The sequence below is a fragment of the Triplophysa dalaica genome, chromosome 8 (genome assembly GCF_015846415.1).
Source record: "Triplophysa dalaica isolate WHDGS20190420 chromosome 8, ASM1584641v1, whole genome shotgun sequence".
Taxonomy (NCBI): domain Eukaryota; kingdom Metazoa; phylum Chordata; class Actinopteri; order Cypriniformes; family Nemacheilidae; genus Triplophysa; species Triplophysa dalaica.
In genome coordinates, this window is record NC_079549.1 from 7,937,612 (window position 1) to 8,081,790 (window position 144,179).

General features: G+C 42.1%; 3 protein-coding genes across 12 annotated transcripts; 1 reads left to right on the forward strand and 2 right to left on the reverse strand.

Moving 5' to 3' along the window:
- Window positions 1–30,373: 30,373 nt before the first annotated feature.
- Window positions 30,374–83,526, forward strand: als2a (alsin Rho guanine nucleotide exchange factor ALS2 a). 10 transcript variants are annotated; one of them, XM_056755440.1, is made up of 34 exons: window positions 30,374–30,442; window positions 30,692–30,770; window positions 31,179–31,327; window positions 33,818–35,119; window positions 35,611–35,770; window positions 35,877–35,973; window positions 36,224–36,301; window positions 36,411–36,599; window positions 36,767–36,938; window positions 43,071–43,260; window positions 43,393–43,458; window positions 43,565–43,727; window positions 43,807–43,938; window positions 44,275–44,403; window positions 44,496–44,519; window positions 45,611–45,681; window positions 45,823–45,889; window positions 45,973–46,172; window positions 46,898–46,963; window positions 47,062–47,160; window positions 47,242–47,409; window positions 66,499–66,610; window positions 66,716–66,793; window positions 66,882–67,009; window positions 67,094–67,276; window positions 67,348–67,465; window positions 67,666–67,823; window positions 68,051–68,167; window positions 78,357–78,533; window positions 80,781–80,826; window positions 80,960–81,021; window positions 81,102–81,251; window positions 81,417–81,513; window positions 82,052–83,526. In XM_056755440.1, the coding sequence occupies exons 2-34, from the start codon at window positions 30,748–30,750 to the stop codon at window positions 82,088–82,090; spliced, it is 5,010 nt and encodes a 1,669-aa protein (XP_056611418.1). In that variant the 5' UTR covers window positions 30,374–30,442; window positions 30,692–30,747; the 3' UTR covers window positions 82,091–83,526. The 10 variants fall into 10 exon arrangements, 8 of the variants coding, with proteins under 8 accessions (XP_056611418.1, XP_056611421.1, XP_056611419.1 ...); XM_056755443.1 differs by having other exon boundaries at window positions 81,102–81,200; XM_056755441.1 differs by having other exon boundaries at window positions 67,666–67,814.
- On the reverse strand, window positions 47,575–51,371 carry LOC130427781 (uncharacterized). The gene is made up of 3 exons (XM_056755449.1): window positions 50,750–51,371; window positions 50,280–50,670; window positions 47,575–48,102 (listed from the first exon to the last, which is right to left on the reverse strand). The coding sequence occupies exons 1-2, from the start codon at window positions 51,059–51,061 to the stop codon at window positions 50,314–50,316; spliced, it is 669 nt and encodes a 222-aa protein (XP_056611427.1). The 5' UTR covers window positions 51,062–51,371; the 3' UTR covers window positions 47,575–48,102; window positions 50,280–50,313.
- A 33,584-nt stretch (window positions 83,527–117,110) lies between the features above and the next one.
- On the reverse strand, window positions 117,111–142,740 carry tmem237a (transmembrane protein 237a). Its single transcript, XM_056755096.1, has 7 exons — window positions 142,725–142,740; window positions 142,324–142,573; window positions 142,060–142,241; window positions 129,642–129,767; window positions 129,463–129,553; window positions 129,143–129,300; window positions 117,111–117,232 (listed from the first exon to the last, which is right to left on the reverse strand). Exons 1-7 carry the CDS (start codon window positions 142,738–142,740, stop codon window positions 117,111–117,113), a joined length of 945 nt encoding a protein of 314 aa, XP_056611074.1.
- Between the last annotated feature and the right edge of the window lie 1,439 nt (window positions 142,741–144,179).

Below are 144,179 nucleotides of genomic sequence, written 5' to 3' on the forward strand. Positions count from 1 at the left end.
CTTGTTATGTGCACATTCAACACCACAGGATCATGCTTCTTATACTGAAAACTGCTTTTTGTTACACAGAGCATGAGAGGAGCATGATAAGATGTCTTTTGCAAGAAAAAACAGTTGATTAGTCAAAATTTTGTCTTGTGCACATTCAACTCACAGGATCATGCTTCTTATACTGAAAACTGCTTTTTGTAACACGGAGCATGAGAGGAGCATGAAACGATGTCTTTTGCAAGAAAAAACAGTTGATTAGTCAAAAGCTTGTTTTGTGCACAGTCAACTCACAGGATCATGCTTCTTATACCGAAAACTGCTTTTTGTCACACATAGCATGAGAGGAGCATGAAAAAATTTATTTTGCAAGAAAAAACAGTTGATTAGTCAAATGCTTGTTTTGTGCACATTCAACTCACAGGATCATGCTTCTTATACCGAAAACTGCTTTTTGCCACACAGAGCATGAGAGGAGCATGAAAAAATGTATTTTGCAAGAAAAATCAGTTGATTAGTCAAAAGCTTGTTATGTGCACATTCAAGTCACAGGATCATGCTTCTTATACCGAAAACTGCTTTTTGCCACACAGAGCATGAGATGAGCATGAAAAAATGTATTTTGCAAGAAAAATCAGTTGATTATTCAAAAGCTTGTTTTGTGCACATTCAACTCACAGGATCATGCTTCATATACTGAAAACTGCTTTTTGTCACACAGAGCATGAGAAGAGCATGATAAGATGTCGTTTGCAAGAAAAACTGTTGATTAGTCAAAAGCTTGTTATGTGCACATTCAACACCACAGGATCATGCTTCTTATACTGAAAACTGCTTTTTGTTACACAGAGCATGAGAGGAGCATGATAAGATGTCTTTTGCAAGAAAAAACAGTTGATTAGTCAAAATTTTGTCTTGTGCACATTCAACTCACAGGATCATGCTTCTTATACTGAAAACTGCTTTTTGTAACACGGAGCATGAGAGGAGCATGAAACGATGTCTTTTGCAAGAAAAAACAGTTGATTAGTCAAAAGCTTGTTTTGTGCACAGTCAACTCACAGGATCATGCTTCTTATACCGAAAACTGCTTTTTGTCACACATAGCATGAGAGGAGCATGAAAAAATTTATTTTGCAAGAAAAAACAGTTGATTAGTCAAAAGCTTGTTTTGTGCACATTCAACTCACAGGATCATGAGTCTTATACCGAAAACTGCTTTTTGTCACACAGAGCATGAGAGGAGCATGAAAAGATGTAATTTGCAAGAAAAAACAGTTTATTAGTCAAAATTTTGTCTTGTGCACATTCAACTCACAGGATCATGCTTCTTATACTGAAAACTGCTTTTTGTAACACAGAGCATGAGAAGAGCATGAAAAGATGTAATTTGCAAAAACTGATACACAGAGCACGAGAGGAGCATGAAACAATGTATTTTGCAAGAAAAAACAGTTGATTAGTCAAATGCTTGTTTTGTGCACATTCAACTCGCAGGATCATGCTTCTTATACCGAAAACTGCTTTTTGCCACACAGAGCATGAGAGGAGCATGAAAAAATGTATTTTGCAAGAAAAATCAGTTGATTAGTCAAAAGCTTGTTATGTGCACATTCAAGTCACAGGATCATGCTTCTTATACCGAAAACTGCTTTTTGCCACACAGAGCATGAGATGAGCATGAAAAAATTTATTTTGCAAGAAAAATCAGTTGATTATTCAAAAGCTTGTTTTGTGCACATTCAACTCACAGGATCATGCTTCTTATACTGAAAACTGCTTTTTGTAACACAGAGCATGAGAAGAGCATGAAAAAATTTATTTTGCAAAAAAAAACAGTTGATTAGTCAAAATTTTGTCTTGTGCACATTCAACTCACAGGATCATGCTTCTTATACTGAAAACTGCTTTTTGCCACACAGAGCATGAGAGGAGCATGAAAAAATGTATTTTGCAAGAAAAATCAGTTGATTAGTCAAAAGCTTGTTATGTGCACATTCAAGTCACAGGATCATGCTTCTTATACCGAAAACTGCTTTTTGCCACACAGAGCATGAGATGAGCATGAAAAAATTTATTTTGCAAGAAAAATCAGTTGATTATTCAAAAGCTTGTTTTGTGCACATTCAACTCACAGGATCATGCTTCATATACTGAAAACTGCTTTTTGTCACACAGAGCATGAGAAGAGCATGATAAGATGTCGTTTGCAAGAAAAACTGTTGATTAGTCAAAAGCTTGTTATGTGCACATTCAACACCACAGGATCATGCTTCTTATACTGAAAACTGCTTTTTGTTACACAGAGCATGAGAGGAGCATGATAAGATGTCTTTTGCAAGAAAAAACAGTTGATTAGTCAAAATTTTGTCTTGTGCACATTCAACTCACAGGATCATGCTTCTTATACTGAAAACTGCTTTTTGTAACACGGAGCATGAGAGGAGCATGAAACGATGTCTTTTGCAAGAAAAAACAGTTGATTAGTCAAAAGCTTGTTTTGTGCACAGTCAACTCACAGGATCATGCTTCTTATACCGAAAACTGCTTTTTGTCACACATAGCATGAGAGGAGCATGAAAAAATTTATTTTGCAAGAAAAAACAGTTGATTAGTCAAAAGCTTGTTTTGTGCACATTCAACTCACAGGATCATGCGTCTTATACCGAAAACTGCTTTTTGTCAAACAGAGCATGAGAGGAGCATGAAAAGATGTAATTTGCAAGAAAAAACAGTTTATTAGTCAAAATTTTGTCTTGTGCACATTCAACTCACAGGATCATGCTTCTTATACTGAAAACTGCTTTTTGTAACACAGAGCATGAGAAGAGCATGAAAAGATGTAATTTGCAAAAACTGATACACAGAGCACGAGAGGAGCATGAAACAATGTATTTTGCAAGAAAAAACAGTTGATTAATCAAATGCTTGTTTTGTGCACATTCAACTCACAGGATCATGCTTCTTATACCGAAAACTGCTTTTTGCCACACAGAGCATGAGAGGAGCATGAAAAAATGTATTTTGCAAGAAAAATCAGTTGATTAGTCAAAAGCTTGTTATGTGCACATTCAAGTCACAGGATCATGCTTCTTATACCGAAAACTGCTTTTTGCCACACAGAGCATGAGATGAGCATGAAAAAATGTATTTTGCAAGAAAAATCAGTTGATTATTCAAAAGCTTGTTTTGTGCACATTCAACTCACAGGATCATGCTTCTTATACTGAAAACTGCTTTTTGTAACACAGAGCATGAGAAGAGCATGAAAAAATGTATTTTGCAAAAAAAAGTTACACAGAGCACGAGAGGAGCATGAAACAATGTATTTTGCAAGAAAAAACAGTTGATTAGTCAAATGCTTGTTTTGTGCACATTCAACTCACAGGATCATGCTTCTTATACCGAAAACGTCTTGGTTACGTATGTAACCTCAGTTCCCTGATGGAGGGAACGAGACGTTGTGTCGAGAACGACAGATGGGGTTCGCCCTTGAGAACCAATCAACTCTGACTACTATAGAAAAGGCCAATGAAATTTGGCGAATGCAATTTGCATGCCGGGCTCCGCCCCCGGAAATCCGGTATAAAAGGAGGCCGGCGTGCAGCATTCACTTACCTTTGTTCTGAAGAGCCTGAGACCTCTCAAACTGCAGCAGAATACGATACGTGTTCGTGGCATAAGGGACACAACGTCTCGTTCCCTCCATCAGGGAACTGAGGTTACATACGTAACCAAGACGTTCCCTTTCTGTCGGTCTCTCGACGTTGTGTCGAGAACGACAGATGGGGTTGCCTATGGAAAACGCCACAACGCTGTATCGCGTCACAATCTCTAGCGAAGCGACGGTAACAAGCCTGGGCGTGTCATCTCGAAGCTTTCGTGAGACTGTAACCTTCCAGTGTGGTGGTCGGGGGGTTCCAGAGCTTTCTTGGAGAAAGATGGGTACAGCCCTGACCGGTAACTTTCACGGACGGGGCCTTAGCTCTCTATAGGCGAGAGGCCATCCAGATCAGTTTACACCGGGTAAGCGCGACTCTTAATCAGAGAAGCGCTACAGAGGCCACCTCCTACCCGTGGGGAGGAATATGGTGGATATAGGTATGGTCTCGTCCTTGGAGGAGAACGCATGGAACGTGCGGACTGAGTAGTTAACCGCGAGGTGGAGGCCCACCTGGGGAAGCTCATGGGTTACCAGGAGTGGGAACCATTCTCATGAGGATACATCAGACGGAACAGCCCACGGAGGGGGTGTTACAGACGTCCGGTAGCACTAGGTCCGGTTAGAGCTATCTGTGATAGCTCACATGGTATCCCGGCCTAAGGGGGAAGGCTGCTCTGCCCAGCCAGCCCCCAGGGGGTGCTTGTTTGGTGATGGATGGAATGCCTATTCTTAACCAGTGTCTGGGTAAGAAGGGAGGCTGGTGAGGTACCAGTTTCTTAGCGATGTGTTCGGGTAAGAAGAAAAGGTAAATAGCACACTGACCCAACCTGTTAGAGGGTGGAAAGGTGCTTTCGCAGGCATACGCCCCCCCGGATGCCAGTCCTACATGTCGCCACGCAGGACGTGGGCTGACACCGGGTTTACGCGAAGGTTGTTAACCCTTGCGAAGGTGTTTGGGCATAGCCCAACCCGCAGCTCTACAGATGTCTGCTAGAGAGGCGCTTCTGCCAGTGTCCAGGAGGTGGCTAAACTCCGTGTGGAGTGAGCCCTCACTGCCAATGGGCATGGGAGATTCTGAGATCGGAATGCCGTCGTAACGGCGTCCACGACCCAGTGCGCCAGCCTCTGTTTGGAGACAGCCTTCCCCTTCTGCTGTCCTCCAACAGACACGGAGCTGGTCAGAGCTTCAGAGCTCTGCGTGCGGTCCAGTACGTACTGGACACAACACTAATCGGGTTGGGTCTTCCTCCCCTATGGGGAGCGCCTGCAAGTTCACCACTTGGCCCCGGAGGGAGTAGTGGGAACTTCTTGGGCACGCATCCGGGCCTGGGTCTCAAGATAACGTGAGAGTTTCCAGGGCCGAGTTTAAGGCAATCCAGGGACACGGAGGATGCTCGGTGGTCCCCTACCCTCTTGAAAGAAGTGAGCGCCGTCAGGAGGGCCGTCTTACTCTATGAGGAAGATCGGAACCTCCGAGGGGCTCTTTGGGGGGCCCTGAGGCTCCCCAGGACCACTTAGGGTCCCAAGAGGGTATGGAGCGGAGATGAGGCGGATTCCGCCCTCTCGCTGCTTAGGAACCTGGTGACCAGGTCGTGTTGCCCTAGAAACTTTCCACCGACTGAGTCGTGATGAGTGGCAATAGCGACTACATACACTTTCAGTGTGGAAGGGAGATGTTAGTCTCCAGTCTCGTGAGGAGGGGAACACAATCCTGATCAAGCACCTCAGTGGGTCTTTCTCGTTGAGAAAGACACCAGGACGAGAAGAGGCACCGTCTAGAGGCGTGTAACCGCCTAGTAGATGGGGCCCTAGCCTGGGTGATGGTCTCAGCCGTATAGGGGGAGTAGCCATCTTAGGATCTTCTCGTCCCGTCTAGAGACCAGACATGGGTGTTCCAGAGGTCTGATCTGGGATGCCAGAACGTGTCCTTCCCCTGAGAGAGCAGGTCCTCTGTCAGGGGAATGGTTCAGGGGGAGTCGCTGTCCAGAGCATCGGCTCTGAGGCCAAGTGCGGTTAGACCGGTGTGGTGTAACCAATAACACTTGGTGCTCCTGCTCCCTGACCTTGCACAGAGTCTGTACAAGAAGGCTCCTGGGGGGGGGAAGGTGTGCTTCCGCCCATCCCGCGGCCAGCTGTGCGCAAGGATATCCGTGCCGAGGGCAGGGACTATCAAGCGGGCAAATGGTGGTGTTACGGGAGGTGAACAGGTTTTACCTGGGCCTACCCGAACAGCCTCCAAATGAGCTGGACTGCACGGGGGTGGAGTCGCCACTCTCCACGAGGCATAAACTGGCGAGAAAGCACGTCGGCTGTCTAGTTCAGTTTGCCCGGGGTGTGTGGCCTGCAGGGAACGAGTCACCTGTTGACTCCACCGGAGGAGGCGTCGAGCAAGTTGTGTTTAGCTGCTGTGTGCGAACGCCACCCTGACGATCTGTATTCGCTACAGCTATAGTGCTGTCCTCGGAACAGCACGTGCATGTCTCGCACGAGAGGCCGTAGCCTGCTCAGTGCAAGTAGCATAGCCCACAACTCTTGGCAATTGATATGCCAGCGCAGGCGGGGGTTCGTCCAACACCCCACCTGCGTGCCCGTTGCACACTACACCGCACCCCTGCAGGGAGACTTCAGTCGTCACCACGACCTGCCTCATAACCTGCTCAGAGGGACCTGAGTCCGTCGAAAAAGTCATAAAGACTAGGGGTTATGGTGCGTCGGCAGCAGGGCGGCATCACCATGCGCCTGCTGCCGGTGTGCCACGCTCTCCTCGGAACTCGACTCTGAAACCAGTGTTGGAGCGGTGTCATGTGCATCAACTCGAGGGGTATTAGCCCGCGAGGACGCCATGTGTCCCAGGAGCCTCTGAATTGTTTCAGGGGGACCGCTGTCTGCCTAAAAATGTTCATTTCAGACAGTTCAACACTGGTTGGGCACAACTGCGGACAGGTGTGCCGACATGGTGACAGAGCTGAGTTCCATACCGAGAAAGAGGATGCTCTGCACTGGGGAGAGCTTGCCCCTCTCTTGGTTGACCTGGAGTCCCAATCGACCTAGGTGCCGGAGCACCAGGTCCCTTTGTGTACATAACAGATCTCGCGAGTGTGCCAAGATAGGCCAGTCGCTGAGATAGTTTAGTACCCGCTCGCCTTCCTCCTCTCAGGGAGAAAGGGCGGTCAGGGACAGACCGAAAGGGAGGACTCTGTACTGATATGCCCGCCTCTCGCACGCGAACCGTGGGAACGGCCGGTGTCGAGGAGGATCGAGACATGAAAGTAAGCGTCCTTCAGGTCGATTGCCACGAACCAATCCTGACACCTCATAGATGTCAGGACGCGCCTCTGTGTGAGCACCCTGAATGGCAGCTTGTGAAGGTGCTCTGTTCAGGGTACGCAGCCTTTGGGGGCAACCCGCCGTCTTTCTTGGGAACGATGAAGTGCGGGTGGTGACCCACTGAACATCTTGGTTTTGAGGGACGAACTCGATGCCTGTTTTGCCAGAAGGGTGGGGACCTCTACCCGAAGTACGGAGGCGTCCCTGCCTCTGACAGAGGGAGAGATGATGCCCCGAAACTTGGGTGAGTCTCTGGCGAACTGGATCGAGTAACCAAGACGGACCGCCCTCATTAGCCAGCGAGACAGTGTGGGCAGCTCTCGAGCTCCCAGGGACTGTGACAGGGTGACCAAGGGGACGGTCTGCTTCATCATTCCCACGGGGGGTGGTTCGTCGGCTGGCGGAGCTAACCATGTCGCGGGGAGTCCCCGGAGGGAAGGTTTTTGCTCCGCCTGCTTACCTGCCTGGCGGGACAACGGCACGCACTGTCGGTTTGAGAGTGGTGACGGCTGTCGTATATGTGTACGACCTCACGCCTCGCCAGGGTGTGAGGTCGGTTCGCCGAGCACAGTCCAGTGGAGTGTGCGATCGGCTGCAAGTAAACCCGGGGAGAACAGAAAACTCAGTGAGTAAGTGGGCGCCAAGCCCTAACAAGGGCCCGGCTTTGGTGACGAGGCAGGAGTCGTCCCGTACCGACCGATCAGAGCCGTGGCTGTGAAGGTTCGGGCCCGATGTTGTTCTCCCTGGGGTCTTCCCGTCAGTGTCCCTTCTCGCGAGGAGGTTGCTGACGGGGTGGAGGTTTCCCCCTCGACCTCTGCTTCCGGGGTGCCGCCTGTGGGGGCACAGGAACCGGAGCCGATGTCGAAAGGGTCCTGGGTTGCAGGGAAGCAGACGTCACGTGAGATCTCGGAGGCCTGTAGGCGGCCGAGTCGCGGCGTGAAAAAAATGTGGTTAATTGCCACTGTCTGCTTCGCCGTCAAAAAACTGCTGAGCGCAGTCCTCGACGGTGTTACCAACAACCCACCCTGCGAGATGAGTGCATCAAGAAAGCGGACTTCCTTGCTGTCACTCTTCTGCACAAGGTATAGCCGGGGGTGTCTCTCCTGGACCACTACCGTGGACATCGTCCGACCCAGGGCCCGTGCCGCCGCCTTAGTCGCCCGTAGAGCGCTGTCAGCGGTGGCACGGAGATCCTGCATTATACCCGGGTCGGCCTTACCCTCGTGGAGCCCTCTCAACGCCCTGGCCTGGCGGACCTGCAGGATGGCCAAGGCATAGAGAGAGGAGGCAGCCTGGCCCGCAACATCGCAAGCTTTCGACACCAGTGATGCCGAAGTCTTACGTGCTTTGGACGGTAGGAGTGGTCGATCCCCCCCCAGGTGGTAGCCGTCCGCGGCACAGGTGCACCGCAGGCGGACGTTCCACCCGGGGGATCTCGACGCAGTCCTTGGCTGCCTCACCATCGAGGGAAGTAAGGGAGCCGGAGCTGGTTTCACTGGAACGGTCCGTGAGAGGAGCGTTCCAAGTTTTACACAGCTCCTCATTCACCTCCGGGAAAAACATGGCACCCGGGGTGGGCGCGGTTTGCACCGCGCACCGACCTCGGGAACCACGTATCCCCGGGTTAGCACGGATGACATCACTTCTGCTTCCTCCTGAACTCGACCGCTGGGGGTGGAGTTTGGATTCGGCAGAGTCGGATGCCAGTCTCCCTCCGATGCTGCGAGCGACATCTCATCTACGTCACACATCGTTTCCGAGTGTGTGCGTGAGGATCCGGACGGTATGCCACCGCCGGTTGGGGAACGTTCAGAAGAGCGAATCGGGGTGCGATCGGCCCGTGAGCACTTGGCTGGCGGGTTTACGTTCGCAGAGTTCCCCGTATCACTAACGCTGCTAACGTGGGTGGTCATCGGGGCCGTAGCCACAGATGTCACAGCCCGGGTAGCAGACGAAATGGTGGCTGGTTCCCGTAGGAAGACAGCCACCCGTGACCGCAACTTCTGAATGACAATCTGCCCGCAGTGCAGGCAGATGTGTCAACGAACGCTGCTTCAGTGTGCTGGACGCCCAGACACCTAATGCAGCGATCGTGTCCATCCCCCTCCTCGATGAGGGTGCCGCACCCAAGAGAACAGCGGGACATGCCGCGCTGGAGAATGCTCAGTCAGTCCTGAAAAGGACTTTTAGAAAAAATCTCTAACACCTCCGGAACCGCCGAGACGCCCAGGGGAAGGTCGCTGCAGGAAGGGACGATCCGCTGTAACACGTCGTATCACCAGCGTGTAGTTGTAGAGGATTGAATCCTGAGTTGTACTCATGAGCGATGGCTCTGAAGAACAAAAGGTAAGTGAATGCTGCACGCCGGCCTCCTTTTATACCGGATTTCCGGGGGCGGAGCCCGGCATGCAAATTGCATTCGCCAAATTTCATTGGCCTTTTCTATAGTAGTCAGAGTTGATTGGTTCTCAAGGGCGAACCCCATCTGTCGTTCTCGACACAACGTCGAGAGACCGACAGAAAGGGAACTGCTTTTTGCCACACAGAGCATGAGAGGAGCATGAAAAAATGTATTTTGCAAGAAAAATCAGTTGATTAGTCAAAAGCTTGTTATGTGCACATTCAAGTCACAGGATCATGCTTCTTATACCGAAAACTGCTTTTTACCACACAGAGCATGAGATGAGCATGAAAAAATGTATTTTGCAAGAAAAATCAGTTGATTATTCAAAAGCTTGTTTTGTGCACATTCAACTCACAGGATCATGCTTCATATACTGAAAACTGCTTTTTGTCACACAGAGCATGAGAAGAGCATGATAAGATGTCGTTTGCAAGAAAAACTGTTGATTAGTCAAAAGCTTGTTATGTGCACATTCAACACCACAGGATCATGCTTCTTATACTGAAAACTGCTTTTTGTTACACAGAGCATGAGAGGAGCATGATAAGATGTCTTTTGCAAGAAAAAACAGTTGATTAGTCAAAATTTTGTCTTGTGCACATTCAACTCACAGGATCATGCTTCTTATACTGAAAACTGCTTTTTGTAACACGGAGCATGAGAGGAGCATGAAACGATGTCTTTTGCAAGAAAAAACAGTTGATTAGTCAAAAGCTTGTTTTGTGCACAGTCAACTCACAGGATCATGCTTCTTATACCGAAAACTGCTTTTTGTCACACATAGCATGAGAGGAGCATGAAAAAATTTATTTTGCAAGAAAAAACAGTTGATTAGTCAAATGCTTGTTTTGTGCACATTCAACTCACAGGATCATGCTTCTTATACCGAAAACTGCTTTTTGCCACACAGAGCATGAGAGGAGCATGAAAAAATGTATTTTGCAAGAAAAATCAGTTGATTAGTCAAAAGCTTGTTATGTGCACATTCAAGTCACAGGATCATGCTTCTTATACCGAAAACTGCTTTTTGCCACACAGAGCATGAGATGAGCATGAAAAAATGTATTTTGCAAGAAAAATCAGTTGATTATTCAAAAGCTTGTTTTGTGCACATTCAACTCACAGGATCATGCTTCATATACTGAAAACTGCTTTTTGTCACACAGAGCATGAGAAGAGCATGATAAGATGTCGTTTGCAAGAAAAACTGTTGATTAGTCAAAAGCTTGTTATGTGCACATTCAACACCACAGGATCATGCTTCTTATACTGAAAACTGCTTTTTGTTACACAGAGCATGAGAGGAGCATGATAAGATGTCTTTTGCAAGAAAAAACAGTTGATTAGTCAAAATTTTGTCTTGTGCACATTCAACTCACAGGATCATGCTTCTTATACTGAAAACTGCTTTTTGTAACACGGAGCATGAGAGGAGCATGAAACGATGTCTTTTGCAAGAAAAAACAGTTGATTAGTCAAAAGCTTGTTTTGTGCACAGTCAACTCACAGGATCATGCTTCTTATACCGAAAACTGCTTTTTGTCACACATAGCATGAGAGGAGCATGAAAAAATTTATTTTGCAAGAAAAAACAGTTGATTAGTCAAAAGCTTGTTTTGTGCACATTCAACTCACAGGATCATGAGTCTTATACCGAAAACTGCTTTTTGTCACACAGAGCATGAGAGGAGCATGAAAAGATGTAATTTGCAAGAAAAAACAGTTTATTAGTCAAAATTTTGTCTTGTGCACATTCAACTCACAGGATCATGCTTCTTATACTGAAAACTGCTTTTTGTAACACAGAGCATGAGAAGAGCATGAAAAGATGTAATTTGCAAAAACTGATACACAGAGCACGAGAGGAGCATGAAACAATGTATTTTGCAAGAAAAAACAGTTGATTAGTCAAATGCTTGTTTTGTGCACATTCAACTCGCAGGATCATGCTTCTTATACCGAAAACTGCTTTTTGCCACACAGAGCATGAGAGGAGCATGAAAAAATGTATTTTGCAAGAAAAATCAGTTGATTAGTCAAAAGCTTGTTATGTGCACATTCAAGTCACAGGATCATGCTTCTTATACCGAAAACTGCTTTTTGCCACACAGAGCATGAGATGAGCATGAAAAAATTTATTTTGCAAGAAAAATCAGTTGATTATTCAAAAGCTTGTTTTGTGCACATTCAACTCACAGGATCATGCTTCTTATACTGAAAACTGCTTTTTGTAACACAGAGCATGAGAAGAGCATGAAAAAATTTATTTTGCAAAAAAAAAACAGTTGATTAGTCAAAATTTTGTCTTGTGCACATTCAACTCACAGGATCATGCTTCTTATACTGAAAACTGCTTTTTGCCACACAGAGCATGAGAGGAGCATGAAAAAATGTATTTTGCAAGAAAAATCAGTTGATTAGTCAAAAGCTTGTTATGTGCACATTCAAGTCACAGGATCATGCTTCTTATACCGAAAACTGCTTTTTGCCACACAGAGCATGAGATGAGCATGAAAAAATTTATTTTGCAAGAAAAATCAGTTGATTATTCAAAAGCTTGTTTTGTGCACATTCAACTCACAGGATCATGCTTCATATACTGAAAACTGCTTTTGTCACACAGAGCATGAGAAGAGCATGATAAGATGTCGTTTGCAAGAAAAACTGTTGATTAGTCAAAAGCTTGTTATGTGCACATTCAACACCACAGGATCATGCTTCTTATACTGAAAACTGCTTTTTGTTACACAGAGCATGAGAGGAGCATGATAAGATGTCTTTTGCAAGAAAAAACAGTTGATTAGTCAAAATTTTGTCTTGTGCACATTCAACTCACAGGATCATGCTTCTTATACTGAAAACTGCTTTTTGTAACACGGAGCATGAGAGGAGCATGAAACGATGTCTTTTGCAAGAAAAAACAGTTGATTAGTCAAAAGCTTGTTTTGTGCACAGTCAACTCACAGGATCATGCTTCTTATACCGAAAACTGCTTTTTGTCACACATAGCATGAGAGGAGCATGAAAAAATTTATTTTGCAAGAAAAAACAGTTGATTAGTCAAAAGCTTGTTTTGTGCACATTCAACTCACAGGATCATGCGTCTTATACCGAAAACTGCTTTTTGTCAAACAGAGCATGAGAGGAGCATGAAAAGATGTAATTTGCAAGAAAAAACAGTTTATTAGTCAAAATTTTGTCTTGTGCACATTCAACTCACAGGATCATGCTTCTTATACTGAAAACTGCTTTTTGTAACACAGAGCATGAGAAGAGCATGAAAAGATGTAATTTGCAAAAACTGATACACAGAGCACGAGAGGAGCATGAAACAATGTATTTTGCAAGAAAAAACAGTTGATTAGTCAAATGCTTGTTTTGTGCACATTCAACTCACAGGATCATGCTTCTTATACCGAAAACTGCTTTTTGCCACACAGAGCATGAGAGGAGCATGAAAAAATGTATTTTGCAAGAAAAATCAGTTGATTAGTCAAAAGCTTGTTATGTGCACATTCAAGTCACAGGATCATGCTTCTTATACCGAAAACTGCTTTTTGCCACACAGAGCATGAGATGAGCATGAAAAAATGTATTTTGCAAGAAAAATCAGTTGATTATTCAAAAGCTTGTTTTGTGCACATTCAACTCACAGGATCATGCTTCTTATACTGAAAACTGCTTTTTGTAACACAGAGCATGAGAAGAGCATGAAAAAATGTATTTTGCAAAAAAAAGTTACACAGAGCACGAAAGGAGCATGAAAAAATTTATTTTGCAAGAAAAAACAGTTGATTAGTCAAAAGCTTGTTTTGTGCACATTCAACTCACAGGACCATGCTTCATATACTGAAAACTGCTTTTTGTCACACAGAGCATGAGAAGAGCATGAAAAAATGTATTTTGCAAGAAAAAACAGTTGATTTGTCAAAAGCTTGTTTTGTGCACATTCAACTCACAGGATCATGCTTCTTATACTGAAAACTGCTTTTTGTCACACTGAGCATGAGAGGAGCATGATAAGATGTATTTTGCAAGAAAATACAATTGATTAGTCAAAAGCTTGTTTTGTGCACATGCAACTCACAGTATCCTGCTTCTTATATTGAAAACTGCTTTTTGTAACACAGAGCATGAGAGGAGCATGAAAAGATGTCTTTTGCAAAAACTGATACACAGAGCACAAGAGGAGCATGAAACGATGTATTTTGCAAGAAAAAACAGTTGATTAGTCAAAAGCTTGTCTTGTGCACATTCAACTCACAGGATCATGCCTCTTATACTGAAAACTGCTTTTTGTAACACGGAGCATGAGAGGAGCATGAAACGATGTCTTTTGCAAGAAAAAACAGTTGATTAGTCAAAAGCTTGTTTTGTGCACAGTCAACTCACAGGATCATGCTTCTTATACCGAAAACTGCTTTTTGTAACACAGAGCATGAGAGGAGCATGAAAAGATGTAATTTGCAAGAAAAAACAGTTGATTAGTCAAAATTTTGTCTTGTGCACATTCAACTCACAGGATCATGCTTCTTATACTGAAAACTGCTTCTTGTAAAACAAAGCATGAGAGGAGCATGAAAAAATTTATTTTGCAAGAAAAAACAGTTGATTAGTCAAAAGCTTGTTTTGTGCACATTCAACTCACAGGATCATGCGTCTTATACCGAAAACTGCTTTTTGTCACACAGAGCATGAGAAGAGCATGAAAAAATGTATTTTGCAAGAAAAAACAGTTGATTAGTCAAAAGCTTGTTCTGTGCACATTCAACTCACAGGATCATGCTTCTTATACCGAAAACTGCTTTTTGTAACACAGAGCATGAGAGGAGCATGAAAAGATGTAATTTGCAAGAAAAAACAGTTTATTAGTCAAAATTTTGTCTTGTGCACATTCAACTCACAGGATCATGCTTCTTATACTGAAAACTGCTTTTTGTAACACAGAGCATGAGAGGAGCATGAAAAGATGTCTTTTGCAAAAACTGATACACAGAGCACGAGAGGAGCATGAAACGATGTATTTTGCAAGAAAAAACAGTTGATTAGTCAAAAGCTTGTCTTGTGCACATTCAACTCACAGGATCATGCCTCTTATACTGAAAACTGCTTTTTGTAACACGGAGCATGAGAGGAGCATGAAACGATGTCTTTTGCAAGAAAAAACAGTTGATTAGTCAAAAGCTTGTTTTGTGCACAGTCAACTCACAGGATCATGCTTCTTATACCGAAAACTGCTTTTTGTAACACAGAGCATGAGAGGAGCATGAAAAGATGTAATTTGCAAGAAAAAACAGTTGATTAGTCAAAATTTTGTCTTGTGCACATTCAACTCACAGGATCATGCTTCTTATACTGAAAACTGCTTCTTGTAACACAAAGCATGAGAGGAGCATGAAAAAATTTATTTTGCAAGAAAAAACAGTTGATTAGTCAAAAGCTTGTTTTGTGCACATTCAACTCACAGGATCATGCGTCTTATACCGAAAACTGCTTTTTGTCACACAGAGCATGAGAAGAGCATGAAAAAATGTATTTTGCAAGAAAAAACAGTTGATTAGTCAAAAGCTTGTTCTGTGCACATTCAACTCACAGGATCATGCTTCTTATACCGAAAACTGCTTTTTGTAACACAGAGCATGAGAGGAGCATGAAAAGATGTAATTTGCAAGAAAAAACAGTTTATTAGTCAAAATTTTGTCTTGTGCACATTCAACTCACAGGATCATGCTTCATATACTGAAAACTGCTTTTTGTCACACAGAGCATGAGAAGAGCATGATAAGATGTCGTTTGCAAGAAAAACTGTTGATTAGTCAAAAGCTTGTTATGTGCACATTCAACACCACAGGATCATGCTTCTTATACTGAAAACTGCTTTTTGTTACACAGAGCATGAGAGGAGCATGATAAGATGTCTTTTGCAAGAAAAAACAGTTGATTAGTCAAAATTTTGTCTTGTGCACATTCAACTCACAGGATCATGCTTCTTATACTGAAAACTGCTTTTTGTAACACGGAGCATGAGAGGAGCATGAAACGATGTCTTTTGCAAGAAAAAACAGTTGATTAGTCAAAAGCTTGTTTTGTGCACAGTCAACTCACAGGATCATGCTTCTTATACCGAAAACTGCTTTTTGTCACACATAGCATGAGAGGAGCATGAAAAAATTTATTTTGCAAGAAAAAACAGTTGATTAGTCAAAAGCTTGTTTTGTGCACATTCAACTCACAGGATCATGAGTCTTATACCGAAAACTGCTTTTTGTCACACAGAGCATGAGAGGAGCATGAAAAGATGTAATTTGCAAGAAAAAACAGTTTATTAGTCAAAATTTTGTCTTGTGCACATTCAACTCACAGGATCATGCTTCTTATACTGAAAACTGCTTTTTGTAACACAGAGCATGAGAAGAGCATGAAAAGATGTAATTTGGAAAAACTGATACACAGAGCACGAGAGGAGCATGAAACAATGTATTTTGCAAGAAAAAACAGTTGATTAGTCAAATGCTTGTTTTGTGCACATTCAACTCGCAGGATCATGCTTCTTATACCGAAAACTGCTTTTTGCCACACAGAGCATGAGAGGAGCATGAAAAAATGTATTTTGCAAGAAAAATCAGTTGATTAGTCAAAAGCTTGTTATGTGCACATTCAAGTCACAGGATCATGCTTCTTATACCGAAAACTGCTTTTTGCCACACAGAGCATGAGATGAGCATGAAAAAATTTATTTTGCAAGAAAAATCAGTTGATTATTCAAAAGCTTGTTTTGTGCACATTCAACTCACAGGATCATGCTTCTTATACTGAAAACTGCTTTTTGTAACACAGAGCATGAGAAGAGCATGAAAAAATGTATTTTGCAAAAAAAAACAGTTGATTAGTCAAAATTTTGTCTTGTGCACATTCAACTCACAGGATCATGCTTCTTATACTGAAAACTGCTTTTTGCCACACAGAGCATGAGAGGAGCATGAAAAAATGTATTTTGCAAGAAAAATCAGTTGATTAGTCAAAAGCTTGTTATGTGCACATTCAAGTCACAGGATCATGCTTCTTATACCGAAAACTGCTTTTTGCCACACAGAGCATGAGATGAGCATGAAAAAATGTATTTTGCAAGAAAAATCAGTTGATTATTCAAAAGCTTGTTTTGTGCACATTCAACTCACAGGATCATGCTTCATATACTGAAAACTGCTTTTTGTCACACAGAGCATGAGAAGAGCATGATAAGATGTCGTTTGCAAGAAAAACTGTTGATTAGTCAAAAGCTTGTTATGTGCACATTCAACACCACAGGATCATGCTTCTTATACTGAAAACTGCTTTTTGTTACACAGAGCATGAGAGGAGCATGATAAGATGTCTTTTGCAAGAAAAAACAGTTGATTAGTCAAAATTTTGTCTTGTGCACATTCAACTCACAGGATCATGCTTCTTATACTGAAAACTGCTTTTTGTAACACGGAGCATGAGAGGAGCATGAAACGATGTCTTTTGCAAGAAAAAAACAGTTGATTAGTCAAAAGCTTGTTTTGTGCACAGTCAACTCACAGGATCATGCTTCTTATACCGAAAACTGCTTTTTGTCACACATAGCATGAGAGGAGCATGAAAAAATTTATTTTGCAAGAAAAAACAGTTGATTAGTCAAAAGCTTGTTTTGTGCACATTCAACTCACAGGATCATGCGTCTTATACCGAAAACTGCTTTTTGTCACACAGAGCATGAGAGGAGCATGAAAAGATGTAATTTGCAAGAAAAAACAGTTTATTAGTCAAAATTTTGTCTTGTGCACATTCAACTCACAGGATCATGCTTCTTATACTGAAAACTGCTTTTTGTAACACAGAGCATGAGAAGAGCATGAAAAGATGTAATTTGCAAAAACTGATACACAGAGCACGAGAGGAGCATGAAACAATGTATTTTGCAAGAAAAAACAGTTGATTAGTCAAATGCTTGTTTTGTGCACATTCAACTCACAGGATCATGCTTCTTATACCGAAAACTGCTTTTTGCCACACAGAGCATGAGAGGAGCATGAAAAAATGTATTTTGCAAGAAAAATCAGTTGATTAGTCAAAAGCTTGTTATGTGCACATTCAAGTCACAGGATCATGCTTCTTATACCGAAAACTGCTTTTTGCCACACAGAGCATGAGATGAGCATGAAAAAATGTATTTTGCAAGAAAAATCAGTTGATTATTCAAAAGCTTGTTTTGTGCACATTCAACTCACAGGATCATGCTTCTTATACTGAAAACTGCTTTTTGTAACACAGAGCATGAGAAGAGCATGAAAAAATGTATTTTGCAAAAAAAAGTTACACAGAGCACGAAAGGAGCATGAAAAAATTTATTTTGCAAGAAAAAACAGTTGATTAGTCAAAAGCTTGTTTTGTGCACATTCAACTCACAGGACCATGCTTCATATACTGAAAACTGCTTTTTGTCACACAGAGCATGAGAAGAGCATGAAAAAATGTATTTTGCAAGAAAAAACAGTTGATTTGTCAAAAGCTTGTTTTGTGCACATTCAACTCACAGGATCATGCTTCTTATACTGAAAACTGCTTTTTGTCACACTGAGCATGAGAGGAACATGATAAGATGTATTTTGCAAGAAAATACAATTGATTAGTCAAAAGCTTGTTTTGTGCACATGCAACTCACAGTATCCTGCTTCTTATATTGAAAACTGCTTTTTGTAACACAGAGCATGAGAGGAGCATGAAAAGATGTCTTTTGCAAAAACTGATACACAGAGCACAAGAGGAGCATGAAACGATGTATTTTGCAAGAAAAAACAGTTGATTAGTCAAAAGCTTGTCTTGTGCACATTCAACTCACAGGATCATGCCTCTTATACTGAAAACTGCTTTTTGTAACACGGAGCATGAGAGGAGCATGAAACGATGTCTTTTGCAAGAAAAAACAGTTGATTAGTCAAAAGCTTGTTTTGTGCACAGTCAACTCACAGGATCATGCTTCTTATACCGAAAACTGCTTTTTGTAACACAGAGCATGAGAGGAGCATGAAAAGATGTAATTTGCAAGAAAAAACAGTTGATTAGTCAAAATTTTGTCTTGTGCACATTCAACTCACAGGATCATGCTTCTTATACTGAAAACTGCTTCTTGTAAAACAAAGCATGAGAGGAGCATGAAAAAATTTATTTTGCAAGAAAAAACAGTTGATTAGTCAAAAGCTTGTTTTGTGCACATTCAACTCACAGGATCATGCGTCTTATACCGAAAACTGCTTTTTGTCACACAGAGCATGAGAAGAGCATGAAAAAATGTATTTTGCAAGAAAAAACAGTTGATTAGTCAAAAGCTTGTTCTGTGCACATTCAACTCACAGGATCATGCTTCTTATACCGAAAACTGCTTTTTGTAACACAGAGCATGAGAGGAGCATGAAAAGATGTAATTTGCAAGAAAAAACAGTTTATTAGTCAAAATTTTGTCTTGTGCACATTCAACTCACAGGATCATGCTTCTTATACTGAAAACTGCTTTTTGTAACACAGAGCATGAGAGGAGCATGAAAAGATGTCTTTTGCAAAAACTGATACACAGAGCACGAGAGGAGCATGAAACGATGTATTTTGCAAGAAAAAACAGTTGATTAGTCAAAAGCTTGTCTTGTGCACATTCAACTCACAGGATCATGCCTCTTATACTGAAAACTGCTTTTTGTAACACGGAGCATGAGAGGAGCATGAAACGATGTCTTTTGCAAGAAAAAACAGTTGATTAGTCAAAAGCTTGTTTTGTGCACAGTCAACTCAAAGGATCATGCTTCTTATACCGAAAACTGCTTTTTGTAACACAGAGCATGAGAGGAGCATGAAAAGATGTAATTTGCAAGAAAAAACAGTTGATTAGTCAAAATTTTGTCTTGTGCACATTCAACTCACAGGATCATGCTTCTTATACTGAAAACTGCTTCTTGTAACACAAAGCATGAGAGGAGCATGAAAAAATTTATTTTGCAAGAAAAAACAGTTGATTAGTCAAAAGCTTGTTTTGTGCACATTCAACTCACAGGATCATGCGTCTTATACCGAAAACTGCTTTTTGTCACACAGAGCATGAGAAGAGCATGAAAAAATGTATTTTGCAAGAAAAAACAGTTGATTAGTCAAAAGCTTGTTCTGTGCACATTCAACTCACAGGATCATGCTTCTTATACCGAAAACTGCTTTTTGTAACACAGAGCATGAGAGGAGCATGAAAAGATGTAATTTGCAAGAAAAAACAGTTTATTAGTCAAAATTTTGTCTTGTGCACATTCAACTCACAGGATCATGCTTCATATACTGAAAACTGCTTTTTGTCACACAGAGCATGAGAAGAGCATGATAAGATGTCGTTTGCAAGAAAAACTGTTGATTAGTCAAAAGCTTGTTATGTGCACATTCAACACCACAGGATCATGCTTCTTATACTGAAAACTGCTTTTTGTTACACAGAGCATGAGAGGAGCATGATAAGATGTCTTTTGCAAGAAAAAACAGTTGATTAGTCAAAATTTTGTCTTGTGCACATTCAACTCACAGGATCATGCTTCTTATACTGAAAACTGCTTTTTGTAACACGGAGCATGAGAGGAGCATGAAACGATGTCTTTTGCAAGAAAAAACAGTTGATTAGTCAAAAGCTTGTTTTGTGCACAGTCAACTCACAGGATCATGCTTCTTATACCGAAAACTGCTTTTTGTCACACATAGCATGAGAGGAGCATGAAAAAATTTATTTTGCAAGAAAAAACAGTTGATTAGTCAAAAGCTTGTTTTGTGCATATTCAACTCACAGGATCATGCTTCTTATACTGAAAACTGCTTTTTGTTACACAGAGCATGAGAGGAGCATGATAAGATGTCTTTTGCAAGAAAAACTGTTGATTAGTCAAAAGCTTGTTATGTGCACATTCAACACCACAGGATCATGCTTCTTATACTGAAAACTGCTTTTTGTTACACAGAGCATGAGAGGAGCATGATAAGATGTCTTTTGCAAGAAAAAACAGTTGATTAGTCAAAATTTTGTCTTGTGCACATTCAACTCACAGGATCATGCTTCTTATACTGAAAACTGCTTTTTGTAACACGGAGCATGAGAGGAGCATGAAACGATGTCTTTTGCAAGAAAAAACAGTTGATTAGTCAAAAGCTTGTTTTGTGCACAGTCAACTCACAGGATCATGCTTCTTATACCGAAAACTGCTTTTTGTCACACATAGCATGAGAGGAGCATGAAAAAATTTATTTTGCAAGTAAAAACAGTTGATTAGTCAAAAGCTTGTTTTGTGCACATTCAACTCACAGGATCATGCTTCTTATACCGAAAACTGCTTTTTGTCACACAGAGCATGAGAGGAGCATGAAAAGATGTAATTTGCAAGAAAAAACAGTTTATTAGTCAAAATTTTGTCTTGTGCACATTCAACTCACAGGATCATGCTTCTTATACTGAAAACTGCTTTTTGTAACACAGAGCATGAGAGGAGCATGAAAAGATGTCTTTTGCAAAAACTGATACACAGAGCACGAGAGGAGCATGAGACGATGTATTTTGCAAGAAAAAACAGTTGATTAGTCAAAAGCTTGTTTTGTGCACAGTGAACTCACAGGATCATGCTTCTTATACCGAAAACTGCTTTTTGTAACACAGAGCATGAGAGGAGCATGAAAAGATGTAATTTGCAAGAAAAAACAGTTGATTAGTCAAAATTTTGTCTTGTGCACATTCAACTCACAGGATCATGCTTCTTATACTGAAAACTGCTTCTTGTAACACAAAGCATGAGAGGAGCATGAAAAAATTTATTTTGCAAGAAAAAACAGTTGATTAGTCAAAAGCTTGTTTTGTGCACATTCAACTCACAGGATCATGCGTCTTATACCGAAAACTGCTTTTTGTCACACAGAGCATGAGAAGAGCATGAAAAAATGTATTTTGCAAGAAAAAACAGTTGATTAGTCAAAAGCTTGTTCTGTGCACATTCAACTCACAGGATCATGCTTCTTATACCGAAAACTGCTTTTTGTAACACAGAGCATGAGAGGAGCATGAAAAGATGTAATTTGCAAGAAAAAACAGTTTATTAGTCAAAATTTTGTCTTGTGCACATTCAACTCACAGGATCATGCTTCATATACTGAAAACTGCTTTTTGTCACACAGAGCATGAGAAGAGCATGATAAGATGTCGTTTGCAAGAAAAACTGTTGATTAGTCAAAAGCTTGTTATGTGCACATTCAACACCACAGGATCATGCTTCTTATACTGAAAACTGCTTTTTGTTACACAGAGCATGAGAGGAGCATGATAAGATGTCTTTTGCAAGAAAAAACAGTTGATTAGTCAAAATTTTGTCTTGTGCACATTCAACTCACAGGATCATGCTTCTTATACTGAAAACTGCTTTTTGTAACACGGAGCATGAGAGGAGCATGAAACGATGTCTTTTGCAAGAAAAAACAGTTGATTAGTCAAAAGCTTGTTTTGTGCACAGTCAACTCACAGGATCATGCTTCTTATACCGAAAACTGCTTTTTGTCACACATAGCATGAGAGGAGCATGAAAAAATTTATTTTGCAAGAAAAAACAGTTGATTAGTCAAAATTTTGTCTTGTGCACATTCAACTCACAGGATCATGCTTCTTATACTGAAAACTGCTTTTTGTAACACAGAGCATGAGAGGAGAATGAAAAGATGTCTTTTGCAAAAACTGATACACAGAGCACGAGAGGAGCATGAAACAATGTATTTTGCAAGAAAAAACAGTTGATTAGTCAAATGCTTGTTTTGTGCACATTCAACTCACAGGACCATGCTTCATATACTGAAAACTGCTTTTTGTCACACAGAGCATGAGAAGAGCATGAAAAAATGTATTTTGCAAGAAAAAACAGTTGATTTGTCAAAAGCTTGTTTTGTGCACATTCAACTCACAGGATCATGCTTCTTATACTGAAAACTGCTTTTTGTCACACTGAGCATGAGAGGAGCATGATAAGATGTATTTTGCAAGAAAATACAGTTGATTAGTCAAAAGCTTGTTTTGTGCACATGCAACTCACAGTATCCTGCTTCTTATATTGAAAACTGCTTTTTGTAACACAGAGCATGAGAGGAGCATGAAAAGATGTCTTTTGCAAAAACTGATACACAGAGCACAAGAGGAGCATGAAACGATGTATTTTGCAAGAAAAAACAGTTGATTAGTCAAAAGCTTGTCTTGTGCACATTCAACTCACAGGATCATGCCTCTTATACTGAAAACTGCTTTTTGTAACACGGAGCATGAGAGGAGCATGAAACGATGTCTTTTGCAAGAAAAAACAGTTGATTAGTCAAAAGCTTGTTTTGTGCACAGTCAACTCACAGGATCATGCTTCTTATACCGAAAACTGCTTTTTGTAACACAGAGCATGAGAGGAGCATGAAAAGATGTAATTTGCAAGAAAAAACAGTAGATTAGTCAAAATTTTGTCTTGTGCACATTCAACTCACAGGATCATGCTTCTTATACTGAAAACTGCTTCTTGTAACACAAAGCATGAGAGGAGCATGAAAAAATTTATTTTGCAAGAAAAAACAGTTGATTAGTCAAAAGCTTGTTTTGTGCACATTCAACTCACAGGATCATGCGTCTTATACCGAAAACTGCTTTTTGTCACACAGAGCATGAGAAGAGCATGAAAAAATGTATTTTGCAAGAAAAAACAGTTGATTAGTCAAAAGCTTGTTCTGTGCACATTCAACTCACAGGATCATGCTTCTTATACCGAAAACTGCTTTTTGTAACACAGAGCATGAGAGGAGCATGAAAAGATGTAATTTGCAAGAAAAAACAGTTTATTAGTCAAAATTTTGTCTTGTGCACATTCAACTCACAGGATCATGCTTCATATACTGAAAACTGCTTTTTGTCACACAGAGCATGAGAAGAGCATGATAAGATGTCGTTTGCAAGAAAAAACAGTTGATTAGTCAAAAGCTTGTTATGTGCACATTCAACACCACAGGATCATGCTTCTTATACTGAAAACTGCTTTTTGTTACACAGAGCATGAGAGGAGCATGATAAGATGTCTTTTGCAAGAAAAAACAGTTGATTAGTCAAAATTTTGTCTTGTGCACATTCAACTCACAGGATCATGCTTCTTATACTGAAAACTGCTTTTTGTAACACGGAGCATGAGAGGAGCATGAAACGATGTCTTTTGCAAGAAAAAACAGTTGATTAGTCAAAAGCTTGTTTTGTGCACAGTCAACTCACAGGATCATGCTTCTTATACCGAAAACTGCTTTTTGTCACACATAGCATGAGAGGAGCATGAAAAAATTTATTTTGCAAGAAAAAACAGTTGATTAGTCAAAAGCTTGTTTTGTGCACATTCAACTCACAGGATCATGCGTCTTATACCGAAAACTGCTTTTTGTCACACAGAGCATGAGAGGAGCATGAAAAGATGTAATTTGCAAGAAAAAACAGTTTATTAGTCAAAATTTTGTCTTGTGCACATTCAACTCACAGGATCATGCTTCTTATACTGAAAACTGCTTTTTGTAACACAGATCATGAGAGGAGAATGAAAAGATGTCTTTTGCAAAAACTGATACACAGAGCACGAGAGGAGCATGAAACAATGTATTTTGCAAGAAAAAACAGTTGATTAGTCAAAAGCTTGTTTTGTGCACATTCAACTCACAGGATCATGCTTCTTATACCGAAAACTGCTTTTTGCCACACAGAGCATGAGAGGAGCATGAAAAAATGTCTTTTGCAAAAACTGATACACAGAGCACGAGAGGAGCATGAAACAATGTATTTTGCAAGAAAAAACAGTTGATTAGTCAAAAGCTTGTTTTGTGCACATTCAATTCACAGGATCATGCTTCTTATACCGAAAACTGCTTTTTGCCACACAGAGCATGAGAGGAGCATGAAAAAATGTATTTTGCAAGAAAAATCAGTTGATTAGTCAAAAGCTTGTTATGTGCACATTCAAGTCACAGGACCATGCTTCTTATACCGAAAACTGCTTTTTGCCACACAGAGCATGAGATGAGCATGAAAAAATGTATTTTGCAAGAAAAATCAGTTGATTATTCAAAAGCTTGTTTTGTGCACATTCAACTCACAGGATCATGCTTCTTATACTGAAAACTGCTTTTTGTAACACAGAGCACGAAAGGAGCATGAAAAAATTTATTTTGCAAGAAAAAACAGTTGATTAGTCAAAAGCTTGTTTTGTGCACATTCAACTCACAGGACCATGCTTCATATACTGAAAACTGCTTTTTGTCACACAGAGCATGAGAAGAGCATGAAAAAATGTATTTTGCAAGAAAAAACAGTTGATTTGTCAAAAGCTTGTTTTGTGCACATTCAACTCACAGGATCATGCTTCTTATACTGAAAACTGCTTTTTGTCACACTGAGCATGAGAGGAGCATGATAAGATGTATTTTGCAAGAAAATACAGTTGATTAGTCAAAAGCTTGTTTTGTGCACATGCAACTCACAGTATCCTGCTTCTTATATTGAAAACTGCTTTTTGTAACACAGAGCATGAGAGGAGCATGAAAAGATGTCTTTTGCAAAAACTGATACACAGAGCACAAGAGGAGCATGAAACGATGTATTTTGCAAGAAAAAACAGTTGATTAGTCAAAAGCTTGTCTTGTGCACATTCAACTCACAGGATCATGCCTCTTATACTGAAAACTGCTTTTTGTAACACGGAGCATGAGAGGAGCATGAAACGATGTCTTTTGCAAGAAAAAACAGTTGATTAGTCAAAAGCTTGTTTTGTGCACAGTCAACTCACAGGATCATGCTTCTTATACCGAAAACTGCTTTTTGTAACACAGAGCATGAGAGGAGCATGAAAAGATGTAATTTGCAAGAAAAAACAGTTGATTAGTCAAAATTTTGTCTTGTGCACATTCAACTCACAGGATCATGCTTCTTATACTGAAAACTGCTTCTTGTAACACAAGGCATGAGAGGAGCATGAAAAAATTATTTTGCAAGAAAAAACAGTTGATTAGTCAAAAGCTTGTTTTGTGCACATTCAACTCACAGGATCATGCGTCTTATACCGAAAACTGCTTTTTGTCACACAGAGCATGAGAAGAGCATGAAAAAATGTATTTTGCAAGAAAAAACAGTTGATTAGTCAAAAGCTTGTTCTGTGCACATTCAACTCACAGGATCATGCTTCTTATACCGAAAACTGCTTTTTGTAACACAGAGCATGAGAGGAGCATGAAAAGATGTAATTTGCAAGAAAAAACAGTTTATTAGTCAAAATTTTGTCTTGTGCACATTCAACTCACAGGATCATGCTTCATATACTGAAAACTGCTTTTTGTCACACAGAGCATGAGAAGAGCATGATAAGATGTCGTTTGCAAGAAAAACTGTTGATTAGTCAAAAGCTTGTTATGTGCACATTCAACACCACAGGATCATGCTTCTTATACTGAAAACTGCTTTTTGTTACACAGAGCATGAGAGGAGCATGATAAGATGTCTTTTGCAAGAAAAAACAGTTGATTAGTCAAAATTTTGTCTTGTGCACATTCAACTCACAGGATCATGCTTCTTATACTGAAAACTGCTTTTTGTAACACGGAGCATGAGAGGAGCATGAAACGATGTCTTTTGCAAGAAAAAACAGTTGATTAGTCAAAAGCTTGTTTTGTGCACAGTCAACTCACAGGATCATGCTTCTTATACCGAAAACTGCTTTTTGTCACACATAGCATGAGAGGAGCATGAAAAAATTTATTTTGCAAGAAAAAACAGTTGATTAGTCAAAAGCTTGTTTTGTGCACATTCAACTCACAGGATCATGCGTCTTATACCGAAAACTGCTTTTTGTCACACAGAGCATGAGAGGAGCATGAAAAGATGTAATTTGCAAGAAAAAACAGTTTATTAGTCAAAATTTTGTCTTGTGCACATTCAACTCACAGGATCATGCTTCTTATACTGAAAACTGCTTTTTGTAACACAGAGCATGAGAGGAGAATGAAAAGATGTCTTTTGCAAAAACTGATACACAGAGCACGAGAGGAGCATGAAACAATGTATTTTGCAAGAAAAAACAGTTGATTAGTCAAAAGCTTGTTTTGTGCACATTCAACTCACAGGATCATGCTTCTTATACCGAAAACTGCTTTTTGCCACACAGAGCATGAGAGGAGCATGAAAAAATGTCTTTTGCAAAAACTGATACACAGAGCACGAGAGGAGCATGAAACAATGTATTTTGCAAGAAAAAACAGTTGATTAGTCAAAAGCTTGTTTTGTGCACATTCAACTCACAGGATCATGCTTCTTATACCGAAAACTGCTTTTTGCCACACAGAGCATGAGAGGAGCATGAAAAAATGTATTTTGCAAGAAAAATCAGTTGATTAGTCAAAAGCTTGTTATGTGCACATTCAAGTCACAGGATCATGCTTCTTATACCGAAAACTGCTTTTTGCCACACAGAGCATGAGATGAGCATGAAAAAATGTATTTTGCAAGAAAAATCAGTTGATTATTCAAAAGCTTGTTTTGTGCACATTCAACTCACAGGATCATGCTTCTTATACTGAAAACTGCTTTTTGTAACACAGAGCATGAGAAGAGCATGAAAAAATGTATTTTGCAAAAAAAAGTTACACAGAGCACGAAAGGAGCATGAAAAAATTTATTTTGCAAGAAAAAACAGTTGATTAGTCAAAAGCTTGTTTTGTGCACATTCAACTCACAGGACCATGCTTCATATACTGAAAACTGCTTTTTGTCACACAGAGCATGAGAAGAGCATGAAAAAATGTATTTTGCAAGAAAAAACAGTTGATTTGTCAAAAGCTTGTTTTGTGCACATTCAACTCACAGGATCATGCTTCTTATACTGAAAACTGCTTTTTGTCACACTGAGCATGAGAGGAGCATGATAAGATGTATTTTGCAAGAAAATACAGTTGATTAGTCAAAAGCTTGTTTTGTGCACATGAAACTCACAGTATCCTGCTTCTTATATTGAAAACTGCTTTTTTTAACACAGAGCATGAGAGGAGCATGAAAAGATGTCTTTTGCAAAAACTGATACACAGAGCACGAGAGGAGCATGAAACGATGTATTTTGCAAGAAAAAACAGTTGATTAGTCAAAAGCTTGTCTTGTGCACATTCAACTCACAGGATCATGATTCTTATACTGAAAACTGCTTTTTGTAACACAGAGCATGAGAGGAGCATGAAACAATGTATTTTGCAAGAAAAAACAGTTGATTAGTCAAAAGCTTGTTTTGTGCACATTCAACTCACAGGATCATGCTTCTTATACCGAAAACTGCTTTTTGCCACACAGAGCATGAGAGGAGCATGAAAAAATTTATTTTGCAAGAAAAAACGTCTTGGTTACGTATGTAACCTCAGTTCCCTGATGGAGGGAACGAGACGTTGTGTCGAGAACGACAGATGGGGTTCGCCCATCTGTCGTTCTCGACACAACGTCGAGAGACCGACAGAAAGGGAACGTCTTGGTTACGTATGTAACCTCAGTTCCCTGATGGAGGGAACGAGACGTTGTGTCCCTTATGCCACAAACACGTATCGTATTCTGCTGCAGTCGTGAGAGGCTCTCAGGCTCTTCAGAATAAGAGGTAAATGAATGCTGCACGCGGGCTTCCTTTTATACCGGATATCCGGGGGCGGAGCCCGGCATGCAAATTTCATTCGCCAAATTTCATTGGCCTTTTCTATAGTAGTCAGAGTTGATTGGTTCTCAAGGGCGAACCCCATCTGTCGTTCTCGACACAACGTCGAGAGACCGACAGAAAGGGAACAGTTGATTAGTCAAAAGCTTGTTTTGTGCACATTCAACTCACAGTATAATAAAATAATTAATAAAAAATAATTTATAAAAAAATTGCGATGGGTGAGATTGGAAATGTAATTGTTATATTGCTATCAAATTATATGTAATCTGTGCTTCCACGGCCACTTGACGCTCATCAAAAGCGCACACATGTGCAGACAACCCCTAAAACTTAGAAACATTTCCTTAAAATGAACTGCTCCGAAGCAGGTTATCTTCAAAGAGTATGTGCTATGGTTACTTACATACCCTGAAAGTCATCTCCATTTTTGTAACTGAAAGTTGGGGTTCCCAGCTATCTAATCCTTAAACTTACCTGGGTATGTCACATTACCAGCTTTCTGGAATACACCCCTGCAGCATCTGATAAAGGTAACATCAAGCTGTTTGACAACACGACAAGCCGATTGACTCGTGTCTTCATGTTGTTTCTGTGAGCGTGCATTGACTCTGGGTATCTTTTCGGAGGTTGATTAAACTGACTCTTCAAACTGGTTCTGGAACCGACATACCCACAGTAAGCAAGGTTTGGTTTAATCAACCCAGAGTTCAGGGTACGGTAAATTAACCCTACTTTCTGGAATTCCACCCAGATCAGTTCATCGACAGGTAGATGCAGTAGAGTCTACTAGCTGTTGCTACACTTTCTGTGCTTTTACAAAATGTGTACGAAATGTGTTGTGTTCGGAAGACAACTCTGAATAAAAACAGGTAATATCGAATTTATTTCTAATATTTTCCGTTCTGTAAACAAAATGGCAACACTGTTAAACCCATCCATGTAAATGAAAACATTCTGCTAACTTCTAAACAAAGTTAAAACAACCGAACTATGGGACGCTTTACTGGAAAAACTGTGTTTTGAACCGTGTTTTATTTCATGTCAGATGTAGAGATGGTAAAATTTTAATGCAAAATTAAGATGATACCTTGCAGATATACCATTCATGGATTCATGGCCCTGTGATTACAGTCTCTTAGATTTAAATTTAAGAATTTCTTGTGAAAATTATGTCATGTTAGATATAAAGTAATTAAAAGATTTAAAACAGAGGGGTGACCTATTTGCCCAGCACAACCAACCAACCAGCCATACCAAACCACACCACCCCCCCCCGCCCCCAATCACAAACCCACACCCCCCCAAACAAGCATCATGGATTTTGGTACACAAAAAGGCTTTTGGGCTGTTGCGGCCCATAGTGTTTTTTTGGCCCCCTGCTGGTTAGTTTAGCACCTTGAATTTCCAAAAGACTAGAAAAAAAACATGAATGTATTTACTGTGACAAGCTATTGTTTGACTTTTTGAGGGTCATTACAACTCTGTATTGTCCCTACTATGACACATGTAAGTGCACATTCACTTTGGATTAATTGGTATTACGCCAGGGATTTGTCAAGGTCATAAGAAAAATTTGAAATAAAAATAAGTATATAACGTATAATTTACTATATATATCATTATGAAAAATGTGGAGGAAAATCATATTGAACAAATGTAGATCAGTGTACCCTGTTAAAGTTCATTTTAGACACAGAAAAAGTCCTCATGTTAAAGCCCTAAATGTCACATAACCGATTTTTACGTTTTTTTATTTCTGGCAGATTACCCGTGTCCCAGTATTCTGAGTAAAACTCACAGTTTGGTTTAAAGCTTTTTTTAAACAAAGTGCAATACTAAAATAAGATACATTGAGTTTAGAAAATAGAAAGATATACATTAATAGCCATGCTTTCTCTTAAAAAGCCTTGCCCTTTGTTGTATTGTTTTTCTAATTTCTGACATCACATCATTAAGTTCATCTTTTTTTTGCAGAAGACAAGCTGTTTTTTCTCGGTAGATGTCTAAACTAAAACAAATACAGGTTACCTGCTCAAATCTATTATGCACAGGATTAATACATTCTATAAGATATTGTTGGATGATAGAGAGCTAACTGATGTCATCTGATCATCAATAATATTTTTTTAAAAATAATGTTAGACTTGCCATGGTTAATTCTACATATAACACGCGTTGCGTAATTCTATTTTTGGCCTTCGTCGCTCTCCATAGATCCTGCAACAAACTTCACAAAGTAAAGGAAAGTCAGTGCGATTCTGCTGCTGTCAAAAAAATTACGGAAATCATGAGCGGCCTTCTGTAAGTGAGCTCAGAATAACACACATTTTAAGAATAATATCACGCGTCGTTTTGTAAGCACCTTAACTGAATCGACTGATTTACTCCTTCGACCTACATTACTTTCTGTTAACTCCGTTGGGCGGTTTAAGGAGTGACAAGAGTTTTGTATACCAGACGGTCCACTGCTTGGGTTTTTTATTACAGTCTCGTGAAGGTTGCGGATGTAATCGCTGGTTAAATTTGTTTGAATAATTTGATTTCTTGCAGATGCTTGTAGCGGCTGTCACACTGTCCTTCGTCTAACATGGATTAACAGTTAAATCATGCTAATGGAGGAACAGATCAGGTGCGCAGTCGTATATAAATTATACATGGTCTGATTAATTTGTAAACGTCTTGTATTTAAAGCAGTAGTTCACTACATTTAATTATAATTATTTACTCAAAATATAAATTTGATTTTATGCAGCGTTGCCTATACCGGTTAGCGAATGACATAATTTGCAGCGAGAGCTGTTTCATATCAGTGCCTAGATTCCCTTACGCGGTACTTTGATGTCATACGGTAATCGGTCTGGCTGCGCCCCGTTAATTCGTCCAAAGTTGTTGCATGGCCATTGATGCTGAATGCTGTAATTTAAAGCCACTGCTATTGACCAAATATCTATTCACCAACATATTTACATATTTTATTAACAACATAATTCTTTTCTATATAATTCAAGCATAATTTTCATTTTATGCGTTTTTTCAGCTTTGGAGAGGAGGAGGGCTCTAGAGAGAAGGGTGTGCTCTATAGATGGCAGGGGTATTCCTGCAATGTTACATTTGAGAGATTGGGTTTATCCAGACCTGTGCTTCATGCTGCGCTGGGGGCGTTACATGGACTTCTACTGACAGAAGGCAGGTATTGAAGTCTGGTCTGTGGGTGTAAAATTTATGCCAACAGTTAAATATAAACAGAGCTTTCAAAGCTAACAGAAAGTGTGTAATTTCTGCATCATCATAATCACTCCCTTTTCACTCTGGTTAGATGTGTTAAGCGTTTACATTTACATTAATGCATTTTGCAGATGCTTTTGTCCAAAGCGATTTACATTACATTGTACTATACATTTGTTTCTGACTATGTGCAATCCCCTGGGATTTAACTCATGACCTTGGCGTTGCTAGCGCTATGCTGTAACCACTGAGCCACGGGAATGCCGTTTGTTGTGTAAAGTTACTTCTGGCACAATAGTATTGTGGTTTGGTACACCCATAGTTAAATATATAATTACATATTAAAATGTAGGTAACACACACAGTTTCTGGCAATCTCATTTTAATCTTCAGTACCTTTAGAGTAGTATTGGATACTTCATATCTTCGCAGAGTATTCATTGTTATCACATTTATAAAAGACCAATATATCTGTGCAAAGATTTGTGAAATCAGTGGAGCTCCTGGAGGCTAGCAGTGGGCAGAACTAAAGCATGAACACCCAATGCATCATCGCATTCTCCCTCCATAATTGTTGATTTACAACATTAGGTACGACATAAGACTCTGTTTCACTTACTGCAACCTTTCACTACTTCACTGAGTACAACTTGTTTTCAGTTCAGACAGCTTTTTTTTAGGCCAAGACTAGTCTTAAAGGGATCATAGTCCACCCAAAAATGAAAGGGTTATCATCTTTTACACAACCTCAGGTTGTTCCAAACCTGTACATTTCTTTGTTCTGCTGAACTCCAAGGTCTGGAAGAATTTTTGTTACAAAACAGATTTCAATTCAATTCAAGTTTATTTATATAGCGCTTTTCACAATGTGTATTGTTTCAAAGCAGCTTTACAGTTAGAACACAGCACAGTGCATGGTGTTTATACAACGAGTAAGATCATTCTAATAAATAATATCTAATTTCTAAATAAATAAATAAATAAATAAATGAATGAATGCAGTCTCCCGGTGAGCAGGCCAACACTGCCCTGCTGTGGCGAGGAACCCAAACTCCAATGATTGATTAATGGAGAAAAAAACCTTGGGAGAAACCAGGCTTAACCGGGAGGGCCAGATCCCCTCTGACGTGTCATAGCTGCACTCAAACTGCTGACATGTGATTTAAGTTTAGCATTTAATACCAAATATTGTAACTTCAGCATTAATAAGACAAATAGTCCGTCTTTGCTCTTGGTTGGGGATGTAGTGGTCTGATCTGGGATGGTCTGATGGTCATATTTCTCTTCGCTGGTGGTGGAATTGCCTTAGATGGAGCTGGGATGGTCAGTCAGTCTGCAGCTGTAGCTGTCCGCCATTGTAGGGAAACTAAATACGATGGGTGTCATTGGGTGATTAGATCTGTTTGGTTAGTGACATTTTACCAAATATCATGTGTTTAATCTGGGGGTGAGGAAATGTTGACAGAATTTTTATTTTTGGTTGAACTATCATTTTAAACCCTGTAGGGGAATCCACCCCTTAAAGTTTATTAGGGAGGTTGTGAAAGTTACTTTGCTAATTTCAGCCAAAGAAATAAAAAAGAAAAAACAAAAACATACTGGAACCTGTGTGCACAGTGTCTATTGTAAAAATATGTCATGTAATACAGGTTTCCTTACGTATGATATGTGATTATTTTTCAGAAATTTTTTCGTTATGTTGATTGAAGAATATTTACTCTACAGAATACAAATGTATATCTTTTGTGGAAGGCGCACCCATAAACTATAAAATGTTAATCTAATCATTGCATTTGTACCCAGAATATCCTATTGCAGCAACAATTAGACTTAGAACTATACTGCTGTTTATCCTACTAATGGACATCTTAATAATTACACTTTAACATGAAGACTGATGTAAATTGTGACCAAACATTTTCTGTTACCATATCTTCCATTATGTTATGTCCATCCACTTAAAAGGATAGTTCAAATGTATTATAAAATCATTTATTTGCTCAAGTCGTTCAAAACCTGTATGGCTCTTTCATCTGTGAAAAACAAATCGACAGGATTTGTGCCTGTACACTGGAAGTCAAAGGAGCCAATGTGCATCAAAAAATATTTTGATGAATCAATTATTTTTGGGAATACCTATTAAATCCAATAGGTAAACTATGGATGCTGTTCCAAAGATGCCAGATCTAGCTTGTGTCAGCACAAATAAATCCCTTGAGGTCATGGGGTCAAATGTAGAAATTCAACGATACTAAATTTTACCACTGACACTGCGGGTCAGTTATTCAGAGTGATTTATGTCGATACCGATTCTGAATATTAAAGTAATATTTCTTCGCTTTCTAAATGTTAATAATTCATGACTTGATAATTTTAACATTTTCTATATACATCTATATTCCTATCATTTTCCTGTCCTCTTTAGATTGTCAATCATGTTTTCTCTCTCAGATGGATGTGTTTACAGTTTCGGTGAACAGCCGTGGAATCAAGTGAGTTGTCACCCTGTCAGCCCTGTTTTAGAGAGCTCCCTTAGTGGTCAGCATGTGATATCTGTGTCTGCGGGCAGCTATCACTGTTCTGCATTAACTGACAATGGCCTTGTTCACATGTGGGGGGAAAACTCCTACGGTCAGTGTGGCATCTCTGGAATGGACCACCTTCCCAATCCCACTCCTGTTAACGTGGTAGATGATGAGTCCCAGCCTCCTCAACTGGTCCGGATCCAGAATGTGGCCTGCGGGGCACAGCACACCCTTGCCCTGTCTGGAAAGAACGAGGTCTGGGCCTGGGGTAGTGGCTGCCAGCTGGGACTGGTAACAAATGTGTTCCCTGTATGGAAACCCCAGAAGGTGGAGCATCTAGTGGGAAGATATGTAGTTCAGATAGCTTGCGGGGGCTTTCACAGTCTTGCTTTGGTTGAGTTTCTTTCAACCCCGGAGGCCTGTCAGCATATCCAGGATATCTATCCTGGGCAGTGCAAACAGAGCTTGTACACTCTGACCGACAAAGATGATCATGTTATTATTTCCGATGATCATTACTGCCCGCTCGGGGTGGAACTGGCTGATTCTAAACAAGGTTCAGGAAAGATTTCTCCAGCTCAGATGCCGCCAACCAAGCACTCAACGTCTGACTGCCAAGAATCCCTGTGGCCAGAAAACGTTTATGTAAACCAGCAATCCTCATCTCAGGAAAACTCAGAGAATCCTGTTGGTGTTACTGACATCAGGCGAGTTCCTCTGGGGAGAGCAAAAAGCAAAAACAGTGCATACCCAGATGAACAAGCTCTTAAAGACTACCTCAAAAGAATCTCAGACCAGACTCTTGCAGAGCAGGCAGAAACTGCTTCGTTGGGAGGATCAAGTGGTCCGAGCCGTCAGGCATCACTCACGCACCCTTTCAGATCTGACCTTTTTGATGAGAGTATAATGCTACCTGCTCCAACAACTGATGATGTTACACCTCTGGCAAAACAAGTCAAACCTTCTCATCTATTACCATTGGGGGATTCTAGTTATAACAATTTTTCACAGGACTCCAGTGTTAATCGAGGGGTTTGCATCAGTGACCTCGTGAACAGCAATGGATGTTTGTTTGAGTCCTGCGAGGAGGGCGTAGAGGCAGCTGGATTGGACTTGTGTCTGACTGATACTCTCCAAAGCAAAAAGAGTATCAGTCTGAATGACATCTTTGTAGAGGACAGCGGTGCACATGATCGCAGAGGCTCTTTAACCAGCATCCTCTCTCCAGGTATTGTAACCTCAAAACTAGTAATTTTTTTAAATGTATTTTTAGGGGTTTTACACATTTTATTGAAACAGGACAGTGTAGAGCTGACAGGTGGGGAGCTAGTTAGGCAAAGGACTCGAGAAGGCAATCGAACACCACAGAGCTACACAATTTTGTCTAAGTTAATTTTACATAGTTCGAGAGGCGTGTGGTTATGTAATCCATTTTGAAAACACTATTTGAATTTCTGTTTTGTTTTTTTCTAACAATATCATTATATTATCAAATTGTGAATCAGTATTGTGTATCGTATTGAATTCAGAACTGAGTGTAGAGTAACACCCCGAGAATAAACTACTGCACATCACAAGCAAAAAATTATTGACCAAATGACTAGGTCAATGAATGATCTTTTTAAATGTGTGGTTTACAAAGAATAAATTGTTCCTATGACTAATGATAGTTATTTTGAACTTCTACTATTTAATGTGCTGCCATTCATTTAATTTTAGCATCATCTTCTGACAGTCATCTGATCAGCTATGCAAGAGCTGTAGCGGACAACAGGGGTACTTCAGAGCATAAAAATCTCTTCCCGTCCCTCTACACAGAAGTGTGGAGCTGGGGAAGTGGCCAGGAAGGACAACTAGGTCACGGAGACCATTTGCCCAGGTACAATAGAGTCTTTATAGTCACCAAACCATTATTTATGTTTAACTGTTGGGGTCCTCAAATCCAATGCACAGCTGGAAGCATTTGTGTTGTTTTCTTCCCATAGGTTACAGCCTCTGTGCATCAAAAGCTTAAGTAAAAAGGAAGTTGTGAAGATCACTGCTGGAGAGAATCACTCTCTGGCTCTGACAGCACAGTGTCAGGTACGGATGTCTGCTTTTGAATCAGAGCTGTGACTAACTAGTTTTAGCCTTTAGGACCAAAACACAGCATTTGATCCAAAGCAAACAGTATTTCAAAATCAGATTATTTTTGATAAAATACATGTACAGTATTGTGAAGTATTTAATGGAATCCATCAAGGGTGTGAAAAATAATTAATGTTGAATGTTGCTTCGGATTAAACCGTCTGCCAAGTTTTTATATGTTTTTTTTTCTCCCACTGTCACACAGGTTTATTCATGGGGAAGTGACAAATTTGGACAGCTAGGTCGAATTAACACTCCAAACACAGTTCCTAATCTTACTAAAGTAAACCTTTGCCTATTAGGTTATACTGTCATCTTTTTCATAAACTGTCCTGTTAGTTTGAACAAATTAATTCTTGGATCAGTCAGTCTATCAATGTTAATGATGTTAGGTTTCTGATGGAATCCGTGTATGGGACATGGCAGCGGGGCAAACCCACACTTTACTGCTGGCTGATGGAGACTTTTACCAGCCCATATTGTATTACACTGGAGAGCAGGTGATGTGGAACGCTGACAGCTCTCATCCTTTCTCTGATACATATACCCAGACGCCCACCCTTTTACCTTTCAGCATGAAGGTTTGTGTAGATTTGTTTTTATTTTGAAATGAAAGTTGGTTGTAAGAAATATTTTTATAAATTATAAATTTGACAATTTAGCAGTTTGGTACTGTTAAAGTTACATTGCTATAAGATAATATTTTTGGATTAACCCACTCTTATTCTTATCTGTGTTTTTTGTTAAGATTGGCTATGTAAGCCACGTGTTCAGTGGAGGACTGAATTGTTTGGCTTTGGCCGATCAGAACACTATGGGTTTCATAGCCACAGTTCATGAACTGGCTTCAGCAGAGAGGGAGTTCTACTGCACTCTTAGTAAAGTAAAGAGTCAAATATTGGCTCCTCTTCTGCGTCCGGGTATGTAACAAACACATTGATTTACCAGTGATCTCATTGTAAGAAATGAACAGCTGAAGGATAATCTAACAATACTGGACATTACAGAAAATGAAACTGAACTCAACTTTATTTATGTAGTGCTTTTTGCAATTTTGATTGTTACAAAGCAGCTACACATGAGACATATTGACTATAAGCAAAACAATTAAAGTTATACCTGTAAAAACAAGAAAAAGGTGAAAACACAGAAGACAGACATACCCACATACAAACATGTACTCACACACATACACAGACAAGCACACACACAGACATGCACGCGCACACACAGACAAGCAGGCATACACACAGACACGCACGCACACACAGTGAAAGCACACATTTAAGAGAAAGGAGAGAGAAACAAAGGCCAATATTAAAGAGACTATAAAATCCTATATGCAGTATTAACTATGTAAAGCTTTAAAATTCTAATTGTAAAGCAGCCCCCCTGGCCAGGCAAATAATGCAAAACAGTATACAAACGGTGGAGAGGAACCGAAAACTCCAATCGAGAAAATAAACCTCAGGATAACCCTGGCCCAGCCAGGGGATTCCAGTTGTGAAGGCACAACCAGGCTGAATAAAAATAAATTAACATACTAATAAGGTAAATTACTGCGATGGGTTGGCACTCCATCCAGGGTGTATCCTGCCTTGATGCCCGATGACTCCTGAGATAGGCGCAGGCTCCCCGTGACCCGAGGTAGTTCGGATAAGCGGTAGAAAATGGATGGATGGATAAGGTAAATTATAGATTTAAGATCATCATTAATAATCTAATAGCATTTGAAATGTTGTAGTGAAGATGTGTCAAGTCGCAGAGTCCTTCTTTATTCAGCTCTATCATCTCAGTTCTTGTCAGGTTGCCGCTTCCCATTCTCCGCTCTACCATCAGGTCTGGGCATGAACTGCATGCTGCTCACTGTGGTAACTTTGGAACAATGAGACAAGACTTGCTGCGAGTAGATTACTGTTCTGCACTCTTTGATGCAACAAGTACATCAGTTGTTGTTGGAAGTATTCCCTGTGCCAGTTGATCTAACTAATGCAGTCTAAACCCTAAGAGGATTTATTTTATGGAAGTGTAGTGTATGCAAGATTAAAAAGATGTGTCTTTATTCTAGATTTAAACTGACAGGGTGTGTCTGCCTCCCGGACAGTGCAGGGAAGACCATTCCAAAGTGTTTGCGCTAGAGAGAAGGATCTACCACCTGCACTTTGTACTGCCCTCGCAGCGCGTATTCTTGAGCAAAGCTAGACACCCAGTTAACATTCAAAAGTCCTCCAATAAACACACAAGGCTTGACTTATCTTGTATTTTACTGAAGTGTTGTTTCCAGATTTTTCTCCTTTTTTTGTTGGTAAAACTGAAACATTACAGAGAAAAAAGAACAATCATACACAATGTTGTAAATTCAAATGATCACGAAAGCTTAAAGCAGCACAGTACTGAGTAGAAAATACAGCTCACTATAACAGCTAAATAACAGAATCAATCACTGAGAGGATCTGGCTACAGTTGAGTGCTAACTAGCGGAGCTAGCTACAGTTGTATGCTAATTAGCGCAGCACATGAACTACTGAAACAATAGAAAGTTGCTAACATGACATTTCTTAATAAAGGAAAGTTTCTTGTTATAGTTTACACATACAGTCAGGTCCATAAATATTGGGACATCGACACAATTCTAACATTTTTGGCTCTATACACCACCGCAATGGATTTCAAATGAAACAAACAAGATGTGCTTTAACTGCAGACTGCCAGGGTATTTACATCTAAATCAGGTGAATGGTGTAGGAATTAAAACAGTTTGCATATGTGCCTACCACTTGTTAAGCGACCAAAAGTACTGGGACAGAATAATAATCATAAATCAAACTTTCACTTTTTAATACTTGGTTGCAAATCCTTTGCATTCAATTACAGTCTGAAGTCTGGAACACATAGACATCGCCAGTTCCACTGGCAGCCATACATGCCCACGCCATGACACCACCATGCTTGGTATGGTAGTGTCATAGGTGGTATGCTTAGGATCATGAGCAGTTCCTTTCATTCTCCATACTCTTCTCTTCGCATCACTCTGGTACACGTTGATCTTGGTCTCATCTGTCCATAGGTTGTCGTTCCAGAACTGTGAAGGCTTTTTTAGATGTCGTTTGGCAAACTCTAATCTGGCCTTCCTGTTTTTGAGGCTCACCAATGGTTTACATCTTGTGGTGAACCCTCTGTATTCACTCTGGTGAAGTCTTCTCTTTATTGTTGACTTTGACACACATACACCTACCTTCTGGAGAGTGTTCTTGATCTGGCCAACTGTTGTGAAGGGTGTTTTCTTCACCAGGGAAATAATTATTCGGACATCCACCACAGTTGTTTTCCGTGGTCTTCGGGGTCTTTTGGTGTTGCTGAGCTCACCGGTGCGTTTCTTCTTTTTAAGAATGTTCCAAACAGTTGTTTTGGCCACGCCTAATGTTCTTGATATCTCTCTGATGGGTTTGTTTTGCTTTTTCAGCCTAATGATGGCTTGCTTCACAGATAGTGACAGCTCTTTGGACCTAATCTTGACAGTTGACAGCAACTGATTCCAAATGCAAATAGCACACTGCTATTTTACTTTATCTGCTCATTGTTATTGGGATAGTGAGGGAATAACACACACCTGGCCATGGAACAGCTGAGAAGCCAATTGTCCCATTACTTTTGGTCCTCTAACAAGTGGGAGGCACATAGGCAAAACTGTTGTAATTCCTACACCGTTCACCTGATTTGGATGCAAGTACCCTCAAATTAAAGCTGACAGTCTGATTTGAAATCATTGTGGTGGTGTATAGAGCCAAAAATGTTAGAATTGTGTCGATGTCCCAATAAATTTGGACTGTATTACTCACAGATGAATATTCATGACACGGCCCTTTGGGCTGAGGAGCCTGAGAGCCTCTCACGACTGCTGCAGCAGGGTGCACGCGCTGTGGCATGAGGAACACAACGTCTCGTTCCTTCCATCAGGGAACTGAGGTAACATACGTAACCAAGACTTTCCCTTAGTGTCAGACATGAGCACTACCGCAAAATTGTTACCTACCAGTAGACAGGTAGGGGGTCCCAGAGCTTTTTGAAGGTGGGAAGCCCCTGCCTTCGGCCCTCACCAGCCGCGGCCTTGTTTCTCTAACAGCGAGAAGCCACCCGGTACCGTAAAGCCACTGGGTAAGTGCTACTTCCTCAATGGGGGATGCGCTACAGAGACCACTTCCTACCGTAGGAAGGAGTTTAGTGGAGATACCAACATTGTCTTGCCGTTTAGGGGAGAACTCATGGGGGGAATCTGTGGATTGAAGGAGTTTATCGCAAGGTGGAGGTCCACCTAGGGAAGGTCATGGGTTCTGTGTATTCTGCGGAATATAAATACGTAGGCGTGGTTAACTCGGTGCTAAAAAAGGTTAAAAATCGCTCTCACAAACCTTCTCTGGATCGGTTCCAAATTTGTGGAATGATCTGCCTGCTGCTACAAGATCAGCAGATTCTGTCGGCTTATTTAAGCGTTGCCGGTACATAAGTGAATGAAGATAAGGAGGTGCCAAACCAGTGGTGGTCTTGTAGGCCAGGAGCAGAGTCTTGAATTTGATGTGAGCGACTATAGGGAGCCAATGTAACTTGAAGAGAGGAGTGACTTGTGTTCTCTTAGGTTCATTGAAGACCGAAGATAAAAATAAATAATACATCTGATTATCAGAACTTAATTTGATATCTTTAGTACATTTTCATAACTTGCCTACATTTTAACTATGGTGATTTAAATCAACTGTAATAAATAAATTAGTTGTGTGTGTGTGCCCTGCGATGGGTTGGCACTCCATCCAGGGTGTATCCTGCCTTGATGCCCGATGACTCCTGAGATAGGCGCAGGCTCCGGTTACCCGAGGTAGTTCGGATAAGCGGTAGAAAATGGAATGGAATGGAAAATAAATTAGTTTAATTAATCGAAGAAAAATTTCCTATAACATATAGAATTACAATGGGTGATTTTTTTTTCATGAAATTTAGGATAATTACTTATTCGGTGAAGTAGATTTTTTGCCATTCCGCCCAGCCCTAAAGTACATTAGACAGAACCACCCTGCTGGGGGGTTACTACTTCTGGAGCACTAGATCCGGTTAGAGCTATGCAGTAGATAACTCAGCTGGTACCCGGCCTAAGGGGGCAGCTTTGCTCTGCCTAGCCCGCCCGCAGAAGGTGCTTAGTGATGGGTGGAATACCTGTTCTTCACCCAGTGTGGGAAGAAGAGAGGCGAAGTAGCACGCTGACCCACCTAGGAGGGGGGAGGTGCTTTTGCAGGCATACACCCTACCGGCCATCGGTTAGCAGATACTTAAAGAAAACTGTTTTTACCTTTTATTGTTGCCACATAACTGTTAACTGTGACATTTCGTCAAATAATGAAATAAACAACACTTCCATTAATGAATAATCAAAAGCAATTACAAACCCAAACTATTTAAGTATAACACTAAAATACATCGAAAAATATATAACATGGAGTTGCTAGCTCGTTCATTATCTATACTTTAAGTTATCTGGTACATTGTAGCAGGAGGACTCGAGGCTGAGAGATTTAAACATGCATTTCTTCAGATTAATGACGCGTTTCATCATATAAGAGGTACTTCCTCCCTTTCACGAAACATCTTTACTTTCACAAAGTTTAACCAAACTTTTGAACATTTGCTGCATAGTGGTGATGGTAATGAACTGCGCATGTGCATAATGAGATAAAGTCCTTGTCGCAGGTCCAGTCAGACAGATACAACTGTAAAATGCTCACTGCCGTTCGCTTGTGATTAAAAAATTCAGGAATCGATGAACAGAACCGAAATGCGCGAATTCCCAGTTCTTTAAAATTTGGAACTGGTTCTAAAATGGAACCAGTTCTCGATACCCAACCCTAGTGATGAGCGGCGAGGGTGGCTACATACACTTTTAGTGTGGAATGGGAGAGATTACTCTCAAGTCTCTATGGAAGGACAGCACGTTCTAGATCGAGCAACTCCGCGGGTCTTTTCCTCGAGAAGAGCACCAGGACGGAGAGAGGCGCCACTTAAAGGCGTACAGCCGCCTATTGGCAGGGGCCCTAGCCCGAGTCATGGTCTCAACCACAGTAGGGGGTAGGCCACTCAGGATCTACTTGTCCCGTCCAGGAGCCAGACATGGAGGTTCCAGAGGTCGTGTCTTGGATGCCACAATGTGCCCTTCTCCTGAGAAAGCAGGTCCTTTATCAGGGGAATCGGCCAGGAGGGAGTTGTCATCAGGAGCATTAGCTCCGAGAACCAAGTCCGGTTGGGCCAGTATGGCACTCTCTAGCCAGTCCTGGAGCGGTCTCATGTGCATCAAGCCGAGGTGGATGACCCCCACCAAGGACGCCATGTGCCCCAGGAGCCTCTGAAATTGTTTCAGGGGAAACCCTGAGTTCAGCTTGAAGAGGTTCAAGCAGTTCAGCACTGACTGTGCGCGCTCAGAACACAGTCGCGCTTTCATGAAGACAGAGTCGAGTTCCATAACGAGAAAAAGATGCTCTGCATGGGAACGAGCTTGCTCTTTTCCCGGTTGACATGTAGTCCCAAACATTCTAAGTGCCGGAGCACCAGGTCCATGTGTGTACACAGCAGATCTCGCAAGTGTTCCAGGATAAGCCAGTCATTGAGATAGTTGAGTATCCACACACATTTCCCTGAGGGGAAGAAAACTCAAACACCTCTGGAACTGGAGAAGTCGCTGCACCACGTCTTTCTGATTGCTGCAGATTTTTAGATCAGCTTAGCTCATCAAATGGATCATCGATCGAAGGTTCCGAAGAACAAAAGGTGAATGAATGCAGCACGCCATCTCCCTTTTATTCCCGGATACCGGGGGGGAGTCCAGCATGCAAATTTCATTCGCCAATATCAATGGCCTTTTCAAAACTAGACAGAAGATGATAGGTTCTCAAGTCAAACCCCATATGTCTGTTCGACACAACGTCGAGAAACCGACAGAAAGGGAACTGTGTTGGAAAGTTTAGAATCTTTTATAATGGAGTATGGATTTTTTCTCTCCTGCTATCCTCTAGCGAGCCTGGCCTTGTGTCTGGGTCCGTCCTCCATGTTGCTGTTTCAGGAGGTGGCTGGTAGGTTCAGCAAGCTTTGCCACCTGACAGGACAGAACTCAACGTCGCTGACCAACTTCCTGCAGCGTGGAAAAGTGATCAAAACACTGGCGTTGATCAAGAACACACATATTTTCATAGACACCTATAGAGAGCAAGTATACTGTTCATATTCTGTAACAAGCAAGACGCATGGTTGGAGATTTAGAATCTAATGGATATTTAGCATTATTTGATTTTAGTTTACATTATTTTTAATGGCACCGATATTGTTGTGTATTCTCAGGTACAGTGATCCAGTTGGAAACTTTCTTGTGATGGGAGGATTCCAGTCATTGGTGAAACCGTTACAGTGGGTTGTTTTGCCTGAGTCATACAGAATTAATTTACATCTATACATCATTAGTTATCTGAGTTTATGAGGTTTGTGATGTCTTCATTTGTGAAATTTGGTTCAGGGAAATCTTTGGAAACAAACTGGAATTGATACACACACTGGTGGAGTCCAAGGAGAATAACCTCTCGCCCTGTGAGCTGTTAGTCACTTTGTTTTACTCGCCTCTGCAGCATCTGCACAGCTATAACAGATTACTTCTCAAACTGGCCAACTGCTTCGATGTGGTAAAAAAAAACAGTTTTTCTGTATGCTCTTTAATGGAAAGAAAGTTGAGAAACTGTGTAACAAAATGTTTATATTTAGAGAACTGAGGAATACCATTGGATTCATGATGGCAGCTCAAAATATGAAGCTTTAGCTCGTCTTCTAAGCAAGCAGAGAAAAGATGCAGAGAGCACTTTTAATTTCTGGAAAAACTTTAGAGGAAAGAGTACGGTATGTTGACAGATATGAACTCATGTTTTAATCACATACAAGAATGTGGAAAATGTTTCCACATACAGCAATTCTAGTAAAATAAAATACAAATTCTGTAAAGTATAATTCTTAAACTAACAGCTGTCTGTTGCAGCGGTTAATATCCACATTTGTTGTTAAACAGTTCTTTAAAAGTATGTGTGCTTCCAGTGCATATTGTGGTAAATTTGACCCACTTGCTATTTCCCTTAATATACTTGAATTGCTCATAATGCTGCAAGACTAATGGTGACAGATCCGACCTCAGAAGTTTCACATCTCTTTCTCTTGTGCCTGTCTGAATTTTTTTCTCAGGAATCCCTGCGCAAGCCGTCTCGTCGCCTGATTTGCGAGAGCACCAATAAAAGTCTGACGCTACAGAACGCTGGAAGATTTTCTGGCAGCTGTTTTATACTCTTCAATGACGTTCTGGTCCATGCACAGGTTAATCAGTTTCTAATCACAAGATGTTGCCTCTCTGTAATTTAATTTTGGGCATTTTGTGTTTATTCATGTCATTTTTTTTTTTTATTCAGGGCACTGTTCCATCAAAGATGTTTGTAAGTATTGTGTGTTTTAGTTTCAAAATCAGAGTATAGTCCAGGACATGGATTGAGAGATGCAAACTACATTTTGTATTTAATTAATGTCCATGTGTAAATGATAGAAGATGATCAGATTAACTGTGTTCATGCTGCCAACTGCTAAACAGCCATGCAAAACTATATAGCACCTTATTCTGCGTTAATACACGTTATTGTTTGATATTGTTATCAAGGTGACCACCCTTCCCGCTTTGCACTGTACTGCACAGCATTTTCATCCCTTGTCCATCTTGTTGCATAATGAAAAAATGTCCCGAATTTTCATCAGTGTATTGGTTTTTAGTTGTCTTATAAAGAAAAACATTATTTTACCAGAAACCCACATGAGACACTTGTTTGTGTCATTGCTTATTTAACTATTTAACAGCGCTGTGTCAAAAGCAGCAACCCGGTACACACCGGTGTCCAACAAGCTCATACAAATGCAACTATTCTTAAAATCTGACGGTACACACCGGTGTCCAACGAGCTCATACAAAGGCAATTATTTTTATAGTCTGAATTTTATCGTAGATTGGGTGGCGATTCCTCTCATGTCACTAAAACATCGTAAACTGTCAAAATTTTAAGATACAGTTAACATTTAATTGAAATCGCCATTAAAATATATTTATATAACATTTTATCTATGACTTAATTATGTTGTAGTTGGAATTGACTAAATAACACATTATTCTTAATGAGTTTTTCTATTAAAGAGTATCTTTTGTATGATTTTGAATGTTTAAGATGACCGGCTCAGTTCTTATGGTACATTGTATGCAAAGTGTAGTATTCCTTAAGCAATTAAAATTTGCAATACAGACGAAGGCATTGATGTTATTCCTGTCAAAATGTAGATAAGGGAGTGGTTTGTTTAGTTACATTTACATTTATATATTTGGCAGACGCTTTTATCCAAAGCGACTTACATTGTAATATCCTTTACATTTATTTCCAAGTATGTGCAATTCCCTGGGATTGAACCCACGACCTTGCTTTGTTAACGCAACGCTCTTACCAGTGAGCTACAGGAAAGCTAACTATCCAACTAAACTTATTTGCAGTTCTCATCTCACTTTGTTTATCCGCTGGCTACACTTTGGGTGGAGCCCATCTCTGAAGAAAGTGAGGGCATGTAAGTTACTCATCCGAAAATCTTTTTTCATTTTTATTATTTATTATCAAAGTTTATATTAAGGCAAAGAAGCTGCAGTTCAGGATTACTTGTGTGCTTTCTGATAAATTGTGAATGTATTTGTTGATCCGTCATTTCTAGTCTTGGCCTTAAGCTGACCACTCCTGAAGATAGCTTTGTTGTTCTCGCATCATCTTCTGTGGAAAAGGTATTACACTCGTGATCTGATGCTGAATCCGATTGGGTTGATGGTTTAGGTTTGTTCATATTTTCTGGCTCTCCGTTTGTTAGGGAAAGTGGCTGAGAGCAATTAACAAGGCCACTGATGATGTGCTTACCGCGAGACTGAACGGAAAGACTTGTGTGTCCAGTGGCCGCCAGACAAGTGAACCTCCTGTGTCGCGTACTGCAGCCTACAGTTTCATCAAAGAGGGTCCACTCAAAGATACCTCATATGATGGCCGCTGGCTGTCAGGCAAACCTCATGGAAAGTGAGTGTTTTTCTACTGTATGGGTAAAGTGGGGAATGCTAGGGCGTTCATGTGCAATTTTTACCTCAGAAACTCATATGTCCGATAATTCAGATAGCACGTGAAGGCATTTTAAGGGATATTTCACCCCAAAATAAAGATTTTGTCATTCTTAAGTGGCCGATCACGCAGAACGTGTTTTTCATGTTTGGCATGACCTGCTCGTTGGCTTTTTGAAAAGAACAGCACGCAGCATTTTATATGTTGCTAGTCAACAACCGAAACAGCTGTACTGTCAGTCAAGAAATATAGTGTGAGCTCCCTAGTTGCTGTTAACTATTAGTGGTCATATTAGCAGAAACTTTAAAACAGGTACAAGAAGAGGATGCTCACTCTGACCTTAAAGGGTTACAGTTACCGGACGTTTCAAGCAACTGTAAAGTTCCGTCACCACAATGGAAGCCTCGCCCTGTCTCCAAAAACGCAAGGCACAGCATAACCACGAGGCGCCCCGCCGCACATAAGCAGCGCGCAAAACTGCAGAAGAAAGTAAGTCAAGCAGGTTTGGAACAACATGAGTGTGAGGAAATGAAGACAGAATTTTCATTTTAGGGTGAACTGTCCCGTTAATATATATATATATATATATATATATATATATATATATATATATATATACATATAGCAACCTCTCTTTACTCTCTGTTGGTCAAATTAACCTCCTCTTACTTCCTTTCCTCCAATAGAGGAATTTTAAAGTGGCCAGATGGGACGGTTTACTGTGGCACATTTAAGAATGGACTGCAGGATGGGTCAGTGCACAAACATTGTATGATGGACATGCTTGAGCAGTGTCCTTTGTCATACTGTTTTTCAAACATTATTTGCATTTTTTCTTCTCTGTTTGCAGATTTGGAGATTATATGATGCCCAACAGCACTTTCAACAAGTTTGAGCGTTACCAGGGTCAATGGAAGGAGGGGAAAATAAATGGCTTTGGAACGTACTGGTAATAATTATGTGAATGTGTGTTACATTAGAGCATTAGCAGTTACTAAGGGACCATGGTTTAAGCCGTCCGTCTCTGCAGGTATGCTTCAGGTGAGGTATACGAGGGCTCGTTCAAAGAGAACTTGTGTCACGGTCACGGCATGTTACGCAGTGGAAAGATGGCCTCTCCTTCCTCCAGTAGTGTGTTTGTGGGCCAGTGGGTTCAAGGGAAGAAAAAAGGCTACGGGGTGTGTGATGACTTCAGCAGGTATGCACATTTTAACAAAATGAATAAATGTAATGTGCTGCAAAATAAATCTTAAACCAGGTCTTTGTCACCTTGAAGGTTTTTATTTTACATCAATTCAATTCAAGTTTATTTATATAGCGCTTTTCACAATGTGTATTATTTCAAAGCAGCTTTACAGGGGCAAACAGGAAAAACAGAAAAGGTAAAACGCAGCACAGTGCATGGTATTTATACAACGAGTAAGATCATTCTAATAAATAATTTCTAATTAAATAAATAAATGAATGCAGTCTCCCGGTGAGCAGGCCAACACTGCCCTGCTGTGGCGAGGAACCCAAACTCCAATGATTGATTAATGGAGAAAAAAACCTTGGGAGAAACCAGGGTCAACCGGGAGGGCCAGATCCCCTCTGACGTGTCATAGCTGCACTCAAACTGGTGACATGTGATTTTAGTTTAGCATTTAATACCAAATATTGTAACTTCAGCATTAATAAGACAAATAGTCCGTCTTTGCTCTTGGTTGGGGATGTAGTGGTCTGAGCTGGGATGGTCCAAAGGTCATATTTCTCTTGGCTGGTGGTGGAATTGCCTTGATGGAGCTGGGATGGTCAGTCAGTCTGCAGCTGTAGCTGGCGTAATCTCAAACTGGGGATGGGCATCTGTTGGCCGTCTGGACATGGTGGAACTTCTTCCTACCTCGGCATGGGCCTCCCGAGGCAGAGGCGGAAAGAGAATAAAGAGAATAATTAGCGTAGCTGCTGTTCATTAACTATGCATTAAGTGAAAGCTTGGCTGAATAGATGTGTCTTTAATCTAGATTTAAATAGGGAGAGTGTGTCTGACCCTCGAATAGTATCAGCAAGGCTATTCCAGAGTTTAGGTGCTACGTATGAGAAAGCTCGTCCCCCTTTGGTGGATTTTGTTATTCTAGGTGTTGTCAAAAGTCCTAAGTTTTGAGATGTTAGAGAGCGTGATGGGTTGTAACGTGATAAAAGCTCGGTTAAGTAAGTAGGTGCTAAACCGTTCAGGGCTTTGTAAGTTAATTAAAATAATTTTTAAATCAATACGACACTTAATGGGTAGCCAGTGAAGCGATGATAAAACTGGGGTTATGTTTTCTTGACCTAGTAAGAACTCTGGCAGCTGCATTCTGAACTAACTGTAGTTTGTTTATCGATGATACAGGACAACCACTAAGAAAAGCATTGCAATAGTCAAGCCGTGAGGTCACAAATGCATGAATAAGCTTTTCTGCGTCTGCAACACATAAACTATTTCGTAATTTGGCAACATTTCTAAGGTGGAAGAAAGCTGTTTTTGTGATATTTGAGATGTGATTTTTAAATGACAGGTTGCCGTCTAATATAACGCCTAGGTCTTTAACTGTATTTGTTGGAGTAACAGTGCAGCTTTCAATTTGCAGGCTGTAATCGGAGATATTCTGTTTACTTGATTTTGGTGCTATAAGTAATACTTCTGTTTTGCTAGAGTTTAAAAGGAGGAAATTACTAGTCATCCAATGTTTTATGTCCTCGATGCACTCTGCCAGTTTGGATAGCTTAAAGGAATCATCTGGTCTTGATGAGATTTATAGCGGAGTATCATCTGCATAACAGTGGAATCTAATTCCATGTTTTCTAATAATGTTGCCGAGGGGCAGCATGTATATGGAGAAAAGCAAGGGTCCTAAAACCGATCCCTGAGGTAATACATAATTTAGTTGCGTAAGATTTGACGATTTCACATTTAAATGGACGTATTAGGGCGCGAGTGGTGTTATTATACCATGGTGCTATGATCTTTCCATCAATCCTTTTTGACTTCATAGGTGCGACCGCTTCTAATGCATTGGAGAAAATGGTGCCCATGTTGCTGGTCATGTCATCGAGCGATTCTATATTAGTTGGAAAGGTTATTAGAGGAGTCAGATCTGGCAAGTTCTTTACGAAACTGTCTTTAGTAGTTGAGGTGATTGTTCTACCCTGTCGATAACGAGATATACAACTGATTTCTACAGTGCGCAGTGTACATGTTATAAGAGGGTGATCGGAAACATCGTCGCTTTGAGGTATAATATCGATATTGGTTAGATCGGCTCCGTGAGATATAATCAAGTCTTGGGTATGATTAAGGCGATGAGTAGGTCTATTGATGTATTGTGTTACACCACAAGAGTCTAGTAGTTCTTTAAACGCCACAGTTAATGGATCGTTAGCAATATCTACGTGGATATTAAAATCTCCAACAATCCGTACTTTATCGACGTTAACCAATAGATCCGATAAGAAGTCTGCGAACTCTATCAGAAAATTAGTGTAAGGCCCAGGGGGTCTATACACAGTAACCAATGTAAGAGAGACCAATGATTTTTTACTTTTGTTTGGAACTGTTATGTTCAACGAAAGCATTTCAAATGATTTAAATGTATGCATTGTTCTCCGAGTAACGGTAAGAAAGTCTCTAAAGATTGTTGCGACACCGCCACCTCAACCAACCGGACGTGGCTCATGAATATAACCGTAGCTTGGTGGAGTAGACTCATTTAGACCGAAGTAATCATTTGGCTTAAGCCAGGTTTCAGTAAGGCAAAGTATATCAAAACTGTTGTCTTTGATCATTTCATTTACAATAACTGCCTTTGGATTTAGTGATCTAATATTAAGTAGCCCAAACTTTAGGCATTGATTTTGCTCATTAAATATAGTGTCTTTTGGTTTAATCATGATAAGATTTTTTCTCTGACTTTTAAATAAATGATTATTTGGTTGTATTATTCGGGGGAAAGACACAGTCTCTATGCATTTGAAAGCAGTTACATCCTTAACTGTAACATTCTTAACAGTTGGGCGAGAAGAACACAGACTATGGTTAAAATTTGTACTTACTAGTCAAATGGTGCGTAGCGTCTTTGAGATGGTGTCAGACAGAATTTCCACTCCAATGCTGCTGGGGTGCAGCCCGTCGGGGCGGAAGAGCCTTGGTCGCTCCCAGAACAGATCCAAAATTATTTACAAAGAGCAGCTTCTGTTCAATACACCATGACATTAACCAATTATTAAGCGTAAATAGTCTACTGAACTTTTCGTTCCTTCGTCGGTAAGTAGGAAGCGGCCCTGATACGATGATCCTGGCTGTGAGCGATGCATTGCGAACAGTATCGACCAGACTCCTGAAGTCCCTCTTCAGGATCTCTGACTGCCGCATTCTCACATCATTCACCCCCGCGTGCAGAACTACGGCTCCCACTCTTGCATCCTCCTTCAGAATCGCAGTTACCTGCGCAGAGACATCGAGAACACAGGCGCCAGGAAAACAGTGAGTGCGCACCTTACCTTCATTGAAGGAGGCGCGTTACGTTCCGGACGATTGAGTCTCCGATGACCACAGCGTTGGATTTCGTCTCGCAGAGGGCAGCATAGCGATTTCTCGTAGAAATCTCGAAGACCGGTGGCGGTGGTGGGGGAGAGTTCATCGCTCCGGTCCTGGATTTCGCCTCTTGCCGTGCGTGTGTAGGTGCAGGAGTGAAATTTATTTTGGCTCGTCGTGATCTTGAAGCCTGGGATCTGTGCATAGAAACACATGGAGTAGAAGTGATAGGAGTATTACAATCACGTCGAACACTTACCGCAGCTTTGCGAGCGTCAGCCCAGGATGTTTCCAGCGCCATTTTTCATTCTCGCAGACATGTTTGCCTCTTGAGTAGATCGTGGATCTGCTTCTCCAATACTTCCAGTTCTGACTGAAGTGCGAAGAAAGATTCATCATCTGCACTCATAGGTAACGTTAAACACATATCTGAATCATTAGCCATTAGTGGTGTCATAATGAGAACAGTGGGTTAAGCAGTAGAGGCAATATTCAGAAAATAAAGGCTGGGAATGCTCACAGCCTGAGTGCTAATAGCGAATGGTCGTACAAAACAAATGTATCTGTGCATATATGACAATATTTGGTATTGGATACACTTAAGGATAGGTTTAACCCTCTGTGAGTTATCAATTTAGAACATAAATATTAAGAAATAACAGGAATAAACGATATATTTAGAAAAAGTTTGACGGAGCTCTGTCTCAAACCACGCTCTCTCAGCAAACAGGCTTAATGGCTTAATGATCATAAGCCATATTCGCACAGGATAAGTATTACCTGGGGACCTCAAGTTATTTGTAATAATTGCAGAGGTTGTCTGTGATCTTAATCCCATGCGAATCGGCCATATTTGTAATTTGTAAAGAAAAAATTCCCCCGCAAATTACCTACCATATTTTGACGAACACCGAGGTCCTGTGATAATATTAGTTCCCATGCAAATCGATTTGGCGGCTTCTGATATTATTTCGAGTGCGGAGTCATATCCATATCGCCCCGCGATGCCGTTTTCGCCGGGATTCTCACGTTTTGTTATTTCTCATGGAAACTCCTGTCACATGATTGAGAACCAGACAGAGGAAGATCCCTGAACCTGATCGCGGTTATCAAATGCTGACAGGTACGGTCATATATCATTACATACACCATACAACTATTTATATACAAACTATAGGCAATGCCTTGCCATCATATCCGGGAAATAAGTCTGTACATTTTAGTTAATATCACAGGCATTGTCCCGTGCGAATGTGCCACATGAAATACAGATGTGGGGAGGTAATTTCTGTGAGTATGTAATTATCTGGGGGTGAGGTGCGAATAGGCCTTTACTTTATATTATTTAGTTATTTAAAGGACAACTTGCCTAGTAAATATACATCAAATTATGGGGCAATGTATAGTTTAATGTTCATTATGTAAACAGATATTTGACTGCAGAATCCTACAGTTGTCCAATCAGAAGGAAACCCCTAACCTATCCAATCAGTGTCATGATCCTGTCCTTCTTGTCAGGTAGTTTTCTGGTTTTGTTGGCAGGGTAGTGACTAGGGCCGGGTATTGTAAAAAAAAAAAGATACGGTTCCGATACCGATACTTTGAGTTCGATACCGCTTCCTAAACAATACCTTTTTCAATACCAATGTTTTTTTTTAAGTGTAACCCACAGTAGTATAAAGTTAAAACAGTTTTCAGTGGGAAATAAACAGTTTGTAGACAGTATGTAATGCTCACATTGCTGAATACTTAAAATCTTTAAATTACTAAGCAAGTCTGCATTTTCTGGAGACAAACAAGGGTACTTGTGACTGATAATCAGGTTTCTCGACTCCTTAGAACAGCATAGATGGAAGTCATCTGTAGTGTTTTATATGTCTGAATCTTCTCTGTAGTGCTTCTGGCAGTCATTTCTGTCCTCCACGGCAAATGGCTCTTTAAGGGCCGAGCTTTGGCCTCTTCTGTAAACAAATATGTAATACAGCTCAAGGCAAGGAAGGAAGGAGACGTGAACCTGAAGACATTTAATCAAAATAATAACAAAGACAAAAAGACAGCCGGCAGCCCCTCACGGATGACTGCCAGCAAATAAAACATAAATACAAACATACACATGTTCGGGCCCGGTCCTCTCTCCTCGACGGTCCGGTCGCTCGTTCTCTTATATGCTCCAGATCTCCTACGTGATACGAGACTGGTGCATGCACAGCTGGCGCTCATTAACAATTACTCACCGGTCTCGAACCACGGTCTCGCCCCGCCTACTCCACTACAAAATATAAATATAAAACACTATTGAGGTAAATGGAAACTGCAGCAAATCAATGAAAATAAAGCAACTGTTCTGAAAATAAAATGAAAAAAAAATAGAATATATTTTGTTTCTTAAGCAGTTACTGTCATCCTTAAAGCATTAAGCACTAATTTAGCTAGCTATCTTTAGCCAAACATCTAAACAAAATATAACATTACGTAGGTCCCATTTGATACAACTAACTCTCATGATTCAAAGCCCATGGGGGGTGTCCCATGGGCTTGGACAGTCCTAGGGGGAGTTCTTGTCCGGGCTGGGGCTCGGGAGCGCAAAGCCCCAGGGGATTGACGGTGGAACCCCGGGGGGGAACAGGGGCAGGGCCTCTACGCCGGCTGGCACGCCGCGGACTGGATCGCCGGACTCGGGACCACCGGACTGGGTACCACCGGACTCGGGACCACCGGACTCGAAACAACGGGCCTCGGGACCACCGGACTCGGGACCACCCGACTCGGGACAACCGGGCTGGATGTCGGTTGCTGCACCGGCTGGGATCCCGGTAGAACCGGCCTGGACGCTCCGCCGCGACGCCTTTCCCTCTTTCTATGGACCAGCGGGTCAATGGCCAGCTTAAGCAGGACCGTGGGGGACATAGGGAGTTCCGCGTCGGAGGAGTTAGCAGACGTCGTCCCCGAACCTCTCCTCGTCACAGGCGCCGCCAGGAGGAACAGGGCCGGTGAAGTTCAAACCAGAGGGACCTCACTCACGGGATCGTCCCGGTTGGCCATATACCTGACTATGTCCTCAAACCCTAGGGGGGCTAGCAACCTCTTCTCCAACGGTGTGAGGCGCCGAGTGAGGACCGTTTTCAACTCCGCCTCGCCAAACTCAGTCCTCTCCGCCACCGCCGAGAATGCCCTGGCGAACTCCTGGTTCCCTTAATTCCCCTGACAGAACCCTAGCAGCAAGTGGGCTTGGTCGGATTGCAAGGACAGCGCAGTGCCGTCCATCTGAGCCATCCAGCTGCCTGCTGGGTTTTGTATGGCTCGGTCATTCTGACATGAACTGTGGTGGAGTAAGAAACCAATTCCAGGCAGACGGTGGTGAAGGGGTTTAAACAAGAATTTATTATAAAAAGACACTATACACTATACAAAAAGGTAAAACCAAAACCCACGAGAGGGAAAACAAGACAAGAAATCTGCATCTCTGCAATTAATACAAATGACTAGAGATCCTCCGCTAATACTAATCTCGTGCAAATAGTGCTCAGGGCACATCAAGCGATCTCTAACAATACATAGTTACGTAAAGTACAAAAATGTTTTACTCGCATAATATTGCTGCAAAAGTCACCAGTCTCCTTCTTACCTTTTCTCTCCCTCTCTCTTAGACAAAATGCATGTTTCATCTCAGGATAATTATATATTTTAAATAATAATAATAATATATATATATCGTAGCGATTTTAGCTGCCTGTTAAAATAAGGATGAGTTTAACTCACTAAATATGATTCTCCACCAGATCTATAAAGATCACATTCATGAAATTAGTTATTAATAACGTCAATACAGCAAAATATGTATAATAATCGTCATAACACATACATATCTTACAATTTCTGATTAGCAGTATAGTGATAAAAATCCTATTTGTATTTGTAGTGAGGAAGGCGTGACGGGAGCCGCGGGGCCGGTGGCGTGAGTGATAGTGGAAATCAGTCCCGCATCTCCCATCAAATGTCAGGGCTGGACGTAAACTTTTTTTGCACATAGCACCGATGCTACAGAGGTTTAAAGTTTTGTTGCACAGGCCAAACAATTGTATCACAAGTATACATATTTGATGAACAGCTGTCCTTTAATGACCACATTGCCAAGACAACGCGATCATGCCAATATGCCTTATTCAACATTAGAATGGTTAAACCCTATCTCGCTGAGCATGAGGCACAACTCCTTGTCAAGGCCAGGGTAATCTCAAGGTTGGACTACTGGAATGCTCTCCTTGCTGATCTTCCTGCAAAGGCTATCAAACTGCTCAAGCTGGTTCAGAACACAGCAGCACGCCTTGTCCTCCAATAGCCTAAAAGTGCTAATGTGACACCCCTTTTCATCTCTCTCCACTGGCTACGGTTGAAGCCCGTATCAGATTCAGGTCACCAATGCTTGCCTACTGGACTATCACTGGAAATGCACCGGCATACTTTAACACACTCCTTCACCCCATCGAGATCCCTGCATTCAGCAAACCAGTTGCGTCTTGTATTTCCTGCTCATAAGGGCAGTAAATCGCTTCTCCGCCCATTCTGATTCACAACTCCTATCTGGTGGAACATTTTTCCTAACTCGGTCCGGTCAACCACATCTCTCACAACATTCAAAAAACTACCTAAAACCCCTCTCTTCTGTGAATACTTGACAGACAAAAGAAAAAAAAAACTATCTTTCTCTCAACAGGTAGTGGTCTAGCTTTTGTTGAAAACAATAACTTTGTATTGTCACATATTGTATTATTGCTACTGTATGACATATCGCTTTTTGAACCCTAAACTCATTGTAAGTCCCTTTGGATAAAAGCATCTGCTAAATGTTATCTTCTTTAAAATAAACACAAGAGCAGGTCACCACATAAATACACAAGTGACTGAAAAAGGACATTAAGGTTACACAAATGGATGAATTAGGGCCATATAATTTTTAGTTTTTGCCAAATTTCTTTTTTGATATTTAATTTTGGCTGGCTGACTAGCAGCCCTAGTTGTTACAGAACCCCCCACTCTACGAACACCTCCAGGTGTTCTCTTGCTGGGATGTCCACTTGGTCGTGGTGCAGTTTAAATGGGATGGGTTTGGTGAAATTCCTGAATTAAGGATGGGTCCAAAATGTCCTTTGTGGCTAGGCAAGGCAAGTTTATTTATATAGCACATTTCATACACTAGGGCAATTCAAAGTGCTTTACATAAAATGATTGACAGAAACATCCAGCTGTTCATTTAATCAATACATTGGCAAAGAGAGTCAATAGGCCTGTAGTCATTGGGTGAGAGGGCTAGGTAGATCTGAGTGTCATCTGCATAGCTGTGGTAGGCAATTTGGTACTTTTTCACTATTTGGCCAAGTGGGAACATATTCAAATTGAAGAGGAGCGGAGCAAGAATTGAGCCCTGTGGAACACCACAAGTCATGGGTGTCCAGTCAGATTTATGGTTTTCTATGTTCACATAGTAACCTCTCCCTTTAAGTCAGTGGTTATCAACTCTGGCCCGCGAGATCCACTTTCCTGCCGAGTTTAGCACCAACTCTGATAAAACACCTGAAGAGGCTAATCAGTGACTTCGCGTTCAACCTAATGTTGGGCTACGCAGATTGTTTGGCATAGCGCATGAAAGTACCGCGAGAGCGATTCAAATGCGTACCGCGCAATCTGCACTTGAATCTCTTTTGCTGTACTTAAATGACATACGATGACAGATTTGCGCAGCGCCGCATTAAGTTGAACGCATCTATTGTAAAGACGCTGATTAGCTTGTTCAGGTGTTTTATATCAGAGTTGGGGATAAACTCTGCAGGAAAATGGATCTCGCGGGCCAGAGTTGAGATCCAGTGCTTTAAGGTATGACCCAAACCATTTAAGTACCAACCCAGAAAGCCCTACCCAGTTTTCCAGCCTATGTAGGAGTATGGTGTGATCTACCGTGTCAAAAGCAGCACTGAGATCTAGTAAAACCAGAACTGATATTTTGCCTGAATCAGAATTCAATCGAATATCATTAATTATCTTTATGGCACTGTCTCTGTGCTATGATGCTGACGGAAACCAGACTGATAATTGTCCAGGTAGCCATTTGAGTTCAAGAATTTGGTCAGCTGATTGAAGACAACCTTTTCAATGATTTTGCCTATAAAAGGAAGATTTGATATTGGTCTGTAGTTAGACAGTAAGGTTTTGTCTAGATTGCCCTTTTTTAGAAGAGGTTTGACAACTGCATTTTTAAGGGACTCTGGGAAAGTTCCTGAGAGCAGTGAGGTATTAACTATTTTTAGGAGATCTGCTTCCAAACAGTTAAACACTCTTTTGAAAAAGGATGTGGGAAGTGTGTCAAGGCTGCAAGTTGACGCCTTAAGATGCTGTACCGTTTCCTCCAGGGTTTTGAGATCAATTGTCTGAAATTTAGACAAGTTACTAATTTCTTATGAACTGAAGTCAGACTGACCTGACTGCCGCATGGAGCTTTGCTGATTTCCATTTTGATATTACTGATCTTTTGAAGGAAAAAAGTTGCAAACTCATTGCATTTGTCATCAGACAGCATTTCCCTCGGAACTTGACTAGGGGGATTGTTAGTCTCTCTACAGTTGCAAAAAGGGTGCGACTGTTATTTATTTTGCAGTTTATATTGTTAGAGAAAAAAATCTGTCTAGCTTTGCCTAAGTCAACATTGAATACATGCAGACTGTCTTTATAGATGTTATAGTGAACTTCAAGTTTGGTTTTTCGCCACATACGCTCAGCTTTTCTGCATGTTCTTTTCATGCTTACTGCTGATGTGTTTCTCCAGGGTGCTTTACGCCTGCCAGTTATCGCCTTTACCGGAGCAATGGCATGGCATCTATTTTCAGTGGCAGGACTGATTGATATATCACAGAAAATACAGAAATGATCAGACAGTACCACATCTCTAATAATAGTGGATGAAATGTTTAGCCCTTTGCTAATGAGAAGATCCAGAGTGTGTCCACGATTGTGTGTGGGACCGCGCACATGCTGGATCAGATCAAAAGTGTTTAAAACATTTAAAAGTTAATTTGCAGGGTTGTTTTCTGTCGTGTCTACATGAATATTAAAATCTCCAGCAATAACAAAGCAGTCAAATTCTGAGTAAATTGCTGATAGCAGTTCTGAAAAATCATCAACAAAGACTGGAGAGTATTTGGGAGGTCTGTAAATTATTGTAAACAGATTGCGTGGTGTACCTTTTAGAGCAATACTCAAGTATTCAAAGGACAGGTAGTCACCAAGTAAAACTTGCTTACAGTCAAAGAGATCTTCAAATAGAGCAGCTATTCCTCCACCTCTCCTTACAGCTCTGCAAACATTTATAAAAGTAAAATTTGGGGGGGGGGCAGATTCATTTAGGATGGTAGCACTACATCTATCATCTAACCAAGTTTCATTTAGAAACATGAAGTCCAGTTTGTTACTGGTGATGAGGTCATTTACCAAAAAGGATTTGTTTTTTAGTGAACAGATGTTTAAAAGTGCTAATTGAATAGTAACTGTTTTTAGTTTTTTACCCCTGTATTTCTCAGGGTGATGTCTAAAAGGTATTAGATTAGGTAGCCTTTCCATAAGACTGGAAAGGGCATTAGTTTTCCGTTCACTTATCAGGACAGATATAGGGAAAACTAAAGGAACACTGGGTTCCCACTTGTTCTGTAAATATTTGAGATTGTTGCTGTTATCATAGCAGGGACCCAATTCATATCAGTTACCAGTGCTCTTTGCAGTCTTGTTTAGTCCATCTCCAGCAGATGGGGGTTTGTGTGATCCCTGGCGTTGTGGCAGAGGCCGGAGAGCTCTTTCAGAGGGAACAGGTTGGCCAGGTTGACCCAGAGGCTTTGGTGGTTGTGGGGGCCGTCGCTTTTTAGTTGAAACGTGAGGACTCGCGACAATAGAGTTGGATAGTTTTGTTCCAGCAAATACTAGTTCCTCCATTTTCTCTGAAAAGCTCAAAAGAGATGATGTAGTAGAGAGGGAGAGAGTGTGTAGGGCTACCCAAGATCTCTCCTCTCAGATTTTGCATCTGGCTCCCTCTATGACGCGAGTCCAAGATTTCCTTGACCAATAAGTTGGCCGTCCCTCTACCTCTAGGGGTGGGGGAGGTTCCTAGTTCAAGAAAAAAGGTCGGTCTCAGCAATGACACATGAATGGATGGTGAAATGCATTAATTTGCAGGAAGCTCGAGACAGAATGTGACAGGACTAATTTGGCGTATGATTCTGAATGGCCCAACATACCTTGGGTTGAGCTTCTTGCAGGGTAGTTTCAGCTTCAGGTCCCGTGTGGAGAGCCAAACTTTCTGACCTGACTGATAGTTGGGGTGGGGACATCTCTGACGATCTGCTTGAATGCGTTAAGCCCTGATAGCCCTCTGTAGTCTCGCATGAGCGCTGTCCCATGCTTGTTCGCTGCAATATATTTACATTTACATTTAGGCATTTGGCAGACACTTTTATCCAAAGCGACTTACATTGCTTTATCCTATACATTTTACATAGGTATTTGCAATCCCCTGGGATCGAAATGGCAATGCATCCAATCATCCACCACAGGCGCTGTAGAGGGGTCACCCAACCAAGGGAACATTGGGGGCTGATAGACCAGTACACATTGGAAGGGAGTGAGTCCAGTAGATGCATGAATCAGTGAGTTCTGTGCGTATTCTGCCAAGGGGAAGAAAGTCTGTCCACCTCTGTTGTCCACGACTACAGTTTGACCTTAAACATCTACCTATTTCTTTGTTTAGTCGTTCCACTTGTCCATTGGCTTGAGGATGGTTTTCAGAAGATCCTGAGATCCTTGATCCGATACGATGTCCTCCGGTAAACCATAAATTGAACAACGAACACTTCTTGGAATAAGGCATTAGCAGTTTCCATTGCACTGGGTACTCCTTTCATGGGAATGAGCCTGCATAACTTTGAGAACTGATCAATGACGATAGAGATAGTAGAATATCCATTGGAGTTTCAGTGGGTTCAATTTTCGTGAGAGGTGAGTTCAGTTTTCGTGAGAAAAAGGTGCATGGGTGTAATTTACCAGGGTTACTATGGCGTTGTGAGAGTACCGCACCAATTCCACAATTTCGATGCGTCTACCTCCACCACAAATGGCAATTGGGTTCTGGATGCTGAAGGATGGGGCTGTAGTGAGTCTCTATTTGAGGGAATCGAAAGCCCTTTGTGCAAGCTCTGGCCAGTTTAACTTGGATGGTTTACCCTTGAGTAGAGAGGTCAATGAAGAAGCTGTGGTACTGTAATTATGTATGAAGCACCTGTAAAAAATGAGCAAATCCTAGAAACCGTTGTAAGTCCTTTATAGGGGAGGTTTTAGGCCACTTTGTTACTGCCTTGACCTTGGACTTGTCCGTTTCTACTCCCTTGTGACTAACAATGTATCCTAGGAAGGAGGTCTGGGTAGGATGAAACTCATATTTTCGCCCTTTACGTACAATTGATGTTCCCGTAAACCTGATAGTACTGCCCTGACATCCTTGGTGTTGTGTAATTTCTTGAGGGTAGACGAGAATGTCATCAGTGTAGGCAATTACACACCTGTTAAGAAGATCTCTGAAGATTTCATTTATGAACGCTTGGAACACCACTGGGGCATTAGCTAGTCCAAAGGGCATGACACGGTATTCATAATGTCCTCATGTGGTGATAAACGCCGTTTTCCACTCATCCCCTTTCTCTCATATTAAGTTGTACGCACTCCTTAGAACTAGCTTTGCGTAGATACGTGCTTCTCGTAATTGTTCCAGGGCTGGCGGGACAAGGAGAAAAGGATAAGGGTACTTGACCATGATCATGTTCAGGCCCCTTTAGTCGATGCACGGACGAAGGCCTCCATCTTTCTTCTCCACAAAGAAAAACCCCGCGGCCGCTGGGGGTTGAAGTTCTTGATATTGTAGCGATTTTAGCTGCATGTTAAAATAAGGATGAGTTTAACACATCAAAATAAGATTCTCCACCAGATCTATCAAGATCACATAAATGAAATGAGTTATTTAAAACGTCAATTTCAGTTAAGTAATTAGTTTAGCTCAAAGGAAAATAAGTATAATAATTGTCATTACACATACATATTTTACAATTCTGATTAGCAGTATAGTGATAAAAATCCTTTATGTATTTGTCCAGCAAATGCATTGATGATTTATACACTAAAGTTATCTCATGACCATAAGTAACGTGACTTTACCAAACAGAATTAAGAGCAGAGGTAGCATTGATCGAAACACAGTTTAAGGGACCCGTTTGTGAGCGTGAACACAGAGAACCCATCACAAATGCCTTTATGGTTTTTATTAAACTCTACTCTACATGATAAACATAATGACAACAAACAAAAACATGAAACACATCCGCGCTAGGAAGCAGAGAGAGATAGAGATGGAGAGAGGGAGAGTGAGAATGAGAGAGTGAGAGGACATGTCTGCTGTAACAAAATTCAAGTAGGGAAGGAGTCGGGAACCGGAAGACATTTTAAACATTTAATAAAGTAATATAACAGCCGGCGGCCCCTCACGGACGACCGCCGGCGAACAAAACATAAACATAAATACAAATACAACCATAACACAAGTTCGGGCCCGGTCCTCTCTCTTCGACGGTCCGGTCGCTCGTTCCTTTTATATGCTCCCAATCTCCTACGGGATTCGAGCCCGGTGTGCGCACAGCTGGCGCTCATTCACAATTACTCACCGGACTCGAACCACGGTCTTGCCCCGCCTACTCTACTACATCCGCAAAACAGGAAAATTATGAACATTATTGCTGAAGAGTGTTACCTATGAGGTCGTTCTGTGACTTAGGCTTTTCGATTCATCAGCATATTTACCAAGAATTTTACTGATATTCAGACAGGTTCAGTCTCTGATATGAAGAAAAACTAAACCACATAAGTTAAGAGAAAGAGACGTGATAAACATAAAAACACATGTCATTGAAGGTGTTTGGGTGTTAATCCCAAACACCTTAAAGAGTGCAATCTGATTGTTCTGATCAAAGTTTAAATTCAATTAAGTTGGTTTAATTAAAAGTTAAGTATTATCAAATACAATTCTAATTGCAAGGGAGAGAATGTCAGAAAACCTGATTCAAATAAAGAAAAATCAAATCATCAAAACAAAAACGGAATAATATTAATTATCATTAAAGTTTTTATATAATAACAAATAATATATATTCTCAAAAACAGTAAACGTTAAAATAGCAGAACAATAAAATCATAAAATCAAACAAAAGAAGAGACTTCACACCTAGCGTTGGCCAAACAAAAGGGAAAAGTCAGGCAGAGATGAGACAGGAGAAGTGTTAAAACACTTTAAGACAAATGGACCTCTAGTGTTAGTAGAAAGTTATATGTCTTCTGCCGGACTTCCGGTTCCACAATTCTGTGTGGAATTACACTTGCGTTTACGCGCAATTTCTATGGCGACGAGTGTAATTTGATCGCGTGTCTAATGGCTCGTGTCAGTTTACTGAACACGGGTACATCGCTTATCAACCTACACAAACAATAAACACACAATTGTTTTACACTATAACTGACTAACGGGATTTCTTTGCCGTCCTGAAAGTTATTTGTGTACTTGGTCAGGATTCTTCGCCGACCGTAACATAAAAACAAAAAACACAACTTGATCAAGATTTTTGTTAAACTCCCCCTTAAATAGTAAAACTGACCCGGAGTTATATACTAATAAAATCCGCTGGGTAAAGCGATTGGGAGGAACATTATCAGTCAGCTACACTGATTGTTCACCCCATGGAGGGCAATAGCTTAGTTCATTAGCAGTGGAATACACATCAGTAACACCTAGCTATGCATTAACAATAAGGCCTTTGGTAAGACGAGGGAGGAACATCGCTCGCTCTGTCTTCTTGGCGCTAAAAGAGGATTTCTTCACTCAATTTAGGACGGTAAAATAATAATAATATAGTGCGCTACAAAGAGATTTTTTCGTCTTTATATTGTCACTAAATCTTTGACAGAGGTTGAGGTTTTCTCTGCGAGAAGCTCAAGAGTCTGCCAAGGACAGGTGGGTGGGTCCACACCTACATTCATACATATCAAAGTGCCATTTAAAAGAGTATTCGGTTTCAATGAACACACATAGAAACACACATGAATAGTCACTGAGTTCTGCTCACAAAACAAGGTTTAAAACTGCCCCCGCATTCCCTCCACCAATTTATGTAGCGATTTTAGCTCCATGATAAAATAAGGATGAGTTTAACTCACAAAATATGATTCTCCACCAGATCTATCAAGATAAAATCCATGAAATGAGTTATGTAAAATGTCAATTTCAGTCAAGGAATTAGTTTAGCTCAAAGGAAAATAAGTATAATAATCGTCTTTACACATACATATTTTACAATTCTGATTAGCAGTATAGTGATAAAACTCCTATATGTATTCGTCCAGCAAATGCATTGATGATTTATACACTAACATTATCTCATGACCATAAGTAACGTGACTTTACCAAACAGAATTAAGAGGTAGCATAGATCGACAAACAGTTTAAGGGACCCGTTTGTGAGCGTGAACACAGAGAACCCAACACAAATTCCTTTATAGTTTTTATTAAACTCTACTCTACATGGTAACATAAATGACGATTGCATTAACACAAACAAATACATAAGACATGAAACACAAACACACTAGGAAGCGCAGAGAGAATGAGAATGAGAGAGAGAGAGGGGTCATGGCCGCGATGCAGGTAAAACATGTCTGAAAACCAATAAAATCATCTTTAACAAAGAGGCACGCTCTTAAGGCAGCTACTCTATATTTAAACGGGTACTTGCAATCTCGGTGTTGGACCAATATCCGTATGCGCGTGGATGAAATTCTTGAATGGTTTCAGAATGCAGTCCTGTTGAAACGCTGAGTTTAGGTTCTGAGTCCGAAGTTCCATGGCCTAATAGGACTCCCTAGAGTGGAGCCCCAAGTCGGGGTGTTCGTTGGATTGTCCTCCGCGTCTTTTTTTCTTTTCTTTCCCTTCCAATTCCTAATCCCAAAAGGCTTTCCAAAGTGGATCGGTGATGGTGTATTTAAATGCATACATGCCCTGCCCCCAGGTGGTCTGCGGTCCAATGCCATGACTGTGATAAGTGGGCCAGAAAAAGTTCCTTTGTTTCTCATAGCGCCGCATTTGCATAGCTCTGACAGTATGGTCAGTTTGCATTTAATACCTAAACTTAGTTATGGACAAAGTATGATGCATGCTATGTTTTTATAACAAAGCTCATCATATAGGGAATTCAAAGATGTGTAGTTACATATGAAACATGCAAGTCTTTCAGCTGTGAATCATCCTAACGTATGAATACATCAAATGAACCCTAATTCAAAACTGGTATATCTAACAGTAACAGACTATTTAAAATGGCACGAGCGCCAACACACAACCTAGACATTTAGATACATTTACAGAAAAGGATATTTTAAATCACATAAGTTCCTATTTGTCAGAGAAGTTTCTCTGGTTAGCCTCAGATGTTAAGTTAGAGATGAGACAGAGACCTATCACCAATGTTTTGAACCCTATGAGTCGTAAATATCCTACAGAGAAACCAAAGGGTTATCACACTCTTAGTGAGAGTTCAAAACCTAAAACCAGAACTCTGGAGCCAGGTTTGCTATGGTCTTTTGATGATAGTATCTAGAAACCAGGAGGGAGTGAGGGGGTTTATGGCTTTCCTCTTAATGATCCAGTCACTAGACCGGTATCCCTCCTCCCCTTTGTTGCTAAAACTCTAGAACATGTTGTATGTAACCAGGTCTCATCCTTTCTCACCCAGAACAACCTCCTGGACAGCAACCAGTCTGGTTTCAAGAGCGGTCATTCCACTGAGGCTGCGCTGCTCTCTGTCATTGAAGCCCTGAGACTGGAAAGAGCTTCCTCTAACTCATCTGTTCGTATCCTACTGAATCCATCTGCCGCCTTTGACACCGTTAACCATCACATCCTCCTGTCCACTCTCAAGGCTATGGGTGTCTCTGGAATGGTACTACAATGGTTCAGGTCTTACCTCTCAGGTAGGTCATTTAGAGTGTCCTGGAAAGGTGAGATGTCTGATTCCCAACATCTCGACACAGGTGTGCCTCAGAGCTCAGTGCTTGGTTGCTATTCTCTGTATACATGACATCCCTAGGCTCTGTCATTCGAAAACATGGCTTTTCCTATCATTGCTATGCGGATGATACACAACTCTACCTGTCTTTTCGGCCTGAAGATCCGACTGTTTCTGCATGCATCTCAGCTTGCCTAGCCGACATCTCGCTCTGGATGAATGGCCATCACCCGCAGCTGAACTTTACAAAAACAGAACTGCTTGTAATCCATGCCGACACAAAAACTCATCACAACCTCTCCATTCAACTGGACTCATCAACCATCACATCTTCCAGAAAGGCTGAACCTGGGAATGGTGATCGATGATCATCTTAACTTCACAGATCAAGTTGCCAACACCGCTCGGTCCTGTAGGTTCATCCACAATATTAGGAAAATTAGAACCTTCCTATCAGAGCATGGTAGTACAAGCTCTTGTCCTGTCCAGACTGGACTACTGCAATGCGCTAGTTGGTGGACTTCCAGCTTGCACAACCAACCCTCTACAGATGATCCAGAATGCCGCAGCAAGAGTTATCTTTAATTAATTTATTCATAAAGCTACATTGGCACCCTATAGTCGTTCGCATCAATCAGAGTCAGATCCCTACGCTCTGCAAACGAACAACGTCTTTTGGTGCCATACAAAAAGGTAAAAAATCTCTCTCTCGTACCTTCTCCGGATCAGTTCCAAGTGAGGAATAATCTGCACGCTGCTACCAGATCTGCAGATTCTGTAGCCATCTTTAAGAATCGTCTGAAAACACATCTTTTCCGTCAACACCTGACTGATCAGTTCTGACTTCTATTATTTCTCTACTCTTTATTAAAAAAAAATAGCTAACTTGGCTCTGTATACTGTGTTAGGTTATATGAGACCAGTCTTCTTTTTTGATTGCACTTTTTGATTGTTTTTTGTTGTCCTTATACTGTCCTAATTGCTTCCATTGTTACCCCACCTTTAAGTCGCTTTGGATAGAAGCATCTGCTAAATGACTAGATGTAAATGTAAATCTTAACTAATTGAGCCTTTTTCAAATTAGTAAGATCGCGTGAACTAAAGCCAATCATTATGAAACACATTAAAGCATGACTGATTAGTGCAGTTCATTCAAGTCGGGTTTTGAACCTTAATTCCCACCTTTCTAAGAGTCTTTTCTGAAACAACCTTCGGGTGTCCTAGTCAGTTGGTTCCCGTCTTGACATTGTGAAGATTCTTTGTGTTTATTCAAGCCATTTCTTTCTCCTGTTTTGCCCCCTCGTGGGAAGTGCCATGTTTAAGAGTTTATTGTAAAATTATTTTGGGGTTTTCTGTAGCTTCATAACATTTTAGGTTTTTGCACCCTGCTCTCTGTGAGTGGGTTCTCTGTCAGTTACACGACAAATCAGAATCAGAGCAAAAGAAACAAAGAAAACAATAACAGTGTGTAATTATCTTTGGTTGCTGTTATAAAAGTGATTTTTTTTCCAGAATGAATTAGATTTTTATGTGCATACATAAAACAAGAAACAATCAATTTATTTGAATGGAAGATGTTTGTTACAGCTCTTATATGTCTCTCCAGGGGAGAGAAATACATGGGAATATGGCTTGATGACCAGCGTCATGGAGATGGGCTTGTTATCACTCAGTTTGGATTGTATTATGAGGGAAGCTTTTGTAATAACAAGATGATGGTACGTTCAACACATTCAAGGAAGAATAATAGACGTATCATAATATCATTATTTTCTAGCTATTTGCTGTAATGAGGCTCTTTCCAATTTTCCTGTTTCATACAGGGCAATGGGACTCTACTTTGTGATGATGACACAGTCTTTAAGGGCGAGTTTTCAGATGACTGGACTCTATGTGGAAAGGTGTAATTTTGTTAGTTTCCCAAGACAAAAATTCTGTGCACTCAGTTTGTGCTTTATATTTATTTTCTGTGGTTTTATGGACACATAGGGTGTTCTGTCTATCCCAAACGGTGACTCTTTGGATGGGACCTTTGATGGCCGCTGGGGAACCGGATTGAGAGTGGCTGGAATTTTTACAAAGCCCTTTGAAACATTGAGGACAGAAACCATTTCACTGTAAGTGTGTCTACGACAAATCCTTATATTAAAGCCCTATTCTGTTAATGAAATGTTTAACAATTCTACAATCTATCTGTCTAGCGTGGATGGTTGTCACTCAGTTCCTGCGGAGGAAAAGTGGAATGCTTTGTTTGAGGAATGCTGGTCTCGACTGGGTTGTGAAAAGGCATTAAAAAACTTGACTCCAGGTCAGGGAGTATTTGAGAAAGCTTGGGAGAACATTGCGATCTCCCTCACTGCCAGACGTAGACAACAGAAAGATCGGTATGTGTACACGAAAGTAAATGTGAGTTATGCATGAAGACATTTTCAGTAACCTGTGTATGTGTTTGTAGTCCGGAGGAACTGAGACGATCTCAGAATAAGATGCTGGAGACTCTTGAGGTGATTCCTAAACATTTGGGACCTGTTACTGCAGACTCCTACAACAACATCCGCCGTTATCTCATGAAGGTTAGGCTCTTTTTTGGCACAAAAGCAACAATGTTTCTCATAATTGAAAAAAGGGTACGGTGGCTCCAGAAAGTACTTGGATAGAGAATGGTTATGTAAATCAGTGTTTCTTTATTTCAATAATTTATTCTAAAACAAAGACAAATATACATGTTGGCGTATCTTACAGTATGTGTTTGAATACTTTTGTGTATCATCAGGCCTGTGACACCCCTTTGCATCCTTTGGGCTGGTTGATGGAGACCCTTGTCACCGTGTACAGGATGACCTATGTTGGTGTGGGCTCCAGTAGACGTCTCTTACAGCAAGCAGTGGACGAGCTTCATTCATTTCTGACACGCATATTCAAGTTAGTGAGGTTAGACATCCGTGTTCTCATAAACCCCAGTCGATCATCAATGTTCATAGCAAGCTAAATTCCTTTGGTTGAACCTTCTTTCATTTCTACTACTGTGTTATTACAGCATAAAATGATATCCTGTGTCATCCATACACTTCATTATAGTCTCAGGAATCACTGTGAGCTATTTGTCAAGTTTATCGATGGTTTTATAATTGGCTTACAAGTATCAATGTCTGCCTCAGGTTTCTGTTTCCTGCTCTCCCAGAGGATGGTGGTTTTATTCTGGATTCCTCAAGCTCTTCAGATGAGTTCACAGACAGTCTTAACAGCAGTACACACTCAGAAACTCCCCAGCAGGGGTAAGACAGCATCACTATGAGTGAACTGTTCTAGATTCTTTGATATATTGTATAAACATGTTATATAATGCATACATTATGTTAAATTGTGCTAAAGACGTTTCAGAGGCAACAAACTAGACAAACGTTATGTAGCCCAAACTTAAGAGACATCAGTTTCACTCACCACATGTGGTTCATGTCCGGTAACTTTTAGCGCTGGGACACCTCTATATATCAGTTTCAAACGATCTCCAAATCCAGAATTATATCCTCCGTTTATATAACATTCATCACCCAAATGCATTCATACAAACACCTGAACTTCGCAAGCGTATACTCTCTCTCCTGCACACAAGTGAAAGTGACATCTGCGCATGCTCCTTCTCCTGCTCTCATTGCTACCGTGTGGGTGTGCCACATGCTTTTCAGGGAGAATTTCCCAAAAAGGGACTAAGAAAATTTGTTCCAAACAGTTTTATATGTTTGAAAAAAACGTTCCGAAACCTACACGATCTCTGGGGGAATGTATCGAGCACAGAAATACTACGTAATATGCCCAACTCGTTTTTTGACAAGTTGACCATGTTAAGCATGAGAAGACAGCTCGTTTAACATTGTAAAGAAGTCAGAGTGCATGAAACACTGTTGCAGGGTCGCTTAAATAATTAAATGTGTCGATCGTGATGAATTCTTATTGCAACCGATGTCAACACGACAGATTGCTTCTTCGATCAGATGGCTTTGTGTTGTTTCCAGGTGGCCCGTTAATGAACACAATATGCATGTCTTCTGGAATTTCTGTAAAATTCAACCAATCAGATGACGACTTTGAGTGTGACTTTGGTAGAACTTTGGTAGACCTTCGCAAAGCAGTTGTGCGGTTTAAATTGAATTTATTACAATTCATTTATAATAAAATACTAAAATGCATGTGCATAAATTAAATCTAAAATAAATTGTTATATTATAATTAGGGGTGCCCCTGACTCAAGATTTTCCATAGTCGACTAGAAGTCCTTCATTTCTGCAATAAGTTGAATAATCACACATTTATGATATTAACATAATTACTTGCGTATATATACGTGGAAAAGAATAGTCTAAGTTTACTGGCTGAGAAAATATCAGATACTTACACATTACAGAGAATATAAATATTTAAAATATAAATTAAGTTCTTAAACGGACACCTACTGTAAATGACAGGAAAAATTTATCATTATCATGTGTTGGAAAAACAGCAAGCAAGAGTGCCTGTACATTTAAATAATTATTCACTGGAGTGGAATTATTCAATTATTCACAGAAGTTGGTTCGTTTTACTCATGGCTTAGTTTATTATCAATGACCACTCCCAAGATAGCCCATCGCAACCAAACAGATTATTTTAGCAACCGTCTTGCCAGACCTACATCTTTGCAGAAGAATACCATAGAGACACAGTGGTTGGTTTGTTTTGCTCATGGATAAGTGTAATATAATATGACAGGTGACAAGCCACCTCCATAGCAAACAAACGTATTAGTTTAGCAACTGTTTAGCAAGACCTATATCTCTGCAGTAGAACATCGTAGAGGCACAGGGGCTTGGTTCGTTTCACTTGTGGCTTAGTGTGTTATCAATTGGCAGGTGCCATGCCCAACCCATAACAAATAAACAAGCTAACTTAGCAACCATTGAGCTATACCTATATCTATGCAATAGAACATTAAAGAGACACTGGGGTTGTTTCGATTGACTTGTGGTTTAGTGTGTTATTAATTGGCAGGTGCCATTCCACGCCCATAGCAGCCAAACAGGTAAGCTTAGCAACCATTTAGCAAGATCTTTATCTCTGCAACAGAACATCATAGAGAAATGAGAATTGGTTCATTTCACTCGTCCCTTCGGTATTATCAGTTTTACACGTGTTTTTGCATATGAGTGTAAGCATGCGTAGTCTGTATTAAACGTTACTGACCCTTTCTTTCATACTTCTTGGTGTGGGAGAGTGTCCTCCGTTGTGGACATGTTAGGGTGCGAAACCTGAGCCTAGTCGGCAACGGCAAAGGTGCTTAAGAGGCCTTAAACTGCTCGAACCCGATGATTGCTGCTTGCAGCTATATATTTTTTTGTGATTAACAGACCAATGAAAACGTATTCGAACAACCTTCCTTCACATCCACTAGCATTAAGTCGACTATTTGGGGGCAGCCCTAATTATAACCAATGCAACTACATGCAACAGATGCAAGTGGAACAGCATCAGCGTTCTTTCATAGTATTGTGCATACTCTGTGCCATTGTACTGTAACTGTTAATGTGGAGAATCGGCCATCCAATGCACAAAGAAATAACCAAAATGGTTCCAGATGCCATGAGTTTAAACTTTATTTGCTCAAGCAAGCAAACTGAGATATTCTGAATTCATCTGAAGTGATCTAACAAATACAAACCGGACTCCATACTTTGTACAGAAATCTCAAGTTGTTTTTCAAATTGTACACCAATCAGGTTTCACACGGTATCATCTTTTTGTTAGCCCGTCACCTTCTTGTCTGTCTTTCGCTCTCCACAGTTATGTTTCCGGCTTACCTTATTAGGTGTTAACCAAGGTATGAGGTATGTTCTCTTTCTGTCGGTCTCTCGACGTTGTGTCGAACCGACAGATGGGGTTCATGAAATTGACGAATTAAATGTGCATGCCAGACCCGCCCCCGGATATTCGGGTATAAAAGGGAGACAGCGTGCTGGATTCATTCACCTTTTGTTCTTCGGGGCCTTAACACATGATCGACTTTGAGACTTAAAACTCTACGCTAAATTACTCCCGGAATCTTAAGATATGGTGAAGTGGACTGTCCCTTCCTGCAGCGACTTCCCCTGGGCGTATCAGTAGATCTGAGCTACGCGTCGGTTCGCGTGCGGCAGGATCTATTTGCTGCCCAAACACTGAGTTTAAAACACGCAGTAACATACAAAAACAACACACAACGGGATTTATTTGCCGTCGTACAATTAACTTGATCCAGGTTTTTTAAAACACTTCCCTTTTAATAGTCGTCATCTATTGTTTAACTGCAAAGCATCCCGTAAAGTACAGTACAAAAACAATATCCTTCCTCCTTGCCTACGAGGAAACAAAAACCACGCATTAGCTAGCTAGGCTAATGGTTCAACTTCGGGAAGCGGTGTATATTTAGTTGAACACTCATTGGAAAATGCATCAATGGCTTTTAAATCAATCTAAAATACACAAAATTTGTCCGTATACATGAAACAGGGAGGAAATCTGCTCCTCTATTTCCTTCGCGCTAACAGAGGATTTCTTCGTTCAGATTAGGGCGGTCAACAATATCATGACTCACTACAAAAGGTTTCTTCGTTTTATAGGGTCAAATTTGAAATAGCAGTTAGCTCTACCATAATTAACAGTAACTGGGGTTCCCTTTCTGTCGGTCTCTCGACGTTGTGTCGAGAACGACATATGGGGTTTGCCCTTGAGAACCAATCAACTCTGACTACTGTAGAAAAGGCCAATGAAATTTGGCGAATGAAATTTGCATGCCGGGCTCCGCCCCCGGATATCCGGTATAAAAGGAAGCCGGCTTGCAGAATTCATTTACCTTTTGTTCTGCAGAGCCTTCGCTCATGACTACGAACAGAACGAATTCTATGAATTCTTCTACATTGCCGGATCTACGACGTGTAGCAGCGGATCGTCCCTACCTGCAGCGACCTTTCCCTGGGCGTCTCGGCAGGTGTTAGAGATCTTATCTAAAAGTCCTTTTCAGGACTGACTGAGCATTCTCCAGCGCGGCTGTTCTCTTTGGTGCGGCAGGGAATGGACACGATCGCTGCATTAGGTGTGTGGGCGTCCAGCACACTGAAGCAGTGTTCGTTGACAGCGTTCGCAGTGCGGGCAGATTGTCATTCAGAAGTTGTGGTCACGGGTGGCTGTCTTCCTACGGGCACCCCGATTCGCTTTTCTGAACGTTCCCCAACTGGCGGTGGCATACCGTCCGGATTCTCATGCACACACATCGAGAACATCATGTCCCGCTGTTCTCTTGGGTGCGGCAGGGGATTGAAACGATCGCTGCATTAGGTGTGTGGGCGTCCAGCACACTGAAGCAGCGTTCGTTGACACATCTGCGCGCACTGCGGGCAGATTGTCATTTAGAAGTTGCGGTCACGGGTGGCTGTCTTCCTACGGGAATCAGCCACCATTTCGTCTGCTACTCGGGCTGTGACATCGGTGGCTACGGTTTTGGCTGCCCCACCATCGAGGGAAGTAAGGGAGGTGGAGCTGGATTTACTGGAGCGGTCCATGAGTGGAGCGCTCCAAGTTTTACACAGCTCCTCATGCACCTCCGGAAACCCGGGTAGCATGAATGACATCATTTCTGCTTCCTCCTAACTCAACCACTGGGGGTGGAGCTCGGATTCATCTCATCTCATCTACGTCACACATCGTTCCCGAATCCAGACAGTATGCCACCGCCGATTGGGGAACGTTCAGAAGAGCGAATCAGGGTGCGATCGGCCCGTGAGCACATAGCTGGCGGGTTTACGTTTGCAGAGTTCCCCATATCACTAACGCTGCTAACGTGGGTGGTCATAGGGGGATGTCATGAATGCATGAATTAATTTCTCTGCATCTGACAGTGACAGCATATGACGTAATTTGGATATATTCTTAAAATGGAAAAATGCAATTTCACAGGTGTTGGCGACATGGCTTTCAAATGACAGAGTACTGTCGAATACGACGGCAAGATTCTTAGCTGATGACGAGCATTTTATGGGGCATCCGTCAATCGTTAAGCAGTATTCTTGGTTGTTACGCATAGAAGTTTTGGGTCCAGTAAGTAACACTTCTGTTTTGTCCGAGTTTTGTAGTAAAAAATTGTTACTCATCCACATTTTTAAGTCAACTATGCAATCCTTTATTCGATGGAACTGCTGGGTTTCATGAGGCTTCGAGGAAATATAAAGTTGAGTATCATCAGCATAACAGTGAAAGCTAATTCCGTGTCGCTTTATTATATCTCCTAGAGGTAGCATGTATAATGCGAAGAGCAGAGGCCCCAAGACTGAGCCCTGTGGGACACCGTACTGGACTTGTGATTTGCGGGACACCTCATTGTTTATTGCTACAAATTGAAAACGGTCGGATAAATAAGACTCAAACCATTTCAATGCTATTCCGTTAATGCCGACGTAATTTCCCGACGTAACTATTTACAATAGTCTATGTAGAAGTATGCTGTGGTCAATGGTGTCAAATGCAGCACTGAGGTCTAGCAGCACCAATAATGAAATACAGCCATGGTCAGACGCTAAAAGCAGATCATTTGTAACTTTGATCAAAGCAGTCTCTACTGTGACATGCTCGAAATCCAGGCTGGAATTCATCATTAATGTCATTCCTTTGGAGGAAGGAGCATAATTGAGTTAAAACTACTTTTTCCAGAACTTTAGATATAAAAGGTAAATTCGATATAGGCCTGTAATTCCCTAGTTCTTTAGGCTCAAACACGTATCGTCTTCTGCTGCAGTCGTGAGAGGCTCTCAGGCTCTTCAGAACAAGAGGTAAATGAATGCTGCACGCCGGCTTCCTTTTATACCGGATATCTGGGGGCGGAGCCCGGCATGCAAATTTCATTCGCCAAATTTCATTGGCCTTTTCTATAGTAGCCAGAGTTGATTGGTTCTCAACGGCGAACCCCATCTGTCGTTCTCGACACAACGTCTCGTTCCCTTCATCAGGGAACTGAGGTACACAAATGAAAGTGAAACTGGGCTCTTGCACACAAACAACGTTTAAAACTGCCTGCGATTTCTCCACCAATTATGTAGTGTATTTTGGGGAAAACTATGAATTTGATCACAGTCAAATACGGATAATTAATGATGATAAACTACACCTATTTTATACACCTCATCGGATTCAGCAGACCTAATAAATAGCGACAAACTAAATGCACTCGTCCAGCGAGTGATCAGCAGATCGTATATCAAATCTACGAAATATTAATTTCCTGGCCTTGGAAACATAACACTCTTACTGTAGTACAGTACAACTCCAGAAATGATAGCGAAATCAAGCAGTTTAAGTGATGTTAATATATGATAAATAAACACAGCAACAATTCGAGCGTGCAGACAAATGCAGGTTTATTGACCACACTAAAGGGAAAACAAACCGACTAACTAAGAAATAACAAATGCTAACAAACAAACATGAAACGTAAAAGCAGTAAAGAAATAGACAAAGCAAAGAGTGGCAGTATTACAAACAACTATTCACATCTGCATGAACCATCGAGGACAGTCTCCTTAGTTAAAAGGGGTTACAGCTTAAACGCACCTATTTAGGAAATAGTTGATACTTGCATCGGTTTTCTTTGAGTGTGCTTGGAGAAGTTTTTGTGCCCATGGAAAAGTGTTCTCAGAGTCCTAATGGTTTCAAAGCAAGCAGGTGAGTCCGTCTACTTCTTTCTTAGAGCCGAGATTGGCTGACGAAGGTTGGATGAAGTTAGCCGAAGTAATTTGCAGAAAGGAAAAACTGTCTCCGAAGAGAGAGACAGGTCTCAGGAGGTGTTCTTGAACTGAAACGCCCGAACACACGGAAGAGCATCGATTGCTCCGTTCACGGATGTTTTAAGCCTGGGGGTTTCTTGCCCCCCAAAGTGAGCGATCCAATGCGATGAGATGATTTTAGGCGCGAAATCAAGTTTCTTTGTTTCGCTTATTAGCTCATTTGCATTTAGGATCACTTAGGAGTTTGGCGCTGTAAAACTCTAAGAATGACATAAAATGAGTATGGTATAAAACACATTACTGTGCTCTACACCATCTTTTAAGCAATGAAGAGAGAAACATTTAAATATAAAACATGCCAGGATTATAAGTACATTGACCTGAAGTTTGTACAAGAATGAAAATATAAGCAGAATACAACTAAACACACATGCTTTTGAAGTTATAGGCGAGGCCGAATAACATGGGGACAAACATACAATGCGGAGATATATATCTATTTAGACCATTCTTTTTGTGATCAAGGAAAAAGACAGACAATATCAAGAGGAGATGAAAACATAGGCCACATTCCTTTATGCCAAATGGTCCATCGTTGGAGACGCACCCCATCCTCCCCGTTGGGACTTCTATGAAGTCCCAAGGGAGGTGTTAGAAACTATCCTGACCAAATGATGGATGCTTAGGAGAGGGCAGTTGGATCAGACTTGCTAGCCGGTTAAACTCCTTCTGAGAGGTCAGGGTGTTTAACGATGCCTAAAATGGTCACCTTTGGTCTGGCCAGATCCTACACCGCTTTGATGCTCCCTGTCCGAGGCCCCCCTCAGCACGGATTCTCTAGTGCACAGCTGGCCATGGGACAAGCAAAAGTACACCTTCCCCCCCGGCTATATGCCTATAAGTGGTGCCTCTTCTCATTCTCTAAGAGAAGACCCGCAGAGTTGCTCGATCTGGAACGTGCTGGCCTTCCAGAGACTCGGGAGTAATCTCTCCCCTTCCATGCCGAAGGTGTATGTAGCCCCCATTGCCGCTCATCACGACCAAGTTGCTGGGAAGTCTCTAGGACACCACAACCTGATCATTAGCACTCCCCACCTGGGAGGAAGACCCAACCCCATCCGTGTTGTGTCCAGTACGTGCATTGCACCTCTACTTGTACTGCACACAGATCTTTATGAACTCTAAGCAGCTCTTAGGGGAGGGCTGTCTCAAAACAAAGATTGGCGCACTGGATCATGGACGCGTCACTACGGTGTACCGGTCCCAAGGTGCCCGTGCCCACAGGTAATGAGAGCTCACTCCACTGACACTGGCTAAGGGTGCCTCTCTGGCAGACATCTGCAGAGCTGCAGGTTCAGCTATACCCAACACCTTCGTGAGGTTCTACAGTCTCTGTTAAAACCGGTTTAGCTCAAGTCTTGCAGGGCATAAGGTAAGACCAGTGGCCAGTAGAGCGTATGCCTGCGAAAACACCTTTCCCCCTTCTTGGTGGGTCAGCGTGATATTTTCACCTCGATTCTTCCCCCACTGGGTGAAGAACAGGAATTCTATCCTTCACTTAGCACCTTCTGCAGGCGGACTGGGCAGAGCAGCCCTGCCCCCTTAGGCCGGGTACCAGCTGAGTTATCTACCGCATAGCTCTAACCGGACCTAGTGCTCAAGATGTAGTTTCCCCCAATTAGGGCAGTTCTGTCAGATTTATCCTCATGATTGGTTTCCACCTTGACAACCCATGACCTTCCTTAGGCTGACATCCACCTTGCGGTGAACTCATTCAGTCCACACATTCTTCCCATGAGATCTCCCCTAAATAGGGATGCCATGTTGGTATCTCCACTAAACTCCTTCCTACGGCAGGAAGTGGTCTCTGTAGCACATCCCCCATTCGAGGAAGTAGCGCTTATCCAGTCATGTTTCAGTCACCACCCTCCTTGATTCTAGGTCAGCTGTCAACTTCATCTTTGCCAGCATTTGTCATAAATTACAACTCCAGAAAAGACTCAACCACAACTGGGAAACCCCTCGGCCTAGCATATGTCTGATACTGTGTGGGTCCATTTAAGTATGACATTTAAGTACCGCGAGAGCAATTCAACTGCAGATTGCTCGGTACGGATTTGAATCGCTCTCGCGGTACTTTAATGCGATATGCCAAACAATCTGTGCAGCCCTACATTAAGTTGAACGCGTCTGTTCCTGAAGTCACTGATTAGCCTCATCAGGTGTTTTATCAGAGTTGGGGATAAACTCTGCAGGAAAATGGATCTCGCGGGCCATAGTTGAGAACCACTGAAGTACACTGACCACATGGACTTGGAATATCTGGGATGCCAATACACTCAACCCTTGTCAGGTTTGGTGGGCCCGGCAATAGACAAGATTATATCCTCGACCCCAACCCCAATTTAAACAAAGTTAAAGACAGCTGGCAGCCCCTCACGGACAACTGCCGGCGAATAAAATGGTTTCTGGGTACATTTCCCCTGGGGGTATGTAGCGACGAGACAACAGATACTGGAGCTCGGAGGACGGCTCGACTGTCCTCCCCCTGGTGGCCGGTGGTGGCTCCTCCTTTAGCCGGCAGTGGCGAGTTCTGCGCCCCCTGCTCCTCCCCCTTGGGCGGACGGACGCAGGCTCCGACCTCTGGTGGATGGTGGCAACTCCCCCACTCCCGCTTGGAGGATAGCCACCCCACCTCGACCCAGGAGCGCGGCAACAAAGGTCGCCATCCAACCGAAACTTTGGCGGCCAACAATGGCTCATCTTCTTCTCCAGAACCACCGCACTCTGCGGCGAGGAGTCTTCTACAGCATGTCTCTCCTTCCTCATGGGTTTCAGCACCAATGTTATAATGTTCAATTATAAAGGAAGGAAAGAGGCAGCCCCTCACGGACGACTTCTTTCTGCGAAGGCTAGCAAACCACTCCAGCTGGTTCAGAATGCAGAAGCATGCCTCGTCTTCCAACAGCCCAAAGGGGCTCATGTGAGACCCCTTTCATCTCTCTCCACTGGCTACCGGTTGAAGCCCTTATCAGATTCATTTCACTAATGCTTGCCTACAGGATTATCACTGGATCTGCACCTGCATACTTTCACGCACTCCTACACCCCATGAAGATCCCTGCGTTCAGCAAACCAGTGGCGTCTTGTATTGCATTCTCATAAGGGCAGTTAATCCCTTTCCCGCTCATTCTCCTTTCTGGTGGAACACTTTCTAACTCAGTTCGGTCAACCACCAAGTCTCACAACATTCAAAAAAACTACTTAAAACCCATCTCTTCTCAGAACGCATGACAGACAAAAAAAAACACTAACTTTCTCTCTTCTGCTCAACAGGTAGTGGTCTAGCTTTTGTTGAAACCCGCAACTTATTAAAAGCACCTATTGTATTATTGCTCCTGTATGACATATAACTTATTGCTATTATCCTAAGTCTCTTTGCATAAAAGCGTCTGGTAAATGACTAAATGTAAATTAAACGTAATGTTACTAGTTAGTTTCAAGGGAAATAATGTTCAAATAATGTTATTTTTTGTTTGACAAATAACCCTGTGTATGTGTCTAGTCTCGAAACCCCGCAAAAAATGTAAAGTTTTGGATTTCTTTTGCTTTAACGCATGAAAAGTCTCTTTATAGCTGTCACATGAGTTTATTCAATTAAACAGAAGTGTTTGTGCTGTAGTTTAATAGTGAGCAGCTCAAATCTGCTGCTGCCTGTGCTTCTGCCGAGGCTTTACCCGCCTCTCTTCACCCTCTACACCCTGGAGAAAGAGAGAGAGGAAGAAGTCTACTGGAGCTGTGTGTTACGACTCAACAAACAGCCTGATCTCGCTCTCCTAGCCTTCCTTGGAGTACAGCAGTAAGTGACAAAAGTAACATGCACAACCATATTGTGTAGTGATAGAAGTTAGAAGTGAGAAGACAACTTAAACTGCAGTCACACTAGACTTTCAGAATCTCAGATTTTCAAAGAGCTCTGTGTGTATGGGCAGCAACCATAGCAAACATTGATAAAAATGCAGGGTAAATTTCATTTATTCACTATTATTCAAAATTGAATTGTCAGGAGCATTTCCTCCAACTGAAAAAGTCAAGCCGAGTTATATTGATCTACTGTTTGTCATGCGTAATCATGTGATATGAATTTGTAGGTCTTGAACTTTTGAATTCATTGAGATATGAACATTATTATTATTATTTTTTTATGTATAATGTTTTATAACATTATTTCCCTTTCTGTCGGTCTCTCAACATTGTTACGAGACAGAATGGGGTTTGAACTTGAAAACCTATCATTTCTGTGTTGTGAAGTAGGCGAGACGAGACCGTGAGTCGATAATGAGCGTCAGCTGTACGCGCACCGGTCTCGTATCACGGAGGAGATCGGGAACATAAGAGGACGAGCGACCGGACCATCAATGAGAGAGGCCTGGATTTTATTTGTGGTTTGTGTTATTCGCCGGCAGTCGTCCAAGTTTGGGCAGCGTGGATGAAGGGGGTCCGCCAGTGGCTGCCCGAAGTGGTGGTTCTGGAGAAGAGGAGGAGCCATCGTGGACCACCAAAGCTTCGGTGGGACGGCGATCTTTGCTGCCACACTCTTGGGTCGAGGTGGGGTGGCTATAGTCCAAGCGGGAGCGGGGGAGTCACCACTGTCCGCCAATGGCCGGGGCCTGCGTCCGTCCGCCCAAGGGGGAGGACCAGGGGACGGGGCACTCGCCGCCGACTTCCCGCAAATGGAGGAGCCACTGCCGGCCACCAGGGGGGGACACTCGAGTCGTCCACTGAGCGCCCAGGGCCACCGCAGGTCACTGCGAAGGAGAGTAAATTGGTTGAGGACCAAGTGGCAGCATGTCGGGGATACGGACTATAATTTTTTTTTCTCTCTTTCCGGTCGCTCTGAGGGCTCCTGTCTCCGTTCTCTCGTCTCGTCGGTGCATACCCCCAGGGGAAAGGTACACCGAGACTGGGCGACCCCCCCCCCCCCCGAGGGAGGGGAAGTGAGCAAGCACAGTCTCGGGGGTACCCCCGGCCTGTGAGGGGCGATGGGGTTATGTAGTGAAGTAGGCGGGACGAGACCGTCAGTCGAGGCAGGTGAGTGAGTGATAATGAGGTTTAGCTGTGCGTATCACAGAGGAGATCGGGAGCATAAGAGGACGAGCGACCGGACCGTTGATGACTGAGGACCAGGCCTGGATTTTAGTTGTGGTGTGTGTTATTCACCGTTATTCACTGTCTTTTTACTTTGTTGTTATTTTATTAAATGTTTTAATATTTGCCGGTTCCTCTCTCCTTGCTTCTTTTTATTAAACCTTATTACACTCTCATTGTACCTTTTGATAATCTTGGAGAATGGCATGCCAGTCTCTGGCTGTGCATACGGGTATAAAAGGAATATGCTTGTGGGCTGTGTTCTTTTTGGAGCCACAACATCGCCTGTGTCCCATTCCGCGGCGGCTGCCAAGACGTCTGCAGCGGCTTTTCATGTCTCAATTCTCCCTCGGCACCGTTTCTATGGTTTGCCATCGAGGTTCCAGCACACCAGAACAAGCTACTGCCCTTTGGTCTGGCCCTGTCTCCCTGTGCTTTTACCAAAGCCATAGAGGCTGCTCTCCTCAGGGAGCAGGGCGTGCATATTCTCAACTATCTCAACGACTGGCTCAGGTTTATCCATATGAGAGCACTTCAGCATTCTCCACAGAGGGTGATCTGCCGAGAGAGCGCATCGGCTGTCTGGTTGAGGTTGCCCGCAGGGATTCCACCAGCTGTTGACTCCAGCGGAGGAGGCGTCAGGCGAGTTGCAACAACTGTCGTGAGCATTGTCCAGCTCATTTGGGGCCAAAAGGTGAATGAATGTGCAAGCCATCTTTCTTTTATACCCGTATGCACAAGGTGAAGACTGGCATGCCATGCCATTCACCAAGTTTATTGGCCTTTTAAAACAACAATCAGAGATGATACGTTCTCAAGTTCAAACCCCATTCTGTCTCGATGCAATGTCTCGTTCCCTACATCCGTAACAGAGACGATATATTTTTTAATCATTTATAGGATATTTGTAGAATATAGATTTTGGCACAATTTACAGATAAATATGTTTGTTTTTCAGACGGTTTTGGCCAGTTTCTATGTCTGTATTGGGAGAGACAAAAGAGGTGACAAGTTGACAATTAAATTTATTCTTTATTTAGGCAAGAAAGGGTTAATAAGGAGCCTAATAATCTGTAATAGCGGTAATAGTAAGTTGTAAAACATGTTAATTTTAGTCATGTTAATGTTTATTTACAGGTTTTACCGAGTACTAAAGATGCTTGCTTTGCAGTTGCTGTTGAAACCCTGCAACAGATCAGGTAAAGAAAGTTCTGTCCACAAGTGTTAAACATCTTGTTACCACCCTCATATATTTCCATGTTTGTCTTTGATTCAACAGCACAGCGTTCACTCCCTTGGATAAGTTACAAGTGCTCCAGCTGACCTTTGAGGAGGTTACACAAGATGTGCAGGCTCTGCTCGGCCAGGAGTTTTTTTGGTGCATGGATGACCTCTTTCCAATCTTCCTCTTTGTGGTGCTCCGCGCGCGGTAGATTCCCAAACTTTAGGAAGCTGCCTTCCTAAGCTTTACAGCAATGTTATTTATAAAAGCGCATTCAGTCGTTACAGTCCTGTGTTCAATTTTGTATCAAATTCACAAATCTGCGATAGTTTTGCAGTTTCTCTTGGTACCTAAATAACCTTTTGTGTCTAGGATCAGAAATCTGGGCTCTGAAGTATGTCTGATAGAAGACCTGACAGACTGCAGTCTACAACTGGGACAACTCGGATTCATGCTGACCACTCTCAAAGTAAGTCATATGAGCTATTATAACACACCATCAGTCTCACCCGTGGGTGCAAGAAACATCATCAGTAATTCAAAATAAAGATGAGAATGAAAACTTTTATATACTTTTGTTACAAAAAAACGTGACTTACATTACAAGTGGATGTCAGGGACAAAATAAAATGTCTAAATAAAATGACCTTCAGCTAACGGAAACGACGTGCTATCCTGAGTGACTGAGGGAGAGACAGAGAGAGAGAGCTGCGGACACAGTCAGCAACACAATACATCTGTATGTGTGTAGGGGAGGGGCACTGTGACTAGCCTATCACAGAACGCAGACACAGTCAGCTACCCAATGAGGATTTTTATTCAATCCGAGCACAGATATTGACTCGTATTACTCGTATGATACTCGTACTCTGCAAAAGTGCTTCATCTTGTTTCAGCCGAGTATCCGGCTCAACTCTACTCGCTATTTACTCTTATAAAACTAGTTTTAGCTGTGTTTTATTTGGAATAATGAAATATTAAATTAATATTTTTCTGTCTGTCTGCAGGCCTGCTACAACCAGATTCAACTTGAGAAAACTATATAAGAGTATTTGTTCAATGCAGCTTTCCCAGTTTACACCACACTAACAGCCATATAAATAGACACGGATAGCAGGTCAAGCCAGCAGGTGTTTTCCAGACATTCCACACACCTCTCCCGAAATAACTATGCTACAGATATTGATTTCATTACTTTATACATGTGATACTACTACACAGTGATGTTTTCATAAGAAGAATCTTTTAGAAAAATTAAAATTTAAAAAGACCTTATGAACTGCAAAGATATATCATAACAGGGTCCAGTTGCATAAACATATCCGCTAACTTAAGACTGTGTCTTAAAGCGGCCCTGACACACACGGTTTCTGCCAGCCTCATATTAATCTTGAGTATCTATAGAGTATTATTGCGTACTTCGTATCTTCGAAGAGTATTAAGATTGATCACTTTTATAAAAGATATATACAGCTCTACGATTATTTCCAAAATCACATGGGGCGTGTGGGGGGAGGGGGAGGCTGAACTAAAGCACATTGCCAACAAAACACAGACATTGGTTTCACTCAAAGGATGCGGTTCATGTCCGGCATCTTTTAGCGCTGGGACTTCTCCGTAGATCGTTTTCAAACGATCTCCAAATCCAGCGTTATATCCACCATTTATATAACATTCATCACCCAAATGCAGTGAACAAACAAACACCTGAACTTCTGCAAAAGAGAATTTTACATACAGTATTTTTGTAGTGCATTTCATTTTGAATTAACGTTGTCTGAAAACCGGCCTTTAGCAATAAGGGAATAAAATATCTTATTCATATTATTTTTTTGAATGGCAAGGAAATGTGTTAAGCAATAAGATCTTATTCATTTCATAAAGGTCTTTAGAATTCCTTAAAAGCATGGTCAGACAGGTGAGAGATTATGTGTAAGTGTTGTACATGATTATACTGTATGTAATTAAGTATTTCTATTGAACTGATTAACATGCACTGAAAGCGTTTTGCCTATTTTGTTTTTTAACCGAGGTGTTTGGTATAGTAGTACACAAATATATATTTTTAATGACCGATGCTGATATCTAGAGAGAATGAAGGCCAATATATGTTGATATAATCATAATACAATATCATTTTGACAAATAAGGCATACACTTAATTCTACTAAACAAAGACAACTAAAATAAACAAAGAACAATGTCTATAATCTCAGATTGGAAAAAAATTAGTTATCCGCCTTTCAATATCTACATCTTTCAGAAAGCTGGTTAAAAAGGCATGAGTTATAACAATAATAAAGATAGCACCTTTGTTGCTAAATGTAAAACTGATGGTTTATTTTTATTCTAGAAAGGTTGATGGTTTCTAAATTACTTGCACTATAATTCTTTACAATATTTGCAAATTATTAGGAACACATTTTTTGAACAGTTTTCTGTCAGACTGCTGTAATTTGAATAAATGTTGCATCAATGCGAATAGCTCTTGTTATGTTTTTATTTCTTACCCTTTCTTCTGATGTATGTATCAATTAGATTAAATATGAGATTAGAGAGATTGCATGAGTTTTTCTGATTTGAAAAAGCAGCTACACTGGCTCTATAATTAAAGGGGGTTAACCACTGTGAGACTTGTTTTAGTTCAGATGTATTGACACAAGCAATCCAGGTCATGGGTTTGACTTTCAGGAAACACACAATCTTAGGAAATGATTTGCATAAAAGGGGTCATATGACATGGCTACAACTAATATTATTATTTGTTTTAGATGTAGTTTGTATACACGGTTTTAGTTTAAAAAACGATGTATTTTACCCATACCGTGCATGTTTGTATCTCCTCTTGCCCCTGCCTCAATCTTAACATGCAGATTTTTTACAAAGCTCATGTGAAAGCGAAGTGTGCTATCATTGGCCAGTTAACCAGTACATAGTGAATGGTCGAATACCATTCTACGTAGTGACATGTAAGGCCTCCTTTGGGCCTATCTCACATTTGGGCGTTCTAAGTCCAATCCTACCACGAACCGACATAGAATTGTGGGGGTGTGGTGACACAAGGTGTTTTCAGGCAGGTCTCGGTGAGCATTCGCTTTTATATCTAGATCTTTTGTTCCACAACTAAATTTTTTGCAATTTTACGTGTCAAATACATGAATGGGCATATTATAACACACCAAAGACACAGAAAAATATGTATTCGTGCCATATGACCCCTTCAACCTCTCATGATGTCGCGTGATGTCCTTGCTTTGACTGTTAGTACTGTTCTATAAAAATGACTTTGTTTAGTAAATCAGTATACATGTCATGTTTAATAGTTGAAACCTTGTATATTTTTTATACATCAATTATATCCCTTCTGACAGTGTCAGTGTGTTTATCTTTGTCTGTTGAGTTACTGTTAGTGTTGTTGTCTATGTAATATGCAGGTATACACCGTATACCAACTAGAAATGATCAAGGATTTCAGTATACCCACTTAAAAAGCGCTAGGAAAGCACTGACTTCTGGACCATTTATGCAATCGGGAGATATGAATGGCACCCTAGGCTGGAGGTCGATCATCGACTTTGTGGTTGTTTCATCTGACCTCCGGCCATATGTCTTGGACACTCGGGTGAAGAGAGGGGCGGAGCTGTCAACTGATCACCACCTGGTGGTGAGTTGCATCCGATGGCGGGGGAGGAAGCTGGACAGACACGTTTGGGTACGTTTGGGTCTGCCGGGAATGTTTGGCCGAATCCCCTGTCAGAGAGATCTTCAACTTCCACCTCCGGCAGACCTTCGACCAGATTCCGAGGGAGTCTGGAGATATTGAGTCCGAGTGGACCAAGTTCTCCACCTCCATTGTCAACGCGGCCACTCGGAGCTGTGGCCCTAAGGTCTCCGGTGCCTGTCGAGGCGGCAATCCCCAAACCCGGTGGTGGACACCGGAAGTAAGGGATGCCGTCAAGCTGAAAAGGAGTCCTATCGGGCCTGGCTGGCTTGTGGGACTCCCGAGGCAGCTGACGGGTACCGACAGGCCAAGCGGATTGCAGCCTGGGTGGTTGTGGAGGCAAAAACTGGGGCCTGGGAGGAATTCGGTGAGGCCATGGAGAAGGACTATCGGTTGGCCTTGAAGAGATTCTGGCAAACCGTCCGGCGCCTCAGGAGGGGGAAGCAGTGCCATACCAATCCTGTTTACAGTGGAGTTGGGCAGCTGTTGACCTCGACTGGGGATATCGGGAAGGAATACTTCAAGGATCTCCTCAATCCCGCCGTCACGTCGTCCATTGAGGAAGCAGAGGCTGAGGCCTCGGAGACGGACTGATCCATCACCCGGGCTGAAGTCACTGAGGTAGTCAAGAAACTCCTCGGTGGCAGGGCACCGGGGGTGGATGAGATCCGCCTTGAGTACCTCAAGTCTCTGGATGTTGTGTGGCTGTCTTGGCTGACACACCTCTGCAGCATCGCGTGGCGGTCGGGGACAGTGCCCTTGGACTGGAAACCAGGGTGGTGGTACCTCTTTTTAAGAAGGGGGACTGGAGGGTGTGCTCCAACTATCAGGAATCGCACTTCGCAGCCTCCCCGGGAAAGTCTATGCCAGGGTACTAGAGAGGAGAATCCGTCCGACGGTAGAACCTCGGATTCAGGAGGAACAGTTTGGGGGGAACAGTTTGGGGACCACACGATTTCATCTCTGCTCTTTGTCGTGCTGGCCCCATCAGACCATGACCTTCAGTATGCACTGGGGCAGTTTGCAGCCGAGTGTGAAGCGTCTGGGATGAGAATCAGCACCTCCAAATCCGAGGCCATGGTTCTCAGTCGGAAAAGGGTGGCTTGCTCACTTCAGGTTGGTGGAGAGTTCCTGCCTCAAGTGGAGGAGTTCAAGTATCATGGGGTCATGTTCACGAGTGAGGGAAGGATGGAACGGGAGATTGACAGAAGGATCGGTGCAGCCTCTGCAGTAATGCGGTCGCTGTACCGGTCCGTCGTGGTGAAGAAGGGGCTCAGCTCTCGATTTAACAGTCAATCTACGTTCCTACTCTCACCTATGGTCATTAGGTGTGGGTCATGACCGAAAGGACAATATCCCGGATACAGGCGGCCAAAAGGAGCTTTCTCCGCAAGGTGGGCGATCCCTTAGAGATAGGTTGAGCTCCTCCCTACTTGGGAGGCAACATAATAGGGGTGCCAGATTACGTAAATTTACACCGGGAGAGAAAATCCTCACATTGCTCCCAACATCCAGCTCATAGTTACTCACCAACTTCATTGAGTGAGGCGGATGCAGTGATGCTGGCAATGTTGGTGGGAAGAGAGGATGATCTCAGGCCAGAAGTAAGAGGAATGACTCAACCTAGCACTCTGGTCCCTGGTGGGGATCACCTATCCCCGTCCCAGTTCACTGATGTTGCCAGGTTGCAGGCTCGTTTTGCCGATGTGTTCTCACCTTTGCCTGGCCACAATACACTCATTTAGCACCATATTGAGACCACACTGGGAGTGGTAGTACGTGGCCGGCCAAATCATTTACCTGAACATGAGAAGAAAGTGGTTCAGGAAGAATAAGGTGCCATGCTGGATATGGGGGTAATAGAGGAGTCCAACAGCGACTGGGCCAGCCCAATAGTTTTGGTTCCCAAAACCGACGGCTCGGTTCTGCGTGGACTACCACAAGGTGAATGCTGTGTCGTAATTCGACTCATATCCCAAGACCAAAAAGGAGGTGAGGAGTTCACCCTCTAATCGGACCACACACCCCTCTAATGGCTCCACCGCATGAAATATACGGATCACCCGTTGGTATCTTGCTTTACAACCCTTTAAGTTTTAGGTAGTAAACAGACCGGGGACCCTGATGGTAGTTGACGACTTTCTCTCCAAAGGGGGGGAGGAGGCTGCAGGCCAGATGAGGCCCCGGCCTGAGTCGGGCGTTGGGGGTATGTGGCAGGGGCGGCGTGGCCTAGCGAAGTCTGGAGAGACAGGAAACCGGCGGGAAGTAAGTAGGTCAAAGGCTGATTGTAAACATCTGTCTCTTGTTACAGTGAGTATAAAAGCCAGCACGAGGGGAGGATCGAGAGAGAGTTTGGCTGAGATCGAGAAAGCATGGAGAGAACAAACGCTGGGAAAAGAAACAACGAAAGAAAACGTATGCGTCGGGAGGCCATATTTAAATATTATTTACTTTTGATTTATGTTTTATTTGGGAATAAAAGAATCTCCTCAGCCAAAATTGAATAATATATTTCAATTTTACTAGCAGTAGGTCTGTCCTCCCAAGTTTCCATTAGGACGTCTAACACCCAGTGGGGATGATGCCCATAGAGTAACTCAAAGGGGGAAAACCCCGTGGAGACTTTGGAAACCTCGCGCATGGCAAATAACAGGGGCTCCAGCCATTTATGAAAATTTTTGCTGTCCTCGTGATCAAACTTTCGGATCATGGTTTTTAACATACGGTTAAAAAGTTCGACCAGCCCGTCCGTTTGTGGGTAGTAGACACTGGTCCGAATCGTTTTCACCCCAAATAATCTGTATAGTTTGCGGAGTGTCCGTGACATGAACATCGTGCCTTGATCCGTGAGAACCTCTTTGGGGATTTCCATGCGGGAGATTAACGAGAACAGTGCGTCCGCCATGCTCTTGGAAGAAATATTGCGGAGCGCTACTGCCTCAGGCTATTGTGTTGCATAGTCCACCTTGACTAATGCAAAATGATGACCTTGTGCTGATCTATCTAACGGCCTGACCAGGTCCATACCAATTCATTCGAAGTGGACCTGGATCAGAGGAAGAGGGCACAATGGTGCTTTTGGGGTGGCCGGTGGGTTTACCTGCTGCATGCGGCACACCATCTGCACACATTCTCGTGGATGCCCGGCCCAAAAAACGGGTCATTAAACGATTTCGTGTTGCCCTAAGTGTCCTTCCATCGGATTTGCATGAGCCGCCTGAAAGAGCATTTCCCGGCGGTTCTTTGGGATAACCAATTGTGTTGTATCCTTATGAGACTGAGTGTCTTGGGTCACTCGATACAACTGGTCTTTTATCATGGCAAAATATGGATAGGTGAGCGGGTGTGCCAGTTGAAGAGGCTTTCCGTCGATTGTGCAGACCTGCTCAAACACATTTTTAAGCGACTTATGTCGAGACTGATCCAGGGTCCTTTCTTTTAATGGTGATCTGTTCCCCTGAATCCGTCATTGATGGTCCCGGCTCTGACTCCCCAAGCTTCACGACAGCCCCCCTCCGCTCATGTTAAGTCCAAGAGACACCCGCACATAAATACCCTAGTAACACACTAAAATCTGGCCAATTTGTCCTCAAAATTAGCGGATGTCGGAATTGTGAGTTAACTGCTACCTCAAGTGCATGCTTTTTCCCCCTAAATTTAATCGCCAGGGAAACTGAGGGATAGCTTAGCAACTCGCAAACTGTATCCAATGCCGTAGCTTGAATCACGCCTGGGTGGATTGAGGTTTGGTTACAGCCTGAATCCACCGAGGCCTGATATGTACCCCCCTCAATACTTACAGGTATTTGGTACAACCCAGCCTGATCGAGGGCGGTCAGCAGGGTGTCGGGGATCCGGATCACCGCACCAACCTCCATAACCGGACACTACCTGATGAAGTGCACCAACCTCCATAATCTGCCCCAGTGGCCGGAAGCAGGCCAAGGGATTGGTGAGAAGAGGAAAGTGTGGGAGGGCGCCGCCCCGCTGGTCTTCTCCCCACACTGGAGATCGGCCCTCACGTCCAGAAGGAACCAGGGTGTCGGGCCACCAAGGAAAAGGGAAGACAGGACGGGAAGAGGGGAGGAGAAAGGTTTGAGATATGCTCACCCCACGGCATGCCGCAATGCGATCCACTGCAAAAAAAAAATATTTAAATATGACCTCCTGGTGCAAGGTTTCTTTCGTCATTTCTTTTCTCAGCATTCGTTCTTTCCGTGCCTTCTTGATCTCAGTCAAACTCACTCTTTCGATCCTCCCCGCGTGCTGGCTTTTATTGTCTTCTCACCAATCACTGTAACAAGAGACAGGTGTTTACAATCAGCCTTTGACCTATTTATTTCCTTACGGTTTCCTGTCTCTCTCTTTCCAGACTTGGCTAGCCCACGCCTCCCCTGCCACATACACTTTCGCAGGATATTCATTACATTATGTTCGTTGCCCTGCTGAAAAAATATTTTTAACCCTGCTCAAAACACAGTAGATGCAGATGGGAAGTAATATAACACCCATTAATACCCTGGACATTTTTTTTTATTTTGAAATAGATAACATTGTGGTTCATAATGGTTTTTAATCGAAACCACAAGAATTTAGTAGACTGGGAGAGGAATCTGATTATACTCACTGCAACAAACTATACTACACCCCTGGTTATAGTGATGTCGAAGGAAAATCAGAACCACAGACAGAATTAAATCCTTGGGTTTTTTGGATGTCGATGATTGTCACGCCTCTTATCTATCTGCCATCATTTACTCACCCTTGAGCTATTTCAAATCTGTATCAATTTCTTTATTCTGATGAACACAAAGAAAGATATTTGAAAGAATTCTTGTAGCCAAATAGTTCTTGGTCACCATTAACTACCATAGAGGGAAATTAAATAGCAGTTTTCCTACTATGGTAGTCAATTGTGACCAAGACTCATACGAGGGTGAGTAAATGAAGACAGATGTTTTTGTGGATGAACTGTTCTTTTAACTGTAAAGTTGGTAAGACTTTATTGTGTGACTGTTTGTATCCTGAAAGATTTAAAACGGCAAGAGGTAAGAAGCTTTGAGTGGCAGGCGGTCCTATGGAAACTCTCACCGAGAGAGTCCGGCTCCTCGCAGGATTAAAGGCACAGTTGTAAATTAACAGCAGCCACTAGAGTTGCATTATATATTAGCAGCAAATTGCTCAGTCCAAACACGACGGTGGCCACCACTGTGTAAAAAGTTATGGTTCTCATGTTGACGTAGGGAAGAGATATTGTGGGCATTAGAAAGACTGTAGAAAGAGCTATGTCTTATTTATTACATAAAATCCACATACCTTTCATTTTAAGTATAAAAAGGATAAAAGTCAGGCAGGAGCTAGGAGCTATGTTAATATTACAAAGACTTTCCAGCAGACACACGTCATGAACCGCGGTATTAAGGCTTTTAGCAGAGATAATCATACCCGCTGCAATTTTATCGTTCTAAAAATGTTCTGAGAATATTACCAAGCAATGTTGCATTACTGTTTTTAGTGGGTAGTTTTATTTTAGTTCCAAGAACGTTTATCTGAATGATAGGAAAACATTTTCAAAATACATTCTAAGCACGTTTAGTGGTAACCTTTTTGGGAACTTTACACTAACTTTCTTATAACGTTTTCAGTGGGTAGTTTTATCGTAGTTCCCAAAACGTTTATTTCAATGATAGGAAAACATTTTCAAAAAACATTCTTAACACAATTAGTGGTAACATTTTGGGAATATTATACTGTTATGAACGACTCAAGAGTCAGATGCAGGAATAGGTAGGTTTCATTCGACCCAGCTCAAAAAGGCTCATGCAGGGAAATAAAGGCACAAATACAGAATGTCTGGAGATCAAAGCAGCAAAAGTCAATACAGGCTTGAGCGCTCGGCCGGGAAGCACAGGCGAGTTCACCGAAAGGTGCGTAAATCAGCAGGGGCAAAAATAGTCAATGTCTCAACAAACAAATCGAGGGAGTGCACCCAGAGAGGGCCAAGGAAAAGTCCACCTGCTGCAGACAGGTTAAAAAACAAGAAAATTCCGTCCCGGGGAGGGCCAAGGATAATTCCTCCTGCTGAAAGCAGACCTAATCCGTAACTCCACCCAGCGATGGCCAAGGAAAAATCCGCTTGATGACGATTCGACTGAACTTAATTCCTTCCAGCGAGAGCCAAGGAAGAATCCACTTGGTGATGGTTCGACCGAACTTATTCCTTCCAGCGAGAGCCAAGGGGGAAATCCACTTGATGAGGGTCTGACTGGTGAAACTCCTTCCAGCAAGAGACTCGAGACGAACTGCTGTAACTACCTCGAGCGGGAGCTGATGACCACAGTCCTGGAAATCCCGTAAACTTGACAGAGTAGGTTCGTAGCTTCAATTCCCACAATCAACCGCCGGTAAAGAACCGAGGGGTAAGATGTCAGGTAGGCGATCTCACGTGCAGCAAACCAGTGAGCTTCCCAGGAAGCTGGAGGTAAAATAAAGATCTCTCAAGAAGAGGATATGGCAGTCGTTGTAACTCGGGTAAGCAGAGAGCAAGACACAGGTAGTAGATTCTGGTAGTAGATAAACAGCTCTGGAGCCTGGACAAGACAAGACATATAATTTGCAAGACAAGACTAGGTTCGAGTGGACAACCCACAGGGTAAACCAAACGGACTGACATCGGACAAGAGGAGACAAGGGGAATATAAGGAAAATTGGGCTGGAAGAAAACAAGGAACAGCTGAGAAAATCAGGAAATCCAGGTGGAGAGACTTTTTTTTAACGTTTTCGGCGAGGAGTTTTATTTAAGTTCCCAAAACATTCTCTTTTAAGGTAGCTTAACATTCTCTAAAAACTTTTCAAAAACGTTTAGTGACAACATTGTTATAACATAATTCGCTAACATTATTTTAATGTTTTCAACAGGTATTTCTATTTATGTTCCCAGAGAACATTATGCCATCCAGACTTTTTTTAAATATACATGCTTAAATAACATACACAAATATGTTTACATACATAATGCTTTAATAACAAAAATGTATTCACTTTAACAGAACATTTAGTTAATCCCTTAAAATAATATGCACATTTAACACATAAAGATACATTTACATTTTTTTATTCAAATAATAAAAGCCATTTGGGGTTACTTCTGTGAAATATTTTACATTGCACATTTTAATTGGTAAACCGTATGAATAAAAAATACTGTGGCGAACCACATGTACTGAAGAGACATTCACCAAGGTACTGTACCTTTAAGAGAGGGAGGGGTTTGAAAAGTTTGTTTTTCCGGTTTCTGTGGCGCGTGTGTCTTTGTTGTGTTCTCACTTGCTGTTCAGAGTGATTTATTAAAGTGGAGCGTAAAGCTGTCTCGACGCATCTTCGTCTCTTGTCTCCTTATTTATTACTCCACAATTGGTGATTCCGACGCGAGTAGGATACGGCTGAATCATGTCACACCACGAGGGTACTGAAAATGCTGCTGCTAGCGGTGCGGCTAATGTCGGTGCTACCTGCGCCGCCACCGTCAAATTACCGGACTTTTGGCAGCACAACCCACGGCCGTGGTTTCAGCACATCGAGGCCCAGTTCCAGCTGAGAGGAATAACGCAGGACGTTACGAAATATTTCCACGTAGTCGCGGCCTTGGATGCCTCGACGACGGCCAGGCTATGGCGCTGTTAGAGGGTCCTCCGGTTGACGGCAAATACAACGCACTCAAATCGTTCTTGTTAAAACTTTTTGAACTGTCGGAGCTGGAGAAAGCAGACCACCAACTGTCTCTGAACGGCCTTGGCGACGGCAAGCCGTCTGAGTTAATGAAGCGGATGTTAGCTATTCTGGGCGCGGCGGATCCCTTTTCGCGCATGTTTTTCTGCGACAGCTTCCGGTGCCTGTGCGCACCGCGCTGGCCAGTTCAAACCTCCCTTCCTCCAGAGACTACCGGGCGCTGGCTGTGGCAGCGGACAGGATTTTCCTCGCCAACCGAGAGCAGTTTGTCAATGCACTGTTGCCTCCCCAGGACTTGTCTGCCCCGCTTCGCTCCCCAGCAGACGACCGGGAAACAGCAGCAGCCGTGACGGCCCGCCGACAGCGTGAGGATGGGTGGTGTTATTACCATTCCAAAGCACACTGTAACCCTTTACTGTAAATTTACAGCGAATTTAGTACAGAATTGAACTGTATTTCCATAATACAGTATTAAGCTGTATCTTTTACAGAACAGCTGTAAATATACAGCACATGACTGTTTTCATCCCGCTAAATTCGTGATACAGTATCATACTGTAAATGCATTGCATTGTGGGATTGATTTTATTCGCGCTCAATTCGGATCAGACAGTTCCGGAAAACTTGATGTGCCAGCGGGTCTGACGAATATTTTTTGACTTGATCTATATAAAGAGTTTTTGTGAATTTGTAATTAATCTTTAGGCTTTTGTGAGCTTTGGTTCGTGTGAGCTTCGTTTTGTGTAGCTTTTGTTAGCGTTGGTTCGTGTGAGCTTCGTTTCGTGAAAGCTTCTGTTAGCATCTTTCAAATATGGGTTGCCTGTGTGACGCAGCAGAAACTATTAACGTCACATGAACTTCATGAAGACAGGAGGAAGAATCTGTCATGCATCTGTGAGCAAAAGAGGATTTAAGAGCTTGAGATGAGTGTTCAACTGATTGATACGGTAAGCCAATCTATTTTTATTTATTTATTGAGTTCGGATTTCTACATTGTTTACACAAATAGTTTGATTTTGCGCACATGGTTTTGTACCGCGAAAAAAACGCCACTCCAACTCTTTACCAAGTAACAACTTAACTTCGATATTTTACATACGCAGCATACCATTTCAGTTGCATGACTTGCTTTAATATATATTTATAAATACCTCAACAATAAAAATCACTCGTTCCACCTCTTTACCAAGTATCGTTTACACGATTAGTTTGATTTTGCAAACATGGTTTTCTACCGCGAAAAAAATCACTTGTCCCACCTCTTTACCAAGTAACAATCACATATAGACAAAATTTACAATGTCATTTGGACGATCTGCTTTTTATTAACATGTTTTTTTTTCGTTACAGGTAAGTGCTATGTCTAGTCCACGTGCAAAAATGTCATTGTGTCAGTTCTGCGATTACTCTTTTGAATCATCGTCAGCATTTTGCTAGCACATGAAAATCCATAGTCATGTTCCAAATTCCGTTTTCATTACTGTAGTGATGAACCCTACCAAAAAAACTACTACTAACCTACTAAGGAAAATTGAAATGGTGTATCATGTGAATGGTGTTTCAGAGTTATTTTAACAGTTATGTACAATAATGAAAAGACAACTACGTAGAACCCACAATTTTTTTCATTATTACTTTTTTATTCTGTTTTTTATTTTTATTACAGGTCAATCTCTGAGCAACCAGCGCTGGATGTTAAGTTTGGAGGGTCAAGTTGTGTGTGAGGTTGCACAGCCCACCTTCATCACCTGCCTGGCTACGCTGTTTGCCTCCTTCTATAATTTCAATTTACAGTACCAGGAAGAGGCAGCATGCACCGTTGAGTTTGTTCATAGGTAAGTAATTAGCATATTTTTCATTCATATTTTAGACTGAATTGACACTAACCTTGTCTTGACAGTATTTGTTAAGAACTTCATTTTTTTTCATAAACGTTTTGTACAGCTGACTACTTTGAATAACAAAATGGACCTGGCCTCACACACTGACCAACACACGGTTTTAGTCTTGTTTCCAAAAAAAAAACTCACTTAATTTGGATAAATAAATACACAAGACATAATATCTAATCTAATTTTACGTATCTATTAAATGCATCTTGATTTAAGATTTTTTAGATATCTGGACTGGAAATCAGACAAAAAGAAAAGCATTTTTTGCAGTGCAGACAGGGCTTAGTTTAAGCCAGGCCCAGGCTTTGGTATAAATTAGGGTATTTAAAGGGATGGTTCAGAGTAAAATCAACCTAGGGTCATTAACCATTACATTGGGCCAAAACCCCCCCCATTGGTTGAATTTTATAAAATTATTATAAATTAAGTCACAAATATGGAATGGATTCAGCAATGTGTGCTCAGGGTTTATGGCTGTGTTTCAACTGATACCCTGATTCAGTAACTGATGAGGGGATTTTATTGTTAATAAGCTAGGTGAATAGTCCTCTAATAGAAAACAGACCTCTCTCTTTCTCTCTCTCTCTCTCTCTCTCTCTAGCTAATATTTAATCTGATTCTTTTTTCTTTTCTGCCTTTTAGATGCTTTGTTTACATCAATCCTGAACGTGGATCGAAAGCAAAAAAAGGAAAAGTGACTTCAAAGAAAACCGGCCAAATTGTGCAAAGAAAGAACACCACTGTAAGCCCACCAGTTTCCTCACTTCTGCGAAAACTTGCAGACTTTGAATGGAACTTTGTTTAGATCCTGTCAGCAAGTATATTAAAAGTAAATACGATTACTGCATCGTTAACTCCATTCATAAAAATACAACTGGCATTTCAGCCAATTTGCTATTTTTCTTTTTTTACTCTTTCTAGCACTTTAAATTTCTGGATTGTTTTTACACCTATTAAAGGTTAACAAGATTATTAAATTATAAAGTGTTAAATGTTCAACTAAATGTTTAAAAAAAAAACAGCTAGAATTTCAGGCAAGTGTGTTCACATAAGGCAAGTGTCTGGTTGTTGCTTTTAAAATAAATGTTTTAAAACCCAGAGAATGTTGTTTGTTTCTAGTTTCTAGTTTCAAGTTCAAATTATAATGTTTTTCCTGTAAAAAATATATATTTTACCTGGTTACGGTATTCTGTAAAAATACAGTATGTGGCTGGCAACCCGGCTGCCAGCATTTTACTGTAATTTTACAGTACAACGGTTTACAGATCTAGTACTGTAAATTATAATTACAGTACTAGATCTGTAAAAATACAGTATGTGGCTGGCAACCCAGCTGCCAGTATTTTACTGTAATCTTACAGTGAAAAGTTTTACAGTGCACTTTTGCCGAGTATCATACGACTAATACGAGTCAATATCTGTGCTCGGATTGAATAAAAATCCTCATTGGATAGCTAACTGTGTCTGCGTTCTGTGATAGGCTAGTCACAGGGCCCCTCCCCTACACACATACAGATGTATTGTGTTGCTGACTGTGTCCGCAGCTCTCTCTCTGTCTCTCACTCAGTCACTCAGGTTTGCGCGTCTTTTCCGTTAACGTTTAGGTCTCTTCAGCTTCAGGTTTGTTTTTTACTTCCGTTTGTAGTACTAACTTATTAACCAGTAGAGTTTTGATAAACGTTGGGTTTGTTCAGGCGTGGTGCTCGGTAGAATGCGACTCTGCCTGTCTGAGTTTTTCTTTCTTTTTTAAACCGTCAGCTGGCTCTAACCAGTTTTTTTTACTTCACGCAAACGCTTGTTCATTACATTTTACTTCATAAGTGAAAGCACACATAGGAGACAGAACCACAGGTCAAATATTAAACGGACTATAAATTCTTATATGCAATATTAACTATGTCTAACTTCTAAATTCTAAAGCAGCCCCCGGCTAGGCAAATAGTGCAAAACAAAATGCAAATGGTGGCGAGGAACCCAAAACTCCAATCAAGGAAAAAAAACCTCAGGAGAACCCAGGCCCAACCAGGGGATTCCAGTTCCCCTCTGGCAAAAGCTGCTGCCTCTGCACAAGCTCAACAGTGCTTGGACAACAAGGCTAAATAAAAAAAAAAAAATTTACGAATAAGGTAAATTATAGATTTAAGATTATCATTAACAATCTAATAGCATTTGAAGTGTTGTAGAAAAATCGTGTTTACTAGTGAAGTAGTTCATAATCTTGTTCTGTATACAGTTCGTTTGTTATCGTGATCAAAACCATTGATCTGAAGCTCAATGCTGATGCTGTCATGTAAATATTTTTCTAATCAGCAATAAATATAACAATTTCTGATCAACCCTTATCAACTGCATGCTTAAAATAACATACCAGTTAAAGCCCAGCCCATTTCAAGACAACCCGACCGAATTTCCGGGTTAAATTCCGCCCACTTCCGGATTAGGCCCCGCCCAGTCCGAGTACAGATACAGATACAGTGCTACAAATACAAGTCTCCCATTTGTTTTATACATTTGAGTGCGTTACATAATAAGACCATTTCCACCATCGTAGTTTACATTTATGTGCGTTCAGTCTCAGGCCATAGGTCATTTTTTTCCATTGCAAAGATTTCCTCCATGATATTTCTCCATGGGTCCAGTTTCAAAGGCTCACTTTTCAACCAATTTCTCGTTATAACTTTCTTACTGGTTATTGGCATCACTTTGAATAGGTAAATGTCTTCCACTCTAATAACATCTTTAGTTAACAGGCCTAGATACAGAGTCTGTTGATCATTCGGTATTTTGTAACCCAAAATTTTCTCCATTACTGTTACAATAGATTCCCAATAGGGGCGAACTTTTGTACATGTCCAAAAGCGTTGTTCAAATATTGAATAGTTTCAGGAATAAAACACAACCAGTCAGTAAAAAAACACACTGCAAAAATAAATATGCAAACTGCAAGCTGAACAAAGGTTTCTGTCCTTATCATTACATGGATCAGCCACAATATTTACTACATTTCTTACACTATAAAACACTAAGTCTGTAAAGGTGGTTCCACTATAGTGGTTCAGGCTATAGGGATGCCAAAATGACTAAAGAAACATTAACCGCAAGATGGTATACAGAAATACATTTCTTGTCAATTTCCAACCTTCTGCTACTCATACCAATGACGGAAATAAGCACATGGACTATAGCTATATATGTTTGTCTGCGTCATCTACCGGACATTATCCTCGTGCCTACGCAGCCAGCGGATGACAAAAGTGTTGTTAATAAAATGAATTTTAAACAAGCTCATAGATTCGCTTCAGAAGGCCTTCATTAACCCAATTGAGCCGGGTGGAACAGTTTCTGATCTATAGATTCACTTTTTGAAGTTTTAAAACCTTATTCTCCAATGACTCCCATTATAAAGCGTGGAAGAGTATGAAAAAATGGTACTATAACTCTGACTTTCTTCCTGCAGACAAATACAGTCAAAGACACCTAGGATTCATCGAGGGTAAAGCATTTTGTAATTTAGATTTTCACCAGAAATGTCCCTTTAATGTTTTCAGATCAAAATTTTCAAAAAGAACATGCATGTACATTCGGACAGAGGTAAAAACAATGTTAATAATGTTCTAAAATAAAGACTTACTTGGACTGTTGTGGTGGTGTCTGGCTGAAAATAAATCCATTGATGGAGTGACTAAAAAACACAAGGTCATATCAAGTTGTAAATTCAGTGCAGTTCACTGATATCTGTATTTGCAAATGTATGAAGAACACAAAACACAAACAATTATAATACACAAACAAACACTGTGTTTTTTCAATACCATTTACTTACAGCAATGCATTGTTGGCATCTGTGGAGTATAATCCATTGTGGCAGATGTGGCAGGGTTTTGTGTTTTTTCTAAACACACATGCTTTTGAGGTAATAGGCAAGGCCGAAGGGGACAAATATACAATGTGGAGATATAGGTTTATACCCATTTAACCATTCTTTTGTGGTTAAGAAAAAGAAAGAGATAGAGAGACACTGTCCAGACTTGACTGACCATTTGCCCTCATTCCTTTTAACACATCTGGTGTCCGTGTAAGGGAGGACACCCCATCCTCCCTGTTAGAATTCCTTTGAAGTCCACGAGTGTGTGTGTTGGAATCTATCCTTATCAAATGATGGATGCTTTAAAAGAGGGCAGTTGGATCAGACTTGGGGCGCCGGTTAGACCCCTGCTGAGAGGTCATGGTGTTTTACGATCGCCAAATGGTAACCTCTGGGTAAACCCTACACTTGTTTGGAACATCTACAGGGTAAATTACTCAGAGGGTAAGTGTAGTAGAGTAGGCGGGGCGAGACCGTGGTTCGAGTCATGTGAGTAATTGTGAATTAGCGCCAGCTGTGCGCACACCGGCCTCGAATCATGTAGGAGATGGGAGCATATAAAAGAAACGAGCGACCGGACCGTCGAAGAGAGAGGGCCGGCCCCGAACTTGTGTTATGTTTGTATTTATATTTATGTTTATGTTTTGTTCGCCGGCGGTCGTCCGTGAGGCGCCGCTGGCTGTTATATTACTTTATTAAATGTTTGTAAATGTTTTCCGGTTCCCGACCCCTTCTTTCCATTTTATGGAGATTTATTACAGTAAGTATGAAAATAAAAACAAGATTTACATCTTGACAGAATTTTCACTTGTGTATAAAGTATCCCTTTATCTATGTGACAATAATGTAATTATTTGAAGATCTCTTTAGAAGGTGACTGTTTGTATAGATATCAAAATTAAATAGTAAGAAAAAACAAAATGCCTTTGTAAATTAAAACATTGACTTCGCATTTGACCCAACATGTTTTATCTGGTGTCTCCCTCCTTTTAACTTTGGCTGTGACATTTTTCTGAGGCCAATAGCAGAGCAAAGTCTACAGAAAATATAAGAAAATAAGTGTATCTATGTACAGTAAACAATAGATCCGAAGAGTGACCATTTCCACTCCAGAGAGTTTAAAGGCTTCAAGCACAGGTGTCAATTTCACTACAAAATCAAAATGTCAAACGGCAAATTTTGGACCATCAGTTGTCATGACTCTCAAGGTGAGACATGGCGTGAGAACCCAAGTGCAGGCAGACACCGACGGTATTGATGGAACAAGGATTTATTAAACATAAACACTGACAAAACAAGCAAAACAAAAACCCACGATGGGGTAAAACAATACATGGAAATATAAACTTTAACAACGAACAAGGACACTGACTTACTCAACTAAAACTAAGAAAACAAACACTTGGAACAAACACTAAACTAACACTTACTAGACAAGGGAGACAGGAACAAGGCACGAGGTCTGACAACAGGTACAGCGACAGGAACATATACAAGAACACGATCATCAAACAGGTATGTAACAGCAACAGCAAGTAATGCACGAGCAACGAGACAAAGAAACATGAGGACTCTTTATAGGCAAGGTAATTAACAGAAACTAGGAAACAGGAGGGTAGGAATGATCACGCGACTAGGGGAGAGTATGGAAGACCGTCATTGTCAAAAACCTCTCTCCCCACACAAAACCATCAGGCAATGCCATGGCTCCACTTGAGACAAGAATAAAACATGACATGATAGTGGAACCATGACAATCAGTAGGTGCTGCAGGATTTCTCCAGCATAATGCTACTGCGAAAGAAGCTAATAACTTTCCATTGATCACCATTTTTGCAAAATGTATAGTCATATTTCCCAGAACAAGGCTCTCAAAAATTGACTGTCTGTATCTATGCCCTAAATAGTGATCTAAAATTACTTCTTTGATTAATATTTTTCATTCTCTTGGCTTATTGGCTTATATTAGAAAATCGTTTGTCCACTGTGCAATGGAATGTCTAAGTGGTAGGTTAGTCTCCGTATTGCTGCTCTGGGACAAAAAAATCAAAAAATCATCGTCATCTGCACTATTCTGTTTGATACAACCTTCTTCTTGTGCAAGTTATTGGAAAATCAATGAGGGACAAGGACGAGAGACATTTGAAGGCAAAAACTCTGATGCAGCCGTTTGAGCCCTTGCACATTTTTCTTATAATCTTTTTGCTCTTTTCCAGAGGGAAGAGTACTTTCTATCTGACATTGCAACTATACACTTATAAAGGATAAGTCAGAAACTTACACAGCAAAAAAGTTTATTAAAAAATCATACCGAGCAGAATATTGCATCCATGCTGCTTTCCCTGTAAAGAAAGAACACAAACAATTGGCTGTATGGGTAAACATGTCAAGTGCATAATTTTTCATAATATTGACAGGCAGAACTGGAATCTATAATTACTACTTGTGCCTGCACACACAAGGAATTTTCTATGGTGTAGGATCTAGTACACACATTCAACATAATCACAAGACCAATTATAAAAGAGATAAAGACAGTGTAAAAAGATTATAGAAAATATACATATATAAAATACTTTTGGACAGAATGTCAACTTGCCCACTACTACTTACACCGTCATACGTGACTGCCAGCTCATACCGTTGCGTCAAAAGATGTGGCGAAGTTTATGGTCTCAGTTTGGATCACAGACTAAAATGTAACAATTTTTTCTCTATAGAATCGCACACACCACACGCCATCGCGTACCCCGGACGAAGGGGCACCTGTGCTGGTGCACAGATCGGTTATGCTTCCACCGGTCTGTTCGCCCTTTGCATGCCGGAGACGTCCCTAGCTAGAAACAATGAACTTTTCTAAGTCGTCTTATGTTGGGTCTACCGTGCAATCAATAATGCGTGCCTCTAAGTAAACTTTATCGAAGCTTTTTGCTAATATTTCAAGTATTCAACAATATGAAAATGAACACAAGATTGAAATAAACCATTTGTTGTTTAAATCCTTATTAAAAATAACAAGTACAGAAGTGTAATTTCATCAAAAAAAATGTATTAACCAATTCAAATGACGATTCTCCAACAGTCTTTGGAGCAGTGAAGAGATATCACTCTGCGATGGCGAATATTATTTCCCAAAAACGTAGGTGACAAAAAAACATGGAGCAGAGGAGAGTCAATGAGCGTTGATTTCACTTTGGTTTAAGATGATGGAATGCGTGTTTAGGCGCCAGTTTTTTTAATTAAAATTTTAAGCGCGATATGACGTTAGCAGTCGGCTGCCTGAATTTGGATAGTTTCGTATGGATTATTAAGATTTGGATTACAGTGCAATGGATGACTTTGTGAAGTTGTGTTTTTGGTGTATTTGTCAGTAAATTACTGAGTAAATAATCGTCAACCTCATAAAACTCTTTGAATGGTGAATTTAAAAGTACATGCGGAGGGTAATTCCGTTTTTGGTTACTTTATATTAACTTTACAACACCGCTGTCCATTTTAAGCCAAATCTTTTATAATTTCCAAAAAATTGGCTGCTTGTCTTCATTTTTTATGCACAAGTTAGTAAAATCAACCCGCCCTAGTTGTCCCTAAAACACCTTCAATCCCCGCCACAGAGTCAACATAACTGCTAAAATGACATTTGGGTCAATTTATCATGCTGACAATAGCTTAAACGTTATACAACACATGGGATAGTAACTAAAGCCTATATATTTATTTACATTGTTTTGATTTACCTTATCTCTTGCAGCATCCTGGTAAATGACGTCTAAAACTTCGCTCTTTGGATTATATCAACTGACCCAACAGATTCTGATTGGCTGTTATGTGCGTCGATACGGTTAGTTCCAGGCAGTTCACAGTTTTGAATTAACGCGTTGCTTTCATTGAAGCACACCTGCGCATGCGCACACAATTTCAAATGTCATCTATTAGCTGTGCAAAAGCAGTAGTAGTAGTAATAATATAATAATAAATCTTATAATACGTTAATAATACAAATTGATGTCTAATTGTTTGTATTAAGTTATTTAATTATGTTTACCTACTATTAAGACTGTATAAAAATGTGTGTCTTAAAGTTAAAGACTCCTGTCTTTTTCTACACAGTTCATGGAAATAAAGTAAATGTTTAGAGAGATGTAATGGAAAGTCAATACAACGTTATAGAAAACAAAAATCACCAGGTGTAACCAGAGGCGGCGCCAGAGGGCTGTCACGTTTTATTGGGCAGTTTAATGATGATTGACATCTCATTTCACCACTTGCTGAAAAAGCGTCCGGTGCCGCGCGCAGCTTTCATATTAATCAAGGACGAAAGTGATGCGAGTAACAGAAGAATAATGAAATTTCGCAAATAAGGTTAGTTTTAAGACTTAGCATCGGGATTTTGTTTGCGGAAATAATTTTGAAAGTGAAGTCGCTGTATGAGTAAACATGAATGTTGGCGCTAGACGGGTTAATCAGATAAGAGAGATTGGTTCCCGATTTAGCCTAAACATTGTGTTTAAAGTTACATTTGTGCTAGTTATATACACATAAACAGTGCAGTGCCAATACATTACACTATTTGCCGGTTTACTTAATGTAGGCGAACGTCAGCTACAACCACCACCAGTGTTTAAATGTTAAGCTAACTTTGAAATTCTTAAGCTATTTATCTGGTCGTGATACTCAAAAGATTACCTCAATTGCAAATAGCCTGTTTACATATCATAAAGGGCTAATAAAATGTGTGTTGCGAGATAGACACTCTGACATTTCATAGTTTGTGAATATTTATTTTAGCCAAATCACGTTAAAAACACCAGGTTAAGTAAATTATTATTTTTCTTTTGATGCCAGGTTAGGGTTACACCTAGAGATGCGCAGATAAGCTAAAATGTCACCCGCATCCGCTGCTTCAAATAAATTATCCATCCGCCACCCGCCCGCACGTATAATTTTCTCTGATGTAGATATCCGAATCCGATCGTCACTTTAATTACTCAGTAAATTTTATAGCACTGTCTTTGTCCGTAAATGCTTAAATCTAATCTTTCAATTTAGCACATACATGATGTATCATATAAGATGTTCCATTCTTATGGCTTTCATATATATACAGTGCCTCACAGCCGTTGCATATTACATACCCAGCTTCGCTAAAACGCTCCCACACGGTACTTTTCTTTCCTACCTTTTGTTTTGTTTTTATTTCTCCCTTTTTAAATTTCTCTCGGATCTGTTTTGCCCCATATCCGATTTAAGAAATAGACCGTCCTCTACCGCCACCACGCACGCATTTCTTTTAAATTACTGCAAATTAGCGCAAATTAACAAATTCATATTTTTTGAGAATTTTTTTTAATATTGTATATGATATCATCCACCCGCAATTAATCAGAATGTATTTTTTTTAATACCCGACACACCTGTCCCGCGGATCATCCGCAGCGCCCGCGGATTTAACCACCATCCGCGCATCATTATTACACACTGACTTTCTTTCATGGTCTATGGTCCCCCTGAAGTTGCTTTGGCCACCCCCAGGACACCCCATGTGAAAAACTCTAGCTCCGCCACTGGGTGTATCAGAACTAACAAATTTTAATTTACAGAGTTTCCATGAAATGTCTCAGTTCCTTTTATTACAAACTAAATAAATAAAATGTATAAAATATTTTAAATAATCACTATAAAATTAATATTGAGGTTTCTTAATTTTAATAAAATGAGGCCTGTGGTAAACTTGACGAAACACTTGATGCCAACTGCACACACTCACACCCAATACTTATGTAGTTACTTCATAAAACATACATTTAACAAAACATATTCAAAGTATTGTCAAGACGTTTAACACCAGCTTTATTTAACTCCTAAATCGAAGAACCTCACTAATTAGAGAATCAGGAATGGGGACAAATGTGCCACTGATAGCACACATACATGTGGCTTACGTCTATTTGGCGTTTGCATTTACATCTGAAAGACATCTACAATACATAGTTTGCTCATCTGCAATACGTCTCGGAGATGTTTGCTGTCAGACGTCATTTAGACATCTAGAAGATCTCTGTAAGATGTTTATGATTTAGAATGGATGCTCTTTCTAAGATGTTTAGCCGATGTTTTTACGCAGTAGATCTCCAGATCTTTAGCAGACATATTACAGACATTCAGACGTCTCCGAGACGTATTGCAGATGAGCAAACTATATGTTGTAGATGTCTTGCAGATGTAAATGCAGACGTCAAAAAGACTAAAGCCAGATGGATTGTGCTTGCACCACTCATGATCTACAAAATGTATGTGAGCTTACTTGTATGATTTGTACTTGCAAAACTTATGTCAGTTTTAAATGGAGCTAGATGGGCCGAGTTTAAATGGGCAGTCACTGATTTTTTATTTCTTAAAATAATTAGTTATCATGCTGAGGACTCTTGAAGGCCAGAATGGTTATGAGCTCATGTGTGGCTCTCATGTGGATCATCTACTTGGCAAGTTGCCACCTGCCTACTGTGATGGCCTCGTTGAATACTGCCTCAGCAAGAGAATTCTGCAGACAGGTACTGACAAGACCTATACGCTTCCTGATCTGGTCGTCTGGTAAGAGATCAAGTCTCAAGCCAAACGTATTTCCAGAGCCGCAGCCATGTTTCAGAGTGACTGGCCCAAATCCTATGGTAAAACTACAGCATCCGCTCATCCAAAGGATCGATTCACCCCAATTCTATTGACCAGTGAGTGAAGCTCAAAAGGACCTGACGCTGCAACACAGAAATACAGCACAAAGTCGAAACCAATACCATTTTGTCCTTATTGTGATAACAGGGCATTACCTCAGCCATTACCCAAATGCCTGTGATCGGATTGAGAGACTATCTACCACCAAAATTATCACTTGGATTAAAGAGAACAAGCGCTGCTGGAGATGTGGTTGAAATCATGCAGTTGAGACCTGCAACCTCAAGTGCCCATGTAGTGTTTGTAAAGAGGTACATCTCACAGTTCTGTATGACTATGTTAGTGACACCTCCAGGGCTGTTCTCATGGTTAGCTTGCCGTCTACTAGGATTTAACTTGACCAACCTAACCGTTCACCCAAGGTCATGTTGAAAGTCCTTCTCCACAATGGTTGGCGCACTATGGAAACCGTCTTGGTTACGGATGTAACCTCAGTTTCCTGATGGAAGGATTGAGACGTTGTGGGCCGTTGTGATGGACAGATGGGGTTGAGAACCTTGAGAACCTATCACTTCGACTGGTTTTGAAACAGGCCAATGAAAATGGCGAATGAAATTTGCATGCCGGACTCCGCCCCCGGATATCCGGGTATAAAAGGGAGACGGCGTGCTGCATTCATTCACCTTTGTTCTGAGGAGCCTGAGACCCTCTCAGGACTACTGCAGCGGTTGGTACGTGTTTGTGGCAAGAAGGACACAACGTCTCGTTCCCTTCATCAGGGACCTGAGATTACATCCGTAACCAAGACGTTCCCTTTCTGTCAGTCTCACAACCTTTTGTCGAACCGACAGATGGGGTTCCTATTAAAACTCGCCACAACGCTGTGCCGTATTACAATCTCAGCGAAGCGATGGTGAGAGGCCTGGGCATGTCAGAAGTAAGCTCTTTAGTGAAATTTGTAATCTTCCAGTGGATAGGTGGGCAGAGGGTCCCATAGTTTCTTTAGAAAAGCTGGGAAGCCTCTACCTTCCTGTCGCAAGGCCACTGGGTAATTGCACTCCTTCAATGGGGAACACACTACAGAGACCACTTCCTACCATCGGGAGGAGTTCTAGTGAAGACACCCGCATGGTCTCACCGTCAGGGGAGAGCTCATGGGAAAAAATATGCGGACTGAGGTAGTGGTCCACCTAGGGAGGTCATGGGATACCAAGGTGGGAACCAATCGTGAGGATACATCAGACAGAACCGTCCAAGGAGGGGAGTTACAACGTCTGTTAGCACTAGGTCCGGTTAGAGCTATGTGATGATAACTCAAACGGTACCCGGCCTAAGGGGCAGGGCTGCTCTGCCCAGCCCGCCCTTAGGGGGTACTTTCTTATTGATGGATGGATTGCCTGTTCTTCGCTCCGTGGGGGAAAGAATGGAGGCTAAGTAGCACACTGACTCACCTATAGAAAAGGGGGGGAAGGTGCTTTCGCAGGCATATGCCATACCGGCTGCCGGTCCTACATGTTGCAATGCAAAACACCGGTACGACGCGGAGGTTGTAAAACCTTGCGAAGGTGTTGGGCACAGCCCAACCCACAGCTCTGCAGATGTCTGACAGAGAGGTGCCCTCCTCGCGCCCCTTAGGAACCTGATGATCAGGTCATGCTGTCCCAGAGACTTTCCAGGAACTGAGTCGAGATGAGTGGCAATTGCGGCTACATACACTTTCAGCATGGAAGGGGAGAGGTTAGTCTCGAGTTTCTCTTGTAAAACACGTTCCCGATTGAGCAACTCCATGGGTCTTCCCTGCAAAAAGAGCACCAGGATGAGAAGAGGCCTAGTGGGCCCTAGGGGGGCCCTAGCCTGAGTAATGGTCTAATCCACCGCTGGGGGTAGGCCACTCAGGATCTCCTCATCCCGTCCAAGGGCCAGACATGGAGGTTCCAGAGGTCTGGCCTGGGATGCCACAACGTCCCTTTCCCCTGAGAGAGAAGGTCCTTCGTCAGGGGGATTGGTCAGCGGGTGTTGTCGTCAGAAGCATTAGCTCTGGGAACCAAGTCTGGTTGGGCCAGTGTGGCGCAACTAGTAGAACTTGATGCTCCCCTTTCCTGATCTTGCACAGTGTCTGTGCGATGAGGCTCACTGGGGGGAAGGCGTACTTCCGCTTGTCCCGTGGCCAGCTGTGTGCTAGAGCATCCGTGCAAAGGGGGGCCTCGGACAGGGAATACCATAGCGGGCAATAAGTGGTGTCTAGGGAGGCAAACAGGTCTACCTGAGCCTGCCCAAACTGCCCCCAAATGAGCTGGACTGCACGGGGTGGGGTATGGAGGATGTATGTGGCTTTCAGGGAACGGATCAACTGGTGACTCCACAGGAGGAGTCGGGCGAGTCGTGTTATGACTCCCTGATGATTGATGTAGGCTACGGCAGCTTTGCTGTCCGACCGGATCAGCACGTGCTTGTCCTGCACAAGAGGTTGTACCCTCTTTAGTGCAAGTAACACAACCAACAACTCTAGGCAGTTGACATGCCAGAGCAGGCGGGGGCCCGTCCATTGCCCCGACACTGCATGCCCGTTGCACACTGCACCCCAACCCTGCAGGAAGGCGTCAGTCGTCACCACGACGCGCCTTGTAACCTGCCCAAGTGGGTCCCCTTTCCGTAGAAAGGTCATTGAAGACCAGGAGGTTAGGGTTGGTTGGCAGAGAGGCGTAATGACCATACGCTCTCTTCTGGTGTGCCACGCTCTCCAAGTAACTCGACTCTGTAGCCAGTGTTGGAGAGATCTCATGTGCATCAACCCAAGGGGTATCACTCCCGTCGAGGATGCCATGTGTCCCAGGAGCCTCATAAATTGTTTCAGGAGGACGGCTGACTGCCTGAAATGTGTCAGCCAGTTCAAGACTGACTGAGCTTGTGCTGTGCTTAGACGCGCTGTCATGGTGACAGAGTTGAGTTCCATACAGAAAAAGAGGATGCTTTGCCCAGGGGAAAGTATGCTCCTTTCTCGGTTGATCTGTAGTCCCAATTGGTGTAGGTGCTGGAGCACCAGGTCCCTGTATGTATACAACAGATCTCGAGAGTGTGCCAAGATGGAGATGCCAGCATGAGTGGAGATGGTGGTCAAGTGAGTTAAACCACTGAACTGGTAAATCATAGGTTGCTGGTTCGATCCCAGCAGCCACCACCAGTGTGTCCTTGAGCAAGACACTTTACTCCATGCTGCTCCAGGGGGATTGTCCCTGTAATAAGTGCACTGTAAGTCGCTTTGGATAAAAGCGTCTGCCAAATGACTAAATAAAGATAAGCCTGTCGTTGAGATAGTTTAGTACTCGCACGCCTCTGTCCCTGAGGGGAGTGAGAGCAGTGTCCACGATCTTCGTAAAGACTTGTGTGGACAGGGAAGTCCAACAGGGTGGCGACATCGGCCTGTAGTATGGGAGCATCCCTGCCTCTGACGAGGTTGAGAGGATGCCTCGAAACTTGGGCGGAGGTCTTGCGAATTAGATCGAGTAGCCGAGACGAATCGTTTGCTGTAGCCACTGTGACTGTGTGGGAAGCTAGAGCCAAGCGTCCAGGGACAATGACAGGGGAACTAGGGGTAAGATCTGCTGTGCGATGGCTAGCAGTGCGGAGCCCTCGCCGTGGGGATGCCCCCGGGAAGGAGATTGGCTCTGCTGACTTACCTGCTTGGCGATGCAGCTCTCACACCATCGATTTGAGAGTGCTGAGGGCTGCGGAGTATACTCAACGTTGCCTTTCGCCATGACACAATGTCGGGTTGCCGAACACCGTCGTGAAGAGGGTGAGAGCGGCTGTGAAATACACCCAGAGGGAAAGGAATAAACTCCTTGAAGTGGGCTGTTGAGATGGGTGGTCAACTCTTTGATGTCATCCGGGGTGCCGCCTGAGTGGGGGGCATCCGAGCCGAAGGATGTCGAAGAGGACCAGGGCAGCTAGGAAGCAAACGATGCACGGGATCTCGACTGCCATAGGGCGGCCATGTCGCGGCATGGAGGCTTTGCTTGATAGCCACTGTCTCCTTCTTTACTGTCAAGATCTGCTGCTCGACAGTATCACCAAACAGCCCCCCTCGCGAGATGGGGGGGTCGAGGAGGCGGACCTTCTCGGCGTCACTCATCTGTGCAAGGTTTGGCCAGAGGGGTCTCTCTTGGACCATAAGTGTGGGCATCGTCCAACCCAGGGCCTGAACGGTCACCTTGGTCGCCCTTGAGCGAGGTCAGTGGCGGTGCGGAGTTCCTGCATAAGCGCTGGGTCAGTCTTATCCTCGTGGAGCTCCCTCAATACCTGGCCTGGACCTGCTGGAGGCCATAGCGTGGATAGAGGGGGCTGCTTTGCCCTCAGCAGTGTAAGCTCGACACCAGGGATAACCTACATGCTTTGGACTGGAGTCTAGATCGAGCCCCCCATGGGGGACATCGACGTATCCTCTAGCTGCTCCACCATCGAGGAAAGAAAGTGTGGCGGAACTAGTTTGACGTGCATGCACGAGCACGCACGAGCATGCACGAGGGGCGTTTCCAGGTCTTACTGAGTTCCTCAGTGCTTCCGGGAAACACGGCACCGGGTGCGGGTGCGGGCGCGGCTTGGATCCGCGCTCAACCCAGAGGCACCATGTATCTGGCCAAGAGCACTGGGAGAGGCAGTGCAGTGCAACCCAATGCTCGCGTCGGCCCGGGAAAACATGGCTAACATTTCGTGTCCGTTCCTTCCTGAGCTTGTTCCCAGAGGAGGGAGCTGCAAGGAATCATAGGAGTCAGATGCCAGTAAGTAATCCCCCGATGCTGCAAGGGACATCTCATTATCACATACCATTTCCAATACGTGGTTGAGGAACGAGACGGTCAAACGAGACAAGGTGCGAACGGTCCGCGAGCCAGTGGCTGATGGATAAGCGCTCACAGTAATCCTCACATCACTCTCGCTGCTCGCCGAGCGGACAGCAGAGAACGGGATGCAAACGAGGTGGCGGCTGAGTCCAGTGCTCCTTCCTACATGCACTACACTAACACCACCACCCGTTTACTTTAGACGGAACCTTCGCTCTCTCTCTCCGAGCACACTCTCTGCTAAAGTGACATCCTCTCTTCCCTACAACTTTGCATCTCTAGATGCTGACACTGCCACCGACACCTTACATCACTTACATCATGTCTAGATAACCTTTTGCCTCTGTACTCCAGACCAGCTCGTGCCACCCCCTTTTAGCCCAGGCTGTCTGACATCATCTGTGAACAACGGAGTACACTCAGGGCTGCTGAATGGAATCCTGCTGACCTAGGGTCAAGGGCTAAAATTTCTTTCTAACCACCAAGGTGAGCAATGCACCTAACACTCGACAGCTTTTCAAAACATTTAACTCTCTTCTTTGCCCCCCTCCTCCCCCTCCCACCTCATCTTTGACTGCGGAAGACTTCGCTGTATTTTTCACTGAGAAAACATCAACCATCAGCAAACAATTTTCGGTACCTCAGACCTTGGTACACACCTCCAACACTTCAACCATTAAACTCTTTCACCCCACTGACGGACACTGAAGTAATCAGACTTCTCTCCAGCCACCCCACCACCTGTCCCCTTGACCCAAACCCCTCCGATCTCCTTCAGGCCATATCCAGCACACTCACACCTGCACTCAAACACATCATCAACACCTCCCTGCTCACCGGCACTTTTCCATCAACATTCAAACAGGCTCAGGTCACGCCCCTACTGAAGAAACCCTCATTGGACCCCTCTACTCCCGACAGTTACAGACCTGTCTCTTTCCTCCCTTTCATTGCAAAAACACTTGAAAGGGCAGCGTTCAACCAGGTGTCTTCCTACCTATCCCAGAACAAACTACTGGATGACAAGCAGTCTGGCTTCAAATCAAACCACTCCGCTGAGACTACACTGCTATCGGTCACAAAAGCACTGTGGCTAGCCAAGGCGGATTCTAAATCCTCGGTCCTGATTCTCAATCACCAGATACTGCTAGCAACCTTGTCATCACTAGGAATCTCAGGTTCCCCTCTCCGCTGGTTATAATCCTACCTCTCTGGCAGATCCTTCAGGGTGTTATGGAGGGAATTGCTGTCCAATGCGCACCACTTGATCACTGGGGTCCCTCAGGGATCAGTGCTTGGACCACTGCTTTTTTCCATCTACACAACATCCTTGGGACCCATCGTACAAGCACACGGCTTCTTTTATCACTGTTATGCTGACGACACCCAGATCTACATCTCGTTTTACCCAGACAATGCCACTCTAGCACCTCACATTACAGCTTGCCTTGAGGACATCTCAGCTTGGATGAAAGGGCATCACCTCCAGCTGAACTCTGCCAAGACAGAATTACTCGTGTTTCCGGCACACCCTACGGTGCAACACGATCTAAACATCCATCTTGGCAATACCACAATCACTCCTGCCAAAACAGCCAGGAACCTCGGAGTAACATTTGATGAACAGCTGTCTTTCAATGATCACATTGCAAAGACAACACGGTCATGCCGATACGCCTTATTCAACATTAGAAAGGTGAGACCCTATCTCACTGACCATGCGGCACAAATCCTTTTCCAAGCCCTGGTAATCTCAAGGTTGGACTACTGCAATGCTCTCCTTGCTAGACTTCCTGCAAGGCTATCAAACCGCTCCAGCTGGTTCAGAACGCAGCAGCACGCCTCGTCTTCCATCAGACCAAGGGGTCATGTGACACCCCTTTTCATCTCTCTCCACTGGCTACCGGTCGAATCAGTTTCAAGTCACTAACGCTTGCCTACAGGACCATCACTGCCCCGGCTTACTTTCACACCCTCCTGCACTCCTACACCCCATCAAGATCTCTGCGTTCAGCAAACCAGCGGCGTCTTGTTTTGCCTTCTCATAAGGAACAGTAAATCGTGTTCCTGCTCATTCTGCTTCACAACTTCTTCCTGGTGGAACATTCTTCCTAACTCTGTCCGGTCATCCACATCTCTCACAACTACTTAAAACCCAACTCTTCTGTGAATACCTGACAGACGAAAAAAAAAAAAAAAAAAAAAAAAAAAAAAACTAACCCCTTCTCTCAAAAGGTAGTGGTCTAGTCTTAGTTGAAACCAGTAACTTTGTATTGGCACCTACTGTATGTTGCTCCCTAACTCTTTGTAAGTCGCTTTGGATAAAAGCGTCTGCTTAAAGACTAAATGTAAATATGAAGATGTCTCAAACCGTTCTCGAGTTATTTTGTGTAATAGGCTCCGCCGATTTCAAGCTTTTGGCGCCTCTGCGTGACCCTGAATGGAAATTTTAACTTTCTGAATCAAAGGAATTCATCCGCCGTGGTTTGGTTCCTATCGGGCAAAAACCTAGGACTAGTTTGCAAAAGTAGGTTTTTGACATAATCACAAATAACTTACGAGCCATTTGATCGAAAGCAGGGCTTCTAGAGTCAAAGTTGTTTCAGAATGAGAATATTTATCATTTGATATAAATATTTTTTGTCCGTGTCAAACGTTACGTGATATACAATATTTGACCACCCAAAAAATCGGTGGCCGGTTGAGTTCAAATATCGTACAGACCTTCAGGACCATGAGTCAAATGAGCCCAGTGAGGTTTGCTCTGATCAGCTTCTGTGAACCCAGTCTAATGAGATATCATATTTAATTGGCCGATGATTGACATTGTCCTATTTGAGATTAATGATACATGACACAAAGACTGTACCTAATTTCAGGTCGATCGGGCAAACAGTTACATAATTATATCCATTTTTGCTATTATTCCTTTTATAGCGGCATCTAGTGGCCAAACGCCAAAGTTGTTTATCTCAACCTCAGACTGAGTTTTTTTTACACATATTTCCAACGCCCATGAAGTTATCTCAACGTTTTGCATTGCTTTAGTGCCCCCTTTGGGCCAATTTGGCTGAGTCCTTGTATCTAAGTAGCCTGCTGGAGTACAACCATCTTACCAAGCCTCAAGTCTCTGGGCCTTACAATTTTCAACAGCCAAAACAGTCAATATACCTCACCAATTGTATTTATTAAAAGCTTTTTAACAGTCATATTGACCATAGGTGGCGCTATAAGGCCTTTTTTTTGGGTCATCAGAGTGCGACCATATACTAAGAAAAAACTAATAATTCCCCATGTTGACCTTTTATTGCATTTTTCTGCAATTTCCCGTGAGATTTTTAAGATTTGGGCATTGTCATCTAGTAAACCCCTAAATGTTCTGTGTTGCCTACAGTGGATTCGTCTCAACCTGAGAAACGGTTGCCATTCTCAAGTTATGGCCATTTAGTGTAATAGCAATGTTACTTAGTAACGCGTTACTCTAATCTGACCACATTTTTCAGTAAAATTTTCAGAGTAATCTAACGCTTTACTTTTTCCAAACCATTAATCAGATTAAAGTTATTTAGCCAAGTCACTGTGCGTTACTATTTTTGTCATTTTCCTTGGTATAAATATATATTTTTTGCTTTCTTTTTGCGTCTCAGGGAGTGAAGTCACGTAGCATTATGCGACAATTCACGTTTTCAGCATGAGGACAATTCACGTGTAATAGCCCCTACCACGCAGCGACACAAACGTAAACAACAATGGAGGGAGGACAGAGATCCGTGTTTCTATCTGGAAATACAGTCACGAGTTTGTGTCCGCTAGATGACAATATTAAGGTCCGTTGTACTTGCTGTGCTGGTGACAAAGTGCTATCTAGCTACAAAAACACTACGTCACGTTTTAAGAAACAAGTGGATTCGCAGCACTGCACAGTCCAATTTACATAGTAAGTCCCACCAGGTGGTGCGAAGCAGAGAGCAGCAGGTCCCCTACCACCCAAACAACAAATGCTGGACTTTGGTGCAAAACCAGTAAGTGGGGGAGAGTTGAAGAAGTTGGTCGGGCAGTAGTGATGCGCGGATGGCGGTTAAATCCGCGGGTCGGGTAATAAAAAAAAACATTCAGATTAATGGCGGGTGGGTCGCGGGTGGATGATATCATATACAATATTAACAACATAAAAATACGAATGTGTTTTAAATGCATTTTTACTCAGGCCCTAATTTGCAGTAATTTAAAAGAAATCCGCGCGTGGCGGCAGTGGTGGATGGTCTATTTCTTAAAGCAGAAATGGCGGCAAAATAGAAATGTAAAAAGGGAGAATTAAAAAGAAAAAAAGGTAGAAAAGAAAAGTACCGTTTGGGAGCGTTTTAGCGAAGTGGTTAACGCGGATGAATCAAGTGCTGGGTATGTAATGTGCAACGACTGTGAGGCACTGTATGTATGTGAAAGCCATAAGACTGGTACCTGTAATATGGTACATCATGTGTGTGCTAAATCGAAATATTAGATTTAAGTATTTATAGACAAAGACAGTGCTAGAAAATTTACTGAGTAATTTAAATGACGATCGAGTCCGGGTCGGGTGCAGATATCTATATCAGAGAAAATATTACGTGCGGGCGGGTGGCGGGTGGATAATTTATTTGAAACAGCGGATGCGGGTGACATTTTAGCTTATCAGCGCATCTCTATCGGGCAGTATGTTCTAGAGGAAATGCTGCCCTTAAACACCGTTGACTCGCTCTCGTTTCGTGCGTTTTACACTTGTTTTGTAAAACCACTGCTTGCTGCTCTAATGCTGTGAACAACAGGTTCAATATTCATAAAACACGTTAAAAAGAAATTAATAGTTACATTTATAAATAATGCAGATTATAAAGAGTATGTTTTGCCTTTATTAAAGTGTTAACAGTGAAATCAAGAAAATCAGTCTTTACATTATTTTTAATAAAAACATGATTTTTTTCAGGAAATAGTCTAAGTTCAACATAAAATGTCAGGAGATACATTGTTGACATTACTGTTAAAAATACACTTCCAATAAAGTGAGTGTTGGTGATTGTCATTCTTATGTTGAGGCAGTGGGGGTGTTGGCGGCAGCTGCTGAATGTAACTGATAAAGTAACGCGTAATCTAATTTAGTTACTTTTAAAATCCAGTAATCTGTACAGTAACTAAGTTACTTTTTAGAGGTATAATCAGTAATCAGTAGGGATGGGAATTGATAAGAATTTAACGATTCCGATTCCATTATAGATATTGCTTATCGATCCGATTCCTTATCGATTCTCTTATCGATTCTCATTGGGTGAGGGAATAATTACAAATTAGTTTGTTTGTATTAACTCGCTTTAATATCTGATAAGAACACAGCACATAGTCAGAGTATACACAAATTATGTGTAGCAACCTCAGAACAAACCTAAAAGTAGGCTTCAAAGAAAAGTCCAGGGACCTATAGAGCTTTTCACATTTATCATTGGTCCAGACAAAACAATAAAATAAAACTGGCATTTAACTGCCATAAAAACAAAAAACACAGACTAAACAGTCAAGGAAGAGCTTGTGCCTTTGGGAATATTCTACCTGAAACCAAATTCAACTCAACTGACATACACAATAAAAATAAGTCTTCTGTAAAGACCACCACTATCAATTTAGGCAAATTAACAATTTTTGTGCAGAAATATTGTCATGTTTTCCCTCTCAGGAAGGATACGAGATCTTTCTGGACTTAAGGTGTCTCCAGCAGTGGAGAACACCCTTTCAGAAGGGGTAGAGGAAGCTTGGACACAGAGATACTTCTCAGCTAGAGCTGACAACACTGGCAATGTGTCACTCTGGAGATTATTATTCATATAGTAAAAGTTTACACAATGAAATGGCGCTCACATGAACTAAATAGAGAAGTTACCTTCGGCATTAATAGCAGATGACGTCTCGTTAGCTCCGCTGCTGCTTGACTCACTTGTTGCTGCTGTGTCGCTAAGTAGTATTGTATCAAACACGCGACAGTCCTGCAAATGAATAGCGTGCTGTGTGGCCAAATGTTTCTGCATATTGGAGGTAGTTCCTCCCTTTGCCGAGATTAAACTTTTACAGTTGTTGCAAATGACCGCATTGGCGTCTTTTCTAGTGAAATATTACCGAGCTTTAGATCGCTTCTGCCTCGATGACATGTGTGCTGCGTAGCCAAAACAACGGAGCGCGTGTGTGACTTCATGATGATGACACATTTGCAACGAGCGGAACCGATGAGCGATATCGTTAAGCAGGTACGCTAACGATTCCAAGGAATCGATTCACTGGGCACCGGTTCTAAAGAAGAACCGGTTCTCGATTCCCATCCCTAGTAATCAGTAATCAGATTACTTTTTCAAAGTAACTGTGGCAACACTGTGTAATAGTCTCTGCCCATTTTTAACTTTTGCCGCCCCCTGGTTAAAAAAAAACTATAACATCCACAATACCGACCCTGAATTGAAATATCAACTTTTTTCAATAATTATTTACCATAACACTCCACAGAATTCATCTGCGTTGGTTTGTTTCCGATTGGGCAAAAAACCTAGTTTGCAAAATTGGTTTGGTTTAATGCTAATAAAATGCTTACTTACAGAAAAAATTGGCATGACGGAAATGAAATTGGAGATATACTTTTTTTTGTTGAGCCAAGGATTTCAATGGTTCCGACTGGGCGAAAAACCTAGGACTTTTTCGCAAAAGTAGGTTTTTACCATAATCATCGATCACTTATTGATTGACAGACGTGCTTCCAAAAGCAAAGTTATTCAGAATGACAAGATCTTTCGTTTGATATCAATGATTTGTTTGCTTGTCAAACGTCAAGTGACACACAGCCCCTTGTGGCCAAATTAGTTAAAAAATGTACAGACATTCACACCATGAGACCCACCAAGTTAAGTTCCCACCGGCCTCTATTAACCTGGTCTAATGAGTACTTGATCCACTAATAAAAATCTTGACAAATACAAAAGGTTTCTAGCGCTTCACGCTCAAACCCCAAATTATCACAATGATTGGAGTAGAGAAGTAGAGTAGAGTTTATACTCTACACTGCTTGTGACCATCTCAATGACTTTCTTTCTTCTGCAGAACAAAAAGAAAATATTTTTAAGAATGTTGATAACAGAACGACTGCGGGATCCATTGAATTGCATTTGTTTTGTGTACATACAATAGAAGTAAATGGGTACCGCCGATGTTGGGTTAACACGATATAATTTAATTTCTTTCTTTGCAGAAAGAAAGAAAGTCATAAAGATTTGAAATTACAAGATGATGAGTAAATGACTACAGATTTTCATTCTAGGTTGAACTATCACTTAAGCAGACTCACCTGAACCCGCTGTGGACCCTCATGGCAACATCTCGTGTTTTCCACATGGGTCTGTCCTCCATATACTCCTCCAGCTGGTCATTGGCTGAGTCCAAGCGATCGAATGCTTGGAACCGTTCTGGTAAAGAGGTCATATTTTGTGACATACTGTGCTCACAAACCCCTAGAATCTGCTAAAATTGTGCAATGTATTTAGCGTGTTCGAGGGAAATAAAAAAAGTTATAATCAACAGTAAAAAAAATGCTGTATGTGTTTGTTGAACCACATTTTATTACACTTTTGGTTGATGTGGAGGTGAAAATATCAAGTGACGTTTTTATTAGGGCCTATGTATTATCCAGCTTTCAATCTCCAAACAAAATGTCTATTGTACACATACATTACCAGCACTTTATTAACAATAAGCACAAAGTGTGTTCATTATGAATGTGAACCTTTCAATTATAGAGAACGTTAAAGGGAAGAGCTAATCAATCCATTTTCTAAGCAAATCAGTCATTCAGTTTCCTTGCCTTCTGCTTTTCTTGTTCCAAGACACTGCCTTCCTGTGTATGGCGCCGTCCTTTCAGACTCCTAGACTTAAAACTGGGGACGTAACAGCGTACCAATGACATCACGCAGCTTCAGTATGCTCTCAGCTTGTGCAACAGATGAGTCAGCTGCTCACTTGTGTTCTGATCTTGTAATGATGACTTCGTTTCTGACTTGTGCATAATGGGAGTCTCGGTATGTCATTACGACTCTGCACTTTGCAACTCTGAATTCCTCAACCACGGATGAAGTTGGAGCTGCCCCAATCTTGTGTAGAGGCCTACTGCATTGAAGCTTGGAGGGATTCCCAACAACTTTCGGAGGTATTTACTGATCTTCCTCTCCATTCCTTCAACGCATGTCATTGGGACTTCATACACTGTCAGCAGCCACATGAGTCTTGGCAACAGTCCATATTGATAGAGCCATGCTTTAAACTTCCCCGGAAGCCCTGATTTTTCGAACCTCCTCAGCCATTCCTCCATCTGTAATTCCGTACTAGCTAAATTGTTCCTGTGAGTAAGTGAGTCATCGAACCACTTTCCGAGGCACTTGATTGGATTCGCCTCTATCGATGGAATCACTTCCTCTTGCACATGCAGCTTGAACCTGTTGGTCACCTTCCCATTCCTAATCACCATATTACTGGATTTCTTTGGCTTAAACTTGGCACACGTTGCCATGTGGTCCAGAACAGTTTGCACCCACCTCGCCACCACATGGGTTGTGGTCGTCACGGTAAGGGCGTCCATGTAACCTCTTATTGGGGGTTGTCGATTCCTTTCTCCATTTTTTGACCCCGGGCTTCCTTCTCCGCAGCTGTTATTAGGAGGTTCATTCCCATAACGATGTGCTGAGGGATGTGGTAGTGGTCTAATGCTGCATGAATGAGGGCGTGAGTGATTGGTCAATAGGCATTTGCCAAATCCAACCAGATAACAGTCAGTTTGCCTCTTCTTGGCTTTAACCTCACGGATCATCTGACTGAGCCCTCTGTTGTTTTCCAGGCATACAGAGAAGCCTGGAATTCCACCTTTCTGGATTGCAGTTTTGATGTATCCAGTCTCTATCATGTACAAGGTCATCCTCTTGGCCAGTATAGAAAATAAGTTCAGTCAGGACCTTTCAAGTCAAGAAAAACCCAAGTCAAAATTGACAACAAGTAATCTTTTATTTGGCAGATTTGCTTAATTTACGTTTGGTGGTATGGGTCTGTTTTTAAATTCCCCATCCTTCTCATGAGCTCCATGAGAAGTAAGATGGGGAAGCAGCAGCAGCATCTGGGGTGACTCTCCCGGTTTAGCTGGGAGAGCAGCTCAACCCCCCTGAGAACAGAGTGTGCAAAAAAAATGGATAGCAGAATACAGTCGATCAAGTAAAATTAAAGGAGGAGCTGGGGAGGTGGTGGGTTTAGAACAGCAAGTATTAGAAGCAGTGAGGCAGGCTTGACTGAATCGATATTTAAATAGGGTGCCCAATTGAGAGAACTTATCAGATCGGCTGATGGGCTGGGTTAGGGTTTTGATCAGCTGATGACAGCTTATAACCAAGCTTGACTACAAGGCCTGCCGGAACTAACGCTGATGCCTTATTTCAGGCGTGACCTTTCAAGTCAAGAAAAACCCAAGTCAAAATTGAAGACAAGTAATCTTATATTTGGCAGATTTGCTTAATTTACGTTTGGTGGTATTGCTCTGTTCTAAATTCCCCATCCTTCTCATGTGCTCCATGAGAAGTAAGATTGGGAAGCAGCAGCAGCATCTGGGGTGACTCTCCCGGTTTAGCAGGGAGAGCAGCTCAACCCCCCCAAACCAAACCATACCAGGCAATCCTCTTGGCTCTTCTTACTAAATCGGAGAGCCAGCAGAGGAACAAAATGAGCGGTCTCTGAAACTAGATTAACTGCATTTCTCATGTTACTGCCTTCCCAGACAATCGCTTGATCCTCAACTTTATTCATATGGATAAAAAGCATCTTGCCGAATGAATAGATCTTAGGGGAGTTGACTGATTGGCAAGAGCATGAGAAGTGTAATTATAAAATTGGTATATAATATTTTATTAAACAGGCCTGATATAGCTGAAGCTGTAAATTGAGCTGAAGCTGAGCAAAACGGTTTCCAGCAATAGATCAGAATAAGGCCCAAAGCTCCCTTCTCTTAGCAGTGATATTATTTTTCGTAAGAGTTAGAGTGAAAAAGGGAGACGCTTATCATTGGCTTGGGATTTCTCTCTTTTGAGACCATTTAGCAGAAGACAAATCGATGAATTTCATAATAGGCTGATGGTGGATGGATCCAGGCAGCGCAGGTGGAACTGGATGCCGGCAATCATATTTTTTATGCTAGAAGGCTGCATTTTTCTCGATTCTAAACAATGAACAATAAAAGCACTGACACATGAAATATCAACTGGAAGAACAGATACAGAAAATGTGGCACAGAGGGAACTGAAGTGAAACCAAGCAGAGTCGTACATTTTTAATGTGGATTTAGCTAGACCTTTACGCATATAGCGAGCTGCAGAGTGCAGATAGGATTGAAGGGTCGTGTCTAATCTAGTACGGTTTGGCTGAAAGAGGGGCAGACCATGCTGGATGGAGCTGCTTCCGGGCATAGAAGATGGAATTTCTGAAATTCAAATCGAGACAAAGAATCAGCAATTTGATTGTTTAAGCCTGGAATGTGAGCTGCCCGAAATTTGAAGTTACCGATGACTGATGACCAAGTGAGGCGCCTGACGAACCTATTTATGAATGGCACTGAGGATCGACCCTTGTTAAATATATGAACCGTTGACTCATTGTCACAAAAGAAAAGGATTTGTTTCCTAGCCCAGTATTTACCCCATAAAAAAAGGCTATTATGATAGGATATAGTTCCCACAGAGCGATTGACAAAATTTCATCTGGTGCATGTTGTACCTCATTTGGCCACATGCTAGCAAACCATTGAGCATTAAAGACCCTCCCAAAACCGACGGAAGGCGCAGCATCTGTGTACAGTATAAGGGCTGCGGATGACTCACGGTCGTCATTATAGAAAAAGGAGATGCCGTTCCAATTGTCGATGAGCAAAGACCAGAAGCAGAGATCTGATCTGCAGCCTGCATCTAAGGTAACTATGTCCTTAAGATCCTTGACAGACTTTGAGAGGTCAAGAAGCCTTGCTATGAAGGACCTGCCCTGGGGAATAATTTGCATGGCAAAATTGAGGTGACCTAACAACGAAAGCAAATCTCTTTTTGAAAGAGGCGTTGACACGCGAGCATTTATCATGACTTCTCTTATGCGATTTTATTTTAAGAAGGGAAGAGAGGCTTGCATGAGATTGGAATCCAAAGTGATGCCAAGAAACTGGATGAGGGGACCTACCATTTTTTTGTCAGAGAGGGGAATCCCTAGGTCGTAGAATGTGTGTTTAAGTGCCGAGATACAGTGATCTGGCTTGGAATGTGGTTGTGGATAATCTACTAGCAAGAAATCGTCTAAAAAGTGAAGAAAGAACGGCAATTTGCATTTGTTGAGAAGAATCCAACACAACGCTTCTGACAGTGAATTAAATATTTTTGGACTGCTGCGACAGTCGAAGGTAAGCCTATCGGAAAAAAACGATTTGTTTCTCAATTTAACACCAAATAAATGCCACTGTGATGGATGTTAAGGCATGATTTTAAAGGCGTCTGAGATATTTGCCTTGGCTAGCCAAGCACCTCTCCCTGCTTGCTTAATGAATTTAATTGCGTCGTCAACAGAGGCATAAAACAGAGAAAATGGAGCGGAAGGAATAAGACTGTTAATACTTGGAATATTGTCATTGTGAGGGGCGGAGAGATCATTAGTTAATTGCTTTTTTCCAGAGTATTTAAGGGTAGCGATTCCTATGGGATTAATTCTAAGGGTTGTGAAGGGGGATGCATCAAACGGCTCGATCATGAAACCTTTCTTAACCTCCTTCTCTAACAATAAATCTGCTACTTCGGGTTCTTTAGAAGCAGAAAGCAAGTTATTGCAAACAAAAGAGGACTTGGGTAACAGACAAAATCCTGCAAAAAAAACATGAACGAGACCAGTGAATAAATAATTGACGAAACAGCGATTAGGATGATTTCTCAATGCTCTTCCCAGCTTGGGGACATTGATTGGAGTTGAAGGTTTTATTTATTTTTCTCCTTCCTCAGAAAGCGAGTTTGTCTTGGGCAAACTGATTTTGGATGACCATCCACGCAATAACTTATAATCGCCAGGCTGGGGACTTTGGCCAGGCGGTTGCAGGGACACAGTTTTTGGGCACAGATTGTATGTGTGAGAGTGAGAGCCACAAATCGAGCAGGAAAGAGCTTGGTGACCAGTGAAATGTCTGCTGATGAGGGCCAAATCGACTACGGACCAGTCCAGTCTTTGATTGAATCGCTGAATGTACATGTCGGATTTAGCGGAGAAGGATTTATGATATTCATAGAAGAGAGTTCCACCATAGTTCAGAGCAAGGTTGGATATAATGGCAAAATACGTGTCCAACTCTGGCCTACGAGCAGGATAAACTTCGCATATGACATCTCTGTATGCTCCGAACGCCACATTAAATTCAGCTACAGTTAGTGTCTATGAAAGTCGGGGGTCGCTGTCTTTAAGCGTAACTGATACATCGCCGCAATCAACAATACGTCTATCGCATGATTCTGAGCCCAGTAATATTTTAATAAGGTTGACATCGTTACCTGCTAGGATTTGGCTTCTCAGCTGATGAGAAATTACAGCAGCCGGCGAAAAGAATGGAGAGCTGGTGGACACGGGAACTGCACTTTGCACTTAACGGGTGTATAAAGGAGGAGGTATAAGCGACTCTGTCGAAGACATATCCTCACAGAATAGAATGAATAAATCTTTGTGAGTAGCTCCCGTCGGAACCGGAACATTGCTCTTATACAACGTCTCCAATATCTTGCTGGGCCAATCATTAATGCTGGGAAGACTGGAGGATTTGCTTGCCAAGCGAGAGCTCCGACGGACTGGAACAGTGATTTCCGCTTGGGTGGCATCCTCTGCATGGGATGCTGGTGCCGGGATTCTTCGATGGATTCGAAGTGCCACGGATCTTCGCGATTTGCGGCGAAAAACATTGTGAAAAATCGGGTGAGTAATAATCTCATTGCAAAGGGAAACGCCAAGGAAAAAATCGCTTGGTAGAACAGCAAGCATTAGAAGCAGTGAGGCAGGCTTGACTGAACCGATATTTAAATAGGGTGCCCAATTGAGAGAACGTATCAGATCGGCTGATGGGCTGGGTTAAGGTTGTGATCAGCTGATGACAGCTGATAACCAAGCTTGACTACAAGGCCTGCCGGAACTAACGCTGATGCTTAATATCTTGCCTTCTACACTTAGCAGTGAGATTGTTCTAAATTGATCAATGGTTGAGGAGTTTTCTTCTTTTGGCACAATACTTTGCTCTGCCTTTTTCCAGCATGATGGAATGGTACCCTTTCTCCAGATCCTCAGGAACAGCTTCCCCCAGTTCGTGATTGTATTCCGGAGACAGCCATGGGGCAATCAGTAAAGAGTTACTCTAGTAAAATTTAGTGACTTTTTATAAACGTTTCAAGTACTCAAGACAAAAAAACTGAACACAACATTCAATTCAACATAAATAAGATGATTATTAGTTGTTTAAATCCTTATTAAAGCCCAAATAAAGGCTTACATTATACTATAGCAGATGTTTTGTGAAATTGTATACCCCTTCGTTTGAAGTGAGGTCCAGAAAGATCTTTGTTTGAAGGGCTATATGGCCCTTCCCCCTACCCCTCCAATCAAAAGAGAATCGAGACATCCCTACACCTTCATGTGAACGCGCTAAACAGAGGGGTAGGAGAAAGGGAACTTTGGGTAGTGGCCGGGCCGGGGTTTCAATATAACGTGAGAATCACAGGGCCAATGTTCTAGGCAATCTGTGGACACGGAGAATGCTTGTAAGAACATTTAGTGGGTTTGTGGGATTTTTTCGCCTATATTAATAAATTGCCATCGGACAAATAGTGGTAGGAAGGGATCGTTACCTCCATAAAGACATCCATTTGCATACAAGTTAATTGGCGATCGGGCACTTTTCTCCTTACGTTGGGTAAGTCAACGAAATAGCGCACCAATGACGAAATGGACACCACCAGGGGTGCTGTTGAGATACGGTGGTCTTTTGAAAGACCCCTAACCTGGTTTTCTGCCCACTTACCACCAATGACATAGCCCCCTCGCCCGTGGAACCACTATTGTGCCCACTAACATCATATTGACCTCTAAGCTCCGCCCCCTCGCCCGTGGAACCATTATTGTGCCCCATTACCTCATATGCACCTCTAAGCTCCAAGCCCTCGCTCACGGACCACATATTGTGCCCCCTGACCACATATGCACCTCCCGGATTGCTCGTGGAACCAATTTTGTGCCCGTGTGCTCTTTCGGTTCAAGGTTGAAACACGAGTACCGGCGATGTACCGACATACGACTGACAAAATTTGATGTGTTTACGACCATGATTTTGTGTTGAGGAAGCCTCACGTCAGGCATTTATGGTCGCACACCCTGTGCTATAAGCACGTCAATGGGGGGCCCGTGCCGGCCCGCTGTGTCGATTTTCGAATGGCTAGGGCATTCTGGAGGTTTACTGCGACAAGCTCACTAAAAATGTTTATGCACATTCATGTTTATTGTGGTCTACTTAATGGAAGCCCATTCATTTTAATGGCCATTCATTCCGATGGTGCGTGGGCGGTCCCCCGCGGGTCTCTGCGGGGTTCTGTTGGCCCGAGCTTGACGTATGAGTACTGTAACTGTCTGACATGCGACAGACAATGCGCGGTATAGTTGTTAATGCGTTTATAGTTCAAGAGGTCAGCAAACTTATTCTTGAGCATAGTACTCTTATGAAAACTGAATGGGTTTGAATGGGTTGAATGCAAAGTTCTTCTGTGAAGCTTCCAGTCATTTGCTTTGGTCGTATGATGACGGGGGGCCCTAGTCCCCCCGCGTGTCGATCTGTGCAAGGATCAGCCAGAGGTGTGGTTCCTGGACCACAAGTGTGGACATCGTCCGACCCAGGTCCCGTGCGGTCACCTTGGTCGCCCATAGAGCGAGGTCGGTGGTGGGGCAGAGTTCCTGCATAAACGCTGGGTAGGTCTTTCCCTCGTGGAGCTCTCTCAGGGGCCTTGACCTGATGGACCTGCAGGATGGCCATGGCGTGTACACAGGAGGCAGCTTGGCCCGCAGCAGTGTTAGCTCTCGACATCAGAGATGCCGAAACCCATAAGCTTTGGACGGGAGTCTAGGTCGAGCCCCCCTCTTCACCTGGGAGACATCGGCGTACTCTAGCTGCCCCACCATCGAGGGAAGAAAGGGCGACGGAACTAGTTTGACCTGCACCAGGTCTAACTGAGTTCCTCATGCACTTCCGCGAAACACGGCAACGCTCAAAGTAATCGTCAAATATCACCCTCACTGCTCGCCGTAGAAGATGGCTGGGCCGTAGCCACTGCTCTCACAGAATGGGTAGCAGACGAGGTGGTGGCTGGGTCCCGAGCCACCTATGACGCAACGTCTGAATTGTCATCTGCCCAAACAATTGAGGCAGACTTTGTTGGACCCACGAGAACAGCGGGACATGCCAGACTGAAGAAATGAGCTCTTTTAGAGAAAAAAACTTGAACACTTCTGGAACTGCCGAGACGCTCAGGGGAAGTCGCTGAAGGAAGGGACAGTCCACTGCACCAGGTCGTAAGAATCCGGCAGAAGTATATTAGAAAATGCTAGATCTGAAGTCGATCATGAAACGAAGGCTCCGAAGAACAAAAGGTGAATGAATGCAAAACGACATCTCCGTTTTATACCCGGATATCCGGGGGCGGAGTCCGGCATGCAAATTTCCTTCGCCAATTTCATTGGCCTTTTCTAAGTCTAGTCAAAGTTGATAGGTTCTCAAGACAAACCCCATCTGTCTGTTCGACACAACGTTGAGAGAACTCCGGTTGTCCTGCAGGTGACCTCATGAATCTGTCTTCCTACATGCACTTTGGCCTTTACAATTACTCTAGAGCACTCGTAGATCTACGATGATTTTTACGGTCAACTTAGACTTACGATGCTTTTGGGAAATGCAGCCCAGTCCAGTTTTGCTTTTATCAACATTTCTGCATGTTGTGCCCAATCCAGTGTTTGTTGAATTCCAAACGAAACAAACCTCTGGAATGATATAGCAAAGTGAAAGACGGAATGAATTGACGCATGAAATTTGTGAAAAAAACATGGTTATTTTTGTGTTGTTTACACATGAATATGAGCTATTTGCATTTATTTTTTACAGCTGTATATTATTGTCATTTTTTTTACTTTATCACTAACAAGAAGTCCTATTGGGTATAGTTCCTGTATGATATATAGAATAATTACAACAAAATTCTGTAAAAATGTATATGCATTTATAGATTTTTTTCTAAATAATAACAGACAATATCTAATCTCTTAAAAGTCTGGTGTGTAATTGTTTGCAAAATGTATTGACAAAAATGCAATATAATATACATAACCATGTCTTCAGATGTGTATAAAGACTTAATATAATGAAGTGTTATGCTTTACTATGCTTTAGACTGAGCTATTTCTATCTACAGTACATAAACCGCGGGTCCCCTCTCAGGGAAACCCTAATGTTGTTTCTACAGTAGCCCTAAATGGACCGACTGCTCTACATTCAAACATTCAACATGCCACATTTCGAAAGACTGAGGCACTAGTGTTTGGACCGTGAGCCTCATCTGGTCACCTAAATCAAGTACTGGGAAGCTTTGTTATTTATGAAAAACCATCTGTTAGAAATGTGGGTTGATTTATGACTCGGACCTGCTACTTGATAAGCAGATAAATGTTAAATCATGCTTCTTTCATTTAAGACTTCTGGCTAAAGTTAAAAGTTTCTTAACCCCTTCTGAACTTGAGAGAGTAATTCATGCATTTATATTGTCTCTTCTGGACTATTGCAATTCAATCTATGTAGAAATTGGCAACTACTAAACTCAGCAAAAAAAGAAACGTCCTCTGACTATCAACTGTTTTTACTTTCAGTAAACTTAATATGTGTTAATATTTGTATGAACACTAAAAGAGTCAACACCATAAGACATAAACTAAAAATGTTTTCACAGACATGTGACTAACAGAAATAGAATAATGTGTCCCTGAATGATGGTAGGCTCAAAATCAAAAGTACCAGTCAGTATCTGTTGTGGCCACCAGCTGCTTGAAGTACTGCAGTGCATCTCCTCCTCATGGACTGGACCAGATTTGTCAGTTCTTGCTGTGAGATGTTACCCCACTCTTCCACCAAGGCACTTGCAAGTTCCTGGACATTTCTGGGGGGAATGGCCCTAGCCCTCACCCTGCGATCCAACAGGTCCCAGACGTGCTCAATGGGATTGAGATCCGGGCTCTTCGCTGGCCATGGCAGAACACTGACATTGCTGTCATGCAGAAACTCACGCACAGAACGAGCAGTATGGCTGGTGGCATTGTCCTGCTGGAGGATCATGTCCGGATGAGCATGCATAAAGGGTACCACATGAGGGAGGAGGATGTCTTCCCTGTACCGCAGGGCATTGAGATTGCCTGCAATGACAACAAGCTCAGTCCGGTGGTGATGTGATATACCGCCCCAGACCATGACGGACCCCCCACCTCCAAATCGATCCCGCTCCAGGGTACAGGCCTCGGTGTAACGCTCACTCCTTCGACGATAAACACAAATCCTTCCATCACCCCTGGTGAGACAAAACCGTGACTCATCAGTGAAGAGCACTTTTTGCCACTCCTGTCTGGTCCAGCGAAGGTGGGTTTGTGCCCATAGGCGGCGTTGTTGCTGGTGATGTCTGGTAAGGACCTGCCTTACAACAGGCCTACAAGCCCTCAGTCCAGCCTCTCTCAGCCTATTGCGGACAGTCTGAGCACTGATGGAGGGATTGTGTGTTCTTGGTGTGACTCGGGCAGTTGTTGTGGCCATCCTGTACCTGTCACGAAGTTGTGATTTCGGATGTACCGATCCTGTGCAGGTGTTGTTACACGTGGTCTTCCACTGCGAGGATGATCAGCTGTCCTTCCTGTCTCCCTGAAGCGCTGTCTTAGGCGTCTCACAGTGCGGACATGGCAATTTATTGCCCTAGCTACATCAGCAGTCCTCATGCCTCCCTGCAGCATGCCTAATGCACGTTGAGCAGGGACCCTGGGCATCTTTCTTTGGGTGTTTTTCACAGTCGGTAGACAAGTCTCTTTAGTGTCCTGCGTTTTTAGAACTGTGACCTTAAATGCCTACTCTCTATAAGCTTTTAAGGTCTTAACGACCATTCCACAGGTGCATGTTAATTAATTGATTATGGTTAATTGAACATGCATTTACATTACATTTAGGCATTTGGCAGACTAAAGCGACTTACAGTGCACTTATTACAGGGACAATCCCCCTGGAGCAACATGGAGTAAAGTGTCTTGCTCAAGGACACACTGGTGGTGGCTGCTGGGATCGAACCAGCAACCTTTTGATTACCAGTTCAGTGGTTTAACCCACTAGACCACCATCTCCACTGCATGGAAAACATTGTTTAAACCCTTTACATTGAAGATCTGTAAAGTTATTTGGATTTTTACAACATTATTGTTAAAATACACAGTCCTGAAAAAGGGACGTTTCTTTTTTTGCTGAGTTTATAAATCATTTGCAATTATTTCAAAATGCGGCTGCTAGATTCCACACTGGAACACAAATTTGAGCAGATTACACCACATCTCTCAATTGGTTGCCAGTTCATCTTAGAATAGAGTTTACAATTTATTTTTTGTTTTTAAGGGCTTAAATGGTCTGGCTCCTTTTTACCTATCGGAACTTGTGACTGTTAACATAGCAGCTAGATGTTTAAGGTCATTATATCAGAAACTGTTAAAGGTCCCAAGAACAAGGCTAAAAAAAAGGGTGACCAGGCTTTTGTTATAGTCTGCCCCAAACTCTGGAATGTCCTCCCTTTATCCATTAGGTTGATCACTAAAGAATCTCTGTTTAAAATAAAACTAGAAACTTACCTTTTAGAAAAAGCCTGTAGCATACGAGTCATCCGGATTGTGCTGTATTTGTAGAAGTTTTTTTTTTTTTTGGCATGTCTTTCTGATTTGTTTTTACTATTTCTATTTGAAAAGCTTTTGTAAAGCACAATGGTTCAACGACTGCTGTTGTATTATGCTATATAAATAAAGAAATTAAGAAACTACCTTATCTCATTCAGGAGAAAAGCGAAAATGTGATGATATCTTACTTCTATGTCAGCCACTGCAGTGCTTCGAAAGGGAGGGGTGGAGTGAGCCCCTGCTTGCAATTGCAACCTCACCACTGCCTCTAAAACTTACAGAATGTACCTTAAATTAATTATATCTCACTTGAACTATATATTTTTCATTTTGAAACTCACTTTTTTTCTCTACAAATAATTTTCCAATAGGATGGCTGTGAACCAGAGGGGCAGAGAATAGAGAACGCTGAGAAATCTGTGCGTGCAAATCAGTAATGATATCGCCTTCCTCCACAGTTAGCTCATTATGGGATTGATTCTCCAACATCTTAGCCTTCCTTCAAAAATAAAATAATATTAACAAGTATACATTTTTTATTGTTATAACAATTGCTTTGATAATTGAACCACCTAGAAGATGTATTTAGATTTAATGTAATACATTCATCTTTTAAATTAACATACATGTTAAGTTCTTCCTTTTCAGTTTTATCGCTCACCTTTTTTTCTTGCTTTTCTTGGTAACTTCTTCACCATCTGTGTGGGGCTCATGAACATCTCCGTTTGTGAGTTCTTGCTGTTCATCATGATCTTACAAAAGAATTATTAGCAGAATAATTTGTCGTGGCAAAAGAGCACAAACAATCCATCAAATGTAATGTCAACATAAGTTGTTTACCTAAAGTATGTGCTTTCTTCTTTTTTTTCTTCTTCTTTGGTGGATTTTCCTGAGTCTCTGGGTTCAGAGGCTCTCTGCTTTCCGACTGTCTGCGACTCTCAACACCCTCCATTTCTAAAGCTTGTTCTGTCCCCCAAAATATTAAGGAAACATGATAAATGACATGCAACAATAACACTTAATACTGTTGTGGCGAATCGGCCTTCCATCGCAGAAAGAAATCTCAGAGACAAGGGTTCCAGGTGCCAAGAGTTTAAACTTTATTTGCCCGGACAAACAAAGTGGGATATTCAGAGTTCATCTGAAGCGATCCCACGAATACATATCTGACTCCATCATTTATACATCGTTTTCAAGTTGTTATCACAGTTTAAACCAATCATGTGTGCATGACATCGTCTTCTTCCAATCAGGTTTCATATGACATCACTTTTTCATTAGCCCGTCCCTCTGAGCTCATAGTTCCGGCCTACCTTATTAGGATTTAATGGTTGCGTGCGCCCCTCAAAAACAAGTGCCTCTTTATCTTGACACTTTCCTGGGGGTTTCGGACGATACATGATTTAACCATGTTTCTATCAAAGATGAGCTCATGGTTTAGCGATAATGAGCTACCCAGTGTCCTCGGTTGCATGCGATTTAATTAAACTTCTCTACAAAAGTGTGTGGGGAGTTCATCTTAGTGTTCAAAGATATTTGGTGTGTGCAGATGTTCAAGTGTTCAGACTCATAATATTAGCTTTGTAAAAATGAGCTCACTGTTTAGAGATACCAGCATCCTTGACTCTGTGCGACAAACCAAACTTCCTTATTAAAACTTATTTGTGGTGTACGTGCAGCTAAGATAAGATGCTTGTTGTTCATGCAGGTGTTCTAGAGCTCAAACTTTACATCAGGCCCAATATTGTTTCATAAGAATACATGAAACCTATAACTTACTAAATGTATTATTTTATATAAGAAAACTCAACACTATAATAGAAAAACCACCATAATACTGACCACAAAAAGCCTGTTTGCCACATATTGGTATTAAATGTGTATGTTTTACATGCAGAGGTAACTGTTAGACCAGTGGTTCTCAACTCCAGTCCTCAGGCCCCCCCTGACAGAATACTTTGGATTTCTCCCTATTGAACACCTGAACAAGTTAATGAGATGATGAAGTGATGATTGAGTCATTAATGATGAACAGGTGATGTTAACAAACACAATCACTAGAATAAAAACCATAATAGTGTTGAGCTTTCATTAAGTGTGGCTCTTACACTTGATTTATTATGTTACATTTTTTGCTAGCTGAAATAGTTTGTTTCTGAAGCATATTTATAAGAGCCTGACAAAAGACAAAATTATTTTGTCCTGGTGTTGGTAATAGCTGTGCAAATGTTGGTTGATTTTTAGTGTGTCACGATATCTGTCAGACTTAAATCCCCCTTATTTGTATCTGTCTTATAACAATTTAAGAAGGTTTCATTCCAACAATTTTGTCTTTTGTATGGCTGTTCAGAAACACACTATAACAGCTGATATAAAAAATAAATCAAGGGTAAGAGCCCCACTAAAGGACACATTATTATGGTCTTTGAACTTACTTATGATGTTTTCTTCAGCGATTAACATCACCTGTTCATCATTAATGATCAATCATCACTTCATTATCTCATTAACTTCTTCAGGTGTTCAATAGGGAGACATCCAAAGTATTCTGTCAGGTGGGGCCTGAGGACTGGAGTTGAGAACCACTGTGTTAGACCATTAATATAAACACACTTTTGTGAACCAGCGGATAATCTTATTTCAAATCGTATTTTTTTAGAAGAATTACTCAACTCAACTCAACTTTATTTATATAGCGCTTTTTACAATTTTCATTGTTACAAAGCAGCTGTACATGAGACACATTTAATACAAGTATGAATTCTAAAGCAGCACCCCCGGCCAGGCAAAACAATATGCAAACGGTGGTGAGGAACCCAAAACTCCCATCGAGAAAAAAAACCTCAGGGGAACCCAGGCCCAACCAGGGGATTCCAGTTCCCCTCTGGCAAAAGCTGCTGCCTCTGCACAAGCTCAACAGTGCTTGCACAACAAGGCTTAATAAAAATATAAAAATTAATGATTTAAGATTATCATTAACAATCTAATAGCATTTGAAATGTTGTAGGAAAAACAAAGTTGTCGCGTCCTTTATCCAGCTCTATCCTCTTAGCTCTTGTCAGGTCAACGCTTCCCATTCTCAGCTCTGCCATCAGGTCTGGGCATGAACTGCATCCTGCGGTAACCTTGGAACAAAGAGACAAGACTGGCTGAGAGTAGAGTACTGTTCTGCACTCTTTGATGCAACAAGTACATCATTTGTTGTTGGATGTGTTCCTGGTTCCGGTTGATCTAAATAATGCAGCCTAAATCCTCTGAGGATTAATATTATGGAGGTGTAGTGTATGCAAGATTAAAAAGATGAGTCTTTAGTCTAGATTTAAACTGACAGAGTGTGTCTGCCTCCCGGACCGTGCAGGGAAGAATATTCCAAAGTTTAGGCGCTAGATAAGAAAAGGATCTACCACCTGCACTTGATTTTGAAATTCTAGGTATTACCAACTGACAGGACCCCTTAGAGCGTAATGTACGTGGAGGTCTGTAATACAATAGAAGTTCATTCAAATACTGCGGCGCTAGACCATGTAGGGCTTTATAGGTAATAAGCAAGATCTTAAAGTTAATGCGATGCTTTATAGGTAACCAGTGCAAGTTGACAGAACCGGGGTTATATGCTCATACTTTTTTTGTACGTGTAAGAACTCGAGCTGCCGCGTTTTGAACCAGTTGCAGTTTTTGTAATAGGCCCGCAGGGCAACCACCTAGAAGTGCATTACAGTAATCTAGTCTTGATGTCATGAATGCATGAATTAATTTCTCTGCATCTGACAGTGACAGCATATGACGTAATTTAGATATATTCTTAAGATGCAAAAATGCAATTTTACAGGTGTTGGCGACATGGCTTTCAAATGACAGAGTACTGTCGAATACAATGCCAAGATTCTTAGCTGATGATGAGGATTTTATGGAGCATCCGTCAATCGTTAAGCAGTATTCTTGGTTGTTACGCATAGCAGTTTTCGGTCCAGTAAGTAACACTTCTGCTTTGTCCCCATCCGACCCTCTCTTCATAGACGACTCCAGTCATCCAGCCTCACGTTTTTGGTTCCAAAATCATCTCAAAACTATTGAAAACGCTACAACGCTGTATCGCGTCACAATCTCTAGCGAAGCGACGGTAAAAGGCCTGGGCGTGTCAGATCGAAGCTTTCGCGAAACTGTAACCTTCCAGTGTGGTGGTCCCAGAGCTTTCTTGTGAAAGATGGCTGTACCCATCTTTCACTTAGCTCTCTACTGGCGAGAGCCTGTCCGGGCTCGGGTTTACACCGGGTGAGCGCATCTCTTAATCAGAGAAGCGCTGCAGAGGCCACCTCCTACCCGCAGGGAGGGAATGGTGGATATAGGTATGGTCTCGTCCCTGGAGGAGAACGCATGGGCCTGCGGACTGGGTAGTTAACCGCGAGGTGGAGGCCCACCTGGGGAAGCTCATGGGTTACCATGTGTGAGAATGGTTGCCATGAGGATATATCAGACGGAACAGCCCATGGGGGGGTGTTACTGCGTCCGATAGCACTAGGTCCGGTTAGAGCTATCTGTGATAGTTCATTCTGTATCCAGGCATAAGGGGGTAGGCTGCTCTGCCCAGCCAACCCCCGGGGGGGTGCTTGCTTAGTGATGGATGGAATGCCTGTTCTTAATCAGTGTCTGGGTAAGAAGGAAGGTAGATAGCACACTGACCCAACCTGTTGGAGGGTGGGAAGGTGCTTTCGCTGGCATACGCCCCCCCGGATGCCAGTCCTACATGTCGCCATGCAGGCCGTGGGCTGACACCGGGTTTACGCGAAGGTTGTTGACCCTTGCGAAGGTGTTTGGGCGTAGCCCAACCCGCAGCTCTACAGATGTCTGCTAGAGAGGCGCTTCTGGCCAGTGCCCAGGAGGCTATACCCTGTGTGGAGTAAGCCTTCAGTGGGCATGGGAGATTCTGAGATCGGAATGCCGTCGTAACGGCATCCACGACCCAGTGCGCCAGCCTCTGCTTGGAGACAGCCTTCCCCTTCTGCTGTCCTCCAATACAGACAAGGAGCTGGTCAGAGCTACTGAAGCGTGTGGTCCAGGACACAACACGGATGGGGTTGGGTCTTCCTCCCCGATGGGGAGCACCTGCAAGTTCACCACTTGGTCCCGAAAGGGTGTAGTGGGAACTTTGGGCACGTATCCAGGCCTGGGTCTCAGGATAACGTGAGAGTTACCAGGGCCAAATTTAAGGCAATCCGGGGACACAGAGAATGCTCGGAGGTCCCCTACTTTCAGTGTGGAGGGGAGATGTTAGTCTCCAGACTCGTAAGAAGGACAACACAATCCTGATCGAGCACCTCAGTGGGTCTTTCTCACTGAGAGAGACACCAGGACGAGAAGAGGCACCGTCTAGAGGTGTGTAACCGCCTAGTAGATGGGTCCCTAGCCCGGGTGATGGTCTCTGCTTTAGAGGGGGAGAAGCCATCTCAGGATCTTCTCGTCCCGTCTAGAGACCAGACATGGGTGTTCCAGAGGTCTGATCTGGAATGCCAGAACGTGTCCTTCCCCTGAGAGAGCAGGTCATCTGTCAGGGGAATGGTTCAGGGGGAGTCGCTGTCCAGAGTATCAAGTGTGGTTAGAAGCCAAGTGTGGTTAGACCAGTGCGGTGTAACCAATAACACTTGGTGCTCCTCTTCCCTGACCTTGCACAGTGGCTGCTCCACCAAGTGTCTCCACGCCCTGGCCTGGTGGACCTGCAGGATGGCCATGGCATAGAGAGAGGAGGCAGCCTGGCCCGCGGCAGTGTAAGGCTTCAACACCAGTGATGCCGAAGTCCTATACGCTTTGGACGGTAGGCGTGGCCGATTCCCCCCAGGAGGTAGCCGCCTGCGCAGGCACCCGTTCCACCCGGGGGATCTCGATGTAGCCTTTGGCTGCCCCACCAACGAGGGAAGTAAGGGAGCCGGAGTTGGTTTCACTGGAACGGTCCGTGAGTGGAGCGTTCCAAGTTTTACACAGCTCCTCATGCACCTCCGGGAAAAACATGGCACTAGGGGTGGGCGCGGTTTACACCGAGCTCCGACCTCAGGAACCACGCATCCCCGGGTTAGCATGGATGACATCACTTCTGCTTCCTTCTGAACTCGACCGCTGGGGGTGGAGCTCGGATTCGTCAGAGTCGGATGCCAGTCTCCCTCCGATGCTGGAGTAATTGAGATTGCCTGCAATGACAACAAGCTCAGTCCGATGGTGATGTGATATACCGCCCCAGACCATGACGGACCCCCCACCTCCAAATCGATCCCGCTCCAGGGTACAGGCCTCGGTGTAACGCTCATTCCTTCGACGATAAACACGAATATCGTCCATCACCCCTGGTGAGACAAAACCGTGACTCATCAGTGAAGAGCACTTTTTGCCACTCCTGTCTGGTCCAGCGAAGGTGGGTTTGTGCCCATAGGCGACGTTGTTGCTGGTGATGTCTGGTAAGGACCTGCCTTACAACAGGCCTACAAGCCCTCAGTCCAGCCTCTCTAAGCCTATTGCGGACAGTCTGAGCACTGATGGAGGGATTGTGTGTTCCTGGTGTGACTCGGGCAGTTGTTGTGGCCATCCTGTACCTGTCACGAAGGTGTGATATTCGGATGTACCGATCCTGCGCAGGTGTTGTTACAGGTGGTCTTCCACTGCGAGGATGATCAGCTGTCCTTCCTGTCTCCCTGTAGCACTGTCTTAGGCGTCTCACAGTGCGGACATGGCAATTTATTGCCCTAGCCACGTCAGCAGTCCTCATGCCTCCCTGCAGCATGCCTAATGCACGTTCACGCAGATGAGCAGGGACCCTGGGCATCTTTCTTTGGGAGTTTTTCACAGTCGGTAGACAAGTCTCTTTAGTGTCCTGCGTTTTTAGAACTGTGACCTTAAATGCCTACTCTCTGTAAGCTGTTAAGGTCTGAACGACCATTCTGCAGGTGCATGTTAATTAATTGATTATGGTTAATAGAACATGCATGGAAAACATTGTTTAAACCCTTAACATTGAAGATCTGTAAAGTTATTTGGATTTTTACAACATCATTGTTGAAATACACAGTCCTGAAAAAGGGACGTTTCTTTTTTTGCTGAGTTTATAAGTAATATTTCCATTATGCTAGAGTTTAAAAGAAGGAAATTACTAGACATCCAATGTTTTATGTCCTCAATGCACTGCCAGTTTGGATAGTTTGAAGGAATCATCTGGTCTTGATGAGATATATAGCTAAATGTCATCTGCATAACAGTGGAAGCTAATTCCATGTTTTCTAATAATGTTGCCAAGGGGCAGCATGTATATGGAGAAAAGCAAGGGTCCTAAAACCGATACCTGAGGTAATTCATAATTTACTTGCTTGAGATTTGACGATTTCCCATTTAATTGGACATATTGATATCTGTCTGTTAAGTAAGATCTGAACCATTGTAGTGCCTGTCCCTGAATCCCGGCATAATTGTGTAAACAATCTAATAGTATTTTATGGTCTACTGCATAGTATCGAAATCAGCACTACGGTCAAGCAGGACTAAGAGTGAGATGTTCCCTTTATCTGATGCAGTAAGAAGTTTCACCAAGACGATGCCACTGTAGCAGCTCGCATTACAGCTTGCCTTGAGGACATCTGGGCTTGGATGAAAGGGGATCACCTCCAGCTGAACCCTGCCAAGACAGAATTACTCGTGTTTCCGGCACACCCTACGGTGCAACACGATCTCAACATCCATCTTGTCAATATCACAATCACTCCTTCCAAAACAGCCAGGAACCTCGGAGTCATATTTGATGAACAGCTGTCTTTCAATGATCACATTGCAAAGACAACGTGGTCTTGCCGATACGCCTTATTCAACCTTAGAAAGGTGAGACCCTATCTCACTGACCATGCGGCACAACTCCTTGTCCAAACCCTGGTAATCTCAAGGTTGGACTACTGCAATGCTCTCCTTGCTGGTCTTCCTGCAAAGGCTATCAAACCGCTCCAGCTGGTTCAAAACGCCGCAGCACGCCTCGTCTTCCAACAGCCCAAAAGGGCTCATGTGACACCCTTTTCCCTCTCTCCACTGGCCACTGTCGAAGCCCGTATCAGATTCAAGTCACTAACGCTTGCCTTAAGGACAATCACTGGATCTGCACCGGCTTACGTTCACACCCTCCTGCACTCCTACACCCCATCAAGATCCCTGCGTTCAGCAAACCAGCGGCGTCTTGTATTGCCATCTCATAAGGACAGTAAATCGCATTCCCGCTCATTCTGCTTCACAACTTCTTCCTGGTGGAACATTCTTCCTAACTCTGTCCGGTCAACCACATCTCTAACAACATTCAAAAAACTACTTAAAACCCAACTCTTCTGTGAATACCTGAGAGACAAAAACAAAATAACCCTTTCTCTCAACAGGTAGCGCTCTAGCTTTAGTTGAAACCAGCAACGTTGTATTGGCACCTAATGTATTATGGCTCCTGTATGACATATTGCTTGTTGCTCCCTTACTCTTTGTAAGTCGCCTTGGGTAAAAGCGTCTGCTAAATGACTAAATGTAAATGTAAAGAAGGTCATTTGTTATTCTAACGAGCGCAGTACTATAATGAGGTCTAAAGCCAGACTGAAACTTTTTGTGTATGTCATTATTTTGTAGGAAAGTACACAACTGAGTGGACAATACTTTTTCCAGTATTTTAGACAAGTACGGGAGATTTGAAATCGGTCTATAGCTTCCAAGTTCGTTGGGGTCTAAGTTTGGCTTTTTGATAAGAGGCTTAATTACAGCCAGCTTAAAGGGTCCTGGGACATGTCCTAGATTAATTGATGATTTAATAATGTTATAAATGGGCTCAACTGCAACAGGTAGTAGCTCTTTTAATAAGGTAGTCGGTATGGGGTCAAATAAGCATGTTGTCGGTTTGGATGCTGCTATAAGTTTAATTAAATCTTCCTGACTTACAGGAGAAAAACACTGAAGCTTTTCTTTTTGGGTGATGGTCGATACCAATTCTTCAGACATACTTGGAGGTTTGGTTTTAGCTATGTTGTCTTGTATTTTTTCGATTTTCTCTGCAAAAAAAATCATTAATTCATTGCTACCAAGGTGCGGCGGAATAGCCAGGTAAGGTGAAGTCTGTTTGTTTGTTTATTTAGCAATTGTACTAAATAAAAACCTTGGATTGGATTGTTTTTATTATTTTCTATGAGGCTACGGAGGTGCTCGGCTTTTGCTGCTTTTAGTGCCTTTTGTAGCAGTTTGCACTTTCTTTCCATGCAATTTTAAAGACCTCTAACTGGGTTTGTTTCCATTATATCTTTATATTTCTATTTGATATTTATAGTTTGTTGGTTTCAACAGATTTTGAAGGTAATATTTGCCTTTTGGAGCCTCCTGAAATAGAACCCCAAGCAGTTGTACGTAGCTTATTAAATAAACCATAGTTGTGATAAGTAGAATTATAAAGTGCACACCACCAAATGCTCATTCTCACAGGACGATGAGGATGATGACATGCTGGCAACTTTTGCCACTGAAAGGCCTACAGAGGTAATATATTTAAGTTTCCAAACTTCAACCAATATACACAATCAAATTTTTTTACATTTATGTGTGTAGTAGCCTATAGAATTTAAGTTTAAAACTTAGTATAAACTAACAGTTTTCTCTCTCCCCATCCCACAGAGTGTGGAAGAACAGCATGACAAGGGCACATTAAATTCTGTTACACAGATGAACACAGTTCAGTAGATGCCAGAGATTAAGTCTGTAGAACTCATGTAGAACTACATTATGTAACTGAAATATGCTGCATTTTCAGTTAACAGTTAAGGTTATGTCGATGCTTTTGGTTAAAACGATAGACAAAAACAACATAGAATTGATATACTTGGACCGCCAGATTGAAAAGGCAGATTTAGAAATTGACATCCTGAAACAAAAGCTGGAGGTGAGTGTGTGGTGAATTGTATGAATTATTAGAAGAATATTAAAATCTAACAGTTGCTTTTGTATTTGTAGGGAATAAAGAAGTCCAAATAAATTAATGTAATTTGTTTTTTATTACACTTGGCCTCCACATTTGCGATGATATGTGCAGCATCACATATAATCTTGACAGACCAAGGAATGAGACGTGAGTTACAGTGCTGTGGTGTCTTTAACAATTAGAAACAATAGATAATTCAGTGTACCGGCACATTGATACTGTGGATGGACCTCCTGTTGATGCAAAGAAGGTGCAATGATGGGAATATGTGTTCCATCAATACATCCAGCCACATTTGGAAACCCTAGTTTACCCCAAGAGATAACGGCAAAGTATTATTAGCTCGTCATAATTTTTTAGATTAGATGCATTTAAACAGATTTTTTACATCACAAACCTGCAATCCTATGAAACTCCTCTTTGATGACTCTCAGGGGTTTGTGCCCAGGAAACACAACAAAAATGTGCAGAAATCGCTTGAGAACGATGCACACTTTTCATACTCATGCTCTGCGCCCCGATGTTATTAAGAAAACTACCTTTTGCAAAGAAACGTAAAGGAACACTAAGGATTTGCTATGATGTAAGAGAACGGCCAGGATAGCTGATGTTCATGATGTAAGGATGGATGAGACTGTGGAAATATGTTATTCATTGTTTAGAAAAACGGTACCGCTAAAATAAAAAATCATTGGGATATGTCAAAAAATCCACTCAAGGCCGTAGAATCCTCTCCCGACGTAAATGTAGCTCCCTGCAAAGTATTACAGCCTCCTCATCTACAACATCCTCCATAAAAGGACATGCCATTTAGACAGTCTTTGCGTGACGGAAATATGTGCAATTAATGAATGAAGTCTACCGAAAGAACGAATGAACGATTAATCACCGCTTCCACTTATAAAGGCGAGTAGACCAAAATAAACTCTTGGTTTACCAAATAAAACCTGCTCCCTTAAATTACTAAAACAAGCTTGTTAAGTCCAAAAAGCGTATTATTTTCTTCTATGTCCTTTTAACTATGGGCCAATATTCTGTTGTTTACAGCCTAACTGTGTACGGTCTCCTCTGTGTGACACATTGCCTGCCCTGTGCCTCAGTTCAATCCCTGCTGGCACATTATGTCTCTCACATAGTTCATATACCACCTGACAATTTTTTTAAATCTTTGCGACCGGCAGTTTACAAGTTTGGATGGAATTCTGTGAGGAGAAAGAGAACAGTGGATGATGGTTGTGCTGTTCGTATAACTTCAACTTGAATCAGGTCTAAATGTCACATTGACCACAGATGTACACTTCAAATGTGACCATAATGAGGTGAATAAAACAGAAAATTCTTTTTTGTTTCTCTGAGGGAACTGGGTTTGTTTTACTGTTGCTCTTTGTCCAAACAGACCTCACATTGCTCAAGATGCTTCAAATAATTTTTCTTTAAATACCACAAAAGTGTCTAGATTTTAGGGCTATTAAGCAATTAATCACGATTAATCACATCCATATTAAAAGTTTTGTTTACATAATATGCCTGTGTAATGTGCATAATCATTTTGTGTTTATAAAAACATATATTTAAAAATATATAATAATCAATTTTTTTTTTAAATATAATTCAGGGCTGTCAAGCTATTCATCTCGAAAAAGAATATATGTGTACTGTGCATATTAATTTTGTATATATAAACACATACACATACAGGGATAAATTTAAGATTATTGGTCAATATAAATAAATACGTCTAAATATTTTCCTAAATAAATACACGTGTATGTATGTTTTTGTGTATAGAATTATTGTTTTATAAAACACAAACTTTAATTCCGGATTACAGCTGTAATATAATTCAAATTTTCATTCTGGATGCATTTAACGGATTGCTTAACAGGCCTTCTAGATTATGTTTCAATAAAATCTTTATGAGACTTAAAATATTTAAAATAATTTCTTGTATCATCCTGACTGAAATATGACCCTGACATGTTCTTGACAGATTTCGTGAGATTCACCCACCATTAACAGCATCGTATTAAGCGTGTCTGTAATTCTTTTTATGACTCTGTGATGTCACATTTCATAACAAGAACTAAAAAGGTGACATGCTGAGCTCCTGGCAGTGATTTATGACAGAATGCCAATGAGGGACAACTGAAGCCTGATCGAACCCCTTTTCGAACCCCTGTACAGTATATTTCTGTCTTTACAAAAGTTTACCTCCAGCAGTAGAAATCAGAGAACATATGGCAACTATAAAAAATCCTCATATACCCAAAGCAGGTATAAGGAAGATGAAATATAGTGACTTATTATAATTGTACATACATCATATGCTGTCTCGGTTCCATATCATATCAGTGAAAGAAAAATAGTGTGTATGACAAGTCACATGTTTCAGAGACATAGGGTGTGTGTGTGTTTGTGGTGGAAGGGGCGAGAGAGCAGACTCCCTCCTTTCAGGGCCTCTTTGTAGATTTTCTTCTTTCATCTGTGCACCTGTTTTTCATTTCCTGCTCAGGCATTTGAGGGCTGTACGGCCTACTGCAAAGTGTAATCTAGCAAGTCTGTCAGAGTTTGTCCATCAAATGCATTTAGATTAGATTCAACTTTATTGTCATTATGCAGAGTACAAGTACAGAGCTAATGAAATGCAGTAGGAGCAATGTAGGATTATAAATACACATTATGAACAGCAGCAACGTGAGAACAGTGGTAAAAAATATATTTGGATGAGTTTGCAAAAGTATTGTTTAAATTCAGCTATGCAAATAACAGTAGTGCAATGATATTTTTATAGAATAGTTTACTGTGCTTTGTACAGTAACAACTAAGACAGTTTACAGTGCTCTAGTTAGAACAGTGTGCAGTCTGTGCAAAATATGAGCCGTGCAAATACATCTATGTAAAGTACGTTGACCAGTGCAGTCATAAAGCATGTGCCGGTTCGATTGGTGGAGTGGCGTTCAGAAGGGTCACGGCCTCAGGGAAGAAGCTCTTCCCTGGCCTGCTAGTCTGAGAGCGTAGGCTCCTGTAACGCCTGCCGGATGGAGACGGTGGTCTAGTGGGTTAAACCACTGAACTGGTAAATCAAAGGTTGCTGGTTCGATCCCAGCAGCCACCACCAGTGTGTCCTTGAGCAAGACACTTTACTCCATGTTGCTCCAGGGGGATTGTCCCTGTAATAAGTGCACTGTAAGTCGCTTTGGATAAAAGTGTCTGCTAAATGACTAAATGTAAATGGAAGGATGGTGAAAAGTCCATGGTTAGGGTGAGAGATATCCTTGATGATGTTTCTTGCCCTACCCAGACAGCGATTGTGATGGATGTTCTCAATGGAAGTTAACTGGGTGCCGGTGATCCGTTGAGCAGTTTTCACCACCCGCTGGAGTGCTTTGCGGTCAGATGCAGAGCAGTTGCTGTACCATACTGAGATGCAGTATGTGAGTATGCTCTCAATGGTACGGCAGTAGAATTCCACAAGGATCCTGGGATTCAGGTGAACTTTCTTAAGGCTCCGTAAGAAGGCGCTGCTGTGCCTTTTTGACCAGGGTGGAGGTGTTATGGGACCATGTGAGGTCATCAGAGATGTGGATGCCAAGGAACTTGAAACCCGACACACGCTCCACCACAGCTCCATTGATGTAGATGGGTGTGTGTGCATGACTCCTAGTCCGCCTGAAGTCCACAATGATCTCCTTTGTCTTCTGGGTGTTTAGTTCTAGATTGTTGGTGGCACACCCCACAGCCAGGTGCTGCACCTCATCCCTGTAGGCAGACTCATCATCATCTTTGATCAGACCTACCACCGTGGTGTCATCTGCAAATTTGATTATGGTGTTGGAGCCATAAACAGGATGGGTGAATAGGGAGTACAGGAGAGGGCCCAGTAAGCCTTTAAAATAATATGATGGGTCTTGAGATTGATTGTACTTGTCTAGGTGGGACCTGATATGAAAATGTTTGGGAACCCCTGGCGTAAACCATTGGTAGGTTAATTCCTTCAAAAAGATGCATTAACAAATTTCTTTGTTCGACCAATGGCATGCGTCTTGGCCTGAACTATCTGTTTATTATGACCAATGGCAGATGGGGGTGGGGGTATTTTGAAAACATTTTTGCAAGTCATTACTTTTGCAATTACAACATGAAGAACACACTTAATCTTTAAGGCCTTGTCCATACTAAAATGGCAGAGAGTAAAAAAACACCTGACAGAAATTATGCATGTTGAAGAAGCATGTCTACTTTTGAGTCCGCAAACCCCAAAACAACAATGCCAGTGACTCGAGACCTCCACGTTCCTCGGAGGTGGTTAAAATATACAAACGTTGTGCGCAAGTGCGCACATGCAAATATTCTACCCAAACACGTATAATGACAACACAAAAGTGAATAGTCTAACATTCTGTAAAAATATTTTATAGTTATTTACTCATTACTTTACTTGTTGTTATAAACTATGAACTATTACTACAGATGGTCGAATTTCATCCAACTGATTAGAGTCCTGATGGATGTTCCTCCATTCGGACCTGAGGATGATGACCCCTCTGACTGTGACGCTTCTCCACCCTCCTCCACTTGCCTACCTGCATCGTCTTTGGTAGATATTTATCAACATTTAATTTCGACATTCAGTCAGCTGAGTTTTAAAAAAATAAAATGCTCTTTCTACTTGTCAGGTTTGGCAGGACGAAGCAGACAGAATGGTTTAGATGTTTTAATTTGCAGAATGGATCGGTAAAGCGAAACAGGTGAGTGACCAGTAAGATGAAATAACAGATGATAACTTATCAGTAGTGTAACCAAGTCTCTCTCTCTTTATCTTGATGATGATGATGATGAAAGTGTTTTTACACTGTGTTTGTACGTAAACCAGTAGCGTAGCCTCGAGGGGGCCTATGCTCCCTCATTTATATGTACGGCCCCCTCATACTTTTGATTAATTAAAATAAAAAATAAGTAATTGTTGATTTGTTACTCTGCTTGATCGACCAATCAGTGCTCCCCTCTGTTTTCAAAGTTTTCGGTTTAATTGTGTCACCTGTTGTGCGCACTAGCGTAGCATCTTGACTTTTGCACCAAGAGTTTCATTTGGACGCTGCGAAGGGGGGTGCGCACAATATTCTGTATCTTTTTTTTTGATAAATTACAAAAAGAGTAGACTGCTAAAGATAACGGTTACACAGCATTTAACTTCTTGTAGTGTTAATGTAGACTTTTCTCAACAGAAACTTTTTATCCCCCTTGAACGAAGTGTCACGTACAAGGCAAGACAATGGTTTGACTGGTAGCCGGGTCAATGACGTGACATGTATTTTTTGTGTCCAAATTCATTATTTTCCTAAAAAGAATTTGAATAAATGCATGTCATATATCAAATGGATCTACAATATGTCCTTTATAAGAAACCCTTTTCATTT

Coding starts and splice junctions, on each gene's coding strand:
- als2a (XM_056755440.1), top strand. CDS start 30,748: ATGCTAATGGAGGAACAGATCAG. Junction 78,534..80,780: donor GCCTTCCTTGGAGTACAGCA/GTAAGTGACAAA, acceptor TTTGTTTTTCAG/ACGGTTTTGGCCAGTTTCTA. Junction 80,827..80,959: donor TATTGGGAGAGACAAAAGAG/GTGACAAGTTGA, acceptor GTTTATTTACAG/GTTTTACCGAGTACTAAAGA.
- LOC130427781 (XM_056755449.1), bottom strand. CDS start 51,061: ATGGCGCTGGAAACATCCTGGGCTGACGCTCGCAAAGCTGCGGTAAGT. Junction 50,671..50,749: donor GAGACTCAATCGTCCGGAAC/GTAACGCGCCTC, acceptor GTCTCTGCGCAG/GTAACTGCGATTCTGAAGGA.
- tmem237a (XM_056755096.1), bottom strand. Junction 129,768..142,059: donor CCATCACAATCGCTGTCTGG/GTAGGGCAAGAA, acceptor TTTGGGGGACAG/AACAAGCTTTAGAAATGGAG. Junction 129,554..129,641: donor GAAGAAAGCACATACTTTAG/GTAAACAACTTA, acceptor TTCTTTTGTAAG/ATCATGATGAACAGCAAGAA.